This window comes from Acomys russatus, chromosome 17 (assembly GCF_903995435.1).
Source record: "Acomys russatus chromosome 17, mAcoRus1.1, whole genome shotgun sequence".
Taxonomy (NCBI): Eukaryota; Metazoa; Chordata; class Mammalia; order Rodentia; family Muridae; genus Acomys; species Acomys russatus.
Genome location: NC_067153.1, coordinates 63,821,692 through 63,928,946, shown reverse-complemented (window position 1 = coordinate 63,928,946; position 107,255 = coordinate 63,821,692). Strand labels below are relative to the sequence as shown.

Below are 107,255 nucleotides of genomic sequence, written 5' to 3'. Positions count from 1 at the left end.
TTTGTAAGGTCATGTGTTCACAAAGTGCATTTTCCCCAGGAGTAATGGGCTTATACCTTGATTCCCAGCACTTGAGAGGCAGAGGCAGGGGGATCTCTGTGAGTTTTCAGCCAGCCTTGTTTATATATCAGGTTTGAGTCCAGTCCTCGAGCTAAATAGTAAGATCCTGCCTAGAAACAAAGTGAAATAAAACAAAAAGCCCACAAAACCAAAAGTCAAACTAACAACAACAACAACAACAACAACAAATCAAAACAATAATAAAAGCGGGTTTTCCACCAGATCACAAATGAGTGGAAAGGAGACAAAGGTTTTATTGTTGCATTGTGAGGGTGGAAGGAACCAAACGCACGTCACACTTGGGTGGCCCTTGTTCCTCTGAGTCTCCTCACACCTGGAGAGCCATGGGCAAGACGACAAGCTGTGCCCAGCCCACAGAGAGCGGTGCTCCAGTCGCTGCCCACCGACGTGTGTGCCTGAGCCCCTGTGGCCCCTGGCAGGTCCTGAGTGCAAGTCCTGACCCCGGGTGGGGTAGGCGGAGGCCCGGCCCCGGGCTTTGCAGGTAGAGAAGAGCTTGATGCTCTGACAGCATGGAGCCTTGACCTCTACGGGTGGCAGGACCAAGATCGAGGTGTCACCAGCCCCCAGAACGTTGTCTGTGCCACGAAAGGGTAGATCGTGAGTGAGGTTGCTTTTGGTGACGCATCTGAAACATGAGTCCCCTCCCCCAGCCTTGCCCGTCCCTGACCATAGCGACTGAACCTGAGCACAAAGGGGCTGGCTACCGGATGTTCTATCTTGGATGGGGACCTGGGAACGGCCACTGTCTTACCTGGGACAAGGGACAGTGTCGCCGAGCATACCACTCCTGGCAGTACAGGCTGACCTGGATGCCCTGGCCCAGGAAGAGCAGGACCCACATCAGGACGTTCCAGGATGGACCCCTGTGACGGTCGTTCATGGTGAAGTTCAGCAGTCCTAGGGCAGGAGGCAGGCTGTCATTCCAGTTCCGGTCCTGAGCCCGGTCTCCTTCCTGCCCCGCCCCAGAGGAGATCTTCACAAACTCCTGAAGGTCTCCAGGGACTGGGAGTAATCTGAATTGCTCAGTGACCTCTGACCTCCTGAACCACAGGCTGTATTTCCCAGCCACACCGAGCTTTCGCCATCCCCTCCACATCCAGAGCGGCTCCCCGGGGGCCCTCAGGCATGCATATCGCCTTCCAGGGTCATCCAGACCCAGCTACTGCAGAACAGCGAGCAGCCCGGCCTCCTCCCGCCAGCTGCCTCCCCTCTAGGGCCACAAAGGCTGAACTCACCCCCGACCACGAGGAAGAGCATGAGCATGACGGGGTAGAAGAAGCCCAGGACAAAGCAGAAGATGTATTCATGCACCACCGCGGACACCAGGAACACTCCCAGCATGGCCACCCCGCGGGCCCTCCTGCCCAAAAGCTGGTGGGCAGGAAAGAAGCAGTGGGTCTCCCACAGCACTCTCAGAGAAACCCTCCCTTCCCAAAAAGCCAGAAAGGATGTGGGGTTTGGGGTCAGAGGGCCAGCCCTTTGCTGGGTACTGTGAGAACTGAGGCGTGTGCACAGCCCGTACCCACAGCCCGTCTTGATACACATAGCTGTACAGCCAGTCGTGGACCACCACGTTCCAGGTCCGGTAGTAGTTGGAGAAGGAAGTGGAGTTCCACCAGTCCTGGGGAAAGAGCGGTCGAGGTGAGACCTCAGGCCCGAGCTACTGCGGTTCCCCTCTCCTCCCGGTACCTGTATGCTCTGGGCGCTCTGCCACACTGAGACAGCAACACTCTCTCAGCCCCCTCTTCCAGCCTGGGGCCCCCTTCCACCCCCCCGCCTGGATCTGTCCACTCAAGAGGAAAGGATCTTATCACACCTTCCACACAAAGGCCCTCAGCCCTGGGTGCTTAGAGGTGCAGGCTGGCTTCATCCTCAATGCCCCCCCCCCCCCCTGTCCCCCACCCCAAGGTTTGCTTTAATCGCCAGAGACACGCCCCTCCCCCCCCCCCGCCGCCGCCCGCGCCCAGGTTCGCTTTCATTGGCAGAAACCAACAGCACAAGCAGGTGACACCCACCACACCCACCCTCTTCCCTTGGGACCCTTGGTCAACCTCCCCAGCTACGGCGCTCAGCTGGTCCCCGGTCCAGGCCGCACCCGGTAGAACATCCTGTCTCCGAATCGCAGCATCTCGGCGAAGGCGTTGAGCCAGCAGTGCAGGAAGGCGAAGAAGATGAGGAGCAGCATGAAGATGCCTAGCGGGCAGGACCAGAGGTGCAGCTGCAGCTGTGCAGCCTCGCTGCCCCGCAGTCCTGCAGCCCCGCAGCCCCGCAGCCCCACAGCCCCACAGCCCCGCTGCCCCGCAGCCCCACAGCCCCGCTGTCCCGCTGTCCCGCAGCCCCGCTGTCCCGCAGCCCCACTGTCCCGAAGCCCCGAAGCCCCGCAGCCCCGCAGTCCCACTGCCCCGCAGCCCCGCTGTCCCACAGTCCCACTGCCCCGCAGCCCCGCTGTCCTGCTGCCCCACAACCCCGCTGCCCCGCAACGCCGCAGCCACACAGCCCCGCAGCCCCACAGCCCCGCAGTCCTGCAGCCCCTCAGCCCCGCTGTCCCGCAGCCCCGCTGTCCCGCAGCCCTGCTGTCCCACTGTCCCGCAGCCCCGCTGTCCCGCAGCCCCACAGCCCCACTGTCCCGCAGCCCCGCTGTCCCGCAGCCCCACAGCCCCACTGTCCCGCAGCCCCGCAGTCCCGAAGCCCCGCAGCCCCGCAGTCCCGCTGTCCCACAGCCCCGCAGCCCCGCTGTCCTGCTGCCCCGCAACCCTGCTGCCCCGCAACGCCGCAGCCACACAGCCCCGCAGCCCCGACTGGGCTCTCTAGAGCCTTTGCCCAGCCAGGGGCCCAACATTTAGCGAGCACTCATTTATCCGCCGTGCATTCCTTTGCTTGTTTTTGTTTGTGACAGGGTTTCTCTGTATAGCCTTGGTTGTCCTGGATTCGCTTTTTAGACCAGGCTGGCCTCGAACTCACAGCGATCCACCTGCCTCCACCTCCCAAGTGCTGGGACTAAAGGCATGGGCCCACTACTGCCCGGCCCTTTTGTGCGTTCCTTAATTGACACGTTTGCCACTGGGCTTGGCACCTACACTAGGCCTGAAAATCAGAAGTACAGACTCACAGTGTCCCTGGCCTTTCGAAATTCACAATACTGAGACAGACACACAGAGGCTGAAAACCCATACCACGATCGATCGCAGTCAGGTGTAACGGGAACTAGTGATGGGGCCAACCAGTGGTGTCACAGGCATGTGATGGGGCCAACCAGCGGTGTCACAGGCATGTGATGGGGCCAACCAGCGGTGTCACGGGCATGTGATGGGGCCAACCAGCGGTGTCAAGGGCATGTTGATGGGGCCAACCAGCGGTGTCACGGGCATGTGATGGGGCCAACCAGCGGTGTCACGGGCATGTGATGGGGCCAACCAGCGGTGTCACGGGCATGTGATGGGGCCAACCAGCGGTGTCACGGGCATGTGATGGGGCCAACCAGCGGTGTCACGGGCATGTGATGGGGCCAACCAGCGGTGTCACGGGCATGTGATGGGGCCAACCAGCCGTGTCACGGGCATGTGACACAGAGCAAGGACTGAGTGGATCACTGTAACTAAAGGCTGAAAAAGTCTAAGGCAGCACCCATGCAGTCCCGGCCACTAGGAGGTGAGACAGGAGGATCATGTGAACCAAGGAGGCTGAGCATAGCCTGAGCAGCGTACGAAGGCGTTACCTCGAAGAAGTAAATAAGTATATGCAATAAAATAAAAATTAGGGGCTGGAGAGATGGCTCAGCAGTTAAGAGCACTGACTGTTCTTCCGAAGGACCCGGGTTCAATTCCTAGCACCCACATGACAGCTCACAACTGTCTGTAACTCAAGATCTGACACCCTCACACAGACATACATGCAGGCAAAACACCAGTGCACATAAAATAAAAATAAATAATTTTTTAAAATTCGAAGAGGAGAGGAGGGGGCAGAAAAGCTTTTCAGAGAGGAGCATCTTAGCCAGGAGCCTCCAATTCCATAGCTGGAAAGTGGAGAAAGGGCATTCCCGGCCCGGAAGCCCAGCTACTTGGGATAATGAGGCAGGAGAATTGAGTTTAAGGCCTGGGCAGAAGCTGTCCCGGAACCAAGCAAACATAGTCTGGAGGAGATGGCACACGCCTTTAATCCTAGCACTCTGGAGGCAGAGGCAGGTGGATCTCTGTGAGTTCGAGGCCAGCCTGGTCTACAAAGTGAGTCCAGGACAGCTAAGGCTACACAGAGAAACCCGGTTTCGAAAACGCAAAAAAACAGGGATATAGCTCGGGTGTAAAGCATTTGTCTGCCTTGTATGAGGCCTTAGGTTCACTTCCCCAGTGCAGAAGGCAGGCAGGCAACAGGCAGGCAGGCAGGCAGCAGACAGGCAGCAGGCAGCAGGCGGGCAGGCAGCAGGCAGGCAACAGGCGGGCAGGCAGCAGGAAGGCAGCAGGCAGCAGGCAGGGCTTTTGAAGCAGGGTCGTTGATGACTAACTTGTAGGAGTGACTTCATCTGAGCGGCACAACCAGGCCCAAGCCAGAGAGAGAAACTATGAGTGATGATGGGGGGCTGTGTTAGCGGGCTACGAGATGGTGGCAGTGTGAACACAGACAGGTTAGGAGATGGTGGCGGTGTGAACACGGACAGGCTACGAGATGGTGGCTGTGTGAACACAGACAGGCTACAAGATGGTGGCTGTGTGAACACGGACAGGCTACGAGATGGTGGCAGTGTGAACACAGACAGGTTACGAGATGGTGGCGGTGTGAACACGGACAGGCTACGAGATGGTGGCAGTGTGAACACAGACAGGCTACGAGATGGTGGCTGTGTGAGCACGGACAGGCTACGAGATGATGGCAGTGTGAGCAGGGACAGGCTACGAGATGGTGGCAGTGTGAACACAGACAGGTTACGAGATGGTGGCGGTGTGAACACGGACAGGCTACGAGATGGTGGCAGTGTGAACACAGACAGGCTACGAGATGGTGGCTGTGTGAGCACGGACAGGCTACGAGATGATGGCAGTGTGAGCAGGGACAGGCTACGAGATGGTGGCAGTGTGAACACAGACAGGTTACGAGATGGTGGCGGTGTGAACACGGACAGGCTACGAGATGATGGCAGTGTGAGCAGGGACAGGCTACGAGATGATGGCAGTGTGAGCAGGGACAGGCTACGAGATGGTGGCAGTGTGAACACAGACAGGCTACAAGATGGTGGCTGTGTGAGCACGGACAGGCTACGAGATGATGGCAGTGTGAGCAGGGACAGGCTACGAGATGATGGCAGTGTGAGCAGGGACAGGCTACGAGATGGTGGCAGTGTGAACACAGACAGGCTACAAGATGGTGGCTGTGTGAGCACGGACAGGCTACGAGATGATGGCAGTGTGAGCAGGGACAGGCTACGAGATGGTGGCAGTGTGAGCACGGACAGGAGTGGGCGCGTGTGTACACAGACAGGCTACGAGATGGTGGCGGTGTGAACACGGACAGGCTACGAGATGATGGCAGTGTGAGCAGGGACAGGCTACGAGATGATGGCAGTGTGAGCAGGGACAGGCTACGAGATGGTGGCAGTGTGAGCACGGACAGGAGTGGGCGCGTGTGGAAGGGATTCAGGGACAGAGCGAAGCTTTCCCAAGCAAGCCTTTCTCAGGGCAGGCCACAGCCTTTCCCCACCACGTTGATGTCCTCACCTGGCCCTGTGGCGTGCAGGATGGAGAGCAGCAAGGCACGGGTGCTAAAGGGTTCCCGGCTCATGTTGGCAAAGACCGGGACACAGAGGCGGCCCAGGATGAAGCAGGCATAGAGCACACAGCCCAGGGCCTGCAGACAGACCAGAGCGCACGGCCTTGGGCCCCTGCCTCCTCCCCATCCTCCCCAACTGTTTTGTTTTTCCCAAGACAGGGTTTCTCTGTGTAGCCTTGGCTGTCCTGGACTCCCTCTGTAGACCAGGCTGGCCTCGAACTCACAGCGATCTGCCTGCCTCTGCCTCCCGAGTGCTGGGATTACAGGCATGTGCCACCCCCCACCTCTAAGCCACCATGAGTCACAGCCGTCTACTGCCCCATCTTCTGACCTGGGCGAAGTTCTTGGCCACATAGTTCCACCTGATGCTGGGTGTCCTGCAGCAGTGATAGGGACACAAAATTTTCATCCTTTTGTTTGGTTTTTTGAGACAGGGTTCCTCTATGTTATCTTAGCTGTCCTGGACTCGCTTTGTAGACTAGGCTGGCCTTGAACTCACAGCGATCCGCCTGCCTCTGCCTCCTGAGTGCTGGGATTAAAGGCGTGCGCCACCACGCCCAGCGTGTGTGTGTGTGTGTGTGTGTGTGTGTGTGTGTGTGTGTGTGTGTGTGTGTATGACAGAGAGAGAGAGAGAGAGATTCTCAGCTCAGGCCTTCAGCCCTTTTTCTGATGTTCCCTCCATTGCACAGGCCTGAGTGGAGTCCCTGGGGTGATTGTAGTTGTGTGTGGGGGTATCTAGAACACTTTGGATTTCCCAGAGCAAACACAGTAAGTGTATGCTTACTTTGAGTGTCACAGAAGTGTGCCAGCCATACAGTTCCAGGGCTGTGGAGGACAGACCTCAGTGGATCTTTCAGTACAGTAGATCACAGGGATGTGGGGGACGGAGGAAGAGACAGCCTGTACCTTTTAGTGCCCGTGGGAGAAGGGCACCGCCCTTCCTAGGCCTGGGAGGAGGGCAGGTGGGTCTTACCTGGGGTATGTCTCTCTGTAGATGAGTGTAGGGCAGAAGAGAAAGTAGAGGTAGCTGGAGAAACTGGGGGCGCAGATACCTTTTCCTGGGCAGGAGTGAAAAGGGTGGGTTAAGGCGGGGAGGGCAGACAGAACTTTTGTAGTGACCAGGGGAGTTGGACTAAGGAGGGATCCAGGGTGTGCACTCTCAGTGGGGCTGAACCAGCTCCTTGCAGACCTGTGGCAGCCACGGTCCCCTTAGGGGCCCACAGCCCATTCTCCTTCCCCTCTGCCCTGGTTCCCTCCAGTCCCTGCCTTTCCAGATTGGGCCTGGGAGCTGGAAGGCACCAGAAGGTCTGGGTGACAGTGGTTCTCTCAGAAGCGGGCCTCAGAGTGCGCGTGACTAAGGCCTCGCAGTGCAGCTAAAGGACGGCCAGCTTGTGAATGGCAGGCAGCTTGGTGTCCTCCAGCTTAATGCAAGCAGCCAAGAGCGTCCAGTTCACAGGGGTCAGCGGACAGCTCACCTCTGACACAGAAGACTCCAGGCACTGTCTCTCTCAGGAAGGAGTAGCTTTTCATCAGAAATCTGACCTGAGGTGGGAGAGAGACCAAGCTGCTGTGTGGCTCTGAGAAATCACTTCAACCTCTCCGTACTCAGGCCAATTCAAGACCTGCCTGGCGGAAGCCCACGGTACATTGTTTCTCTGTGTAGCCTTGGCTGTCCTGGACTCACTTTGTAGACCAGGCTGGCCTCGAACTCACAGGGATACCCCTGCCTCTGCCTCCCGAGTGCTTAAAGGATTAAAGGCGTGCGCCACCACAGCCCGGCTGTTTTCTTTTCTTTTCTTTCTTTCTTTCTTTTTCTTTTTTTGTCATGACTTTGTAGCTTAACTCAGATAGTGTTGGGACCAAGAGTAAACGGGGACAGGGCAGTCTGCATCCCGCCAACCCTCAGACTCACAGTGCTACCCAGCGACTGCTTTCCTGTGCTTTTCTCAGAACTAGCTCGCAGGTTCCCAAACCGGGCTAGCTCCTCCCCTGCCAATGCAGTACCGGTGCCCACTCTCCGTGGACCTGGTCCCGGAGACCTCCCCCCCGCCCACCCCCGCCCAGGGTCCTCACCTGCTCAAAGACCAGCACGCAGCGCGAGGCGGGCGGGAGCTGGCGCTTCACCGCCACGTGAACCGGGAGGATGCAGAGCACGGCGGTGTGGGCGGCCAGCAGCGCGCAGCCCAGGCCGGCCCCCAGCATCCATGCGCCCCCGGCGCGCGGCCTGGCCCACAGCCGCAGGGTCTGGTAGGGCACTAGCAGCGTGGACAGGAACATAGGAACCCACGTCATCAGCGCCAAGGGCAGCTGTCCGAAGCTGAAGATGAGGAGGTCGAACTCCAGCATCAGCCTGCGAGGGCGGAACGGAGCAAACTGAGGGCTTTTGTTTACGCTTTGTTTCCAGACAGACAACTCTCATGTGCTCCTGTATCCCAACCTGGCCGTGAGCTCACTTGATGTAGCCGAGGATGACTTTGAGTTTCTATTCTTGCCTCCACCTCCTTAGCCCCAGGATTACAGGCATAGGTCACCTTGTCCGGTTCATGAAGTGCTGGGGTCAGACCCAGGGTTTCGTGAGTGCTAAGCAAGGTCTCGCCCCGCTCAGCTAGATCCCAAGCTAACTTCTCTTTGTGTAGCCTTGGCTGTCCTGCACTCACGTTGTAGACCAGGCTGGCCTCGAACTCACAGCGATCCACCTGCCTCTGCCTCCCGAGGGCTGGGATTAAAGGCAAGCGCCACCATTGCCTGGCAAGCACAGCCTTTCAAGAACCCTTAGTTGGCCGGGCATTGGTGGCTCCCGCCTTTAACCCAGCACTCGGGAGGCAGAAGCAGGTGGATTGCTGTAAGTTGGAAGCTAGCCTGGTCTACAAAGTGAGTCCAGCACAGCTAAGGCTACGCAGAGAAACCCTGTCTCGAAAAAACAAAAAACAAACGAACAAACAAAAACAACCAACCCCCCCCAGAAAACCCAACCCCCCCCTAAAAAAGAAAGGCTGTGCTTTTAGAGTGTTCAAGTGGGTCCCGGGGTTCTGCCCAACTCTGGCAGAGCAGACCCGCCCTTGCCTCAGAGACACAGTCCTGGGACAGGTTTGCTCTAAGTGACCTTTGGAGCCATGGGTCACTGTCAGTGCCGTAGAAGCCCTCAGGCCATTAGTGTGTGAGGAGCTCAGGTGAGCTTTGGTTTAATTTTTTGTTATTATTAATCTGGTCCTTCCAGAGTGTCTACAATTGCAGGCCTAGGCTAGTAAAGTGCTCTGTGCTCCTTGCTTGCCTGGGTGGACTTACTGGCGCTTGCTTGCCTGGGTGGACTTACTGGTGCTTGCTTGAACTCTCAGCTACCTCAGAAGCTGAAGCAAGAGGCCGGAAAGCCACCAAATTTTTTTTTATTTTTTTAATTTTTAGAAAAAAGCCAGGTGTGGTGGAGCATGCGAGGCCAGCCTGGTCTACAAGCGAGTCCAGGACAGCAAAGGCTACACAGAGAGACCCTGTTTCAAAAAACCAAAATAAATAAATAAATAAATATAAAAATAAATAAATAAATAAATAAATAAATAAATAAATAAAGGGTGGAAAGTCCTAGACTATCTAGGACATAGAAAGACCTTGTCTCAGGGCTAGAGAGATAGCTTAGCGGTTAAGAGTACTAACTACACTTCCAGAGGACCCAGGTTCAATTCCCAGCAACCACATGGCAGCACACAACTGTGTGTAACTCCAGTTCCAGGGGATCTGACACCCTTACACAGTCATACACTCAGGCAAAACACCAATGCACATAAAATAACATTTAAAAAGAAAGAAAGAAAGAAAGACCTTGCCCGAAGAAGAAAGAAGCAGCAGCAGCTTATTGTTAGGGAATAAGGAGAGACGGATCAGTGGCTAAGAGCTCTTCCTGGTTCAGTTCCGAGCACTGGGCCCACATGCTGGTTCACAGCCATCTGCAACTCCAGTTACAGGGGATACAGTCAGTGCCCCCCTCTGGCCTCTTTGGGCACATGTGATGCACAGACATACAGGCAAAACATCCATACATGTAAAATTAAATTTAAAAATTAAAATAAGCAGCCAGGCGTGGTGGCGCACGCCTTTAATCCCAGCACTTGGGAGGCTGAGGCAGGCGGATTGCTGTGAGTTCGAGGCCAGCCTGGTCTACAAAGTGAGTCTAGGACAGCCAAGGCTACACAGAGAAACTCTGTCTCAAAAAAAAAAAAAAAAAAAAAAAAAAAAAAAAAAAATTAAAATCAGCACTCGGGAGGCAGAGACTGGCGGATCACTGCGAGTTCGAAGCCAACTGGTCTACAAAGTGAGTCCAAGACCAGCCAAGGCTACACAGAGAAACCCTGTCTCAAGAAACCAAATAAAAAAATAAACAAATAAATAAAATTAAAATTAAAATGTGCTGGAGAGATGGCTCAGCGGTTAAGAGCACTGACTGCTCTTCCAGAGGTCCTGAGTTCAATTCCCAGCAACCACATGGTGTCTCACAATCATCTATCATGTGATCTGATGCCCTCCTCTGGCCTGTAGGTGTACATGCAGGCAGAACACTGTATAAGTAATAAATAAATAAATATTTAAAAAATAAAAAATAAAATTAAAATGTATGACTTATGAAGGTGAAATACGGAAATGGGTCTGAGGGTGTGCATTAGTTGGTAGAGAGCTCGCCTAGGATGCTGCGTGTAGCTCCTGGTTGAATCCCCAGCGTGGCGCAAACCAGGCGCTGTACCCCTGGAATCCCAGCACTCAAGAGGTGAGAAATAAAGCTGTCTATCAACTTCGAGTCCAGCCTGGGCTGTGAGATCACATCTCAAACAAAACGACAAACACTGGGAGCCACTTTAACAGCTGCCAGTACAGGGCTGCATGAACAAAACCCGGCACTTTTTTTTTTGTCACTGAAACCAATAGGTTGACACAGAAAGATAACAAAAATTGCTTGTAAAATCAGACACAGTGTCTCACTTATAAACACCTCCACGGTGTGGATCTTGTGGGTTCTTACAGACATATGAATATGTCTACAGCAAACTCAAACTATTAAACAAAACCCCACCAGGCCTGCTGGGCAGTGGTAGTGGTGGCACAGCCTTTAATCCCAGCACTCAGGAGGCAGAGGAGGGTGGATCTCTGAGTTTGAGGTCAGCCTCAGAGTGAGTCCAGGACAGCCAGGGCTACACAGAGAAACCCTGTCTCAAAACAAACAAACAAAAACCAACAACAATGAACGAAACAGCCAGGCCTGGTGGCTCACCATAATCTTAGTTGCTTGGGAAGGAGGCATCCACAGAAGGCTCAGCAGTTAAGAGACAGCCCAAGCCAGGTGTGGGAAGGGGTTAGGGTTAGGGGTGGGGGCGTGGCGGGGGCGTGGCGGGGGCGTGGCGGGGCGGGAAGAGTCTGATGAGGCCGCAGTCTCAGGAGGGACCTACCTGCCCTCGTCAATGAGGTCAATGGCCAGGGTACTGATGATCAAGACGCAGAGGCCTGCGATGAACATGTGGTAGATGGTTCGGAAGTGTTGCACCTCCATCAGCTCACTGGAAGGGGCGGGAGAGGAAGGGTCTGCAGCACCTGCACAGGAGCTCCGGCACTGTGAGCTCCTCCGGGAGGGATGTGGGACCCGGGGAGAGGGCGAGCCTGTGGCTGGGGCCTCTCCTCCTCCTCCTGACTTATCTCTCTCTCTCTCAACACCACCAAGGCGGAACCCTCTCCAGACCCTCCCAGCAGACCACCAAAGCCCAACTCACTCGAGCAGCGACTTGCGGATGATGAAAACTTTGCGTTTCCCAGGGGGCAACTCCCGGGTCCTAGATGGAGACGGTTTTCAGAACCGGGTCCGAAAGGAAGAAGAGACGCTGGAGGGCAGTGCCACGTGGAAGGTAAGAAGGAGGAGTAAAGGTAGGAGGGGAAGGTTAGGGTTGGGGGGCAGGCGGGGACGATCAGGAGAAAAGAAGTGAGGCTGAAGTCAGGGTCAGGACGGAGCAGCAGGCATGCCTGGGAGGAACACCTGTCTTGGGGGCCAGACTCACTTGCTCCTGGAATCTGGGATGGTGGAGAGAGGAGGGTTGTTTTGTTGGGGCTTAGCTTGCACAGCCTCCCACATGGCCTGGTCCAACAGCTCTGCCAACTGCCTCTGTGCTTGTTCCAGAAACTGGGTCTTCACAGCCTAGAGGGCAAAGCCAGGCTACAGCCTGCTGCTCCTCCCGACACCCATCTTTCCTTCACCGCCATTTACTGAGCTTCTCTCTGAACCATCCAAGTTGACTGCTGGGAACAGGATGCGGCAAGCCTGGCCCCAGAGCTGCCCCAACCTCTGTCTGGCTTCTTAGGGCAGCAATGAGAGTAAAGAGCTGCATCACACCGCTGGGGTGGCGGCGCACGCCTTTAATCCCAGCACTCTCGAGGCAGAGGCAGGCGGATCGCTGTGACTTCAAGGCCAGCCTGGACTGCAAAGTGAGTCCAGGACAGCCAAGGTTACACAGAGAGACCCTGTCTCAGAAAACAAAACAAAAGAGCCGCATCAGAAGCTGCTGTGGTAGCACACACCTGTGACCCCAGCTGTCGGGAGGAGAATGTGGGAGCCCAGTGAGTTTGAACCCATCTTGAGTGAGGAGGAAGAGTGACAGCGGGAACACGGGTGAGGGGAGGGCTGTCACTCCCTCGGTCAGAACTTGAGACAGGTCACCTCCAATCCTCAGTAGTGGGAAGAACTCACCAGCTGACTCTTGGTCTTTGCCCAAAGACCTATGTTCTGGTTTGGTTTTTGTTTTTCGAGACAGGGTCTCTCTCTGAAGCCCTGACTGTCCTGGACTCACTTTGTAGACCAGGCTGCCCTCGAACTCACAGCGATCCACCTGCCTCTGCCTCTGCTGGGATTAAAGACGTGTGCCACCACCGCCTTGTTAGCCTAATTACTTTTAATTCATAAGATGTAAACAAACCTGACAGATTATTTTAAACTTGTGGGTGGGGAAAGAAATCTAGGTTGGCATTATCCAAACAATGTTCCCAGACAATTTAAATGAAGTTTTAAAATATTTATACAAAAATTGGGGCTGGTAAGGTTGCCCAAGTACGTAAAAGCTTTTACTGAACAAGCCTTGTGATTCGATTTTGATCCTGAACCCGTAGTGGAAGGGAGAGAACTGACTTCTGAAAGTCACACAGGCACATGCATCACGTGTGCACAAACACATATACACATCACACAGACGTGTGTGCGCACACAAAGGCACACATACACAGAGACGTGTGCACACACAGAGACACACACATACACATACACGGAGACAATATACAGATCCCCACACTCAGACCCATACACAAAATATACACTCATCACACAGACATGTGTGCACACACACAAACACACACACCCCTACTATACTATATTACTACTGATAATTTTATTTATTTATTTTTTAAAAGATTTATTTATTAATTGTTTATACAATATTCTGTCTGCATGTATGCCTGTACACCAGAAGAGGCCACCAAATCACATTATAGATGGTTATGAGCCACTATAATGGCTGCTGGGAATTGAACCCAGGACCTTTGGAAGAGCAGTCAGTGCTCTTAACCTCTGAGTCATCTCTCTAGCCCTGATAAAAATTTTAAAAGAAAAGTCTTATCTTTGGTCTTTACTACATTTAGGCTTCAGTACTACCCTCCATTAGCCTTAATTCTAACTATGAACTTGGAAACTGTGTGTGTGTGTGTGTGTGTGTGTGTGTGTGTGTGTGTATGTGTGTGTGTGACAGCAGCCTGGCTGCTACCCTGGAACTCTTGCTGTAGACCAGGCTGGCCTTAAACTCAGAGATTCTCCTGCCTCTGCCTATTCGGATTAAAGGTGTGCACTAACACACCTGGGCAAATCTCTCTCTCTTTTTTAAAAATTTTTTGAGACAGGGTCTCTCTGTGTAGCCTTGGCTGTCCTGGACTTGCTTTGTAGATCAGGCTGGCCTGGAACTCACAGCCATCCCCCTGCCTCTGCCTCCCGAGTGCTGGCAAATCTTGTTATCATCTAACCAGTCCTTTCTAGGACCTGCCTATCCTTTTATGTCTTTTTACTTTCCCGTTCTCTCTCTCTCTCTCTCCCTCTCTCTCTCTCTCTCTCTCTCTCTCTCTCTCTCTCTCTCTCTCTCTCCTTGCCCCACCCCACCCCACCCCAGACAGGGTTCCAGCTAGCCAGGCTGGACTTGAACTCTGAGATCTGCCTGCCTCTGCCTCCTTGAGTCCTGGGGTTGAGGTGTGCGCCACAACCGCCTGGCTTACTTTATATTTCTTAGACAGGAACCTCTGTAGCCCAGGCTGGTTCAGAAGTTATTGTGTAGCCGAGGGTGACCTCGAACTTGTGACCCCCCCTGTCTCTGCTTCCCAAGTGCTGGGATTATAGCTGTATGCCATCACACCAGGTTTATGTGCTGCTGGGGGTCAAACCCAGTGTGATCAGCACTCCAGCCCCAGTCCAGGCCTGACCATTTTGACTTTTGTGACCCCTGACCTTTCTGACCCCTCACCTCCATATGTCGGGTCCATTGCACCAAGTCTGGGGCTCTGTGCGTCTTAGTGTCTCCTAGGAGGGAGAATCAAAAGAGATACGGGAGAGGGTGGAGTTAGGCTTTCTGTGTCCTCATCAACCTCTCTGCCCCCAGTCAGTATTTAGGATCCTGAGCAGAAGTGAAGGGGGCTGCAATCAGGATGTGACGTGAACAAGTTAAAATTAAAAACAAACAAACAAAAACAGGCCGGGCACGGTGGCGCACACCTGTAACCTCAGCACTCGGGAGGCAGAGGCAGGGGGATCACTGTGAGTTCGAGGCCAGCCTGGTCTACCAAGTGAGTCCAGAACAATCAAGGCTACACAGAGAAACCCTGTCTCGAAAAACAAAAACAAAACCAACCAAACAACCAAAAACCAAAAACAAAAACAAAAAATGGGAGGTGATGTGGGTAATGAGTGTGACCATTGGCAAGAAAGAGCCTGAGGCAATTGCTGCTGGAGACAGGGGACCCAGGAGACAGGACCCTTCACAAAGGCAAGGCTGCACTCTGAACACCCCTTTCCTCCCTTGCCGGTCTGGATGGTGTGGAGAAGAGGGCAGAAACTGCCTGCCCTGGCTTCCCAGGACAGCAAGAAGAAAGAACGTTGCTGAGCAGCAAGTTCCTCTCAGCCACACACCCACCTCAGGCCGGCCTGAGTGTCTGCTGCGGGGGTGAGGGGGGTGGGGGGATAGGGGGGATGGGGGTGGGGCTGGGCTGGGCAGCTCACCTTCTCCACAGGCTCCTTTCTGCCTCTCCTCTCCCAGCCCTTCTCTCCTCCGAGGCTGGGGTGCCTTTGGCTCCATGGTGCCAGTCTGGATGGCAGCAGGCAAAGCCTTGTCTGTCTTCTTCCTCCCTCCCTTCCTCCCTTCCTTCCTTCCTTCCTCAACCTACCTAGGGAGCCCTAGTCCCACTCAGAGATCTGATAGCTCCGGAGACTAAAGTCCTTTCCCGGAGCGGGCAGGAGGTTAGATAGGCTATCTGAAGGCTGTGTTTCTCAGATCCTGGCTGGGCTCTGCCTGTTGCATGTCACATCCCCTCTGCCCCAGCCACTGCGTCCGGCTTCCGGTCTCATTTTCAGGAGTGAATCTGTGCATGTGGTTGGGAGGGGGACTTTGCCTCCCTCAGTCTTATCACATAGTGTGGCTCCTCCTGGCTGTCTCTACAAAGACTGAAGGTCACGGGCAGGGGGAGGTGTAAAGGGGGGACTAGAAACATCCTCATGTACCTAGGATTCAGCCTTCTGAGGGCACGCGACGAAGCCTGTAGCTACATATGTGTAACATTTGTGACGTGTGTAATGTTGAGGTCTCTCGAGGGATTCTGGGCAGCAGGGCCCCTGGATGTCAGCCTCCCCTACACCCTGGGTTACCACACTTATTCAACACCAAGTACTGCCGGGGGCTGCCATGCCTGCCTTTGTCACTCCCGACCTATGTAAGTCCAGGGACATGGCCCAAACCTTTTAAGTTCTGAAAATAGATGAGGCAAAAAGGCCCTAGCTCATCAGGTGATTGCTAGCACAAATAAGGTAGTCTAGGTGAGCCACTTAGAGCCTGTACACATTCCTTCCTTTTTGGTAGGAAGTACGGTGGGGAAGCTTGGGGACTGCCACTTGGGCAAACTCCTGCTGAGGGTTAACCATTAACCCGTCTCTTCCATCAGTCCGAAGATCAACAATGCAAACAGGCAAACAGCCTTGCTGTCACCATGGTCACTATGATCTCCCGACGCCAGTCCCCACAAGGGAGCTCCAGGTCGATGTCTGGGTGCACCTAGAGGGCTTGAGACCCGTGCCAGTGGCCACCTACTGCAAACCGGGGCAGTGGGAGAGACTGGCAGGGTTCTACATGGAAAGTAGAAATGCGCGCGCGCGAGAAAGAGAGAGAGAGAGAGAGAGAGCGCACAGAAGCGCACCAGGAGGCTCCAGAGCTGGAAGAGATAGGCACAAACACAGAAGCCAGAGACCCCAACACAGTTTTATTAGTGCCCCTTCCTAACTTGATGTGCAAAGGTCTACGGGTGAGGGGACAGTGGGACAGGGCCTGAAGGTGGGTCTCGGGGCACAGAGCCCCGGAGTTACTGATTGCTCCACACACCGCTCCAGCCAGGGTCCTGTCCTGCAGGCTCCCACCCTGCTTTTAGCCTCTGCTTCTGGCAGAGCAGTGAGAGCTTCCACGGCCATCCGGAGACGCTGGCAAAGGCTGGCCCATCGGATCCACACACCAGCAGGGACCGCGGCGACTCCCCTGTGAGGAACGACACTAGGGAGAGAGGCACAGATCAGGGTGGGGAGGCCCCAGGCTTTGAACAGGAGAAAAAGCATCTGATGGTTCTTGGTTCCTTTACCTACTAAATAGGGCCTGCCCTGCTGGGCCGGAACAGTAGCTTTCAAACTGCAGCCCCCAGTCTACAGCAGCCCTGTCACTTATGTGTTTTGGTTTGGTTTGGTTTTTTGAAACAGAGTTTCTCTGTGTTAGCCTTGGCTGTCCTGGACTCACTTTGTAGACCAGGCTGGCCTCGAACTCACAGCGATCCGCCTGCCTCTGCCTCCCAAGTGCTGGGATTAAAGGTGTGTGCCACCACTTATGTGTTAGAAGTGTGTTCTCAGCCTAACGCAGACCTGCTGAGTCAGAAAGTGCAGCTAGCTCCGCCAGCGGCGCTTATGTGTTTCATGTGCCTCAAGACGACTGTGATGGCTCTGCTTGGACAGCCACCTCAGGACCCTTTCCTAGAGGCAGCTTCAAGCCCTCAGCTGCGATGCTTGGCCTGCTCTTTATTTTATTTTTCTTACAAATCATATTAGAGATTGGCCCCGGGGCATTGCTAAGTAGAGCTTGGCCAGTGAAGTATAAACTTCGTCTTCTCTTACTTTTTATTTTGAGGCTCATGAAGTTTCCCTGGCTGGACTCGGAGCTCACTCTGTAGGCCAGACAGACCTTGGACTTATAATCTTCCTGACTCTTTTCACTAAATTTATTTAATTTTATGTGCTTTGGTGTGAAGGTGTCAGATCCTTTGGACTGGCACTACAGACAGCTGTGACCCGCCATGTAGGTGCTGGGAATCAAACTGGGGTCCTTTGGAAGAGCAGTCTTAACCACTGAGCCATCTCTCCAGCCCCTATGTGGGTCTTAGAGTTGGAAGATCATGAATGGCAGGTGAATGTGTGTGTGTGTGTGTGTGTCTGTGTGTGTGTCTGTGTGTGTGTGTCTATGTGTGTGTGTGTTTGTGTGTGTATGTGTCTGTCTGTCTGTCTGTTTTGTTGGTTGTTTGGTTGGTTTTTTTGTTTTGTTTTGTTTTGTTGAGACAGGGTTTCTCTGTGTAGCCTTGACTGTCCTGGACTCACTTTGTAGACCAGGTTGGCCTCGAACTCACAGTGATCCACCTGCCTCTGCCTCTCGAGTGCTGGGATTAAAGGCGTGCGCCACCACGCCTGACCCGATTGGTTTTTTTTTTTAAGGTTTGTTTGTTTATTATTAAGTATACAGGGCTCTGCCTGCATGTACACCTGCAGGCCAGAAGCAGGCACCAGATCACATTATAGATGGTTGTGAGCCACCGTGTGGTTGCTGGGTACTAAACTCAGGACCTTTGGAAGGGTAATCAGTGCCCTTAACCTCTGAGCCATCTCTCCAACCCCTGGTTTGTTTTTTTTCAAAACAAGGTCTCTTTACGTAGCCCTGTCTGTCTGTCTGTCCGTCTGTCCTGGAACTTACTGTGTAGACCAGGCTAGCCTCAAACTCAGAGATCCACCTGCCTCTGCCTCCACCTGCTGGCCTTTTGTGCACGCTCTAGAGAACACCTCTTTTGCAGCTTTGTCACTACCCTTCCTCCCTCCCTCATAGGGAGCTTGCCCAGAGGAGAGGAGGTGTCTCCTCACCTGCTGCTTTCTGTAGAAGCCTCTGAGGTCACAGTTAGGCACATAGAGCCCGTGTGCCCCGCCTCCTCGGAAGACCTCAGCCTGGAGCTGCTGCAGTACTGAATCCAAGTGTCTGCGGCAGGGGCCCTGGAGAGGGACAGGGGTGGGCGGGGGCTCCAGACTGCCGCAAGGCTACGGGGAGGCCTCCAGCCCTCCGTCTCCCTGCCAGCCCTGCACGCACCATCTCAGTGTCTTCCGCACCCCCTGGGTTGGGCTGTACAGGCGTGGTAGAGGTCCCCGGATTCTTCTGCCGGTCTCTGAGGCTTGTGTCGCGTGGGCGGGAGGCACCTCCACGGGGTTTACTCGCCTTTGCAGTCTCCTCTGCGGCCACAGGAAGAACGAGAGAAGGAATGAGAAATCAGTCAGGGACGAAGACCAGCAAGCACCGTGTGAGCCTTGGTCCACCTCGACCGTCTAGAGCGAGAGCAGCTGAGGGCTTTATGAACTAACAGTAGCCAGTTTTCCTCTTAGCCTTGTCCAGCAGTTTCTTCTGCTCTAGCCGACAGAGGCTGGAGAGGTGGCCAGTAGTTAGCACCGGCTGCTCTTCTGGAGAACCAGAGTGTGATTCCCAGCTCCCTCATGCTGTGTTACCAAGGATCCAATCTCACTTCTCGCATCTACGTGGTAACACGGACAGACATGCAAGCGAAACACCCCCACAGGTGACATAAAAATAAAATCCTAGCACACCTTTAATCCCAGCATTTGGGAGGCAGGGGCAGGCGCATCTGTGAGTTCAAGGCCAGCCTGGTCTACAAAGAGAATCCAGGACAGGCAGGGCTACACAGGGAAACCCTGTCTCGAAAAACAGCAAACAAGAAAAATTAAAAAACAAAAAAATCTACAAAATACAGTTATATTACTGTTCCTCATTCTATTTCCCAGAGCAATTTTAAGTCTTATAGGGAGAGCATTTTGGAAAGCAAAAACTCAGAACAAATACAGAGCACCATTGGGGCCTCAGAGGTTAAGAGCACTGGCTGCTCTTCCAGAGGTCCTGAGTTCAACTCCCAGCAACCACATGGTAGCTCACAACCACCTATAATGAGATCTGGTGTCCTCTTCTGGTGTTCAGTGTTATATGCAGACACAACATTGTATACGTAATAAATGAATCTTTAAAACAAACAAACAAAACCTGCAAAGCACCATTGGCTATTTCCAGCATTTAGCCTTTCTATGAAAAGACCTGCCTGTTCCATCAGAGGCCAGAAGAGGGCGCACCAAGCCAGCGATATTTTTCAGAGGAACAGGGGTGGGGGGAGAGGGGGGCGGTGCAGGGAGGGGCGGGGACCCTGTGGAATGTGTGTCCCTGTTGTGACCCCACCAGTGACTCAGTCCGCCCCTCCCAGGTCTGAGATGTTGTTACTTTGAAGGCCTTGCGTGTGTGGACCGCTTTCTTTTTTCTCTCAGCTCAACCCTAGTGGTCCAAGAACATCTGGATCCAACCCTTAACCAGTGTGCATTGAAGGCTGCAAAGGGGCAGGAAAGAAATGAGAGACGTTCAACCTGCAGCTTGCACCCGGTTCTGGAGAGTTTCTGGGGGCCCCGGGAGAGCTCGGGACCAGGAAGTAACCCAGGGCTAAGAAAAGGCAGGGATGACAGTGACATGCCAAAAGATAAACTCACCCTTTTCTTTTCTCTTTTTTTTTTTGAGACAGGGTCTCTCTGTGTAGCCCTGGCTGTCCTGGACTCTCTTTGTACACCAGGCAGGCCTCGAACTTACAGCGATCCACCTGCCTCTGCCTCCCGAGTGCGCCACCACCGCCCGGCTTTCTTTCTTTTCTTTTCTTTTTTTAAAATTCTGTTTCCTTTGCAGTCTTCTTAACATTTATTGCCTGGGTATCACATTTGTCCCTCACTCCCTGCATTTAGTGCCAAACTGTGTTGCTGCTTCAGATGGCCTTTTCCAGTCAAAACACACCTTCTTTCTAAGAGGAGCCCTAGACGCTTGGCTCTGACGCTAGGGACGGGAGCTTCAACGCCTCATCCCAGTGTGTGAGTGTGTTTGAGTGTGAGCGTGTGAGTGTGTGCGAGTGTGAGTGTGTGAGTGTGTTTGAGTGAGTGTGAGAATGTGTGTGTGTGTGTTTGAGTGAGTGTGAGAATGTGTGTGTGTGTGTGAGAGAGAGAGAGAGAGAGAGAGAGGATCTCAGGCAGCTTAGACACTATGTGCCTTCCTGCTGCCGCCCCCCAAGTGCTGGAATTACAGGCATGCCAAGCAATCCAAACCCATTTCTTATCCCTTTCCATGAAAAAACCAGGGACTAACCACCTTCCTAACCACCTTCCTAACCACCTTCCTAACCACCTTCCATCTTCCAGTCCCTCCCTTCCCCCCATCTTTTGGGTGCTGACTCACTGTGGTCCCACCCACCCAATGACTCAGTCTCTTGCGTTCATCCCTAGGGTAGGGTGGACCGTGGAGGGCATCCAGTTCAGACCAGGTTTAAATCATAAGCCTGATTTGGCAGATTCCTTATTTTCCCACTTCTTTTTACCCTCCCCAGGCTCTCTAGGGCTTGCCTGCCATCCGGACTCCACAACATCTTTTCTAGACTTCACAGTGGCATTGAAAGAGGAGCAGGAAGCCAGGCGGTGGTGGCACACCCCTTTAACCCCAGTACTCGGGAGGCTGTGAGTTCGAGGCCAGCCTGGTCTACAAAGTGAGTCCAGGACAGCCAGGGCTACACAGAGAAACCCTGTCTCAAAAAACAACAACAACAAAAAAACAAAAACAAGAAAAAAAAAAAAGAAAAAAGAAAAGAAAGAAAGAAAGAAAGAAAGAAAAGAAAGAAAAAAAAAAAAAAAAAAAAAAAGAAAGAAAAGAAAAGAAGAAAGAAAGAATTTTAGTGTGTGGAACTGGAATCTGCGGTTCCCTTTCCTCCTTCTTGGTCCTGTCACCAGCACGAGCCACTAGCGTGATGGAGCTGAGCCAGCTGTGAACAGTCGATAGCTAAAACTAAAGCTCCTACACACACCTCTTTACCCTCAAGAGAAAATAAAGAGGGGAGAGTGCAGAGTGCAGACATCTCTGTCCCTTATTCTCAGGTGACGGTAGCCTCAAGGCCCAGGAGGAACCAGAGGCTTGAAGAGGCTGCCCACCTGCATCTGTCCAGATTCCCGCCAGGACAGACCAGCTGCTCCTATCTCAGGTGCGCAGGTGGAAGACAGACGGGAAGGGACTTGGACTCACCCGACGGCACCCTGGCCCGTTGACAGCGGCCCTGGCCAACCAGCAGCGCCCGCAAAGGCGCCTCTTCGTTCTCTCGCGGTTGGCACTGCAGTCCTGGGGCGCACTTGGGGCTGTAGACCCCGCACAGCTGCCCCTCTCTCCTCAGACAACCTCCGGCTTCTGCACAGCCGTCTGCAGGGGACCCTGTATCTTCCTCCTCCACGCAGCCCCCTCTACAGACATTCCGGCCCCCAGGCTCGCAACCGGGGCACCCCAATAAGGCGGACCCTGTGCCCGCAGCGAGCAACAGAATTAGCAGCATCGGCGGCGGCTGCGCCGGCAGCCTGTCCCCGGCCATGGTCAGAGTTTTTGCTCGGTCCTGCACTCCTTCCAAGAGTCTAGGGCAGATGTTGCAGGCCGCTGCTCATCTGCTTTAAGCAGCAGCGGGCCAGGCCGGGGCCCCTTAAAAGCCAGGTGAAGGGGGAGGGAAAGGAGGCAGGGGCATTCCCCAAACTGGGTGGACTGGAGGGCCACCCACCTGCGTCCACCCGGCGTTTCCCTCCCTCCTCCTCAGCTGCTGTTTACTTCCCAAATTGTTCTGATGTGGGTTCCCCCCCCTCCTCTTGCTTTGTTCCTGGGAATCTCGCCCGGAATTTGGGAGCAGTATATCTGGCTAACGGGATTGTGGGGTAGGGAGGAGTGAAAGGGAGGGCAATGAAGGTGAACCCTGAAATCCAGTCAGCAAGCGTGTGTGTACAGCGAGGTGAAGGGCTTGTAGGTACTCCTGCAGGTGAGAAGACGGGGTGCTAAAGGTGAGCCGAGAAGGGATGGGGGGCGCCGCGGGGGGGAGAGTATATCGTGAACTGGATGTGAATGAACTCTAGGGAAGTTCTTAAGGAGACCCAGAGAAAGGAAAGAGGAGAAGGTAAAGTGGGGAAGGGGCGCAATAAAGTCTCCTGGGTGGTGTCTGTGAAAAACAAAAACAAAAAACAAACAACAAACCCAGAGGATCCAGCCTTAGGGAAGATAATTGAAAACGCTGGGGGAGCCAGGCTGAAATGAGGTGAGGGCAGGGTGGTGAGGAACGCACCTTGAGTAAATTGTGGGAACCCTCACACTGCCTGTGAGACCGAGAGCAGCTGAGCCCGGCTGAGCTCCGGGGTTGGGGGAGGGGGCGGGTAAAAGGAGGGGACCCTATTCTAGATGCTTCTAGGGCCAGTGGTCTCCTGTATACCAGGCCTCACCCTCCCCTCTGCCCTTCAGATTAGCTTTTCCCTCCTCGTCACTCTCCTTTCTCTAGTCAATTCCTTGGGTCTTGTGGATTTCTCGGGCTGCTCTGTGCCCACGGGGTTTACTGCTCTGCGCCCACGGGGTCTGGGAAGGGACTGGCTGGAGAGTTTCGGTTTCCTGGTATGCTCATCTGTCTGAGCAGTCTCCGCTGGTTGGCCTTGGCCGCTCCGGTTTTGGCCACCCAAAGCCTGTGCCTGCTCATCCCTAGGCACCCTAGGAAGGGGTGGGCAGGCCACCGGCACCCTCGCCAATCCCAAGAAGCGGGGCTGCTACACTGGACCACTCCGCCAGAGGCAGTTCTGAGTTGCGCAACAGCAAAGTCATTTTTTCCTAAAACAAGGGCTCCGGACAGTGACTAAGTTTAATTTCTGGGCCCGCAAGCAAGAATCTCAGCAAGGGCTTCCTGAGCTTTTAAGCAAATACAAAATAAAAAGAAGCGCCCGTGCTGCTCTGAGATTTTAGGATTTAGGGGCATCCGGAAAGCAATGTTTTCCCCGGTTGCCATGAGATACGGATGCTGATTGAACAGGGAGGAAATAGTGACAGCCAAGGAGCCTCCTCTCTATGTTCTGACCCCCGCGAGTGGGGGAGTGCGGTTCGGGGCTCCTGTCCAAACCTTTATCCATCCGTATTACTTATTTACTTCTTTTCCGTTCTCATGCGTCTAGCTGGGGCCTTTTTACAGGCTGGCGTTTGCTGCTTCTGAATACCACGGGGAAACCTATGGGGGCACAGGGCGGAGGAAGATGCTGGACTCCACCTTTGAAAGAAATCCCAACACTGACACCCCGCCGCAACCTCCCCCCACTCCCCACCCCCGTCCTCCCTGTTCCCTTCCCAATGTCTCTCTGCGGGCTAAGCCGGAGCGCACAAGGCAGGAACGCACATATCCCAGAAGCACACGCCGCCTTTCCTCACCCTTCTAGTAAGAAGGCCCACAGATTCACGCCCACCCCTGTCTGCGCCCAAGTCTCCTTGCAGATGGAGGTCCTTGAATCCTGCTTTCCTTCCTTTTGGGGTGCCGACTGCCTTAGCCCAGAGGGGAGGCGTGGAGCACATGGTGTCTGCGCGAGGACCTCTGCCTAGAAGTTCGTGCCAAAGCCTCAGTGGATTAGCCTCAGGCTATGAGGCAGGTTTGTCCATAAACTTGGTAGGGACTTGTGTCACAGGCCACACTTCTCACCGCACGCACCCTTAGGTGTTGCATCCTCAGGCACTGAGGGGAAGGGGACTGACGGCTCAGAGAGGAAGGAGGGTCTGCAGTAGGCTTGCTTTGATAATGCTAGCTGATGCCCAGCCTGTTTTCTGCCGTCCTTCAAACCTGTTCTGCTGAAATGCAGTCCTGAGGTCCCTACTTCAAAAGCGTGTGTGTGTGTGTGTGTGTGTGTGTGTGTTCCATACATATCTCTCACTCTAGAGCTCAGTTCTTACTTGGCATTCTTTTTTTTTTTTTTTTTTTGGTGGGGATGGGGGGGCATTGTTTCGAGACAGAGTTTTTCTCTCTAGTCTTAGCTGTCCTGGAACTGTCTTTGTAGACCAGGCTGCCCTCGAACTCACAGAAATCCGCCTGCCTCTGCCTCCCAAGTGCTGGGATTAAAGGCGTGCGCCAATATGCTGGGCTTAAATTGTATTATTCCTCCTCACACTCCTCCTCTTCTTTCTTTCTTTCTTTCTCATGTATACAATGTCTGTCTGAACATACACCCGCAGGCCAGAAGAGGGCACCAAATCTCATTATAGATGGTTATGAGCCACCATGTGGTTGCTGGGAATTGAACTCAGGACCTTTGGAACAACAGTCAGTGCTCTTAACCTCTGAGCCATCTTTCCAGCCCTCTTTTTTCTTCTTTTAAAGACAGATTTCCTCAGTATATCCCTGGCTGTTCTGGAACTCTGTAGACTAGGCTGACCTTGAACTCACAAAGATCAGCTTTGCTTCTGCTATGATTACAAGCATGAGCCACCGCTGCCCAGAGAATTGTATTCTTTTTATTCTTTTGTTTGTTTGTTTGTTTTGATACAGGGTCTTCTTATGTAGCTTTGGCTGTGCTGGAACCCCCTATGTGGACCAGGCAGGGCTCCCCCATCTCTCCTGTGTCTCTCCATGTATGATCTAGCTCTGGCTGGCCTAGAACTCGGGCATGTCTACCAGACTGACCTGGACCTCACAGAGATCCATTTGCCTGTCTCCCCAGTGCTGGGATTAAAACCTGCACCACCACATCTGGCCTTATGTTAAATTTGTATGTGCATGTGTCTTACATTTCTAGTAAAAGTTTAAGTGATTTGAGGACACCCCTTTTCCTAAGATCTGGTTCCCCCACACCCATTTTTAAATTCATGTGAAGAGTTTAGGATCAATTCTATTTTTTATTTTTTTTATTTTTTATTTTATTTTTTGAGACAGGGTTTCTCTATGTAGCCTTGGCTGTCCTGGACTCACTTTGTAGACCAGGCTGGCCTCGAACTCACAGCGATCCACCTGCCTCTGCCTCCCGAGTGCTGGGATTAAAGGCGTGTGCCACCACGCCCGGCTTTAGGATCAATTCTAAATAAGCTTTGTTGGTGGGAGAAAAAGCAAGCATGAGGAGGCTCCAGATGTCTCTCTATACCTCAGAGCCAGCCCAGCCTGCACAAGGGCATCTCTCAGCCCTCCCAAACCATCAACAGAAACATTTCTTCTTCCTCTCCTTCAAGTGTAGAGGCTATGAGTCTAGGAGTGTGGTCAGAGTTCAATAGAAGAGGGGAAACTGAGCCGGGCAGTGGTGGCACACACCTTTAATTCCAGTACTCCGGGAGGCAGAGGCAGGTGGATTGCTGTGAGTTCGAGGCCAGCCTGGTCTACAAAGTGAGTCCAGGACAGTCAAGGCTACACAGAGAAACCCTGTCTCGAAAGACCAACCAACACAACCAACCAAACAACAACAAAAAAGGGGGGGACTGCCTCCCCTCTTGTGGAATCAATCAAAGGGACCTCCAAAAGAACAGGGCTTTTTAACCAAGTCAGGAGAAAAGACAGGATGGCTGAGAGGGAAAGTAGTCAGGGAATCCAAGAGAGAAGACACATTTGTTTTAAGGAATGAAAATCCCAACTGTTCAATTTTTACCAATGAAGACTCAGGAGCCAGATGCTGGGGTGAAAACGTGCTGACTCAGAGAGGCAGAGAAAGCGCCCAGCTGATCTTCCTCCTCAGCTCATGTCCCAGAGGAAAAACCAAAAGCCAAAAGCTTGCTAGCTCAGCTGACAGCCCAGGAGGAAAAGGCCAAAACACTCAAACTTGCTAGGTCAAAGCTCAAAAGCTCCTTTTTCTTATCCACTCAAAGTCCCTTCAACTCTTTAATTCCTGTCAGCTGGTTTTGTTTTTTGTTTTTGGAGGGAGAGGCAGGTAGTTTTATTCATGATCATCTTCTGATCAGGAACGTGGGCGCGACAAGGCCTGAGCCAAGCTTTATGCTTCTCCTCTGGCCTTGTGGGTGCAAACTTCTCCTGTAGTTTCTTCCGCGTGCTCTTATTCATCTCTTGAAACTCTTCCAAAGTGTCTGTGGACAGGATCAGCTTGTACTCTTCCACGGACAGGCCACTACCACTGGTGTCTGTGGGTCGAGGGTACTTGTGTGTTTGTAATAGTTTGAGTGCAGGTGTGCTAAGCTTTCGCACATCTGATCACAGGCCTCGGGTTCTGTGTGGGTGTTCTCTCCCTCCCGAAACGCCTGTGCTACCCGCTCTGCAAGTAAGTGCCTAAATCCCGGCCCTGTTTGGTCTCAGGGTTAGGGTTAGGGTTGGTCTCATCCACTGGCCATTCCTCACAGAGCTTAAGGAACCAACGGTAGCGTAGCGGAGAGCGGCCATCTTGGGCCCCGCTTGCCCCGCCTCCCATCAGCAGGTTTCTTGCTCTGCCTCTTGACCTAGAGTTAAAGTTATTAAGTCTTGTGTACAGAAAGCTTTTGGGTTAAAGGTGTATGCTAGGGCTGAGCCACACCATAACCACCTATTTACAACAAACAGAAAGTTCTTGGACTAAAGCTGTGCCCAAAGAGGGAACAGGGTTTTACAGTTCAGAATCTCCGGGTTCACAATAGGATCAAATATCCCACAACACAATCTTTGTGTCACCAACACAGGGGTGAAGGACAGGGAACTAGGCAAGCCCATAAGTACATACACACATACACGCGTGTGCCTGACACGTTGCAGATTTCCAGCACCTCAAGAACGTCAGAGAGCCGAGAAGGGAGCAGAGCGTCTTCAAAGGACTGGACCAGAGTCGAGTTATTTTGGAGTTAGGAATGATCAGTGAACAGAAAGCAGCATGTGGGGATTTGGGATTTTCTTTTTTTGTGTGTGATTAAGTGACTAAAGGCAGATGCAATTGGTGTTTTTTGGATGTAATGATTAACTTCCTCTTCAGAGTGCCTACTTTTGTGGCTGTAACTGGGGGTGTGGGCATCAGAGTGCCTACTTTTGTGGCTGTAACTGGGGTGTGGGCATCAGAGTGCCTACTTTTGTGGCTGTAACTGGGGGTGTGGGCATCAGAGTGCCTACTTTTGTGGCTGTAACTGGGGGTGTGGGCATCAGAGTGCCTACTTTTGTGGCTGTAACTGGGGGGTGTGGCTGTAACTGGGGGTGTGGCTGTAACTGGGGGGTGTGGCTGTAACTGGGGGTGTGGCTGTAACTGGGGGTGTGTGGCTGTAACTGGGGGGTGTGGCTTTGTTGTAACTGGGGGTGTGGCTGTAACTGGGGGGTGTGGCTGTAACTGGGGGGGTGGCTGGCTGTAACTGGGGTGTGGCTGTAACTGGGTGTGTGGCTGTAACTGGGGGATGTGGCTGTAACTGGGGGTGTGTGTGGCTGTAAACTGGGGTGTGGCTGTAACTGGGGTGTGGCTGTAACTGGGGTGTGGCTGTAACTGGGGGTGGCGTTGTAATCTGGGGGTGTGTGCTGTAACGGGGTGGCTGGTGTGGCTGAACTGGGGGTGTGTGGCTGTAACTGGGTGTGTGGCTGTAACTGGGGGATGTGGCTGTAACTGGGGGATGTGGCTGTAACTGGGGGTGTGTGGCTGTAACTGGGTGTGTGGCTGTAACTGGGGGTGTGGCTGTAACTGGGGGTGTGGCTGTAACTGGGGGGATGTGGCTTGTAACTGGGGGTGTGTGTGGCTGTAACTGGGTGTGTGGCTGTAACTGGGGGTGTGTGGCTTGTAACTGGGTGTGTGGCTGTAATGGGTGGTGTGTGGCTTGTAACTGGGTGTGGTGTGTGGCTGTAACTGGGGTGTGGCTGTAACTGGGTGTGTGGCTGTAACGGGGTGTTGGCTGTAACTGGGGGTGTGCTGTAACTGGGGGTGTGTGTGCTGTAACTGGGGTGTGTGGCTGTAACTGGGGGTGTGGCTTGTAACTGGGGTGTGTGGCTGTACAACTGGGTGTGTGGCTGTAACTGGGGATGTTGGTGTAAACTGGGGTGTGTGGCTGTAACTGGGGGTGTGTGGCTGTTGTAACTGGTGTGTGGCTGTAACTGGGTGTGTGGCTGTAACTGGGGTGGGGGTGTGTGGCTGTAACTGGGTGTGTGGCTGTAACTGGGGGTGTGGCTGTAACTGGGGTGTGGCTGTAACTGGGTGTGTGGCTGTGAACTGGGGGATGTGGCTGTAACTGGGGTGTAGCTGTAACTGGGGGTGTGTGGCTGTAACTGGGTGTGTGGCTGTAACTGGGGTGTGGCTGTAACTGGGGGTGTGTGGGCTGTAACTGGGGTGTAGCTGTAACTGGGGGTGTGTGGCTGTAACTGGGTGTGTGGCTGTAACTGGGGGTGTGGCTGTAACTGGGGGGTGTGGCTGTAACTGGGGTGTGGCTGTAACTGGGGGTGTGTGGCTGTAACTGGGTGTGTGGCTGTAACTGGGGAATGTGGCTGTAACTGGGGGTGTGTGGCTGTAACTGGGGGTGTGGCTGTAACTGGGGGTGTGGCTGTAACTGGGGGGGTGTGGCTGTAACTGGGGGGGTGGCTGTAACTGGGGGTGTGGCTGTAACTGGGTGTGTGGCTGTAACTGGGGGGTGTGGCTGTAACTGGGGGTGTGTGGCTGTAACTGGGGGTGTGGCTGTAACTGGGGGGTGTGGCTGTAACTGGGGGTGTGTGGCTGTAACTGGGGGTGTGGTTGTAACTGGGGGTGTGTGGCTGTAACTGGGTGTGTGGCTGTAACTGGGGGATGTGGCTGTAACTGGGGGTGTGTGGCTGTAACTGGGGGTGTGGCTGTAACTGGGGGTGTGGCTGTAACGGGGGGTGTGGCTGTAACTGGGGGGGTGGCTGTAACTGGGGGTGTGGCTGTAACTGGGGTGTGGCTGTAACTGGGGGTGTGGCTGTAACTGGGGGGGTGTGGCTGTAACGGGGGGCTGGCTGTAACTGGGGGTGTGGCTGTAACTGGGTGTGTGGCTGTAACTGGGGGATGTGGCTGTAACTGGGGGTGTGTGGCTGTAACTGGGGTGTGGCTGTAACTGGGGTGTGGCTGTAACTGGGGTGTGGCTGTAACTGGGGGTGTGGCTGTAACTGGGGGTGTGGCTGTAACTGGGGGATGTGGCTGTAACTGGGGGTGTGCTGTAACTGGGGGGTGTGGCTTGTAACTGGGGGTGTGGCTGTAACTGGGGTGTGTGGCTGTAACTGGGGGTGTGTGGCTGTAACTGGGGGTGTGGCTGTAACTGGGGGTGTGGCTGTAACTGGGGGTGTGTGGCTGTAACTGGGGTGTGTGGCTGTAACTGGGGGTGTGGCTGTAACTGGGGGTGTGTGGCTGTAACTGGGGGGTGTGGGCTGTAACTGGGGGTGTGGCTGTAACTGGGGGTGTGTGGCTGTGGGGTGTGGCTGTAACTGGGGGTGTGGCTGTAACTGGGGGGTGTGCTGTAACTGGGGTGGTGGCTGTAACTGGGGTGTGTGGCTGTAACTGGGGGGATGTGGCTGTAACTGGGGGGTGTGGCTGTAACTGGGGGTGTGGCTGTAACTGGGGGGTGTGGCTGTAACTGGGGTGTGGCTGTAACTGGGGGTGTGTGGCTGTAACTGGGGGTGTGGCTGTAACTGGGGGTGTGGCTGTAACTGGGGGTGTGGCTGTAACTGGGGGTGTGGCTGTTGTGGTGTAACTGGGGTGTGTGGCTGTAACTGGGGGTGTGTGGCTGTAACTGGGGGTGTGGCTGTAACTGGGGGTGTGTAGCTGTAACTGGGGGTGTGGCTGTAACTGGGGGGTGTGGCTGTAACTGGGGGGATGTGGCTGTAACTGGGGTGTGGCTGTAACTGGGGTGTGGTGTAACTGGGGGTGTGGCTGTGTAACTGGGGGTGTGGCTGTAACTGGGGGATGTGGCTGTAACTGGGGGTGTGTGGCTGTAACTGGGGGTGTGGCTGTAACTGGGGGTGTGGCTGTAACTGGGGTGTGTGCTGTAACTGGGGGTGTGGCTGTAACTGGGGGGTGTGGCTGTAACTGGGGGTGTGGCTGTAACTGGGTGGGGTGTGGCTGTAATGGGGTGTGTGGCTGTAACTGGGGGTGTGTGGCTGTAACTGGGGGTGTGGCTGTAACGGGGGTGTGGCTGTAACTGGGGTGTGTGGCTGTACTGGGGTGTGGCTGTAACTGGGGGTGTGGCTGTAACTGGGGTGTGGCTGTAACTGGGGGTGTTGGCTGTAACTGGGGGTGTGGCTGTAACTGGGGTGGGTGTGCTGTAACTGGGGGTGTGTGGCTGTAACTGGGGGTGTGTGGCTGTAACTGGGGGTGTGGCTGTAACTGGGGGTGTGTAGCTGTACTGGGGGTGTGGCTGTAACTGGGGGGTGGGCTGTAACTGGGGGGTGGCTGTAACTGGGGGTGTGGCTGTAACTGGGGGTGTGGCTGTAACTGGGGGTGTGGCTGTAACTGGGGGTGTGCTGTAACTGGGGGTGTGGCTGTAACTGGGGTGTGCTGTAACTGGGGGTGTGGCTGTAACTGGGGGTGTGGCTGTAACTGGGGGTGTGGCTGTAACTGGGGGTGTGGCTGTAACTGGGGTGTGTGGCTGTAACTGGGGGTGTGGCTGTAACTGGGGGTGTGTGGCTGTAACTGGGGGTGTGTGCTGTAACTGGGGTGTGTGGCTGTAACTGGGGGGTGTGGCTGTAACTGGGGTGTGTGGCTGTAACTAGGGGATGTAGCTGTAACTGGGGGGTGTGGCTGTAACTGGGGGGTGTGGCTGTAACTGGGGTGTGTGGCTGTAACTGGGGGGTGGGCTGTAACTGGGGGGTGTGGCTGTAACTGGGGGGTGTGGCTGTAACTGGGGGTGTGTGCTGTAACTGGGGGGTGGGCACAATAGGGTTTGTGCTGCAGAGGAGTTTAGTGTTGACATTCATGCATTCTTTGCATGCTTAAAACAAACAAATTTGACTGATTAGCATGCTGCACGTATCAATGAAGTGCCGTGTGAGATTTATCACATGCACACATTGTGCTATTTGGCTAAAGATATCTCTTCAAACATGTATCTCTTCTTTGGGACATGGATATTCGAAAACAGTCTCTTTTAGACTTTGCAGTACAGCAGCTGTAGTCATCATCGACACACAATAAACAGTTTTTTTTTCTTTTTGGTTTTTCGAGACAGGGTTTCTCTGTGTAGCCTTGGCCATCCTGGACTCACTTTGTAGACCAGGCTGGCCTCAAACTCACAGCGATCCACCTGCCTCTGCCTCCCAAGAGTGCTGGGATTAAAGGCGTGCGCCACCCACGCCCGGCCCACAATAAACAGTTTTAAGACTCAGCTGATGGTGCTGGGCAAAGCAGCTCAGTGGAAAAGCACTTGCCTTGCATGTGTGAGGTCCTGGGCTTGAACCCCAGGACTGAAGGTGGCGCACGCCTTTAATCCCAGCAATTGGGAGGCAGAGGCAAGTGGATTGATTGCTGTGAGTTCAAGGCCAGCCTGGTCTACAAAGCGAGTCCAGACAGCCAAAGCTACACAGAGAGACCCTGTCTCGAAAAGCAAAAAATAAATAAATAAAAAAATTATCTGGGGGCTGGAGAGATGGCTCAGAGGTTAAGAGCACTGGCTGCTCTTCCAAAGGTCCTGAGTTCAGTTCCCAGTAACCACATGGTGGCTCACAACCATCTATAATGTGATCTGGTGCCCTCTACTGGCCTGCAGGCATACATGCAGGCAGAACGTTGTTTACATCATAAATAAATAATTAAAAAATTATCTGGGATGCACGAGTATTCTGGGATAGAGTGTAAAATGTGACAAATTAATCTAACTGTGTTATACATTATGTAACATAAACACACTGTAGGGGCAGGGGACATGTGGGGCTCTGGAGAGCTGTTCTGACCGGAAATCGTTAGAGTGTAAAAGGAACACGTGTTCTATAAAATGCCATGTTCTAGTTAGTAAAGTTGTTCCTCATCTGCACATGAGTTAATTTTTTTTTTCTTTTTCCAGACAGGGTTTCTCTGTGTAGCTTTGGCTGTTCTGGAACTTGCTCTGTACACCAGGCTGGCCTTGAACAAACAAAGATTGGCCTGCCTCTGTGTCCTCAGTGCTGAGACTTGACACGGAATCCTTTTATATTTATTATTAGCTTGGCTCAGGCGCTATAGCTGGGTAGATTCTCAGCTATTCTAAATCAACACCACCAGCCTGGGCTATGCCCTGTTTCTTCCTCTGAGTTGCCTGGCAACTCTTCCCGCACCTGATCTTTCCCAGAGTTCCGATCTCTCCCTGTCCTCTCCAGCCTTCGCTATTGGCTGTTGGGCTCTTTATTCAACCAATCAGAAGGTGACGGAGAACAATGTTTACAAAATAGCAAGGCAGGAGATGCTTGATAAAAACCACAGTACCCAGCCGGTGTGGTGGTGCGTGCCTTTAATCCCCGCACCCAGGAGGCAGAGGCAGGCGGATCACTGTGAGTTCGAGGCCAGCCTGGTCTACAAAGTGAGTCTAGGACAGCCAGGGCTAACACAGAGAGACCCTGTGAAGGAGAGATAAACCTGTTTTTGTTATGATCCCGAGTGTGGGATGGGAAACGGTCTTGTGAGAGAAAAGGTGAGGTTAATGCACTAGAAGACAAACCACCTCGTGCAGAAGCTTGATTGTTGCCAGCTGAGAAGATACCGTGAACAGACTCTGGGAGGAGATACATAAATGAGCCCAAGAGGCAGGGCCTTTGGAGACTTGGGATAGTTTTGGCTGTTCATCCCTCCACTTCGAAACGCTCCTAGAGAGAACCGCTCCAGGGAAGGCTTCGGGGCTCTGGGTTCCAGCTGAGGTTCTGGGTTCTGGTTACTCCAGCTTCCAGCAGAAGAAATCCTGCTGATTATGCCAGGAGAATCGTTCCTTGGAACTGTTATCCTTACGGTTTTGTAATCATATTCTTTAAACCTCTTCTATTGCTTCAGTTAGTTGGGTTATAAGTGACGTACGCTCAGTTAATAAGTTCATAATAAAATATATTTGTTAAGGAAATTGAGCCCACAACCCTGTCTCAAAAAAACAAAACAAAACAAAACAAACAAACAAAAAAGCCAAACAACAGTACCCGAGTCTGGCTTGTACTCAGCTTTCTGGGTACAGAAATCAGCATTTGAAAAATACAAGTACAATCTTTACCCAGTACATAAAAAGAGCACCCCAACAGTGTTCCACCACTGCCTGGCTGGGGTTAATTATATTTAAATTATATTTATTTACTTGTTTTGTGTGTGTGTGCTTGAGTGCCTGCATATGTGTTTGTGTCCATGCATATGCCTGGTGCTCTTGGAAGCCAGGAGAGGGCACCACATCCCCTGAGGCTGTAGCTACAGTTGGTTGTGAGCTGCCATGTGGGTGCTGGGAACTCAGTCTGGGACCTCTGGAAGAGCAGCCAGTGCTCTTAACCATGGAGCCATCTCTCCAGCCGTGGGTTGATTGTTTTTATTTTTTTTTTTATTTTTTTTTTTTTTTTGAGACAAGGTCTCTCTGTGTTAGTCTTGGCTGTCCTGGATTTGCTTTGTAGACCAGGCTGACCTCGAACTCACAGCGGTCTGCCTGCCTCTGCCTCCCGAGTGCTGGCATTAAAGGTGTGTGCTATCACACCTGGCCCACCTTGGGTTAATTTTTTTTAAAAGTGCTTTGCATACCTTCATGTTGTTGTGGTTTGAATGTGACGTGACCCCACTCCTCAACAGGCTTAAGTCTTTGAGCCCTTGGTTCCCAGGTGGTGGGGGGTTTGGGGAGGCTGTAGAAGCTCGGGGGCCTGCCTAGCAGGAGTGGGTTACTGGGCAGGCACAGTCCTGCTCTCTGCTTCCTCCAAGATGAGGAACAGATGTCAGAAACACTGGGTGCTGGGAATCCAGCCCAGGTCCTCTGCAAGAGCAACAGGAGTTCTTAACCACTGAGCCATCGCTCCAGCCCCTTTAGTTATTTCTTAAAAACACCTTTGCAGACACATACATGCGTTGATCATACCCACCCCGGCTGCCCCTTACGCCCCTCCTAGACGCCTCTCAAGGAATCCCCTCCCCACTTCAATGTCCTCTGCCTCTTTTCCTTCTTTGCTTTGGTGATCCAATCAGTGCTGCCTCTGGTAACTGACTGGTGTTGGGGTTGGTCTTGTGCTGTGTTTTCTGGTGCCAATTACTAGCCCCCAAGATCTTGTCACCACCCAGAGGAGAGCATTCTCACACACCTGTCTTTGTTGTGGTAACCTTGCTCTACCTATTTAAAGTCGATTGGTTAATAAAAAAGGCCTACACCTGGACAGGGAAGACATGAGGTGAGTGTGGTGAAGGTTTCGAGGCCGTAGGAGAGAGAAAAGGATCTTGGGAAAGAGAAGAGAGGTACCAGAGGAGGAGGAGGAAGTGGCACGCAGCACCACCTATCTCCCATAACAGATAAATAGTGGATACTTAAAAAAAAAAAAAAAAAAAAAAAAGGTGCATTCCGCCACACCTGACATTAAAAAAAAAAAAATAATAACAATAATAATTAAGCGAGGCACTGCACAAGAGAGCACTGTGACTAGGCTGTGTTTGCTCCAAGGGTGAAACAGTGGCTCTCGGGCTGTGCCTGGCATGACTCCTTCGAGCAGGTATTTGGTCCTACTTTGAGCAGGAGCCTGTACAGACAGACATACCTCTCGTGCCACCCGTGAGACCTAGACTGTAACTTATTCCTAAAGGTGAAAAGGGCAGACATACCTCTCGTGCCACCCGTGAGACCTAGACTGTAACTTATTCCTAAAGGTGAAAAGGGCAGACATACCTCTCGTGCCACCCATGAGACCTAGACTGTAACTTATTCCTAAAGGTGAAAAGGGAACGCTAGAGAGACGATTTAGTGGTTAGGAGTGCCAAATGCTCCTCCAGAGGACTAGGATTCTGTCACCAGAACACACAGGCGCAGCTCACAACTGTCTGTAAGTCACACACGTGCTGCGCAGACATACATGCAGGCCAAGCACTAAAATAAACGAGTTCATAGTGAAAGGCAGCACCCTATGACTGTCTCCAAGTATAACAGACTGAGCACATACGCTCAGCGGGTGTGTGTGAAAGTCACTTAAATAGCACCAGGTTCAAGAGTCAGACCAAGACAGGATGCAACATCCTGGGCTGGACCCCTGATGGGGAGGACACCTCACACTGTGACAACAGCAGTCCCCACCAACTAACCGCCCTGTGTGTGTCCCGAAAAGGACAACAGAGAAATCTTGACTGTCTCTGGGCCTTCAGCTCAACTCTGAGGAGGACACCTTCACCGATTACGGTGCCCAGTCTTGCATTTTACCCTTGAAGCCTGGCTCAACCCTGTGACATATGCATCCCAGGCTGCCACCTCCAGCAGCTGGCCACCTGGGTTTCCTCTCTGTCTTCAGTAAGGCCTCTGAACTCTTGAATTACACTGTGGCTTCTTTTTTTTTTTTTTTTTTAATTAATTTATTCTTGTTACATCTCAATGGTTATCCCATCCCTTGTATCCTCCCATTTTTCTCTCCCTCCCAATTTCCCCTTATTCCCCTCCCCTATGACTGTTCCTGAGGGGGTTAACCCTTTAGTAGCCACGGTGTAGCCTACATCAGTACACGCATGATGAGTAATGTGTGACCCAGGCCCAAGAGTTAGTCATTAATACTGAAGCAAGGAGACCTGCGCTTGCTAAGGGCCTGGTATTAGCGTAGATCAGGACTAATTGGCAAATTGCCGCCAGTGATATCGTCACAGCTTGTTAATGTATCGATACTCAATAGGGTTCAGATGTGGAAAGACGCAAATATGTTGCTGACACAGGGCACTCACGACAGTGAGTCTCTCTGGAAAGAATACTCAGTCTTCCAAGGGCGACCACACCCTTAACAGGCGGTGCATGATAAACGCTAGTGTCCTTTCTAGTACACGCTGATCTGACCTAACTTTCCTATCAAGCCCTCTGCACTGGGTTTCATCTTACTGTGATTTTTGCATCTGAAGTTCTGGGACACCCGTCCTGGAAGGAGAACGGAGCGTGGTGCAAAGTGGTGCTCGGGAGGGAAGGAAGCATATGGTATCAGCTCACTGCTACCGCTGTGGAGATCAGCCTCTGGCTCCTCACGTGTAAAAAGGAGATAATTTTAAGATTTTTTTTTTTACCCCTATTAAGGGGCTCAATAGGAAAGGCTTTTCGCATCACTTCTGGCACGGTGACCCGCTCCCCCCCCCCCCCCCCCCCCAAGGAGTCGTCTCTTGACGGCCTCCCCGAGCTCCTGGCGCCCACCGCGGCGTCCTCGACCGCCACGTCGCCTCCCTCACCCTCCCGACACCAGGCTTTCTCGGACGCCGCCGCAGCCGCCGCCGAATGTTAGGTACCCGGCTCACCGGGCCGCGCCCCACACCGCCTGAGCCATGCGATTGGCTGCCGCGGGCGCCCGTCTTCGCCGGCTGCTGCCGATTGGTCAAGTTGGGCGGTAGGGGGCGGGCCTCGCGGAGCATAGGAAGGGCGGGGACCCGGATGTGTGTGCTGGCGGCGGCGGCAGCGGCAGCAGCGGCGGCGGCGGCCGAAGAGCTACAGTGCGGAGCTGAGAGGCCTATGGATGAGGAGGACGCGGCGGCCCCGGTAGGTAGGCGGGGACCGGGGGCAGGGTCCCGGAGGGAGGACGCGGTCTCTGCGGATCTCCAGGCTTGGGGGGGGGGGGTCCCCCAGGCGCAGGGGCGGGGCGGGGCGAGCGTGCAGGCGGCTCCGGTCCCGGGCGTGCCTCCTCCCCTACCTGGTGCAGGGCCTGCGGAGACCGGGCGGAGCCGCCCTGACAGGTCAAGGCCCCGGATGGCCCCCGGGTCTCCCCGGAGCGACCTCACGGTGCTGACGCAGCTCCGGGACCGAGCGCGGTGGCTGCTGGTCGGTGCCGAGGCTACCGGGGTCTCCCAGATTAGATGCCTTCAAGTCCGGGGCTCCCGCGTCTACCTGGGTTCAAGTCTTGGCTCAGGGCCCAGGAGAGGGACTCCCAGGGCTGTGCCCGCCACAGGTGTCTGCTCTTCCGGAGCTTGGGGTGCCCTGTAGCTCCCGCGGTAGCGTCCTAATGGTGCGCGTTGGACCTGAACTCAGCGTCATAGCCTAGGCTTGCTAAGCACCTACTGTGTGTAGGGCATTGTGCCAGGTGTTTGGGGGATGGGGAGACAAGATTTCTCCATCGTTTCTCCCACTCTCTGGCCCTCTGGGACATTTTGTTCATTCATTCATATACTGGCCTTGCGTGTTTTCTAAATGGCGAGAGAGCCTCTCTCGATTTTCTCTCCTTTACTGCTGCCATTTTCTTGGCTGCCACCCTCTGAACTGCAGTTGGGAACGAGAGTTAGGATCTGCTGAGTTTTTTGTCTTTGTTTTATCTTTTGTTTGAGACAGGGCCTCACTAGGTAGATAGCCTTGGCTGGCCTGGCAGACGCTATGTAGACCAAGGTTGTTGTAGAACTCACAGATCCATTTGCCTCTGTGGATTAAAAAAGTGCTGGGATTATGGGCAGGAGAGAAAGCTCTGCGATTAGGAGCGTGAGCTTCAGGCTGGGCGGTCGTGGCGCATTCCTTTAATCCCTGCACTGGGAGGCAGAGGCAGGTGGATCTCTGTGAGTTCCAGGCCAGCCTGGTCTACATAGTAAGTTCCAAGACAGCCAGGGCTGTTACACAGAGAAACCTTGTCTCAAAAAACAAAACAAACAAAATCGTGCCGTTTCTTGTTTAAAATTCCTTAGAAGTTTCTCATTTACCCTTGAAGTAAATTTAAACTCCTGACTATGGACAGACTCTTGCCTTGTCTGTTCTTTTTGTTTTTGTTTTTGAGATGGGGGTTTCTCTGTGTAACAGCCCTGGCTGTTCTTGAATTTGCTCTGTAGACCAGGCGGGCCTCAAACCCCAAGTGCTGGGGTTAAAGACGTGTGTGAACCGCGACACCCGGCCTCTTTCTCCTATTCTTAGTCACTTTCCGTATATGCCAGTGACTCTGGCCTTCTTTATCTACCATGACACCTTTCTTCTCCTCACAGACCTGCGGCTTGTCTGTTGCCTCTTCCCAAAAGAATACTTTTGTACTGTGACACTGCCTGCCTCTCTCCCATGCTGCAGCCCCGCAGAGACCGCCCCTGTCCACTCTTTGTTGTTACATCTCTGTGTTTTTTCTTCCCCCGATTGAAATGGTCACTTGGGCTTATTATCTGTCATGGTCCTTCATGCCTGTGAGAGTGGAAAAGAGATCAAGAGCCCCATCAGCCTTGCTCCCAGCTTTGTTCCTCGCTCCGGCAGTGCGCGCGCACGCATGGCAGAAGGCCCGACAACGTTTCTATTGACTGAGTGGCTGAGGCCTGAGCTCTGAGATGCATTTGGACACTGGGCCTCCAGTGTGCTCAGGACCGAGCAGGCTGAGGTACTCAGCTGAGGTCACTTCTCCACCATTTCTCTTCCCTTAGATTTGTTCTCATGAACAAGATGGATGACCTCAACCTACACTACCGGTTTCTGAATTGGCGAAGAAGGATTCGGGAGATCCGAGAGGTCCGGGCATTCCGCTATCAGGAGAGGTTCAAGCACATCCTTGTGGATGGCGACACTTTGAGGTGAGGGTAGGGGGAATGGTCCCACGTTGACCCTTTTCCAGGTCTTAGGCAGGGAAACAAGTGTTTGAGAGAGAGAGAGAGAGAGAGAGAGAGAGAGAGAGAGAGAGAGAGAGAGAGAGATATCAGGCTGTTGTTGTTTTAATTTGTTTGTTTGGTGTGTGTAGCGGGCGTGGCTGTTCAGGGTGAACTTGGTGGAGGGTGGTTCTCCTCCATAGGTCAGGTGGGCCCAGGGACCTAACTCTGGTCAGTAGGCAACTGCTTCTGTACACTGAGCCGTCTCGCTGGTCTTTGATTTGTTTTTTGAGGCAGCCAGGCTGTCCTAAGTTAACTTGCAGGCCTTCTCAGTTTCCCAAGAGCTGAGATTGCAGGCAAGTCCTCCCTCAGTCTGGCAAGGAAAGGGGCCAGAAAGGGCCTGTTCCGATTTGGACATTCCCCGTGGCAGGTATAGGGGCTGCCACGATCCACCCAGACAGTGGATCTGTGTGGCTTGAGTCCCCTTCTGCCTACATTTCAAGACTGAAGGGAGGGGCCTTCTGTAAGACCCTGCCTGGGGAGTGCCAGCCCTGTAGTGGGTGATCACCCACTCTGTTCTTTTCAGCCTTTTGGTTTGTATTTCTCTCTCTCTTTCTCTCTCTCTTTTTTTTTTTTTTTTTTTTTTGTCTTGAGCCTTCTCTGACTCCTTCCTGCCTACACCAGATAGTAAAATGAAAGGAAAGGAACTAGCACGCCTGAGGGGAGGAGTGACTCTTCCAGGTGGAAGGCTTTGACAGGCTCCTCTGAGGATAGGCCGAAGCCAAGGGCCAGAGTTGCAGTGGGAGGGATTGAGGTTAGACAGCGCTGTGGGACCCCCTCAGAAGCAATTAAGGAAGGCTTAATTTTTTTTCCTAAAAATGAAGTAGGCTGTATTGACCTAGGGTGGGTTGGACCCTGGCTGTAAGCAGTGGGAAGGGTGGATGACCTTTATTTTAAACACATTGGTGGTTTGCCTGCGTGTATATCCATGTGAGAGTGTCAGATCTTGGAGTTACAGGCAGTTGTGAGCTGTCATGTGGGTGCTGGGATTTGAACTGGGGTCCTTTGGAAGAGCAGTCAGTGCTTTTTTTGTCTGTTTGATTTTCTTTTCTTTATTTTTTTAGATTTATTTATTATGTATACAGTGCTCTGCTTGCATGTACTCCTGCAAGCCAGAAGAGGGCGCCATACCACATTACAGATGGTTATGAGCCACCATTGAACGGAGGACCTTTGGAAGAGCAGGCGGCGGCGCTCTTAACCACTGAGCCATCTCTCCAGCCCTGTTTTTTTTTGTTTTTCAAGACAGGGTTTCTCTGTGTAGCCTTGACTGTCCTGGACTCACTTTGTAGACCAGGCTGTCCAGGAACTCACAGCGATCTGCCTGCCTCTGTCTCCCTAGTGCTGGGATTAAAAGTGTGTGCTACCACCAAGCCTGGCTGTGTGCAGATGAAGTACTTTAAACAAACAAACAAACAAACAAACCAAGATTTATTTATTGTGTACACAGTGCTCTGCCTGCATGTACACCTGCAGGCCAGAAGAGGGCATCAGATCTCATTACAGATGGTTGTGAGCCACCATGTGGTTGCTGGGACTTGAACTCAGGACCTTTGGTAGAGCAGTCAGTGCTCTTAACCTCTGAGCCATCTAGCCTTCACAAGGTTGGGGTTTGGAGTACTGTGACTTCCTCCTGACACCTGGGCTTGCCTGCTAATAGAACTTTCCTGTATTCCTTTAGTTACCATGGAAATTCTGGTGAAGTTGGCTGCTACGTGGCATCTCGACCCTTGACCAAGGACAGCAATTATTTTGAGGTGATCATGCATTAGGTGTGCAGAGTTGGGGGGCTGGGTGTGGTGATGGGAGGCAGTGAGGAGTGAGGACGTCACTCTCCAGGGAGGTCTGGGCTCATGACCGGGCCTTTTACGCTTTCCGTCGGGACTCTCGATCTGAGAGACAGGTGCCATGGAGGCCCATCACCCTTGTCCCTGTGCTCTGAGGTCCCATTGCCTATGCAGATTGTGACCCATGTGTCACTTGCCTAGTCCTAGTGCAGTGGTTCTCAACCTTCCTAATTCTGTGACCCTTTAACCCATGTTGTGGTGACCCCCAACCATAGAATTATTTTGTTGCTCCTTGATAACTTTAACTTTGCTACTGTTATGAATTGTAATATAAATAAATATGTTTCCGGTGGTCTTGGGCCCTGAAAGGGTTGTCTGACCCTCAACAGGGTTGTGGCCCACAGGTTGAGGGCTGATGTCCTAATTGAAGCCCAGAATTGATTCTGTGCTTGACATCATCATCATCATTATTTATTATTATGTACACAGTGCTCTGCCTGCATGTACACCTGCAGGCCAGAAGAGGGCATCAGATCACATTACAGATGGTTGTGAGCCACCATGTGGTTGCTGGGAATTGAACTCAGGACCTCTGGAAGAGCAGCCAGTGCTTTTAACCTTTGAACTATCTCTCCAGCCCCCTATTACTATTCATTTTAAATGCCTGTGTGTGGGTGTGTGTGTGCATATGAATATAGTGCCCACGGAGACTAGACATTAGAAGTGTCAGATCCCCAAGGACTCTTAGCCTGCCATAGTGTTGCACACCTTTAATCCCAACACTCAGGAAGGAGAGGCAGGCAGATCTCTGAGTTTGAGGCCAGCCTGGTCTACAGAGTGAGTCCAAGACAGCCAGGGCTGTTATACAGAGAAACCCTGCCTTTAAAAAAACTATTAAAAAAAAAAAAAGAACAATTGCCCGAGTAACCACAGTAAAGGGCCTGTTCTCCCCTCTCGCCCCCATCATCGGGTCCTCCCCTCTCGCCCCCATCATCGGGTCCTCCCCTCTCGCCCCCATCATCGGGTCCTCCCCTCTCGCCCCCATCATCGGGTCCTCCCCTCTCGCCCCCATCATCGGGTCCTCCCCTCTCGCCCCCCTCATCGGGTCCTCCCCTCTCGCCCCCCATCATCGGGTCCTCCCCTCTCGCCCCCATCATCGGGTCCTCCCCTCTCGTCCCCATCATCGGGTCCTCCCCTCTCGTCCCCATCATCGGGTCCTCCCCTCTCGTCCCATCATCGGGTCCTCCCCTCTCGCCCCCATCATCGGGTCCTCCCCTCTCTCCCCATCATCAGGTCCTCCCCTCTTGCCCCCATCATCAGGTCCTCCCCTTTCTCCCCATCATCGGGTCCTCCCCTCGTCCCCATCATCGGGTCCTCGCCTCTCTCCCCATCATCGGGTCCTCCCCTCTCTCCCCATCATCGGGTCTCTTCTCTCTCCCCATCATCGGGTCCTCCTCTCTCGTCCCCATCATCGGGTCCTCCCCTCTCTCCCCATCATCGGGTCCTTCCCTCTGCCCCCATCATCGGGTCCTCCCCTCTTGCCCCCATCATCGGGTCCTCCCCTCTCTCCCCATCATTGGGTCCTCCTCTCTCTCCCTATCATCGGGTCCTCCCCTCTCTCCCCATCATTGGGTCCTCCCCTCTCGGCCCCAGGTCTCTTTGGGCAGAAGTCCACCCTTGATCGCCCTTTTCCTGTCTTCTCCTCTACAAGTTCATTGTTTTCTGTCCCTGTGAACTGTGTCCTGTTCTTTCCAGGTATCTATTGTGGACAGTGGCGTCCGGGGCACCATTGCTGTGGGGCTGGTCCCTCAGTACTACAGCTTGGATCACCAGCCTGGCTGGCTGCCTGACTCTGTAGCCTACCACGCTGACGACGGCAAGTGAGTGGTCCTTCTGTGGGGGTGAAGTCTGCAAGCGAAGGATAAGCTACCTCTGAGTGGTTTTCTCCACTACTTCCTGTCTTGGGCCTTTTTCATAAATGTAATTAGGTAAGCCACCCTTGCTGGGGTGTGGACGTCAGGGACACAGGAGGATACGGTTAGGAGTGGAGCTACTGAGAAGGTGCTGGGGAGGAATTGCAGCAGATACCATACTCCTGCCTTGTGCCACTCTCTCCGCAGGCTGTACAATGGCCGAGCCAAGGGGCGGCAGTTTGGGTCAAAGTGCAACTCTGGGGACCGGATCGGATGTGGCATCGAGCCTGTGTCCTTTGATGTGCAGACTGCCCAGATCTTCTTCACCAAAAATGGGAAAAGGGTGAGCGGGCAACTCCAGGGAGGGTCAAGTGGCCAGAATCTGCCTAAGGGTTGTAAGAGTGAGAGGGACCGTCTGCTGGTTCCCTTCCTAACCCCTGTCTAGACACTCCCCTGCCTGCCTTATCACAGGCTTAGCGGGGCAGCTGGGGCACAGCTCTATGACTCGGAGGGAAAATTTCAACAAACAAAAGCACGGGAGGGCTTGTGAATGTAGCTGAGGTGGAAGCCAGCATGTGTGGCTGATGTGCTTGACGTTATGTTTGGTCCTCAGCACCACATAAGCGGGTCACACAGGACATGAAGGTGGGAGAATCAGGGGTTCAGAGTCATTCTCGCTCCAAAATGAGTCGCAGGACAGTTTGGTCACATGAAGCACTATCTTAAAAAAAAAGTTTTCTTTCAGGATGTGGCCCTGAGAGGCTACGCATGCTCCTGCACAGGACCCTAACCCACGCCTGTGCGTCTAAGCAACACTAAGTGTGACTGTGGGTTTAGAGAGGCACACTCCTTAATCCCAGCACTCAGGAGGCAGAGGCAGGTGGATCACTGTGAGTTCAAGGCCGGCCTGGTCTACAGAGTGAGTTCCAGGATAGCCAGGGCTACACAGAGAAACCCTGTCTCGAAAAAACAAACAAAACAAACAAACAAACGAAACAAAGAAAATCACATGAAATTATCAAGGAGGGGCTGGAGAGATGGCTCAGCAATTAAGAGCACTGGCTGCAGAGGACCCAAGTTCAATTCCCAGTACACACATGGCAGCTCACAGCTGTCTGTAGTACCAGTTCCAGGGGATCTCACACAGACACACATGCAGGCAAAACACCAGTGCACATAAAATCAAAATAAAAAATTTAAATGTAAAAAAGGAAAGATAATGGTGCAGCTGTGTTAAGTGGCAGGTCTCAAGGGGTTTGATTTGAGTATTGGGGGATGAGGGGGGGACCATGTGTACTTTGCAGCCTTAGCAGATGTGCCTTGGTGCCACAGGTGCTCGCAGAGGACTTGGCAGTGAGTCTGGAGGCTGAGGCTTGCCTTCCAGCTCCATGTAATTTGGCAATGAATACTTAGCAAATCTTAAAACTCTACTGAGCCTCTTTTTCCCTTAGCTCTGTGCGTCTGTGCGTGTGGACGTGATGAGTTTTGGTTGCATCATCTTGGAGGTGCCCTTTTGAGACCTGGCTGAGCTCTGGAAGAGTGACCCCCGTGGCAGCTCCCTCCTCTCTCCCTGTGCTGCAGGTGGGCTCCACCATTATGCCCATGTCCCCGGATGGGCTCTTCCCGGCAGTGGGTATGCACTCCCTGGGGGAGGAGGTGAGGCTGCACCTCAACGCTGAGCTGGGCCGAGAGGATGACAGCATCATGATGGTGGACAGTTACGAAGACGAGTGGGGCCGGCTGCATGACGTCAGAGTCTGTGGAACTGTAAGTCAAAGGAGGAGCACGTGTGGTGTCTGAGCACACTGGCATCGCTCACGAGGAGCATCGTACTCCCTCCCTTAATCAGTCTTTGAGACCGGATCTCATTGTGTAGCCCAGGCTGGCCCGGAACTCAAACCTGCCTCTGCCTCCTGAGTGCTGGGACTAAAGGTGTGTCACCAAGCCTGGCTCTTTTCTTTCTTTCTTTCTTTCTTTTTTCTTCCTCGAGACAGGGTTTCTCTCTGTGTAGCCTTGGCTGTCCTGGGCTCGCTTTGTAGACCAAGCTGGCCTCGAACTCACAGCGATCCGCCTGCCTCTGCCTCCTGAGTGCTGGGATTAAAGATGCACGCCACCACGCCTGCTCTTTTCTTTATCTTGATATGGCTCAGGAATGTTGCTTAGGCCTTGAGTTTGCATTCTGCCCACCTTGGCCTCTGGAGTAGCGGTACAGTACAGTGTGTGGCTGTGGGAAAAATAGCCTGAGGCCTTGACATGGTTCCCAGGGTCCAGAGCTGTATTCTGAGTAACTGCCTTCCTCTTTTGTCTTCGTTTGGGAGCTCAGCCTGGTGGTTGATTCCCAGGTGAAGTGGACGCTCCCTTCTGCAGGGTCTCGCCCCTCAGTGTCTGAGGGCTAATGTGGGAGCCCATTGCTTGTGCTTCTGTTGTGGCCAGATTCAACTCAGCTGAGCTCTCTAGTCAGAGCGGAGGAACACACGTGGGAGAGGATTTCAGGAGTTGGTGGTGGTTTGGTGGTGGTGGTGTGTGTGTTGCTGGATATTGAGCCTTTCACATGCTAAACAAGACCCTTACCATAGGGTCTTACTAAGCTGCTCTGCTGGTTCTGAGCTGGTTTGTAACCCAGCCCGGTCTTGAACTTTGAACTCACAGGCCTCTGCCTCCAAGTAGTAAGGATCGCAGGCCTGCCCCCGGCCTAGCTTTGGGGATCTTGAACACAGTGCAGCGTCAATATCCTCTGGCTTTTTGTATAAGGTGACAAGACAGATGGATGAGGGTCAGGGAGGATCTTGCTGCCTCCAAACTTGCTTTCAACCCTTCTCCCCAGACCTGCTGTAGCGTCTCTCTGTCTTTCTTGGAATGCGTGAGAGGTGGGTCCTCCAATCTGTCCTCTGCACCTCTTGCTGCTGGGACGGAGCCTGACTCTGCTCTCTGAGATTGCCCTCCTCCACTTGGATACCTAACGAGCCCCCTCCTTGCGCCTGGCCTTTCCTCCTCCTTGCTGCAGCCTGGCCTTTCCTTCACCCCTTGGCCTTCTCACCTCTATGCCGGTGGTTTCAGATTAGCCTGTGATAGGAAAACAGAAGGAGTGGGGCATGGGCGTGGGTTTGCGAGCAAGACCTTTCCTTGTGGAGCTCGAGGTAAATTGAGCTTAGAGACTGTGCGCCCTCCTGCTGTCCTGATGCCCGGCTTCTTTTCTGGGGTGCCCTGGGGAACGGGGCTGCGCTGGTTGTAAGCCAAGGTTCACGTGCTCACCCCTTGACTCACTGCTCCTCCTCTTCCTCTTCTCATGTCTTTTTTTTTTTTTTTTTTTTTGGTTTTTCAAGACAGGGTTTCTTTGTGTAGCCCTGGCTGTCCTGGACTCGCTTTTGTAAACCAGGCTGGCCTCGAACTCACAGAGATCTGCCTGCCTCTGCCTCCCCTTCTTCTGTCTTCTGACAGCATCTACAGAGTTGAGCTTGGGCCTGAGCCAGGGCCATATTCCTGCGCTCGGCTCTGACCTCCCCTCAAATGTTCTCCTGGCATCCTTTCTCTGTGAGGACCTGTCCCCACGCCACCCCCAGCTCCTCCATGGCAACTTTTCTAATTGAGGTGGGACCCTGCAGACACTATAAATAACCTACCTTCCTTCCTTCCTTCCTTCCTCCTCTCAGCGCCTCAGTTAAGCATAGCTGCAGAGTTTGGGTGTCTTCGTACCCTCAGCCTAGGACAGCTGGCAGATGGGCCTACTGCACGTGAGCACGGGCTTCTCTTCAGTGCACTCGGGCAGCTCTTGGTTTGCTTCAAGACAGTCTCATATGTAGTCGGTCTGCCCTGGAACTCACTACTTAGCCCAGGCTGGCCTTGAACTTGTGACAATCCTACCTCAGCTCCTGAGTACTGAGGTCACAGATGTGAGCTATCATGCTTGGCTAGTCAAGAGCCAGTCTCTTTGTGTGTGTGTGTGTGTGTGTGTGTGTGTGTGTGTGTGTGTGTGTGTATGTGTGTAACGTGTGTATGTGTGTGTGTTACGTGTGTATGTATGTGTATGTATGTGTATGTATGTGTTATGTGTGTGTATATGTGGAAGTCAGAGGACAGATGTGGGAACTGCTTTTCTCCCTCTATCATGTTGGTTGCAGGGATTGAACTGTGGTGGTCAGACTTGGCAGCAGGTCCCTTCACCCAGTGAGCCACTCTGCAGCATGAGGGGGATCTTTTTTTTTTTTTTTAATTTATTTATTTAATGTATATGGATACTTTGTCTACATTACATCTACACACCAGAAAACTGCATCAGACAGTTGTGGGCTGCCATGTGGTTGCTGGGAATTGAACTCAGGACCTTCGGAAGAGCAGTCGGTGCTCTTAACCACTGAGCCATCTCTCCAGCCCATAGGGGGGGAAAATCTATTGAAGGACATACATCCTTTTAGTTTTGCCAGCTGTCCCATCTTTCAAACAAAGATAACTTGCTGGGTTTCCTTCATCTTCTGTTCTTTAGTGTGTCCACTGTATTTCTAATCAGAGTGTGCTGTCCCAGAAGGACCCAGAGAGTCTCCCTCCAAAGGTGACTGCTAGGCGTTTTATTCTTTGTCACTCATTCACTCCCCTTGTCACTCACTCTCAGCCCTTGTCACTCACTCTCAGCCCTTGTCACTCACTCTCAGCCCTTGTCACTCACTCTCAGCCCTTGTCACTCACTCTCAGCCCTTGTCACTCACTCTCAGCCCTTGTCACTCACTCTTACCCCTTGTCACTCACTCTCAGCCCTTGTCACTCACTCTCACCCCTTGTCACTCACTCTCAGCCCTTGTCACTCACTCTCAGCCCTTGTCACTCATTCTCAGCCCTTGTCACTCACTCTCAGCCCTTGTCACTCATTCTAATCCCTTTCACTTCACTCTCAGCCTGTCACTCACTCTCAGCCCGTGTCAAACCTCAATCTACCTGTCACTCACTCTCACCCCTTGTCACTCACTCTCACCCCTTGTCACTCACTCTCAGCCCTTGTCACTCACTCTCAGCCCTTGCTGCTATGGACCCTGCCCTTGGATCCCCAGGCACCTTCCACCCTGGAGCGTGGTCTCGGTGAGGTGTAAGAACTCTGAAGATGCGGGCAGTGGCGACACATGCCTTTAATCCCAGGACTCGGGAGGCATAGGGAGGTGAATCCCTGTGAATTTGAGGCCAGTGTGGTCTACAGAGTGAGTCCAGGAAGTCCAGGAGGGCTACACAGAGAAACCCTGTCTTGAAAAACAACAACAACAACAGAACCCTGAAGACTTGGGAATGCCTCATTTAAGCTTTTTTTTTTTTTAATTTATTTATTAATTATGTATACAGTGCTCTGCTTACATGTATACCTGCAGGCCAGGAGAGGGCATCAGATCTCATTACAGATGGCTGTGAGCCACTGTGTGGTTGCTGGGAATTGAACTCAGGACCTCTGGAAGAGCAGTCAGTGCTCTTAACCTCTGAGCCATCTCTGCAGCCCTTCCTCCCCGCCTTTTTTTGGTTTTTCAAGACAGATAGACCAGGCTGGCCTCAAACTCACAGACAACTGCCTACCTCCCCAGTGCTGGGATCACAGGTGTGCGCCAGTACGGCCAGCTCTAAGGTTTTTTAAAAGGACATAGGTGATTTTCCAGTTGGGATTATTGTTTATTTATTTATTCATTTACACATGTGCACATGTCATGGCATGCCTGTGGAGATGAGAGGTTAATTAGCAGGAATCCGTTCCTTCTGCCACTGTTTGGGTCTTGAGAGGGTCCAGCTCCGGTCATCAGGCTTGGCCGCAAGTGCCTTTACCTGCTGAGCCATTAGGTTTCAGACAGCACAGCACGTGCACCCATATTTCCAGACATTCTCTTGTTCTATAAAGAGCAGCAGTCCCCGATGAAAGAGAAGGGCTTGCTTCAGTTGTCAACAGCTAACGAATAGGAAAAGCGGCTCAAGCAATGAGTCCTGGACCCGGCTGTGGCCTTTTTGATAGTTTAATATTGATGGTACTGACTTAAGATTTTTCAATTATGAGGACGTGACAACTGTATGCATTTCAGTAGAAGCTACACTTCAGATTATTATTATTACTACTACTATTCCTACTTCTTAAGTAGGGTCTCACTTTGTAGCCCTGGTTGGCCTGGACCCCTCTATGTAGACCTCACAAGGACCTTCCAGCCTGTTTCCTGAATGCTGGGATTAAAGGAGTATGTCACCCTACCAGGTTGTACTTCAGATTTTGAAGTTTGAGGGAGCTCGGTGCTGAAACACTTCCCCTACATGCATGAAGCTCTCATTCATTTTATCCCCAGTACTACAAGGGGGAAAAGTAGGTTTTGATTTTGTTGTTTTGTTTTTTGAGACAGGGTTTCTGTGTAACAGTCCTGGCTGTCCTAGCACTCACTCTGTAGCCAGGCTGGCCTCGAACTCAGAGATCACAGCCCAGCCAGGGCTCGCTCTTCTTTCTTTCTTTTCTGGGCTGGTCTTGATTTAATCCTCAGGCCTCCACCTCCTGGTCTACCGCAGGGTTTCTCATCACACCTGCTTTGTATGATAGCTGGGGATTGAACCCACGGCTTCCTGAATGCTAGGCAGATACTGCCAGCTGAGCTACAGTCCCTACCTGCCTGCCTGCCTTGGTGTCTTGTCTGTGTGTGCATCTTTGTGCCGTGTGTGTGCATCTTTGTGCCGTGTGTGTGCCTGCTGTCCTTGGAAGCCGGAAGAAGCAATGACTCCCGTGGAACTGGAGGTACAGTGGCTGTGACCCAACATGTGATTGCTGGGAACTGAACTCTGGGAGAGCGGCCAGTGCTTTTACCCTCTGAGCCATCTCTCCAGCCCCTGCTGTAGCTCTTCTTGAGTGATGTCTTCCCCTGCCTGCTGTGGCCTCAGTTTGCCCTCCTTTTAGAGGAGTCCCAAGTTCTCTCGCCCCAGAGGGCTGAGGACGGTGAGGACGGCTGCTGTCCCCAGGCCTACAGGCGAGGTTCTGTGTGGAGAGGGCTGAGGGTGGTGAGGATGGCTGCCGTCCCCGGGCCTGCAGGCGAGGTTCTGTGTGGAGAGGGCTGAGGACGGTGAGGACGGCTGCTGTCCCCAGGCCTACAGGCGAGGTTCTGTGTGGAGAGGGCTGAGGACGGTGAGGATGGCTGCCGTCCCCTGGCCTGCAGCCAAGGTTCTGTGTGGAGATGGTTGTGGGGTCGTTTGTACATTTGGTTGAACTGATCTTGTCTTTGTCGCTCTTCATGGCTCTTGACAACTCCTTATGGTGGCAGCTTTGGTACAAAGAGGGAAGGGACCCTCCCCAGGCCCAACTCAAGAGGAGTCTGTGCTGGGGCCTGAGCTGGGAGCTTGTACTTGGCTCCTGTTTCAGCTATTTCTGGGCTCCTTTTGAGAAGAGTGAGGGTCTCTTCTGGTTAGAAGTGGGAGAGTTAGGACCAGCGAGAAAGCACAGGAGGGGCATGGAGTGCAACTGCACTGACCACCGAGTGGTGGTCTGCAGTCCACTGGAGTAGGGGGATGGGGTACCTGAGGCTCTCAAGGAAAAGGTTCCCTCTGCCCTGAGCTAAGGTGCACAGGACGGGTAACTGGCTGTAGCTAGCTCTCGACTATTGTGCACAGTCCTTGCGTTTGATAACCAGCACTAACACTATCCAACCTGGTTGGCCCAAGGCTTCTAGCGGGAGGCACAGGCTGAGAGGCCTCGTCCATTGGGATTGGTATTTCTCATTTCCTGGTAGAGTATGTGTTTTCATCCACTGGTTACATCAGGCCCCATTGACACCCTGATGATTTTTCTCTACCTACTTTTGAAGCTACAAAGTTTTATTCCCATTGCACTGAGGAAGCAGGTAAGGCTTATGGAGATGAACGAATGATGTGCAAGCTTAGTGCAACTGAGCGACGTTAGTTAGGGTCTGAATGGGTCTTCAGACTAAGAGCCAACCGAGGCATAGACTGAAGGACCAAGCCTACAGATCGCAGCAAGTGGAACTCTAGAAGCCAAACCTACAGGCTCCCAACAGTGGTACCCAGACTCTGGCCTCAGTGCTGAAGGCTCAGGAGGGCTTGCTGGGAGCAGGAGAGCAGCCTATGATTTGGGGTGGGAGGCTCGAGGCCGGATAGTTCCTCCCTTGAAGAGGGCCTGCTGCTCAGGGCCACGGTGTCAGCAGCCTGCCTCGGTGCTCCTCAGGGGCCAGTGGGTGTGCGTTGAAGTTGCATATCAGGGCAGGCCATCCTCATGGCCTCTTGGCCTTAGGAAGGCAGGATGCCGCAGCTGAGGGTGAGGGAACGGTTGGGCGGGTTTTTCCCAAGGATCAGGATCTGGTTGGGCTGTCTTTTGGCCATGGAACTAGAGAACACCCTGTTTCCAACACAGAGGCCAGTTGGATAGAATGGGTCAAGGGCAGCTGTGGTTCCTCATGCGGCTCTGTAGTGCTGGGTGGAGAGTGGGTCATCGGCTGCTTGATAGATGAAATCAGTAACACTTCTGGCTGGGGAGGCGTTGACCTGGTGGCTCCCATGCACCTCTGGCTTTTCCCCGTCTCCGCCATGTCTTTAGAGTACAGGAGGGTAGACTTGGAGCCTGGAGCTGAGCAGAGGAGGTCTCCATGCACAGATGCCCCAGTCCTTCCTTCATGCTGGTGCAGGCTGGTTCAGGCAGGAATGTTAGTGGGGTGAGGCCGGCTAGGGATTAGTGGGGAGGCCCCAGGGAGCGTGCTTTTTGTAGGGCTGCAGGCCTAAGAGGGTAGAAGAAAGTCTTGAGGGCAGTTAGGTTAATTAAAAGGGGATTAAGGAATCCCAGGATGCTAGGTGGGTGAAAGAGGAGCTGGGCTGAGGCATAGCCCCACTATTACCATGACATCTGATAGGTACAAACTAGATTGGGGGTTGCCACCCTGTTGTGTTCAAGCAAGACCATGTGGGGCTGAGGAGCCGGAAGCCTGTCACTCATCTCCTTTCTCTTAGCTCCACACCCACTGCAGCCTGAGTGTGGGCTGGGAACTGGAGGGAGGGGCTGCCGTTTGTCCTCCTGACCTGTGCTGTCTGTGTGTGACCCCAGTGAGCTCTCTGACAGTGCTGCTCTACACCCTCACGTGGCTCTCCAGCTGCAGGGCAGAGGCCGCTCACACACCCCTTTGTTTCTGGCATCCTTGTCCTCCTCTGCCTGTCTAGAATGTGGGGTCCACTTTTCCTTTAGAGTCCTCTCCCCTTCAGGCCCAGAGAACTAGTACCCAGTGTCCAGGGCGGCATTCACCTGACCCTCGCTCTTGCCCCACAGCTGCTGGAGTATCTGGGGAAGGGCAAGAGCATCGTGGACGTGGGGCTGGCTCAGGCTCGGCACCCACTCAGCACCCGCAGCCATTACTTCGAGGTGGAGATTGTGGACCCTGGAGAGAAGTGCTACATTGCGCTGGGACTGGCCCGGAAGGTGGGCGCAGGCGCGGTGTTTCTCCCCGTGGGCTGCTGGGAGAACATGGGCAAGGGGATGCAGGGGGATGTTCCGAGCTGAGGCCGACCATGGTTCTGAGCTGCTTTAGTGGACACGTTGTGATACTGTCCTGAGTATGTCATCCACCCTGGTCCTGAAACTGAGCCCTTTGCTGTCCTTGCTCCTGTAGCCCGGGTTGCCAGCTGTCTCTGTCGTGTGTGAGGTCACAGATTTCTTTTGTCTTCCTGCTGTAGGACTATCCCAAGAACAGACACCCTGGCTGGAGCAGAGGGTCTGTGGCATACCACGCAGGTGAGTGGAAGCTGCTGGTGTGGAACCTGGAGCACAGGCCACGGGGCCACCGCGCTCCTGCACTCACACTGGCTTCTCCCTGCGGTTTCCAGGCTGCTCAGGCTTTCTCTCCAGGTTGTTTGCTCTCTCTGACTCGGCTCCCCCCAACACCCCCCCCCCTCCCGTGCCTGTCCTGAGACCTGCAGATGCCGTGTTTTCTTTCCTTGGTCTGATTTCCTGCAGAGCTTTCTTGAATACTGAGCCTGGGTGCCTGGAACCCCTCCCTCCCTCCCCCTCTTCCTCCCCTTGTCCCTCCCCCCTTCCTCCCTCTGCTTGCTCATCCACCCTAGGGACCCTCTCCTTCCTTCTGACCAGCTCTTCAGTCAAGTGGACATTGTTCCTTTTTAAAACCTGGAGTCCTTCCTGTGTCTGTCTGTCACCCTGAAGACTGCCGTCAGTCCCTTCACGCGTGTCCTTTCCCCTCCGCAGACGATGGGAAGATTTTCCACGGCAGTGGTGTTGGGGACCCCTTTGGGCCACGCTGCTACAAAGGGGACATTATGGGCTGTGGAATAATGTTCCCCCGGGACTACATTCTGGACAGTGAGGGTGAGTGAGGCTCTGCAGCAGCCAGACCGCTCAGGGCAGTGAGCAGTAGCACAGGAGCTTATGTTTCCTGTTTCCTAGGGGACAGTGATGACAGTTGTGACACAGTGATCTTGTCCCCAACTGCCCGGGCTGTCCGGAACGTCCGAAATGTCATGTACCTGCATCAGGAAGGTGAAGAGGATGAGGAGGAGGAGGAGGAAGAGGAAGATGGAGAAGAGATAGACCAGGAGCACGAGGGCAGGAAGGTGGTGGTAAGTCGAGAGGCTTGGACTTACCCTGGGGTCCTGGGGCTCACAGGAGCTTAAGACACACCCCTCCCCCGGCTTGGAGGACAGCCAGAGCTACACAGAGAAACCTTATCTTGGGGGAGGCTGGGAACAAACAAAAAAGAGCCCAGGCCACACAGCTCTGGCCTGTTTTCCAGCCTCAGCACACCCTCTTGTGGTTGCTTCCCATATCACCCCAAGCGACTCCTAAAGCCTGCCCTGGGAGCTGGGAGCCTTAGCCTGAGGCCGGCCCTGTGCTCCCCACTGCCAGGTCTTCTTTACGCGGAACGGCAAGATCATCGGGAAGAAGGATGCTGTTGTCCCCGCTGGAGGCTTCTTCCCCACCATCGGGATGCTCAGTTGTGGGGAGAAAGTGAAAGTAGACCTGCACCCCCTGAGTGGTTGAGCCGGCACCTGTGCTTCTGCCCTTTGCATCCTCCCTGAGTCTTCCCCCAGGATTTGCTTACCAGCAGGCCCTGGGCCTGAGCCCCAAGAACAGTGTTGACATACATGGGAGGGTCCCCCTTACTTTGGTTAGTGAGCATCTGGATCTCCTTTTACCTCGTGGGGCCCTGGGCGAGTTGGGAGGTGTAAGCCTACCAGCTTCTTTGGGCACGGCACTCTGCCGAGGGGGGAGTAGAGGCAGCCTGACCCTGGCTACCACATCGCCCTCCAGAATCCACTCTCCATTCCCTGCCCTCATGTGAGCCAGTCGCTGCTGTCTCCCCCTGGCTGGGCTAGGGGGCCTGTCTTGGCCACCTCTCCTTTCACTGGCTGCTCTCCTACATGTAGGGTCTCCATCCTTTCCTGAGGGATGGTCCCACCACCACCCCAGCCCAGCCCCGCAGAAAGCCTGAGCCTAGCTCCCTGCCTGCCCACACAGAGATTGCTGAGTGTGTGTGAGTGCGGGGCCGTGTGGGGGCTGCAGCTTTTGCTCCCATCTCTTGTCCACTCTTCCTCCAGGCACTAGGGCACGTGTTGTGTCGTGCTGTGGCTGTTTGCCCCGAGCAGCAGCTTGGCCCCTCACTTCCCTCCACCCACTCTGACCTACCCTCCCCCACCCCCCGGTGCCCAGCTTGTGGCTTGTGCCAGTTGACTGTTTTTGCTTCAGTGTTTGATTCTAGCGTCTACATAGACCCCTCCCCCAACCAATGCCCCCATCTTCTCCCCCATCTCCTGACCTGCTCCCCAGGAACAGGGGAAGAAGAGGAAGTGGGAGCTCTTGGTCTCAGTTTGCACAGTGGGTAGAGTGGGGGAGGGGGGTGCTTTGTGCTGCTGGGCTCCCCCTGCCCCTCCTGTCGGGCCCTGCACTATGATATATGAAATGTATGTACAGATCAGAGATGTTTATACAGCCAATAAAGGCGGAGCCTCCGTATTTATCAGGACAGACAGAAAGGGACTCCTTCCCCGTGCAGAGGCTAGCAGGTGGAGACAGCGGAGGGTGACTTGAGTTTTTCTTCTTCCTATGAAGAAGTTATCAGCTCTTCAAACGTTTATAGAAATTCTTTATTATTACACAAAAATAGACTCTCTCTTCCCCTCTGTTTGTGTGACCCCACTCTGGCCTCTGTTTAGAGGGAGGTGGGAAGCCTCTTCCCTCTCTCTCCATGGTGGACCTGCAGCTGGCAGGGTTCCCCCCCCCCCCCCGGCTCCACCCCTCACACCTTTCTCTGCCATCTGCTCACATGCCAGGTCATCTCATGGGCCCACTCACTCAGCTTAGCAGGCAGGGGCAGGAAATGCAGAGGCCCAGGCTGGAGCCACTCCCTCTTTGATAGAGTTGGCACCAGCTCCTGGGTCCAGGCCAGGGCAGTGAGGACTGTGGCTGCTGGGAGGGCGCAGTGTTGATGTGGCCTTGGAGCTTGTGGCTTTCTTTCATTTCCTCTGGCCCAGTAAAACTTTGGTGATGAAGGTGACAATAGCACTCGCTGGTTGGTCTGGGTCAAGCTCCGCAAAGAGGTGACACACATTTTCCCAGGGACTTCCTGGCTTCTTGGCCACGAAACCAAATATCCTAGAGGGACAAAGCCAGGGGTGGGCCTCTGTGTCGCTTTCACGGAGGACGGTGTAGGCTGTAGGGTGGCTCAGCAGGGACACTTACTTGGAGGTGGTTCCATCTGGGTTGGTCCATCTGTAAAGAGAACCGTGAAGGGGTCAGCCCAGGGCCTGAGCCCCGGGGAGCTGGGGTGGGGGTCTCTGAGGAGGCTCACCTGCGGTCCTGGGGGTCAGTGCTGGAGAAGGTGACGCTGCTCACTGGGTAATGGCGGCGAAAGAAGAGTCTGGGGGGTGGGTGGGGAGGACAGTCATGCTGAGATCCAGGGCTCTGGGCTGGGCAGGTGGCCCAGAGGTTAAAGTGCTAGCAAGAGTTTGAATCCCTAGAACCAGGTAAGTGTTGGGTTTGTGTGGCAGCCCACTCACAGTTACAGCCTCAGAAGGCAAAGACAGGATCCCAGGGGCAGGCCGGCTAGCAGGACCACCTGCAGGATCCTGGGGGACAGGCCGGCTAGCACGACCACCTATATCTGTGAGTTCCAGGTTTGACTGAAGACCCTGCCTCAACAAGGTGGTCAGCTGACCCAGGATTAGTCTAAATTATCAATCTGGCACGTAAATACAAGCATGTATGTGCATATAACACACAAATGAAACAAACCAGCCCAAGCCCCCCAAATCCTTCCCTGGAACTCTGCAGAGCCTGTGCCTGGTCTTATTTTCCCTGGAACTCTGCAGAGCCTGTGCCTGGTCTTTCTTACTTTCTCTGGTTGTCGGTCAGTGTGATGCCTTGGGCTGAGACCTTGAAGTGGACAACGGCTGGAACAGGGGTGGGGCTGCAGCTCAGAGCGGCAGAGCTGGCCCTGGCCACAGCTTGAGGGCCCGTCAGTGACTCTGTCTCGACAGAGGTCAGGTACAGCACGCTGCAGGCTAAGGAGAAGAAGGCTGATGGGCTGACGTAGCTTTGTCAGGACCCAGATCTGTTCCCCTTAGCTTCTCATGCCACCGTCCTGTGCCCTTCCCTGACCAGTGCTGTCCGAATGCACTAGACTCATGTTCTGACAAGTTAGAAAGGTAACTCCAAAGGGTTCTATAGCCAGCGTCAGCGGGAGGGGCCTGAGGACACACATTCTAAGTTCTTGCCTCTGTGGCTGCTGATCCCTGTATTGTGAACACTGAGAGCTCAGCTTGTGACCCCTTCCCCACCTCCTGGAAACATTCCCCCTGCCCCGCGCCCCCAGGCCTTTGTGGGTTAAAAGTATCTGCGGGCTCCATCACCCACAGTCCTTTCAATGCCTCCGTGTCCTATTGGCCACCCGGCAGTGGGAGGGGAAGCCAGTCTCTACCTGCCCCCTGGCGCAGAAGGTCTGCTGCTGTACTCAGGTTGGTGGGCACTGGGGCCTCTGGGGTGTCTTCCAGAGGATCTGAGGAGATGAGAGCCACCGAGGAAGGTCAAGAGGAAGAGGCTCCCCTAGCTACCCTAAGGGAGAGTGGGGGAGACAGGACCTCTTTTTGGCTGTAGGGGTGGTGAGAGCTGAAGAGACAGATCACCCACCTTTACTTGGAATCCGCAGACAGCAGGGCAGGGAGATGGGAGAGATGGAGTGCTGAGAGACCAGCGCTGACAGGCTGCCTGCCAGGGAGGGAAGAACGCTCTTGAGCAGCCCACAGAGAGCCAGGGCATTCTCCTCTGCCCTCTTGAGGCCTCTCTCTCCCTTAACCAGCTCTGCTGGAACCCGCTCAGACTCTCACTTCTCACCAAAATAGGGCTCCGTGGGACAACCCTTGATCTTCACGCCTTTGGGCCCAGTCTCAATGAGGAAATGGCGGACCAGCTGTTCCAAGGGGTCCCCTGAGAGGAGAGACGGACGGGTGGAGAATGTGAGGCTTTATGGGAGTCCAGGACCTCAGCTTCTCCCCAGGGGGCTCTTTTCCAGGCAGCAGAAGGGTGTTTCCTTGCCCCTTACCCCCAGGGTGCTGTCCTGTGTGCCGTGCCACCCCCACTACCCTGGTCCCGTCCACACACCCGCTCCCTCGGCTAGAGCACTCTACCTTTCCAGGGCTGGGCACTGGGTGGCGCTGTTGCCACCTTGAGGGCCAGCCCATAGGCTCCTTGGAATGAATGGCTGTCCCTGATCAGGAAGGCCCCAGGGTCCTTGTCTTTGAGCAGAGCAATGGCTGCAGGGCACAAGTGTAAAGATGGCGGGCAGCCCCACACAGCTCCAGTAGCAGGTCCCCAACTCTCTCACTTTGACAGCTGTGGGATGCCAGGAGTCGGGCCCTCTTGGGGCACCAGACTTTAGACAATATTTAGTTTGAGGCCAAAGACTAGAATCGCTGCAGGTGAGCAACCCAGCTAGGAGCAGAGACAGAGGAAAACAAAGGCCCCACCAGGATGAGAGACTTTCCGCCCAGACAGGCCTGGGGGTGGGGCGGGGCAGGCACAACGTCTTTTCTGGCTTCTCACCTTGGTCACGGGAAAGGTGCGGCTTGTACCAGAACTTGGATGTGTCTTGGACAAACTTGACGTTGCTTTGGTTCTCTAGAGGAGGGTGCTCTAGGAGAGGTGGGGATTGAGTTCAGACCCCAGGGCTCCCCAGGCTCTCTCTCTGGGAAGTGAGGCTCTTTAAAGGATGCCCACCAGATCTGGATCCTCCTAGACCCTTATACCTGGGGATGGAGTGACATCAGGGAGAGGAGGTGCAAAGGTGACATGTGGATTGGTGCTTCTGGCTGGCGGTGCTGGCTGCTGCCCAGGCAGGTGTCGTTTTTCGGGAAGTGGAGGCTGAGCCGGACCGTTGGCATCATAGGAGGCAGCCAGGGGGAAAGCAGGGGTGGGCGAGCTCTGGGGTGGCTCTGGGCTGGCCACCAGCCAGGGAATCTGGGTAGGCACAGGAGTAAGGGGGGAGCCATCTGGGCTGTCTTGGGGGCCCCGAGGGCCCTGCCACGGGGCATGGCGGAGTCCGGGCAGGGTGGCTGGCACAGGGCCCCGAGGACTGGCACTGTTGACGTGGCCCCCTGGGCTTTTTTCCTGAGGCCAGCCATTGGGTGAGCTGGGTGGGGAGAAGGAGCTAGGGTCCAGTGGCTCAGGCCTGCTGCTAGTCAACAGTTCAGGAGCCTTTTCAGGGCCTCCCTGGACAACAGGGGGCAAGGCCTCGCCAGGACTCAGTCTCTGAGTGGGTGCCAAGGAGGGAGACCTGGTGTCTTGCCGCCGGGTGCTGCGGGGATGAGAGGCAGACGATCAGACAGCCCCTGCTTCGGGTAGCTGACACCCACAGAACATGCTCAAACAGTGTTGGCCCTCTGCGTACCTTTCCTTGCCCTGGACTGGACTGCTGGTGTGCACGGGCGTGGAAGGGCCAGAGAACTCTGCAGAGGCACTGCACTGGGCATCTCGGGGAGACCGAGGCAGTGTGCTGTGTCCACTGGAGCCATCCCTCCAGGATGGCTCGGGTGACTCTGAGATGGAAGGGAGAAGCTGTCCACGGAGCCCACTTTTCCGTCTGGCTCAGCCACTTCCCACCCGCAGCATTGCATCCCCAGCAGCAGTTAGAACCGCCCTCCGTCCTCTGCTGTCACCCTGGTGTCCTCACCTGCAGATGCCAAGGGTCCCGTAGAGGCCGGGTGCCCAGGCAGTGGGTACTTGTGTCTCTCATCCTCCACAGGAATCTCATAGCCCAGCTTCCTGGATTGCAGGTAGGGTGGACTTCCCGGGGACACAGAACCAGCCCGTGGTGAGTGGGCACCAGGGCTGGGGTATCCTCTGCCCTCACTTGGGGACCCACAGCTGTGAGGTACCCGGCCATATGCTGGGCAGTAGCTGGGAACTGCTCCTCCATAGCCGTAGGTTACTAGGGCTGGGTACCCAGGATGCCCGTACCTGCCTTCAGGGCACATGGCACAGGGGCAGCCCGCATGCCCTTCCTCACCCACCTTGGGTGGCTTCAGGCAGCTGTAGTCAGGCACGGGGGCATGGTGATGCCCACAGGCAGACACCAGCAGAGGCAATGGGTGTCCAGGCCTCACTGGGTGCAGGAGAGGCTTGCCCGTCTCGCTGGCCCAACCCTCTCCAGCCTCCCTCTCTAGTCGCAGTCCATACAGGGCGGCTGTGGGCAGCGCCAGCTTCTCTTCACAGGCTGGGCATGAGCATAAAGCCGGCACGCCAGGGTCCTCCAGGATCACCACCTCCCGGAAGCCTGCTGAGCGGTAGCCAAAGTCCGCATTGGCCGCCGGCTTCCCCAGCTCAGGCGCGTATGGGTAGGGCCCTTCTGACAGTGACCTGCAGAGGCGCCTCTTCTCCACAGAGGCTTCTGCGTAGCCCTGGGGGTGTCCCTCATAGCCCCCACAGGGCAGCCGTCGTCTCTCAAGGGTTCCCTCAGGCCGGTAGTAGCCCCCGTTGGGGACTCCACAAGGCTCCCGGTAGCCCTGACGGCAGGAGCAGTGGCGACTGAGGCCAGGCCTGTGGCCCGAGTACATCCCAAGGTGCGGGGCTCCGCTCACCGAGGGCTGTTCTTCATCATCGAGGATGGCTGTCTCCCGCCCGGCCCCACGCCCCGCGCTGGCCACCCCACAGCCTCCCAGCAATCGGTCCAGCTCCTGCCGCTCGGCAGCAGTTGGGGGAGGCCGGCCAGGGGACTCGGCTGTGACTTCTGTGGTGAGTGTGGAAGAATGGCCAGAGTCGCTGCTGACAGATAGCACCGGGGGTGGGGGGAGCTCTGGGGCGGGGGCTGGTAGGGTCTGGCGGGGCACGCGCTGCACCTGGGCATAAGGGCTGCCATCCAGGGGGCCCCTTGTGTGGGCCAAGGAGCCTGAGTGGAGAAGGATTTGTGAGTGGGGTCTGCCGCTCCCCACAAGCCACAAAGCTATCACTCCCCACCCCCACCCCATGCCACCCACCGTCCACGCCGTCCTCGTGGTGCTGGTTGAAGTTCTCGTAGGAATCCCAGCGTACAGCAGGCTCTGTTGTGTTGTAATCCACCGACACGGAGGGATCGTTCCGTGGGGTGTTGCCTGTGGAAAGCCACCTGGGTACTGAGAGGCAGGGGACCTCCCAACACCTTCAGTACCCTGCCCCTCCTGCTCCTACTCTTACCTTTGACTTTCTCGGGGCTGGAGGAGAAGATAAACTCCACTGATGCTTGGAAAGGGAACCGCTCATCTGTGGAGAAGGAGGAGGTGGTGGTGGGAGCCAGGCCCTCTGGGCATCCCCTTTCCCGTACCAGCCCACCTGCCACGTCACTGGCCTCTGACTCACCAGCCCAGGCTTCGTCTAGCTGGTCCTTGGGGAAGGTGAGCTGTGGTCCATGGATGGTGCAGGTGTGGAACTGAACTCGGAACACGAGGGTCCGGTCCGTCCCCTGGCCACCTCTGTGATAGCAGGTTACCTAAAAGAGGGCGGGAAGCCGGGGTTAGGCCTTCACAGCCACTTTGCCCTACCTATGCCTTTGCCCAAGGGTTACCCTCTATCTGTGCCTTTGTCCAAGGGTTACCCTCTATCTGTGCCTTTGTCCAAGGGTTACCCTCTATCTGTGCCTTTGCCCAAGGGTTACCCTCTATCTGTGCCTTTGCCCAAAGGGTTACCCCCTATCTGTGCCTTTGCCCAAGGGTTACCCCCTATCTGTGCCTTTGCCCCAAGGGTTACCCTCTATCTGTGCCTTTGCCCAAGGGTTACCCTCTATCTGTGCCTTTGCCCCAAGGGTTACCCTCTATCTGTGCCTTTGCCCCAGGGTTACCCCCTATCTGTGCCTTTGCCCCAGGGTTACCCTCTATCTGTGCCTTTGCCCAAGGGTTACCCCCTATCTGTGCCTTTGCCCAAGGGTTACCCCCTATCTGTGCCTTTGCCCCAAGGGTTACCCTCTATCTGTGCCTTTGCCCAAGGGTTACCCTCTATCTGTGCCTTTGCCCAAGGGTTACCCTCTATCTGTGCCTTTGCCCAAGGGTTACCCTCTATCTGTGCCTTTGTCCCAAGGGTTACCCTCTATCTGTGCCTTTGCCCCATGGTTACCTTGTTGGGGGATGGTCTTATATATTTTGATACTAATTACTGTTTACTGTCTCTGTGACTTAGCTTTTACTTAATAAAAACCCACCCCACCTGGGCAGGGCAAAGGAGATAGGTGGGGCTAGGAGAGAGGAATTCTGGAAAGAAGAGAGACTGCTATGAGGAGAAAGGAGAGAGGAATTCTGGGAAGAAGAAAGACCGCCACAAGGAGGAAGGAGAGAGACCTAAAGTGAAGAGAGGAGGCTGCCATGGGTTAGGTGGAGGAGAAGCACACGGCCGGCGTGGATGGAGAATCTGGCCCAGGTGAAGAACATTAGCAAGTATTTAGGATTATGGATGGGAGGTAACTTGATAGCAGTTACTGGAAGCAGATGGTATGGGATTGAGGCAGGGATTCCATGCCTGCCCCACTATGGGAGGTAGTTTAGAGGATTGATATCTGCCCTGCCCGAGGTTAACTAAGGCTATCTTAAAATATAACAAGTGTCTGTGTCTTGATTGATTGCTAGCTGGGCCTACAGGTAATACAGATAATTTTTTAAAAACAATTAAGTCGTGCCCAACGGTTACCCCCTATCTGTGCCTTTGCCCCAAGGGTTACCTGGCCACCGCTTCTGTTGTGCCCCGACCTCAACATGGACCCTCCTTCTGAGATAGCGGGGGTCCCTTTTGCCCTCCCAGATCTGCTTGGCCTCATGACTTGCCCCCCACTTCACTTCAATCTCCACCCTCAGGACTCCCCCCAATGTTACGACCCCCCTCACCATGACATCGCCTTTGAGGAGGAGGGCTGGCTCCAGGCTGATGCAGAGCTGCTGGGGTCCCGGGCCTGCAATGCGGCTTTGGGCAGAGAGAAGGGACACAGTGAGGCGCCCAGGGAGGGCACACAGGCAGCTAAGCTCTGTCAAGCCACAGTGGGGCCAGAAAGCCAGGCCTGGGGATGCTGGGAAGGCGGTAGGCAGGCAGGTGCCAGGCCCGGGGGCAGCACTTACTAGACTCCAGATGTGTAGACCAGCTGCATAGACTGGTAGATCTTGAGGAAGGGCTGGAAGCCTGGAGCGGGGAAGGAAGGTGTGAGGGCGAAGTGGGGTGGGAGGTGGCTGTCCCCGTGGGAACGCCTGTCATGCGGACTCACCTGTGTTGGGCTCGAAGGCTGGCAGCACGGGCACAAACACGTGGTGTAGGAAGAGGGGGCTGCTGTTCATCCTGATGGAGCCAGACAGCAACCCGCTGAAGTAACTGACGTAGCTGGCAAGAGGACAGCAAGGAATACATCTAGAGGGCGCCGCACACCACGCCAACAGGGCAGACCCTCAACACACACACACACACACACTCTCTCTCTCTCACACACACACACACACACACACACACTCTCTCTCTCACACACTCTCTCTCACACACACACACTCTCTCTCACACACACACACACACTCTCTCACACACACACTCTCTCTCACACACACACACACTCTCTCACACACACACACTCTCACACACACACTCTCTCTCACACACACACACACACTCACACACACACGACCCTCAGCTGTATTTCCTTCACACTCCTAATCACCAGGTAGCACGCACACAAGGCCTCTCACCTTCCACTCCACTAGCACATGACTTGCCACGAGAGCCTGACATTGTTTGTTCTGACTTCCCAGAATCTGGCACAGTGCCTGGCTTCCCTGCACTGTGGGATTCAGGTGAGCTGCCCGCCTGACAGGAGAACCAGCCCTTCCCTACTGGCTCACCGGCGCTGCGAGGGCTGCAGTTCCGTGGCCACCTTGTCCTCACAGAATTTTCTCATGGTGAGAGTTGCCAGCGCCTGGTCAGCCCTGGGAGAGAGCAAGGCAGGTTGGGGGTGAGGGTGGGGCTTAATTAGGGACCCAGTCCCATTCTGGCCTTCCATGCTGAAGCCCCAGGGAAGGGGGAACCATGTGACCCCCTCAGTGTGAAAGCCCTAAGGCAGTGTGTTTCCCAATTGCTGGGCCTCAGCCAAAGGGGGCCGTTAGACCACCTGATGGGTTGATGTCCCTCTCCCCGCCCAGAGAAAGGTACCTCAAATGTGACCTTATTTAGGAAGGTAATTAGATAGGCTAAGATGAGATCACACAGGAGCAAGGGGAGAAGGAACAGAAACAGACGCACAGAGAGAACGCCACGTGATGATGGAGGCAGAGGTGGGAGTGATGCCGCTGCAAGCCAAGAGCTGCCAAGAATTGCCAGCCACCGCCAGAAGCTGGAGAGAGGCAAGGAAGGAGTCTGCCTAGAGTCCCCGAGAGAGCAAGGCCCACCCCCCACCCCACCCCCCCACCCCGCCACCTTGAACTGAGAGACGGGTTGTGTTGTGTCATTTCAAGTCGGCTTAACAGCAACTTGCCGACAGCCCTGAGACTCAGCCCAGCTCCTCTGTGGTAGAATGCTGGGCGAGACGGGTGGCATCACACCGAGTGTATGGTGTAGGCCTCTCTGATTAAAGAGCCAAGCTCCGGCAGGGCAGATGAGGAGGGACCACTCACCCTGCGGAGATTTTGCTGTAGTGCATGTAGGCCGAGACGATGACCCCAAGCTTTCCCTTGCTCCCCTAAAGAGATAAAGAGACAGAGCTGGGAAACTTGCGAGTTCTAGGCTGACCTTGTTCCAGCCCTGCGGCCTCCGAGGTCTCAGCCCACCTTGCAGTACAGCACTACCACGTGCTGAGGGTCGGCACTGAGCCATGTCTCCATGGCTTTGCAGATGGAACACAGCTTGTCCAGAGGTGGGGCGTGCAGCTCAGGCCAGCCAAAGTCTTGTACCTGGAGAAGTACAGAGTACAATGCTGTGTTTGTGGGGCATGTGTGTGTGTGTGTGTGTGTTTGTGTGTTGGGGGGTCAGGAACAAAGAGGTGGGGCTTGCTAGTGGTCCACAATAGTTTGGACACTTTTTTTCAGCCATACTGTAGGCTGATACCCTCCCCCCCTGCACCAAGGTTTGTTTGGTTTTTTTTGTATCTTAAGTGGGTATGAGTAAAATGCACATCAATTGCTAATAACAAGGAGGCTTAAAGGCCAGACAGACGACCATTTACCCCTCCTTACCTTGGGGTTCAGGCGGGTCAGGTCATGTCGTTTCTCAGACAGGTTGAATAGCTGAATAAAGGGAAGAGTTAGATGACTTCTGACTCTGCTGCCGGGAGGTGTACCCTCCCTCAATGAGAAACATTAAGACTGCAATTCTGTTCAGCTGAATCCAATGCAAGCTGCGGGCCGCCCCGCCTCCTCCGGCCCCTGCACGCTAACACCGCCCCCTGCCTGCCCCGCCCCCCCCCCACCCCACCCCCCGTCAGGGATTCACCGCCAACAGTAGCCTCGCCTCATTTGGACCTCCCAGTCCTCTCATTGGTTGGAGACAACCGCCCCCCCCCCCACCCGCCCCGCTCCTCACCAGGTACTTGTCCCGGTGCTTGGATTGCAGCACATGGGCTAGCTCGCGCAGGTGGCCCCGGTGTCGCTGCTCCTCTGGCCGTGCAGGGAAAGCTGCCGCCAAGATCCGCTCGGTCACGTAGGTGAGGTCCAGGTCCCAGCGACGCTCCATGAGCGGATCCAGGCTGAAGCTCCTGGGAAAGGCGGCAAAGCTGACTCAGGGAAGGAACCCAGAGGCGCTGCGCCTCAGGGGGCTAGTATGACCATGGCAAGGGTGGCCTGCTAGGTCCTGAGGGTGGGTGGTCAGGAGGGGGCGGGGGGAGCACTGTCCTGGGGTGTGTTATTGGAGCCCACTGCCATGAGCTGAATGGGGGGACGTCCCGCGGAAACTGCCCACGTGGGGTCGCCAGGCGTCCTCACCTGGGTAGCGTACTGCGTTGCTTGGCGTGGTTCAGAGACTTGGTGGAGCCCTGGTGGATGAGAAACGGTAATGTAGACATCGCTTTGGATGCATCTCTTAGAGGCTTCCCGGCCCAAAGTTCCACAAACCGTGGTCTTGGGGAGACCGTGGGTTCCTACTCCAAGAGCTACCCACCCACGCGCCCCTCCCAGCCCAGGCCCCTGGCACCCCTTACCAGGTGTTCTATGCGCCGGACTGGGGCGGTGTTTCTCCGCTAGAGGGAGGAGGAGGAGGAGGTGAGGGAGGAAATGGGAGTGGTTAGGGCAGGGGCAAGGACCAGTCTGACCTGGGGTGGGTGGGGTGGGAGCGGGGGCGGGAGGGCTCCCTGAGGACAGGGCTCTAGCCACCAATAGGCCCTAGAAGACAGTAACAGCGGACGGACGGCCATCTGTCCGGGATGCCTGACCCATGACCACAACACCCAGTTCTAGGTAACTTCCTGGAGACCCACTCTAAAGCCACCAGACCTCTGGACACCCCTGTCCCCACGCTACAGCAGACTCACCAGCTCTGCAGGGGGCAAGGCCTGACAGGGTGAAGCCACCTGGAGGGAGATGCGGGAAAGGGCTGAAATGGGGTGCCCTGCCTCAGCAGGAAGGCGGAGGGGCTGTCAGCTCTAGCTGAGGTGCCTCTATTTAAGGGAGTCTTGCTTCTGGCCTCTCAGTCCCCCACCCCCGGGGGCCCCCTGTTTGTTGCTCTTGGCTCTCAGCCCCCTGCCCACACAGACCCCCATTCATCCTGCTGTAGGACAGGAGTTATATATAGAGCCAGCCAGCCAGCCAATGGCCAGGGGTGGACACTAGCCTCTTTCACCGTTGAGACCCCACCCATGGGCACATAGCTTCCCCCAAGCTAGCTGGAGGCCCCCGGGACTACCCTCTGCACCAAAGGGGAGGACCAGGAATGTTCCTCAGAGATGGGGCTGCCTCAGGTGCTTAGCGGACAGTGGGTACCATCTGTAGCGTGCAGGGGAAGAGGCTCGGCCTTCAGTACCCAGGCAGGGTAAGACCAACTGAGGCACCCTGAGAACTCTTCCTGGAGGAGGGGGCACAGCCCATCCTGCTCTCCCCCTCTATCCTCCCTGCCTTCCTCCTCCTCCTCCTCCTCCTCCCATCCTCTCACCAGCTGCAGCCTGGGCACAGCACCAAGACAAACTGTCTTGCTGTCCACCCTCCAGGGTGGAGTGGAGTGTTTTTTAAAGGGCCCAACACAGCGCTCCTGCCCCCCAGGAGGGGGTCTCCAGGAATGACAGGGGACTAGGTGGAAGACTCATGGCAGTATGGGTGACCACGGCAGTCTGGGCAGGGAAAGGACACCATCCCCCATTAGGTAGGACCGGATAGGACACCCACCTTTGCCTCACATTTTCTGTGTGTGGCCACCTTGCAGACTAGAGAGAGAAAGGGGAGGACAGGGGTCAGCAGAGGCTCATGGGAGCAGTGAAGGTGGCTGTCCTCCACTTCCCTAGGCCCTGAAAGCCAACCCCCCACCCCGGGACTCTAGTACACTAGGTTGCTGGAGTTGGGAAGCAGGGTGTGACAGCATCATCGGGGAAGAGGGCCAGAGGCCATGGTCTGGGATGAACAGAGGGGAAGGTGGGAAGGTGGTGGAATCACAAAGCTGGGCTGCGGCCAAGGTGGGTGTCGTGGGGAGAGCGAGGGCATTTGTTTCTGCCCATCCATCTGCCTGACCCCCCTCCGCCCCAGCCCCCCCAGGCCATGCAGCACAGAAACGCTGAGCTGAGGGCTTGCTCTATAATGGGAAGAGCACTTCACCTCGGCACGAGACACCGGTCCCGTCGATGGTCACCTTACATACTGCACACACTGGAGCTTTCTTCCGGAAAACCTTCTCATGGAAGCTGTGTGGTTCTGCTTTCCTAGGCTGCGGGAGGGGCGACAGACAGATGGAGGGATGATGAGCCCCTAGTGGGCCCATCTCCAAGGCTGGGCAGGGACCTCGCCTTAGAGCGGCACTGCTGTTTTGGGAGTCTGCACTCCAAGGCACACTTGGCCACAGCTGTTTCACGGTAGTCGTGGGGCCTGCCCTCTCCAGGGCTTGGAATGTGACCCCTTGCGTCACCTTGGCTGGCCAGCTCCTCCCTAAGGCCCCCTCACGTGGCCCTGCTATGTGATGTCCTGCCTTGTCACTGCCACTTCAAATGTTGAGGACTTTCCGAATCTTGGCAGAGTGTGGGTCTGACTTTACTCCCAGTCTTGCCCGCCCCTAGATGAGGTGGGCATACCAGGAGCCGAAGGCCCAGGCACACACGCACATTGTCACAGAACACCTAGACTGGCTGCAGCCAGTCCTGAGCCCCTGGCTCTCAATGTCCCCAAGCTCCAGGCAGCTGACATACCCCGCCTCCCCCGTGGTCAGAAGAACATGTTTACTCTTTGTGCCTGTGTTGAGGAGGCGGCAGGCAGCAGCTGTGTGAGGAGGAGGGGGTGGCGACCTTGGAGGAATGACAGCGGGGACAGACAGCCTTACTGCTCCTGCATGTCGTCAGACGGGTGGCCAGGGGCTCTGTATGCCCCCTCCCCAGCCAGAGGTTGCCCAGGTCCCTGCTCCGTGGGAGTTGTCACTGCATTTCTTACCCCCTCCGTCCCAGTCCATCCCTCCTACCCGGGCCCTGTGGACCACCTCCCTCCATCCCGCGCCTCCCTGTGTCCAGCCCCTGCCATTTCCTCCTCTCCCTGGATCTGCCCGCCATAGCGTTAACACCCTCGAAGGGCGGAGGCGCGAAAGGAAAGGGGATAGGACGACACCATAGGAGCAGCATTGTCCCCTCTAGACTGGAGGTGTCCTGGACCCCACCAGGACACTTGGACAAGCTGTTAATATCATCATGTGCAGATGACGTCAGTGGAAGGCAACCTCCTGGTCACAGCGCTGCTGGAAGACCTGGCTCCCTCCCTTTCATCCACCTTTTGACCCATTCCTTTTCCCTCAAGCTTCCCGGGGAAGTCAGAGTTTGCGCTCTTAGCGGAACCCTCAGGGCTTATTCAGGCTCAAGTCAAGAGAAAACGCATATTGGAGTCAGAACCAATGGTGAGGACCACACTGCCATCCTAGTCACCTCAGGGGGCCAGAGGAATGGGGGAGGAATATGCTGAGTCAGGGGAAAAGGGTCTGGCCTGAATCCTGGCCCCCCCCCCTACCCCTTAGCACCTCCACCCTGCCCCACCTTTGCCCAGCTGGTGGGCAGTCCTACCCTGCTGGTGGCCCGGCTGCTGTCCCTCCTCCCCAGGACTCTGAGCAACCTCTCCACAGGGCCGCTGGACTTCATGGTGGCCGGCTGGCCGGCTGGCTGGGCTCTTGGCTGTAGGGCCTGAACAATGCTGGGGCTTCCTGGAAGCCGCCTGGCCTAGGCTGCCGCTTCCCTTGGGTGGAGGGGAGGCCGTCTGGCTGGTGTGTGGAGAAGCCCGGCCCTGGAAGTGGAGGGAAGTGCAGGCGGGAAGGGGGCAGGTCGCTGCTCCAGGAAGTGGGGTGGGGGAGGATGTGGGGGAGGCCAGGGGATCTGATTCTCAGGATCTACCCTGCTGGGAGTGTCAGCCTAAGGCCTTTGGCTCTCCCCAGCTCCTCTGGAGTTGCCTCCCACCCACCTACCAGGTCACCCTGTGCAGGGGTCTACGGTCCTGAGCTCCAGCCCTGGAACCAGCCAGTGGCTGGCGCGGGGTGGGAATTCAGGTCTCAGGGCAGGGCTCGAGGGCCAGTGGAGAACACTGTGTCCCCAGCCAGTCTCTAGCCTGAACTCTCATGTTCCCTTGAGGCTTCCTGTGGGAAGGGAGTGGAGCTGGGAACCAGTACCCAGGGCAGCGCAGGGCTCCGGAGCGGCAGGGTGACGGGAAAGGAGGGATGAGGGCTGACTTCCTTGCCAGGTGGGATATTGTAGTACCCTCCTCAGAGCCAAGTTCCAGCCAGAAGGGCCAACCAACCGTCTTACAGGTCTGGCCTGGCCCATTTTGCTGTCACCCAAAGCCCCTGGAAGTCCCTCCTGAAGACTCCAGCCAGAACCCAGAGTCCCTGGCTTAGTTCCCAGAGCCTGCACCTGAGGCCCCACTGGCCACCCCACCACCCGCCCGACCTGAGCACTACCTTCATGGCTCTTCTGGGCCTGGCTCTCCTTCCTCTGCTGCTGTCACTGGGCTGTCACTGGGGCGGAGGACTGGACAGGAGGCCCCCTCCCAACACATACTCCACCCCCTGGAGGGCCTCCTGCTTCCCCCTCCTGGGAATAGGGCCAACTTCCTGTCCCAGGAGTCAAGGGAAGGAGGTGGACCCGGCCTTGGAAGGGATGGAACAAGCTTCCTAAAACAAAGGTCAATGGCCTGGGGGCTCTCAGGCCAGCCCTGGACAGCAGCCTTTGGAATGTAGCTGTCACTCGAAGGAATGTACAGCCATGTCCTCCTCGTCGGCATGGTATTTACTCCCACAGGAGTTCCCTCCTCTCTTGGACACTTCCTGCACCCTAGAATTCTCTAGGGTGTGTGCCCTGGCTAGAAGGTGGCATCTGAGTGGCAAGGTATGGGCCCCCCTCCTGTAACTCGAGAAGGCCTCTGGCTCTGCAATCCCTCTCCCCCCCCCCCCTACCCCCCCAGTCCTGGCTGTGTGCCGGGACATTCCAGGCGGATGGCCAGGTGGGCAAATGGGCCTGGCTTGATCAGCACCCAGCCCTGCATCCCTGTAGTGCCTGGGTGAGCAGCTTCCCGGATCCAGATTTTTTCCCCCTCTACTTGTATGGCACACAGTCCTACTTCTGTTGCCTTTGGTGGGACGGACAGTCAGGTCCCCAAACAGCCTCTGGCATCACTGAACTTAACACTGCCCACCCAGATCTAGAGAAGTGTCCACTCAGTGAGGGCTGTGGGCTAAGCACCGCGTGGACTGACCAACAGGCCCGCGTCTCTGAGTGTCCCCACCACGTGGATGGGGCAACCTTCGCCTGAGAGGGATCCCATGGATCCTCACCTCCCACCTCCTGCCTGGAATATTCCAGAGCCGTTTTGCTTCTCCCCAGAAGGGCCCCTTGTCGCTCTGAAGTCTTGGGTTTGTTTGGAGAAACCCCCTCCACCCACCCACCCCACCCCCTTCCTGGAAATAGCTGTGGTTGGATGAGAGGCTGGGAGCCGGGCCACAGAGGAGTGAGGTCCAGTAAAGGAGGGAGGGAGGACTCGAGGGTGTGTCCAGAGGGTTGTGCGTGCGCGTTCTGCCTCAGTGTCCCAGATAGAGACAACCAGAGGGAAAAACTTGCACGCACTCTGCCTGGCCAGGGCCGCGACACTGCTGCCAGCTGCCACGGGCATCTTATGTTCAAAGTGCGCTTGTCCCTGGAGCTGGGGATGTGCACAGAGAGCGGCCCGAGTTTACGGTAGTGCGCAGTGGGCCGGGGGAAGGCGCGGAGGCCGGAGCTGGGACCACAGCCGTGCCCCGCCCCCTGGGCCACCTCTAGGATCTCCGACTGTCCCCTAGCTCACCGTGACCGGGATGGCGCTGGCCTAGTCCCTGCCTGGGGCTCCGGCCGCGCCCGCCCGAGGCTCCGGGACCCCTCGGTGGCTCCGCACCCCCTGGCGCCCGCCCCTGGCTGGGACTGCGCGCGCTGTGACGCAGAGGGCCGCCGCCCCGCGCTCCCGCCCGGTGTGGCGCAGCCACTCACCTGTGGGGGGCGCCCGGGGGTCCGAGGGTGCGGCGGGCCGGGGCAGCAGCAGGGGGCGCCCCCGGGCCAGCCCATCCCGGCCAGCCGCGCCGCGACACCGGGAGGCGGCGGCGGCGGGACGGGCGCGCTCGGCTGCCTTCCTCCCCGTCGCCCTATGCCCGCCGTCTCCTCCCGCCCTCCCGTTCCCTCCTTCTTTCCGGGCTCCAATCGCCACCTTCCACCCTCTCCCCGCCCGCGCCGCCTCCTTTCTCCCTCCTCTCCTCCCACCGAGTCCCAGACGGAGCAGGCAGCCAGAGCCGGGGATCCGCATCGGGCCACAGACGCCCGAGGAAAGGCTGGAGGTACAGGCAGGAGAGAAACGCTCTCTAGGTGGACGCAGATCCAAAGGGCACAGAGGACAGCTGTGAGGTCGTCTAGTCCGAACCAGGCCAGGCCTGGGTGGGGGCGCCAGAGTTTAGGGCACCGCTTCCTGGATGGAGCTTCCTGTCCCCTCTTCTCCCAAAGGACTCAAGGACCCTCAGCAGGTTCAAGACTCCCACGTCCCATCGCGCCTCTGTTCTTAGGTCTTTCCAATGGAAGTGTGTGGTTTTGTTTTGTTTTTGCTGGTGTAACCTCATTCCTTTCTTTTAAAGTCTGATATTGGATAGGGACGTCTGGGATTAAGCTGTGGACCATGGTGGTGGTTTGAGTTGTGCCACTCGGAGGGCAAGGTGGAGAAGAAGGCTGTGTGGTCCTACAATCTTCGCACCTGTTACCATTCCCGCGATCCCAGCATTTCCTAGCAGACCCTAAACTCTTTGGCTGTTACCTTCCCCGCTGGAATTCCCATTTTGGAAATTGATGGAACCATAGGATCTCAGTGCTGAGAAGTGGGAACCGCCTAGAGCCAGGGTAGGTGCTCGGAGCAACTCTGGGCCTGTCTGCCTGCCCGCCCCGCAACCCCATCTCTCAGCAGAGCTCCGTGCTCAACCCGACCCTTTTCTGGCAAAGGCTGGGTTTGGGAGGCCTGGTTCTGATTACTGGAGATTCCAATTTGGCAGCTGGGAAACATGGCTGGTGGGTCTCGCTGTCCAGTGGGCGCTTTGACAGCAGCTGGAGTCCCAGGGGGAGCCGGGGAGGGGATGGCTGCCCTGGCAGTGAGAGACCCGGGAGATAGAGGAGGAGCCCAAGAGAGCGGCAGGGACTGGACAACACTGAAGGTCAAGCTGTGTTTTGGCAAGATTAGATTATGTAATTAACATGGACTATGAAGTGTTCATTTGATGCCTGCAGCTAGCTCTTCTTAACACCCAGCCCTTCCCCAGCACGTCCTGGGCTTCGGCTGGGTGCTAGGATATAAGCCCTGGTAGGTTTTAATCTCAAAGGTCACTAAGGAGTGAGCTAGATTCCCAGATCCCAAAGACAGTGGTGTCCTGCTGTGCCTGTCCTGGAATTGGAGCTACAAGATGGCTAGCTCAGGCTTGCTCACTGCTCTCCAGGTATCTAAGGCAGGATGCTTGGGGGGGGGGGTGGGTGGGTAGGGTAAGCGTGTGTGGTTGGGGAGCTAGCCAGGCGGGGAAGGAGACAGGGACAACCCCTGACTTGCCCTCATGTGGTCACCTTACCTGGAGTATGCAAAAAGAAGTCCATTTTGGTGCTGAAGGAAGCAGCCCTTCTGCGGTCTGAGATCGCATGCCCATGACAGATGCAGTTCCTTGGGGTGGGTCTTGAGAGCTCTCCTGGGCCAGAACTTCAGGGGCTGGTCTGCGCTTTAGGGACCAGGAAGAAGAGCAGTGTGGGGTAAGGGGAAGAGCCAACTCCAGGGGCGGCCCTCCTGGAGGACAGAGCACGCATTGTCCAACCAGGAGGTTCCTGCAGCTGGGTGGGAACAGAATTCCCTTCCAGACTTTTTGTGGAGGCGGCAAAGAAGGCAAGTCCCCCTTCGCTTGTAGCCCTGGGGGCTGTAATGGTTGCTGAGAAACGAAGCTTGTTTGTCAGACGTTGCAGATGTGAATGAAGTTCAGCCACTTCCTGGAGAGTACGTGCTGTGAGTTAGTGAGGTGCTCGAGGTGACACGGCATGAACTTGCCTTGGGTTACAGAGCACACTGCCTGGTTGTTAGGAGAAGCCAGTCTGTGTGGCCTGGAGTGTGCCCAACCTAGACTCATGTCTGTCACATGAGCACCCTGTTCGCAGTCACTGAGGATTAGGCCTGACCCTGCAGCTAGGGGGCGCCACACACAGTCATGAGCACGTGGCCACTGACCCTCCAGCGAATTCTTTTAACCTCTCAGAGGATCATCTCCAGCAGCCTTTCTCAGTCTGTTCCTCCTTTCCCAGCTGGATGGCTGCGAGGCCTACTGGGACTAGCTTCTGGAGCCAAGCCTGGGAAGCCAGGCACTGAGGCGCTCCCACAGCACAGCCCAATGGATCCCAACCTGACTGCCAATTTTGGCCTTGTTAGAAAAAAGAAAAGCAGCTGGTGGTGGCACAGGCCTTTAATCCCAGAAGGCGGCAGATGGATGTGAGTTCGAGGCCAGCCTAGTCTACAAAGCCAAGGCTACAGAGAAACCTTGTCTCAAAAACAAACCAACAAAAAACTCTTAAAAAAAAAAAAAAGTATCCTTTAGCTGGGCGTGGTGGCGCACGCCTTTAATCCCAGCACTCGGGAGGCAGAGGCAGGCGGATCGCTGTGAGTTCGAGGCCAGCCTGGTCTACAAAGCGAGTCCAGGATGGCCAAGGCTACACAGAGAAACCCTGTCTCGAAAAACCAAAAAAAAAAAAAAAAAAAAAAAAAAAAAGTATCCTTTAATCTCAGCCTGGTTTGCAGAGTGAGTTCCAAGCCAGAGCTGCCTTGTCTGAAAAACAAAACCAAAGCCCCTTCAACCAGGAAAACTGTTGCATCATCCCCTGCCTTGGAACCAAGTCCGTCAAATGAGTACCAGTATTCTTTTTTGATTTTTCAAGACAGGGTCTCCTGTGTAGCCTTGACTTCTCTGGACTGTAGACCAGGCTGGCCTCCAACTCAGAGATCCACCTGCCTCTGCTACCATGCCCGGCTTCTGTCTCTATTTTTGTCTGTGGTGGTTAGTGCCCCACAGCAGCTTGACAGGCCACATGGCCTCAGGTGTTAAAGCCTGGGCTGGAGCAGGCAGGCTAGCACACTGCCCACTCCGGCGTCATGTACCAAGGCCCACAACCCTCTGGCACCCATGCAGCGCCGTGTCCCGAGGCCCACAACCCTCTGGCACCCATGCAGCACCGTGTCCCGAGGCCCACAACCCTCTGGCACCCATGCAGCACCGTGTCCCGAGGCCCACAACCCTCTGGCACCCATGCAGCGCCGTGTCCCGAGGCCCACACCCTCTGGCACCCATGCAGCACCGTGTCCCGAGGCCCACAACCCTCTGGCACACATGCAGCGCCATGTCCCGAGGCCCACAACCCTCTGGCACACATGCAGCGCCACGCAGAGCTGAAGGGAGCAGGGGACGATGAAAGCCCAGGGAACACCAGACAGACCACAGCACTAACATCAACTTTAAAGATTGGATTTATTTGGAGAAAAAAAACAAAAACCCTCAACCCAAAGGATGGGATTTTACATCTCAAGACATCTCCCAAATAATGTCTACAGATTACAAATCATTTTCATAGAAGATATTTTTGTACAAACTTTACATGTATTCAGGAGCGGGACATAAGTCAACCCCTGTTCTAGTTTTAGCAGAGGAGTGGGCACAGCAGCTCTTCTGGGTGCAGCTGTCTGGGGGGACACAGCATGAAGAGGGGAGCTGCCTTCACTGTCTACAGCCAGTGGTTTTAAAAAACTCATTCAACTGAGGGCACCTCTGTAAGCCCACTTCTAGCTACTGCCAATCAAATCCAATGCATCGTCACCTGCTGCACCCACTGCTGCAGCACACACACCAACACTCCTGCACCGCAGGCTGAGGGCTTCACACAGAGACCACGGCAGCGTCTGTCTGCAGGTACCTGACTTCACAAAGAGAAGCCATCTTTGGAGCTGAGCCCTCACATCAAAGCAGACAGGCCAAGGTACTGTTGTGGCAAGAGAAACCAGAAGCCGTCTTTGCATTCTCCTTCATTCTTGAGGGGAGCCAAGAAGCCAACTCTCCTGAACAGAAAAGCAGTCCCGGCCACATACATCAGAAACCCACCTGGCATGGGGTTCCAGTGAAGGAAACTTAAGAGAAACCACAAACACCCCAAAATCAAGGCTGAATACCTCCAACTCAGGTCACCCCCATTCATGCACCCCTCCTCACCCCCCCCCCAGGCCCATCACTTGAAGTACCCAGACCTCCAAAGGGGGAAAGCAGGAGCAGGAATCAAAGATACCACAGAGCTGGTTTGCTTGAGAAACGCGGTGATTCCTCAGGCCACAGCTTCTGGTGGCTAAGATGAACTGTCTGTGGGAGCAGGTGTGTGGCACACAGACTGCTTTGGGAAGCTAAGTGTCATCGAGACTATGAGATGACCAGAGTTGACAAGGCTTTGAAGGAATGTGGGTATGCTGGAACCTTTAGAAAGGACAGTGTTCAGAAGGGGCAAAACCAGGGCACGCAGACTCAATTTCCCATCACCTCTAAGTGCTCCTCACCCACAGATGACCATTCTGCTCTGTGTTTACTGGAGGCGACACCATTTCCCTCCCCAAAGCTTTCCAAACCACGACTGAGTTTCCCGTTCATTGTGGTCCCCAAGCGGTACTACGTGTTAGTGGCCTGTAGACTCATTCCCAACTACCCCCTTGGGGGGTAAAAAATAAAACATTTCCCCCTAGGCTGGCCCCAGCTAACCCAGAATTAAAGTAGAAGGACTGGCGGCCTCCTGGAGACTAACCCTACCTCTCTAGGGGTGGAAGTGTACTCAGGTAATGTCTGGGAATTCACAGGTGCCACCGCAGGGTAAGATTAAAGGTAGAAACCTCACTCTTCCTCGCACCTTTCTCTACTGTCTGACTGATGTGACAAGTGTCACCGTGTCTCTGCTGAATGGAGCCGCAGGCACTGTCAACACAGGTGACTGCTGGGCACCGTCAGACCACGCCCAAGCGTAGCCACGTGGCTCTGGCTACCATGCTGGTTCTCCAGTTACGTCAACACTTTAAAGGCTGCAGCAGCATGCAAAAGGATTTCATTTCATTAAAAAAAAAAAGTTAAGAAAGGTCTTCAGGAGATGGTGAGTTTATTTTGTCTCGTCTGGATAGAGGTTTGATTTGCTCTCGAATGTTCCAGGTGGTGACTAGGAAGAAAGCACAGGCTGTGGAGGTCTACTCAGTGTGGTCGTCTCCCTCATCCTCGTCTTCGCCGTCCATACAGAGAGCAGCATACTTGCTTGCAGAACTGAACTTCTGTAATGAGGGACAAGGTAAGGGGAGCCCAAGATTCTCCTACTAAAACCTAGAAGCAGGGTGTTAATGCTTTGGCATAAATGAAGTCAAGACCATACCCATTGCTCTGTGGGTAGCACGTTCTATTGCAGCATCCAGGGAGGGCCAAGGGTTACACAAACTCACCAGCCGCACATGCTCTGAGAGAGCTGAGAAAGGCTGTCTCAACAAAGAGTCCACCTCAGCTTTCTCACTAATTTAAACAAACACCAATGACTCATTTCCAATTCCTCCAGTCTCAAGAAAAAAAGGAGTCTGACGCAAAGCTGGGAAGTGGAGGCAAGCACACGACGACACTTACGGAGGCTGGAGTCTCCTCAGGTCTCTTTGGCTCAGGTGCACTTCTGGAGTCTTGATCTTTCCTGCCATCTTTCCTGCAGAGACAACACCACAGACCACCTGCTCAACAGCGTTGCTAGGACAGCTCATTACTTTCATTTCCCAGCCTAGTTTGTTCACAGTGGTAGACCTGGTAACACTCAAGAGAACCAAGAAAAAGACCACTGCAAGGGCTGGAGAGATGGCTCAGAGGTTAAGAGCACTGGCTGTTCTTCCAAAGGTCCTGAGTTCAATTCCCATCAACCACATGGCGGTTCACAACTATCTACAATGAGTTCTAGTGCCCTCTTCTGGTGAGCAGGCAGAACACTAGGTACATGATAAATAAACCTTAAAAAAAAAAAAAAAAAAAATCTCTGCATCATCTATCATAAACAGCAAGGAGAAAACACGCATACCTGTCCAGGTCCTTGGAGTGGTCTCTGTTCCCTCCGTCCCCAGGGCCGCGGCTGGAGCTCCCAGTTTGGCCTTTTGTGACACCCACTCCATCTATTTTATTTTCATCTGTTTAACAAAAAAATGCAAAACCAAATTCAAGGCATGTAAAGTGACCCATCTCCCTGCCCTAGTTCTCCTTTGAGCTGCAGGAAGCATGTATTAATGAGAATTAACCCTACGGCCCTTTTTCCCCGTTGAAAAGTCCTACTGTAGCGAGCACTGCCTGGAAGAGCAATACAGAAACAGCAGCTAGATTGTTCTGTGGTGACCCTGGCGCTAATGGTGACATGTTTATTCCTGTCCAGTTAATTTCTCCACCAAGGCAGGCTTACTAGGAAGAGGCAGCTCCACGCACTCTTAGTAGAGGCCATTCCTGCCCTCCACTGGCAGAACAAGAGCATTATAAAGCCAGGTATGTTCCAGGACAGCCAAAGTTATGTAGAAAAACTCTGTCCAGAACCACCCCCCAAAAACAAACAAGCAAAAAAGGGTGCAAGACGCCTGGGGACTGGCGACTCTTGAGGCAGCTGGAGACTGACAGGGAGGGAGGCATTTTCAGCAGTGTGGTTGTTGGTAAGGTGCCAGCACTTTTGTAAACCTCAATAAAATCGAGTAGCAGGCCACTCCCCCACAAAGGCCACGAAAGTAGACAGTGGCCAGCTGGGAACTGTGGGACTGGCAAGGAGGAAACAGGACAGGCAGCAGGGTGGCATGGACTAGGTGTAGACACGCGATGTGCAAGTATGGAAGTGTTATAGCAAAACCCAAGCATCGAAAAAAATACTGCAGCTTTCACTAAAAAATGTTCTTCTTCCCAGGCAATGGTGGCGCACACCTTTGATCCCAGTATTCAGGAGGCAGAGGCAGGCGGATCTCTGTGAGTTCAAGGCCAGCCTGTTTTACCGATCCAGGACAGCCAGGGCTACACAGAGAAACCCTGTCTCAAAAATACAAAAGCATCAAACAAAAATTCTTTGGCAAGGCTGCTTGTCCCTATAATTTTTCTTCAGTCATTTTTATTCTATGTGTATCACCTGGGTATGTGCACCACATATGCCTGGTCCTTGTGGAGGTAGGAAGAGGGCATCAAATGGCCTGGAATGAACTGGAAGTATGAGCCACCACCACATGGGTAACCTGTGTGTAAGCCGTGGCTGTGCTTGCACTCAGAGCTTTGACTGGTTTCTTGGCATGGGCTCACCTTTCCTTGATGGTCCTTCCTCAGAGGGCTGAGCTGCAGCTACCTTCCCCCCAGCACTGGAACAAAGCAAGCAACCAGCCATCAATGTTCACAGGAAAGACGACACAAGCTCACACCACCTCCCCAATGTAGCACGTTGTCTCTATAGAGACAAGAGCCCCCATCCTCAACACAGAGTACAGGAGAGACAGCGAGCAGTCACCTCCACACTCAGCGCCTATGCTCTGGAGACCAGTCAGCAAGGGATGCTGCTTAAGTCTCATAAGCGACCACAGTTACACTGAATACAAACTTTAGGTAAGTATTCCCACCATAGCTCATCAAAAGTGACACCAATGGCAGCAACAAGACAGATGTGGCTTTGACACAGCTGAGTGTGAATTATACAGGAGGCACTGCATCTGCACCTCCACAAAGCCAGGCTCCCTCAGGGCATCTTCCAGCTAAGCAGCTGCTGCTGCAGCCTACTCACCTTGCAGGGGACGGCTGCTCTGTGTCTGAGCTCTGAGATCGGGCAGGAGGGTTAGCGCTTCTCTTCACCCACGCGTTCTCCTTTGGTGGAGGGGCTGGCATTACCTTTAGAGGCTGGTCAGGCTTAGGAGGTTTAGAGGTTGGAGAGTGACAGTCGTCTTCTTTATTAAGGACTTCGTTTTCTAGCGACTTCTCACTCTCTCTCCTTCGTGTATCTGTCGGGGGAGAGATGCTCACTGTATTGTGCTCACCTGGACAGCGGCAGTGTGAGCGGACACACCGCTGCACAACTCCTTTCCACCAGTCGAGACTCTGAACTACAGCTTGGCTGCCTATCAGTGATAGGGTTGGCCTTAACTGTGGATGACATGCACATGAGCGGGACCACGGCTCAACTCCAACTCAGCAGACAACTGTCTTCACATGGGAACAAAACCCAGACACACTTCCATGTACATAAACACTTTTCTGGAGCCTTGGAGCCAGCTTTGCCAGGCTTTGTCATCAGAAGTACAAGGGCCACCACAGTGGCTACACAGAGCTGCGCCACACTTAGCCAGAAGGACCGCGGCATCATGTGACCTGGCTACTACAAAGGGAAAACATTTCCAGAAAACTCTTGTAACACTTGGCTCAATTTACAAATCACTTTGGTGTTAATGATGGTATACCTATGTTTCCACAGGGAGTAAAAAAATATGGCTACCAACCAAACTTATAAAGATTAGATCTGACCATACGTTTGCCTTGAGCTGTTTTAAAATACTCAAGAGCAACTCATCTTGGAGGTAGGAGAGCTTAGGCAACACCGGGCCACAGTAAGGGAAAGGCACTGTAAACACGCAGACACGCTGGTGAGCAGACAGACAGTAACTGGTGGGGAGGAACGACATTTCATCTGTCAAGGACGCTGCTTTGATACCACCTAAGCAACATCAAATAGCACCCTCCCCAAGAACAGCTCTAATTCCAGCGCAAAGTAAGGTGGCTCTGAAAAACCAACATATACCAATGACACAGAAAATAGAGGCCAGCAAGTATGGTTGCTTCCCACAAAAAACTGCTCACTCAGTGGAGAGGACAGATTGCTCCAAGCTCTCCTCCGGCCTCTACCACAAAATAAATGTTAAAAACAATAAAAACAGCCGGGCGTGGTAGTGCATGCCTTTAATCCCAGCACTTGGGAGGCAGAGGCAGGTGGATCTCTGTGAGTTCGAGGCCAGCCTGGTCTATAGAGCGAGTCCAGGACAGCCAAAATAACACAGAGAAACCCCATCTATGAGGAGTGTGGGGGTAAAGGATCAAAAACTCACCCAAAACAAAACCCAACAACCATTACCTAACAGTCAAAGGCTCGTTAGTGATGATTAAAAGACTAGGTAGGTCTGTGCTTGTCCTTCAGGCTTTGGAGGCCAAGATGTGTGTGTGTGTGAAACCCACCAGCCCTGCTAACTCAACAACTTCTGATCACTACTGGCGCAAGGCCAGTCTGGTCCACTCAGGTTTCAGGATACCCAAGGCCACATGGAAACCTTGTCTGAAACACTCTGGTTATGGAAAACAGGACACTGATACCCACCCTGGTCTGACTTACTTCTGCCAGAGGTGGCTGAGGTTCCAGTCTGTGATGACTCACTTCCTGTCCTTGACCGTTCTCTTTCCTGAGTTTCTTCACTTCGCCAACTTGGGTGTCTGCACACAAGAGATTAAAAAAGAAAAATATGGTGTTCAGCCCACTTAAGGCCACCATGAACCTGACACAGCTGTTTATAGAAATTGACACACACACTGTATATATACATATTTACAGATGAGAGTTTCTGTATATAGCCCTGGCTGTCCTGGACTCACTTTGTAGAGCAGACTGTCTAAGAGACCTGCCTGCCTGAGTGCTGGGATCACAGATCTGTGCCAGGCTATAATGTATGTATGTATGTATGTATGTATGTTTGTATGTATGTATGTATGTATGTATGTATGTATGTATTTATTTTTTGGTGAGTGCAGGCCATAGGCCAATCTTGGGACACTGTTTTGCCTGCATGTACGTTGGCTTGTAGAAGCCAGATGTGATTTAAGATCCCCTAGTACTGGAGTTACAGATGGTCATGACGGGAATCAAGCCTGGGTCCTCTGCAAGAGCAGCAGTGTTCTTAACCCCTGAGGCAAGCCCTTCAGCCACCTGGGTTTCTGCTTGCCTCTGCTGAAGGCCTGCTCTGAAGTACATGACACCGCCTTGAGACGGCGCGTTACACATGCTGGTGTAAATTCCAGGATCCCATGTCAGCCTCCTTGGCTCTGAGCATAACTGCACAAGTCACTCATGCACAACACTGCCATTCTCCTCTGTGTGGGTGTGGCAGCTCACACTTCTCATCGACACCCTCAGGAGGCATCCAAGGCTACCTTGGATCCAGGACTGTCACAACTAGAGACCCTGCCTCTCAAAGAAAACAAAACAATAAAAATAGAAACACCTGTATCATGAGTTTTAGTTTCTTAAAAAACTCAGGCATGTTATGCAAACAGGTTTTTGTTTTAGTCCCAGGTGTGGGAAATGGGGCTGATTCGGACTGTCCACAGGAGCAAACTATTTGCCTCCTGCAGGCCCTGGGAGGGGCCTTTGCCAGCCTTGGGTAGTTTTAATTCTGCGGACTCTGGTGAGGGAATGAATGCCAGAGCTGGGGTGGGGGTGGGGTGCTCCTAGAAGGAAGAAGTTGCTGCTCCTGGTGGATGCTGGTGCAGGTTGCTGAGAAGCTGGAGACACCTGAAACAAAGACTGAACTTGCCAGGGAACTTTGTCTTCAACCAGTAAGTAGCAAGTGGCTAAAGAGAACACCACCTTCACCCACTAACCTTTCTCCTACCCAGTGTTAGAAGGGACTGGGCTAAACCCCAAATAAAGTTAAAAAGTAGCGCCTTCTTAGGCCGGGCATGGTGGCACATGCCTTTAATCCCAGCACTTGAGGCAGAGGCAGGTGGATCTCTGTGAGTTCGAGGCCAGCAAGGCCTACAAAGTGAGTCTAGGATAGCCAAGGCTACACAGAAACCCTGTCTCAAAAAACCAAAAGCAGTGCCTTCCTAACAGTTCTTACTATGGCCTAAAGTCAAAAGAGAGAAATGCAGAGTCACTCCAGGTTACACTCAACAAGAAAACAAACCACTCTGGTTAGCTGAGGGATCATGCTGGCCAACTGCAGCACCTGGCAGCACAACACAAGTAGAAGGCTGGCCTGGGAGACTCTTTCAAAAACAAAAGTTGCTGCTGCTCCCCCCACCTAAAAAAGGTTTATTCATTATTATGTACACAGTGCTCTGCCTGCGTATACACTCACACACCAGAAGAGGGCATTGGGCCACATTATTGATGGTTGTGATGAGTCACCATAAGGTTGCTGGGAACTGAACTCAGAACCTCTGGGAAAGCAGACAGTGCTCTTATCTGCTGAGCCAATCCTCTCTCCAGCCCGTCTTTTTCTTTCTCTCTTTGTATGACAAGGCATATCCTGAACCACAGGTGTGCGTCACCACGATCAACAATGATTTCATAGCACTTTCTATTTCTACTAGTGGGCTTTACTTGATAGCTGCTCCTAAAGCAGAGACAGAAAACCTTCTGTTTTTTAGCGAAAGTCACAAAGACCAGGTTGGCCTTGAGATCGGCCTGCCCCTGACTCCCAAGGCTGCACATCAACACGCCCAGCTGATTATCTTCTTTGTAAAGAAATGACGTTAGCCTGGTGAGATGACTTGGTGGGTAAGGACACTTGCTGCCCAATCTGAGCGCCCACATAAGTGCCCTCTGCCTCGATGCACACCCACACAAATAGAAGAGAAAAACTGGGCAAATCTATTTTATGAAAACAGACATTAACCTCTGCACTGAGGGGCCACCAATTTCTACGTGTGGCAAGTGTAGCACAAGCCCTTTAGGAAGTCGCTAGTGTGCTGCTGTCTTGGACCCGAGTTGCCCGAACGCAACGCCGCCCCCCCCCACCCCCCGCGGCAGCAGTGGGAGGAGGCGCCCCTTGTGAAGACCCTCACCTCTCCCGCGGCCGGCGGTCTAGTTTTGGCTCGTCCAGTTGCCGCTGCAGCTTCTCCTGCTCCTTCTGCAGCCGCTCCTCCACCTCTCTCTCTCTGGCCGCTGTGTCCACGGGCTTCGCCCCTCCGAAGATCGAAGCCGCCCGACTGGACTGGGAGGTGCTAGCGGAGGAATCATCTTCCTTAGGAGTACTCCGAGGCTTTAGGTTCAGTTTGGGTCTTTGGGGGGGACCTGAGTTAAATGAAACTCTAAGTAACAGCTTCCAAGTCATCAGAGGTGACACTGACAGCCAGACTCTAGACACATCTCACAACCTTGTTCAAGATGGAACATCTGGAAGACGGGCATCTTCAACAGGTTAAAAGGACCGGGTACCATACGACAGGGAAGATTCGAGAGGTGTGTGGATCGAATGTGAAGGCCAGAGATCTCCAGGAATCCACTGTACACGTGTACTCGGCTACCCCAATACAGACGCAGCTGAACACAGCTGGCCCGCCACTAGTGCTGGAGACTGAACTCACTCTGATTCCCAAGCATACGGCAGACATTTCACAGACCAAGCTATTTCCCCAGCCACAACTATCTAGTGTCTTCATTTTTCTATGAAATTTAAAGTAGTCTGATTTTTTTTTTCCTCTTTCCAAATTATCAACATTACATTCAAAATAAACATGTGTTTTTCCCCCTACCCTTGATCAGGATGAAAATCAGGGGCCTGGTACATGGTAGATTACATCCTTAGTCCAGACAACTGATTATGCAAGGCATAGTGACTAGAAAGGGAAGCCCAAGTGCAACCACCTGATCTAACCAACAGAGCACGTGCCGCTTGCCCTGTGTCCTCAGCTTTTGTCATTTGTGCATGTTCTGTGTATACAAAGGCTAGAGGTTGGTATTAGGACACTTGCTCACCTTTTTTGAACAGGGCCTCTGACCCAGAGCTGGCTAATTAAGATAGGACTGCTAGGCAGGTGTGGTGGCGCACGCCTTTAATCCAGCACTTGGGAGGCAGAGGCAGGTGGATCGCTGTGAGTTTGAGGCCAGCCTGGTCTACAAAGTGAGTCCAGGACAGCCAGGGCTACACAGAGAAACCCTGTCTGGGGGCGGGGGAGGCTCAGAGAATACACAGCTAGTTATTTGGCAGAGTAGACTATGGAGTGAATGTAATTTACCAACACTTGCCTACTTCTCATTAGAATGTTTCCTTTTCCTTTAAGATGTCCATGTATTGATAAAAAACAGCTCACCAAGCACAATTATGTTTAGATGTTATGCTAAAAGCTACAGGAATAGGTGATAATCAGATTTAAATACAATACTGCATATTAAGCTTCTCAAAACTATGTTCATATTAAGACAGACTGATAGCCGGGCACAGTGTTGTACACTTTTAATCCCAGCATGCGGGAGGCAGAGGCAGGCAGATCTCTGCGAGTTCAAGGCCAGCCTGGTCTACAAAATGAGTCCACAATAACCAAGGCTACACCGAGAGACCCTGTGCTGAAAAACCAAAAATCCAGCAAGCCCCAAAGACAGGCTGGTGAGACAGTGCAGCTGTTAATGATGCTGCTGCTAGGCCTGACAACCTGAGTCTGATTTCCTGGATCCACACAGAAGACCAGACTCCCACAAACTACCCTAAGATGTCCCTGATGTGAGCACACAAACGACTATCAAGTGTGTATGTGTATATATTACACACAGATGGCCTGGGACCCACACACCTGTCTGCCTCTGCCTCCACATGCTGGGATTACATGTGGGCCCCACCCACAGTCCCACTTCTTAAGAGGATATCCAGACTTTGTTCAGCGGAGGCACTCAGGTGGGTACAAGGGCTCATGGGCTCATGGGAGGGAGCCCCAGGAGTTAAGGACAATGACCCTACACTTGGCTCACTTATGAGGCTGTCTTTCTCAGATGTGGCTATGAAGCTATTGACAAAACACTTAGAACCATTACAAGATGGCAGATAATTACAGACAGAACAGCAGCTTTCAGACAGCATCGCCACACTGAGCTTTGTTTTTAGCAATTAGGGCAGAATTTTCAGAATAAGCACACAACCACCTCACTATAATAAAACCAGTGTATCTGTTTTTAACATTATCACAACAACTGTTGGCTGGGCCCCTGGCTTTCCTCACCTATACTCCAGGGCAACAGAAGAGTGTGTTTATTAAAATTTACCCGAAGAACCTATATGCAAAGGCATTTAAAGTGAATAGATCCTGTTTTAGTTTTAGGATGCCATCCATCTCCAACTGCCCACTGTGCTCAGCTGCTTCTTTCACAATGTATGAACTGCGCTCCAAACCCCAGAGAGTCAGATGCACTCCACAACTCCGACCTCACAGCCCTCTGCTCCATGAAGAAAAGCCGAGTACCTCTGTCGTCACGCCTGTAGTCGTCCCGAGAGTAGTCATCTCTAGAGCTCCACGACCGATCGTCCCGCCTGTCGTAACGGTCTTCATAGCGGTCCCCACCTCCTCTGTAATCATCATCTCTGCGGTACCCACTTCCAAAGGCTCTTCTGCCACTGCCTATCCTCGAGTCATAGCCTACAAACACACCTCAAATTGTGGTCATGCAGAAAAGGGAAAAAAGCAAAAAAAAAAAAAAAAAAAAAAAAAAAAAAAAAAAAAAATCAGCACCGGAGCACTATTGTGACTACCTCGGTCATAGTCTCTGCTGCCTCGGTCATCATAGCGATCTCTGCCCCCGTAGCGATCCATTTCTCGGCGGGGGCCGTCCCGATAGCCGTCCCGATAGCCATCCCGATACCGGTCTGAGTCGTAGCGATCTCGATACTCTAGAAAGAGAAGAATACAGGCAGCACCTCTCCTTTCCCCTCTCACAGCTCATCAACTTGGTTCTCACTGTGATTCAGTTTTTATACAGTTTAACCAACCCCCAAACCAGAACCATTTGTACCGAGCTAAAAACTGCTCAGTATTTATTTCTTAAAAACAAACAAACAAACAAACAAACAAACAAACAAAAAACAACCCTGAAGGAATGGCTTGTTTGGCAGAATGCTTGCCTAGCACACAGAGGCTCTAGGTTTAATCCCTAGGACCAAACTACCGCTTGGGAGGTATAAGCAGGGGGCAGAGCTCAAGGTCACCTTCCTGTCAGCACCAAAATCCCCCACAAAATAATCACAGCTACAGATGCCAGGCTGGCCTCTAACTAACAGGGACCCACTGGCCTCTGCTTCCCGAGTGCTGGGACTAAAGGTGTGCGCCACCACGCCTGGCTCTATAGCTGGGACATTATGTTTGCTACCAACCAGGCAAAGACTGCTTGGAATAAAGGTGTGCACCAACACACCTGACAAAATTAAAACCTTAAGGTCAGGTGTCAAGGCACACAATTTTAACCTCAATACCTAGGAGTGTTATGCAGGCAGATCTCTTGAGCCCCAGCCAGCCAGGACCACATAGTGAGACCACCTCAAAAACAAACAAAACCTAGGAAATAACACAATACAGTACTATTTTCCAATTGGTTTTCCAGTTGGTTTTTGCTACTACATGCATGTAATGTTATAAATATAATAATTTCTATTATTTTTATTATTTATTTATTTATTTTTTTGATTTCTATTATTTTTAAATCTTGATGGTCCTTTTAAATATATTTTAAGGAAGGCCAATCACTTTATCCATAGACATTTTACCACAGACTTAGCTGAGGCTGTTCCACCTGTACTCTCACACCAGGCTCTTCCATTGTTACCAATGTCAGTGAAAGCAGTCTCCGCACAGAGTACAGCACAGTCACACAGCAGCTCTTGGCTGTTTTTCACACAGAATCTTCCTGATGACATTTATTAAGCATTTAATTGACTTTGTAGATGTCACATCTCTGTATGTAGGTCAGTGGCTAACCTTGCATGGTGTTTCTCAAACACCACCTATTTGATTTTTGGAGACAGGGTCTCCTCACGGACCTGTAATACACTAAGAGGCCAGGCAGCAGGTTCTAAACGATCTACTTTCACCTCTCCACACCTGGCCTTCAACAGGGTCACTAGGAACCCACTCAGGTCCCCTGCTTGTGTGATGCACATTTCAGCATGCAATTGACCCACCTCTTTACTCTGAGTACTCCCCCCGCGACCCCCCAGACAGGGCTTCTCTGTGTAACCCTGTCTGTCCTGGACTCACTTTGTAGACCAGGCTGGCCTCGAACTCACAGTGCTCCACCTACCTCTCCTCCCAAGTGCCGGGACTAAAGGCGTGCGCCACCATGCCCGGCTGACCCACCTCTTTATAAGTAATCGTGTCCAAAGGAAAAAAAAAAATGCCTGCATTTTCTATTTGCTTTACTTCCCCCCCCTAAATTAAGAGCTTATCAAATTCCTTTTCTGTATTTGCCAGCACTTTATATTAACAAAACAAATAACCTCCCCTCCCAAACACCACAGAAACAAAAGAAACTCTCTAAGTCACTCCTCAATTTCTAGCTGCTAACGTACAAATAGACCAAATAGAAATAGACCCAAGAAAGCCTGAACTTACTGTCTCCAAAGCTGTCATCGCCTCTTCTAGGAGGGTAGTCATCAAAGCTGTCTGTGGCAGGACGGGCCCTCCAGTCTGTGTCTGTTTTGTCAGAATCCCGATTTCTATCTCGACCAAAAGAACGATCATCCCTGTCTGCAGACAGAAAAACAAGTTAGCTCACCAAGACACTGCGAAGCTCTCAGACACCGCCCTTCACACCATGCCTCATGGCTTCTATGGCCCAGGCCTTGCAGTTGCTCTCTCCAAGTAACTGATCCATTCTTTTCTTCAAATATATTTTAACTAATTTAGTGTTTACCTGTATCATATTAAAGCTCAAGGTGTAAGTAGCCCATTTAGTTATAGATTTCAGGCTCAAGGCTGGTCAGTACTTTGAATTCTAAAGTGGGGACAGGAGATGCTAGTAGTAATCCCTTCACCTGAGGCAGATCTGCCTAATGCAGCCTCAGATTCCTGTGGGGAGGACTGAGTCACTACAGGACATCACCTCTCCAGCACCACAATGTCCTACCAGTTCTCTCACCTTTATCCTGTGCTTGGTCAGCAACGTCCACTCGAATTCTCCTGTTACCTAGAGACTGAGAGCACAGGATCTGATTACCCAACCTTGCTAGCTTAAAAATTCCTTATAAAGCTGGGTGATAGCAGCACACACCTTTAATCCCAGCATTCAGGAGGCAGAGTTTGAGGCCAGCCTGGTCTATAGCACGAGTTCTAAGTCAGCCAGGGGGATGCTGGAGAAAACCTGTCAATTCTCAATCAGCTACATTCTGGTAACTACAGCCCTCAGGAGGCAGAGACAAAAGACAAGAAGTCACTCCAGGTCCCAGGCCAGCCTGGAATATATGGGAGACCCAGCTTCAAAACGAAGAAGCACTCAAGGTCACAGCAGCCACACAGCAGAGACTACTACCCACAACCGCACAGGTTTTTTCACTCAACAGTATTTTTGTGTAGCTAAGGTTCCTCAAGAGATACCTTGATTTCCCCCTTTCAAGCTACCCTTTCAATACTTTGACCAACTGCTGAGATTATAGGCATGAACCAGGGTGTCTGGCTGTATCCACGAATTTTTATCACTATCTGATGCAGATTATGGCGTTCAATCATTATTCAGGGAACATATTTCTAAGAGCTGTTAACTTATAATTATATCAAACGGTAGGTCTACACTATGGAATCTGATCAAGAATTTCTGGAGTTAAACACACCCAGACCTGAAAAGATACACTTTGATATGAACTGGTTTACTTTTCTACCTGCCTGTATGAAGGAGGCTGTAAGGAGGCTTAATAGAAATATGTTTTCTTGCCTAAAATTCCATCGGAAGTTCTTCCCTCAATTAGCAGGGAAGCGTACTTCAAATGACATCAAGAGGGCTGCAGAGATGGTTCAGAGGTTAAGAGCACTGGCTGCTCTTCCAAAGGTCCTGAGTTCAATTCCCAGCAACCACATGGTGGCTCACAACCATCTGTAATGAGATCTGGTGCCTATGCAGGCAAAACACTGTATATATGATAAATAAATAAATCTTTTGTTAAATTTTTTTTGTTTTTTAAATAAATAAATCTTACACAAACAAAACCAATGACATCAAGCATCACTTGGCTTGGTAGAGACGCAGAGCCCCGCCCCATTTCCTTACCTCTTCATTGAGACTCAGGGCGCTGAGCAGAGAGTCCAGGTCCTCAAACTCTGCATAGCCAAAACCTTTCAACCTGTCTGGATTGCTGGGCTCTCGTGGTAAGCGCACAGCACTGATCTGAGAGAATAAACAAACAAATAGGTAAAATAAACAAAAAACTCCAGCCCAAAACAAATAGCAATCAGTAAATATGTCATTAACTGCACTGGAGAACATACAAGAAAATGCATGTCTCTAGGACAAAAACGGGCACAGGCCTGCAGACAGACCATCGCCCACTCTCCAAACCTCATCAATTCAACTCTTAAACACCATGGACTCTGCTGCCTTCCATTTTTTTAAAAACTTAGGGCATGGCCCATTCCACAATCAGTTTACTTTAGCTGCTACCCTCAACATCCCACAACAGTCTGGCATGAACCTGCTTACATTTAATCCTCTGAAGAATTCCTTAATGGAGTCCTCTGTCACATCATAGGGCAGATTCCCTAGGAAAGCGGTGTAGGGCGGCGACTTGGGCAGACGGCTCCGGTCGATATTGGGTTCCCGAGCAGCCCGTGGAGCAGTGGGAAGGATGGAGCGGTCAATGGGAGGTGCCCTATACACGTCGTCATCATTACTGTGCCAAGCTGTTGACACTAGGATACAAGAGCAGACAAAAGGGAGCTGGGAAACTGAGCGCGGCAGAGCACTGTAGGCTGAGAATAGGATCCACGTGAGTGAGCGAGGCCAGCCTAGGTCACAGAGTAACACTGTCTCAAACTTTTGAGGCCAACCTGGCATTCACAGTGAATTCCAGGCAGTCAGGACTATATAAAAAGACCTTGTATTGGGCTGGAGAGATGGCTCAGAGGTTAAGAGCACTAGCTGTTCTTCCAAAGGCCCCAAGTTCAATTCCCAGCAACACAATTCACAACCATCTATAAAGAGATCTGGTGCCCTCTTCTGGCCTACTGGCTCACATGCGGGCAGAACACTGTATAAACAATAAATAAATCTTAAAAAAAAAAAAAAAAAAAAAGTTTTAGCCGGGAGGTGGTGGCGCACGCCTTTTAATCCCAGTACTTGGGAGGCAGAGGCAGCTGGATCCCTGTGAGTTTGAGGCCAGCCTGGTCTACAAAGCGAGTCCAGAATAGCCAAGGCTACACAGAGAAACTGTCTCGAAAAAACCAACCAACAAACAAACGTTTTATTAAGTATACGGCCTCGTCTAAAATATAGCAAGTTCAGGTCAGAAAGGGTTGAACAGATCTTGTCTGAAACACACATGTAAGCTAATAAGAAAAGCAGAAACTTTTACCCTCACCAAGAAGAAACCCAGGTCAAGTGGTACAAGTCTGCATTCTCAGTACTAGAGGGTCTCCATGGGCTCCAGCTCAGCCAGGGCTGCTCAGTGAGAATACCCTCCAAAGAACCGAAACACCACAAACCCAAGACTGCGTAGGCACAGTATTTTGTTACCCTCATAAGTGATGTTGAAATGCTATTGGCATGAAGTTGAAGTGAAAACAGAATGAGGGAAAGAAATGAGAATTAAGTAATGATGTGGGGAAATACAGAGCAGGCAACGCCGCGTCTTCTGGGCTAGTCTTGTGCATTCAAAGAGAAGCAACAGCGGCGGGCACTGACGGCGGGCACCACCACACCCAGGACCAGCACGCAGCTCTTAAAGTTCACTTCAGTTTGACAGTTACCCGAAGATTAGACTAAATACCAACACACACACAAATTTTAGGCTCTAAAGTAAGAGCCTTTCCAACCACAAATGAGGCCAATTATAGAAACCATTTTGTCTGGAAACAGTACATTTTAAGGACAATGGTGGCCTAAGGACAGTACAGAGAGAAATTACCATCTCCTTCCAGGTCGTCGGTCTCATCAGCCCAGCTGACTGGTTTGGAGACATAGGTGCTTCCTCCACCAGCTCCCCCGTCCTCAGCTAGAAAGTCTGTCAGGGAGATGGTTTTCCCCTTCTTATTCTTCTTTTTTGCTGGGGGGGGAAAAAAAAAAAAAGATTACTCAGTAACCCTCAAGTATGTTTTATCCTTAAAAGACCATTAAAGACATTTAAAAGAAATCACCAAAGACCCACCAGATGACTAGACTATGGAATTCACATTATAAGAACGTTATGCAAGCTGGGTGCCAACACTGTGAGTTCAAGGCCAGCCTGATCTACAATACAAGTTCAGGACAGACAGCCAGGGCTACACAGAGAAACCCTGTCTTGAGAAACAAAAGCAAACAAAGAGCCGCCGAGGCTGGAGGACGCCGTGTGAAGAGAGGCCCACATAGCCCACGTGCTAGCTCAGCCAGCATGGAGTCCCGGGCCAATCCTCAGCACTGTGTAACACTGTAGGTGGCAGGACGCATTTGAAACACCACTTAGGTAGAGGCAGGAGGATCAGAAGGTACACTACAGCTGATACATGATACATTACTAGCTGTGTGTGCACGCACGCACATACACACACACCATTACAGAAAGGGAAAGCTGCCTGTCAGCACTCCCAGGAGACACCCTTCTCTTTCTTCTGTACAATCCACTCATCCAGGGCCTAATAATATACAAGTAAGGCAAAGTCTCTACACCCTGAGCTACAATCCCTCCTCCCACCTGAAATTTTTAGTCAGTGGGGAAGGCAGGAAGATCTCAGAGTTGGAGGCCAGTCTGTTCTACATAGAGAAACCTTGTCTTGAAAAACCAAAGAAAGGGCTGGAAAGATGGCTCAATGGTTAAGAGCACGACCTGCTCTTCCAGAGGTCCTGAGTTCAATTCCCAGCACCCACATAGTGGCTCACAACTGTCTATAATGTAATCTGATATCCTCTTCTGCAGATAAAGCACTCATATGCAATAAATAAAATAAGTAAATCTTAAAAAAAAAAAAAAAAAAACCAAACAAAGAAAACTTTGATTTAGGAATTACTTAAAACAGAAAAAAAAAAATTCTAGTAAAGCAAGCTAGTCTTGAGTTCAGAGCTCACCTGTTACGACCTCACTATGCCCTGCAATAAAAATAAAGTACTTCCTAAACAACAGAACTGACTGGAGAGCTGGCTCACAACCACCCAAAACTCCAGGGAATCTGGAGCTTTCTGAGTTCCTCAGGTACACACATGATGCCAATACAAACACACAAGCAAAACACTCAGAGATAAAACAAATCTAAATAATTCAAAATCATGCCTTGTACATTCATGGCTCCTTAAATACAAGGATAAAAGACACCTCTACCCCATCTAATGTTACATGACACTGTGTGTGTATTGTCCATGTACTAAATGGCCGCAGAGGAAGGCTCACAGTCTGTTTACAGAAGGAACGCAAGCCTCAGATATTTCCCTAGGAGGTGTCGATGCAGGCTACCACACACACAATCAATGCCTGCTGTTCTCTTTGGTATCTGAAGTCATTTCATTACTCACAGCGATCCGCCTGCCTCTGCCTCCTGAGTGCTGGGATTAAATGGATGTGCTACTTCACCCACCCAGCTTCATGGTTTTAAAAACCCCAAATCCAAAAAAAAAAACAAAAAAAACCCCAAATCCTACTTCTAATTTACTTCAACTCAAGAAAATAATCTAACTTGATACACCAATGCTTAATAGAAAGTTGCTTTCTCAAATTCAACTGTCAGAAAATAGAGGTGCCCTGTTTGCCAGATAGCATTATCAACACACAACAATCTCAAGCAGCAAGGGTTCAATGTTCAAACCAAATGACCCACAAACAGAAGCCAGCTATTAACCAGTCCTTTCTTTAAAATTTTTTTTTATTATAATGTATACAGTGATTTGTCTGCATGGCAGGAGAGGGCATCAGATCACATTATAGATGGTTGTGAGCCACCATGTGGTTGCTGGGAATTGAACTCAGGACCTCTGGAAGGGCAGTCAGTGCTTTAACCACTAACTCATCTCTCCAGCCAGACCACATGATCTTTTTTGTCCCTTCTGTTCTTCTGAATCAGCTGTTGACTGCTGTATCTCAAATTCTAAGGCTACAGTGCCAAGGTCCAGCCACTGAGCTGAGCTACAGTTGTAAACTTATTCTGTCTGAAAACAGTTAAGCAGAGGCTGGGACCTAAAGCTCCCATATTGCTCCAATTTACATGCAGATACATGTCTAGGAAGGTTCACGAAGCCCAGGCTGGCCAGCGATGGCCCCACATACCCAAGGATGACCTTCAGCTGCTCCACTGCTGTGACCACAGGCCCGCAGCAGCACACCAGGGTGGGCCCAGGGACACTGTGCAGCAGCACACCAGGGTGGGCCCAGGGACACTGTGCAGCAGCACACCAGGGTGAGCCCAGGGACACTGTGCAGCAGCACACCAGGGTTGGCCCAGGGACACTGTGCAGCAGCACACCAGGTGGGGCCCAGGGACCACTGTGCAGCAGCACACCAGGGGTGGGCCCAGGGACACTGTGCAGCAGCACACCAGGGTGGGCCCAGGGACACTTGCAGCAGCACACCAGGGTGAGCCCAGGGACACTGTGCAGCAGCACACCAGGGTGGGCCCAGGGACACTGTGCAGCAGCACACCAGGGTGGGCCCAGGGACACTGTGCAGCAACACACCAGGGTGAGCCCAGGGACACTGTGCAGCAGCACACCAGGGTGGGCCCAGGGACACTGTGCAGCAACACACCAGGGTGAGCCCAGGGACACTGTGCAGAAACACACCAGGGTGGGCCCAGGGACACTGTGCAGCAGCACACCAGGGGTGAGCCCAGGGACATGTGCAGCAGCACACCAGGGTGGGCCCAGGGACACTGTGCAGCAGCACACCAGGGTGGGCCCAGGGACAATGCAGCAGCACACCAGGGTGGCCCAGGGACACTGTGCAGCAGCACACCAGGGTGGGCCCAGGGACACTGTGCAGCAGCACACCAGGGTGGGCCCAGGGACACTGTGCAGCAGCACACCAGGGTGGGCCCAGGGACACTGTGCAGCAGCACACCAGGGTGGGCCCAGGGACACTGTGCAGCAGCACACCAGGGTGAGCCCAGGGACACTGTGCAGCAGCACACCAGGGTGGGCCCAGGGACACTGTGCAGCAACACACCAGGGTGGGCCCCAGGGACACTGTGCAGCAGCACACCAGGGTGGGCCCAGGGACACTGTGCAGCAGCCACCAGGGTGGGCCAGGGACACTGTGCAGCAGCACACCAGGGTGAGCCCAGGGACACTGTGCAGCAGCACACCAGGGTGGGCCCAGGGACACTGTGCAGCAGCACACCAGGGTGAGGCCCAGGGACACTGTGCAGCAAGCACACCAGGGTGGGCCCAGGGACACTGTGCAGCAGCACACCAGGGTGGGCCCAGGGACACTGTGCAGCAGCACACCAGGGTGGCCCAGGGACACTGTGCAGCAACACACCCGGGTGGGCCCAGGGACACTGTGCAGCAGCAACACCAGGGTGGGCCCAGGGACACTGTGCAGCAACACACCAGGGTGAGCCCAGGGACACTGTGCAGCAGCACCACCAGGGTGAGCCCAGGGACACTGTGCAGCAGCACCCAGGGTGGGCCCAGGGACACTGTGCAGCAGCACACCAGGGTGGGCCCAGGGACACTGTGCAGCAGCACACCAGGGTGGGCCCAGGGACACTGTGCAGCAGCACACCAGGGTGAGCCCAGGGACACTGTGCAGCAGCCCACCAGGGTGGGCCCAGGGACACTGTGCAGCAGCACACCAGGGTGAGCCCAGGGACACTGTGCAGCAGCACACCAGGGTGAGCCCAGGGACACTGTGCAGCAGCACACCAGGGTGAGCCCAGGGACACTGTGCAGCAGCACACCAGGGTGGGCCCAGGGACACTGTGCAGCAGCACACCAGGGTGGGCCCAGGGACACTGTGCAGCAGCACACCAGGGTGGGCCCAGGGACACTGTGCAGCAGCACACCAGGGTGGGCCCAGGGACACTGTGCACCCAGCAGCGTTAGGTACTATCTATTCACTGGCCTCACTGTGGCCACTTGGAGGGTAAAAATGCTGCTGCTGCTGCTGCTGGCCCAGCCAAGATGACCAAGTTCAACAGAACAGCAAGAAGGTAAGCTAGTCCCTTCCCGTCCCCACCACAGCATAATCTGGAATTAAACTAACCTTTGACATAATCTGGCTTAAACCAATTTGGTAGATCAAGGCTTCTTAACTCTTAACCTCTTAACTCAAATTCAGAAAAACAAACGCCTCATGCTTCATTAAAGTCACTTGATACTTCAAAATAAGCTAGAGAGCATCAACAAAACATGAAACCATTGTTAGAGGCTACCATTCCCTTCAACGATCTCTTCACATGTAGGCAGCAGGCTTGACCCCGGCACAGCAGTATTTGCACACTGACAAGCCATCAAGATCCCCCATGCCCTTTGTTCCTCCGACACCCATGGCCTTGGCATGTTTAAAACATTTCAAGTGTGGGGGCTGGGAAGATGGACTGTGGACTGCTCTTGCCGAGGACTCAAGCATGCGACCCCAGCTACAGGGGAGTCTGATGTCTGGCTCCATGGGTACCTGGACTCACGTGCATATATCCACATTTAGACAAACGTACACAATTAAAAAGATTTTTAAGGCCTGGTGCAGCTGCACATGCCTTTATTCCCAGCACTCAGGAGGTAGAGGCAGAAGGATCTCTTTGAGTTCAAGGTCAGCCTGGTCTACACAGCCAGCCTCAGGGCAGACAGGATAAGACATAGGGAGGACCTGTATCAAGAATAGGAAGCCTTCGCCACACAATGACTTACTTAACCGGTCCAATTCTTTCAATTCCTTCCTTAGGCTATCTCACCCTCAACATAAGCCATTTCATCCCTAAACTCCGTGTGACCAACACATCAACTCACAAAGCAAACTTGTTCACTTACTGAGCCAAGCCAGTCTGAGCAGAGGGGAGGCTCTGACACGCTCAGTAAGGGTCAATCTAAGAACTTCTAGACAGGCATGCACGGCAGCCTGCTCTAGCCTGCGGCAGGAGCTTCGCACATGAGGGAAGCACTCTAGCACTGAGCTACAGCCCCAGCATAACCGGCCATTACAGAAAGATACAATATGGCTGGGAGAGAGGGCTCAGAGGTTAAGAGCACTGTCTGTTCTTCTAAAGGTCCTGAGTTCAATTCCTAGCAACAACATGATGGTTCACAACCATTTATAATGAGATCTGGTGCCCTCTTCTGGCATGCAAGCAAAACACTGTACACATAATAAATACGTGGTAAAATGTTTAATCCCAGTACTCTAGAGGCAGGTAGATCCAAGTTCAAGGCCAACTTGGTCTACAAAGCCAAGTTCTAGGACATCCAGGAGGACTACACAGAGAAACCCTGTCTCAAAGAAACCAAATAAATAAATGTTCAAAAAATATATTCAACCCTGAAACTGGGAAACAAAAACAAACACAAACAAACAAAAAAGCTCTTTTTTTTTTTTTTTTTAATTTTTGGTTTTTCAAGACAAGGTTTCTCTGTGAAGCCTTGACTGTCCTGGACTCACTTTATAAACCAGGCTGAGGCTCAAACTCACAGCGACCCACCTGCCTCTGCCTCCCAAGTAAAACAGCTCAATTCTTAAATCAGGATCTTTCTCAGGGCTTGAGAGATGGCTCACTCAGCAGTTAAGAGCACTGGCTGCTCTTCCAGAAGACCCAGGTTCAATTCCCAGCACTCACAGTGGCAGGTCACAACTGTCACTAACTGCAGTTCTAGGGGACCTGATGCCCTCACAGCGACAACCAATGCACAGACAATAAAAATAAATACATCCACTTAGCTGGGTGGTGGCGCACGCCTTTAATCCCAGCACTAGGGAGGCAGAGGCAGGAGGATCACTGTGAGTTCCAGGCCAGCCTGGTCTACAAAGCAAGTGCAGGACAGCCAAGGCTACACAGAGAAGCCCTGTCTCTAAAATCAAAAAGCAAACAAAAAGCTCAAGGCCAGCCTGGGTCGGAGAGAGACCTTGGGGTGGGGAAAGTAAAGCAACAGCAGGATAAACCATATATGATCCTAAAACCTGGGAGGCTCAGGCAGGATGACCACCAGGCTGGACACCGCCTGCTCCCACCCAAGTATAAGCAACAAAAGTTTATTTGTATATTGCAACCTCTGGAACATGTGCATGTGTGTGTGCGTGTGTAAGAGGGGCTCATTATGTGGCCCTTGGCTGTCCCGACACTAATGAGGTCCGCCCGCCTGCTTCGGTCTTCTGAATGCTAGTATTACAGGCATGCCTTAAAACACACAGCTCCCTTGTGAACTACATCTCAAAGCTATTATTAAAGCAAACACACATACTTTTTAAGTCTGAAAGACTGTTTTCCTTCAACTGACAATAATCAGCCTTTGACTTCATAAATCTAAGTGTCCTGCAGAACAACGAATACTAGTACAGGGTGGAATCTGCAAAGAGCTGATTTGCATACATATACCTACAGCTCTCAAAACTATGAAGATCAACACTACAAAAACAACCATTTAACACCACCTTACTATAAAACCAAAAGAAACATCACAGCATGAATGTCATGTCAGTTAAGTTCCAGGCACTACATACACTAGTCACAATATGAATGCCTCTGTATCAAACACAGAGTTCCTTATTGCCAAGAAGTCTGCAAACTGTCTATTTACAAATGAAACTGAAGTACTTCACTTTAGTAAGTCATATAGCTAAAAATCCCTTTTCCTTGAGGCAGGATGTCACAGCAATCCTCCAGCCTCAACCTCCTGAGTCTGAGATGATAGAAGCAAACTACCATGTTGAGCTAAAACCCAACTGAAGAAGTACTGACCCACTCTCCAGATCCCTAGAAACTTACCCGGTCCTCAGCTGTCAGTCAGCTCTGAGACACTAAGGCACTGAAGGTCAGCAGTGGGTCACGTGACCTGGCATTGCCTCAAAGAAATGTTTCACCTTAGCAAGTAGTCATGAAGTTCTAACTGGCATTCTCATAGAGAAAACCAAGACTCATTTCCAACTCTGGGCACACTACCCACTCAAGGTTGGGTGTAATTGGAAGAAGAAAATGTGGTCAATTCTAAACTTTTCAAAGTCCGAGAGGTAATTTGTGCTGAGGTAACAGACCAAGCTACATTCCCTGAGCGAATTCCTAGGACAGAATAAACATGGAGCAAAGGTGACAGGGACATTACTAGGCAAATCTTTTAAACAACTGTGGACTACACTCAAGAGAGTAAAACCAAGGACACAGTGTACTAGGATGCCTTTTTTTTTTTTTTTTAACTTTACCTACTGTCTGATTGCACACAGGTCAGAGGACAACTTGCAGCAGTATGCTCTAGCCTCTGACACGTGGATTCTGCTAACTTGACAGCCCTTAGCCTAAGCCATCTCCTCAGTCCAGCATGTTCACAAAAGAGGAAATTCACTCAGACTCTCCTCAAGTGACACGGCAGTAAACGCAGCCAAGGAATATTCTTTAGGCTTAGATGATCTTTGAACCAGCAACTCCAGCTCAGCCATCCCCTCTCCGTGACGGCCTGCCCTGCCACCTGCAATGTGACCTTCAACAAGTCTGACATTTTTTCTTCAGCTGGGAGAAACTACCAATTCTTTGCATCACCTCACAGGCTTGTTAGGCACTGAACTAACAGAAGCTGTTACACTCAGGGTTGGAGATGTAGCTTGTTAGAGCACTTGCCCGGCATGTCCCCAGCGGGTTCAACAATGCAAGAGGGGGAAATAACGTCCCTGCCTCAAAGGCATCTAAATTCAGTGTTTCCCAAAGACAGAAACTCAGTGTTGCCAGGTGTGGTGTTCAACACTTCAAATCCCAGCACTCTGGAGGCCAGCCTGGTCTACATAGTTAGCTCCAGGACAGTCAGAGGTAATTTATAGAGACTTTGTCTCAAAATAAATATAGACAGCAATTTAAAAAGTTTTTTTTTTTTAACAGAATCGAGGGTCATGCTAGAGAAAATAAACTGTATGTCCCAAAGTAAAACTAATGCTAGGTGTTCAAAAGCCGTTGACATTCTTACAGGTCCACTGAAAATGCAAAAAGCCAAAACCAAACCAAACCAAGCCCCAACCAACCAAACCTCAGTTGCAACGCAGTGACATACACAGCCCATTAAAAAACAACAAAACAAAACAAAAAAAAAACCCCCACAGAACCTCTAGCTATTATTTTAACAACACCTTCTGGAAGGCTCCCAATTAGCTGGGAAAACGACCAAGCTGAATCATAACACTTAAAACTACCAAGAAAATGGAAGCTCTGTGTCCTGAAACGATCTGATTTCGTTCCCGACCTCTTCCTGGGATATATAGTCTGCACTCAGTAAAAAACAAAAAACTGTTGGTTGAAATCAAGAGGTGGAAAGAAAGAGGCACAGGCGAATCTAGGTGTCCGTCCCTACAGCTCCTCCCGAACACGTGGGCGCACGCTAGGTTCCCTACCCCCAATCGTAGTAGCGCCAACCTCCAACCCTAACACGCGCCCGTCTTCTGGGGAGTACGGAGGCCAGGCCACACTGCAGACCCGCCTGAAGCACCAAGCACAAGGTCACAGGCGAGCAAAAGAAGCCGACCGAGCAACAAAACCCAGGTGCGCCGAGACGCCGCTTCCGAGGCGCGCCCCGTCCACCTCGCCTCCCGGGCCGCGCACGCGCACCGCTGCGCTCCCCGGCCCCTCCACGGGCTCGCGCTCGCGTTCCAACCGCCCCCCCACTGGGGTCCGCAACGGCCTCGCGCCGCGGGGACCCCGGCCTAGGGCGCTCGGGTCCGCGCGCCAACCGCCTCCCTCCGCGCCCCGGGCGCAACGCCTCGCGCCCCCCGCGCACACGCCCCTCCGCTTGAAGCCGGAGCCCAGCCTCACTGCCCACGCCAGCCTCGCGCAGCGGGGCGCAGAGGGTGCGTGGGGGGGGGACGAGGCCTTCCCCCTCCCCCCGTTCAACATCCCGAGGCGGTAACCTGAAGCGGCCATGCCGCCCGCCTGCCGCAGCCCACCCCACCCCACCCCCAGGCCCGAAAGGACCGGGGCGCCGCCTGGCCACCAACCCCAACCTCCAGCAAGGAGCGGATCCAGCCCGGAGGCTGTTTCCGAGCCTGGTCCTTGGCCACGCTCGGCCGCTCACTCACCTGAGGCCGCCATGTTGGGAGAGGGAGAGAGAACGCAAAGGACCCGGATGCGGCAGTCACGTGATTATAGCGGGCGCGACGGGCTGGGAGACGCGGAAGCCAGGAGGGGGCGGGGAAGTGCGGACGGAGGCAGGAGGCGGGGCGCCGCCCGCCCTCCGCCTGCCACCCGCCGCCGCCGCCGCCGCCGCCGCCGCGCTGGGCTCGTAAAGCAGCGCGAGCGAGGAGGAGGTGGCGCGGCGTCCGACGGGAAGGCCGGCGCGACATGTGGCCGAGGGGGTGGGGTGGGGGTGGAGCCTGAGCTGTCGCGAAACCGGCTGCTTTACGTGGGGGCCCGGCGGGGTCGGGCGCCTGCCGCAAGGGCTTCTGGGAGGTGGCTGGGCGCGGAGGGCGGGGCGGCGCTCGCTTGGTTCCATGGAACCGGGTTGGAATCTAGAATGGGCGTGCCACAATTGGGTTTTTGTTTTGTTTTGTTTTTTTCATAAGGGAAAATTCTGGGTTTCTTTTTAAACCTCTTTTTTCTTTTCTTTTCTTTTCTTTCTTTCTTTTTTTTTTTTAAGGCAAAGCAAACGCAGCGTTCTGTAAAGTGGTTCGAGGTTGAGGTACCGTTTGAGGCTATTAGGAGCGTTGGGCTTCTGCCTCGCTTTAGCCCTCCCAGTTTATTGACAAGGCCCCGCGCCGAGTGCTGCGTGCTTCACTTTTATTCTATTTCACTAAGTGACACTGTTTGACAGACACTTGTGGATATAAAAGGACAAAGCTAACTTGAATAAAATGTTACAAACGGTAAACAGGACTTTGGTAAGTAGGGTAATAGAGTAAAAGAGGTGGGTTGGGTACAAGTCTAGACTGCCTGGGTAAGGAAGGTCTCTGACGGTCACGATGACGCGGGTTGTGCACGCCTCTCGAGGCTAAGGAGGAGGCCATTTCGGGCCAGTTTGGTATAAGGAGTGAATCCTTCCGCTTTATTTTACGCACATTTGTGTTTTGCCTGCATGTATGTCTGTGTGAGCGTGTCAGACCTTGGGGTTACAGACAGTTATGAGCTGCCATGTGGGTGCTGGGGATTGAACCCAGGTCCTCTGGAACAGCAGTCAGCTCTCTTAACTGCTGAAATGCAGGACACCTCCAGGGTCGCCCAGACATCTGCAGCTTTTCCCGTCACTGTAAGATGTCCCCACTCAAAGTGGCCCTGAGGGTTATGATAGAATGGCATATGCTGTCCTGTAGACATGGTGGATTTAAGTCATTTTAAGGAATCTTGTCAAATATGGTACGCCCTCTGCCTTCGTTAAACAAATGTTAAACAGCTGAGCCATGCAGAATAGACTTGTTCCCTAAGATTGGAAAAATTTAGTTTCAGCGGTATTGGAAGCAGCACAACAGTTACAGTGGTTATCATGGTGGTGAACTGAGGCCGTAAGAACAGAGCAAGAAAATAGGGCAAGGGAGATAAATATTAATAGAGATCAATCGCTTGGTGAAGGACAATACACTATCTTAAGAGAACAATTCAGTCTGAAGATAGAGTGATTGGACAATGTCGTATTGCAGCCTTGAGAGCCTGGGAGCTGGTAGAGGAACCTGGGAAAACAACTGTTCCATTTACTAAAGTATTTCAAGGACCTGGGGAACCCTTCACAGAATTTTTGCAGAGATTAGGATCCACTGTGGATAGAGTGTTGCCAGATTCTAACACCAAACAGGCATTAAAATGTATCACGGCTCACGAGAATGCAAATACTGAATGTAAGAGGGTGCTTAGGCCATTAAAGGAAAGAGGAGCTCCACTAGATGACTGGGTAAAGGAGACAGTTAATATCAACACTCAGGAGTATCAAAACAATATTGTGGGAAAAGCTATAGCCAGAGAGCCCAGACATCATAATACCCGGTGCTTTAATTGTGGTAAAATTGGTCATGTGCAAAGAAGCTGAAGAGATAAAAACCAGCACAATAACCTGGGAGAAAACATAACTCGTAGGAGAGAACAAGGAGGTTCTGGCCATGATGGTAGTGAGACGTCAAGACTCCCAGGGCACTGTAGTCTCCGTGGGAAAGGGAAACATTAGTCTAGGGATTGTCAGTCTAAAAGAGATGTGCAAGGCAATATCTTGCCAACAGGAAATGGTAAGAGGGGTCACTCGTCTCGAGGCCCCGCCAACAATGCCAGCCGAATTCCCTTGGCCAGTCCAGAAGTGACAGACCCACAAGAAAACGGGAACTGAGTGTTAGTGATCTAATGCATGCTACTGAAGGCAGTGCAGCTTTGGATCTGGCTTCCAGTATGTCTCTTACCCTGTCTCCACAGGTTGAATGTTACAAATTAAATACTGGTGTTTTCGGACCTTTGCCTTCAGGCACAATAGGAATGGTTCTGGGAAGAAGTGGGCTGACTTCTCATGGTTTTATTGTGCATCCAGGTATTATAGATGGAGATTCTAAGGAGGAAATAAAAATCATGGCATGTGTAAAGAAGGAGACGAAAATCAATGCCGGGGATAGAATTGCTCAACTCTTACTGCTTCCTTATATCAAGGCAAAGCCGCTCCAGTGGAAAGGACTGGTGCGTTCGGAAGCACAGGCACCCGTGTGTTCTGGCAAACAATAGTCAATGATCAGAGACCTAAATTAATTATACAAATGGATGGTGTTAAAATAGAAGGCTTGGTGGACACAGGAGCTGGTGTGTCAATCATGTCTCAGAAGCCTTAGAACCCAAATTGGCCACTTCAGACGACTTATACAGAAATTGTAGGAAAGTGTGCGGTGGCTTGAGTGTGTGGGACCAGAAGGGCAGACAGGGAAGCTGAGACTCTATGTGGCTGACATTCCCATAAATCAATGGGGAAGAGATCTCTCACAACAATGGGGTACTCAGATCAATATTCCTGCAATTACAGAGATAAACAATGTTGAAACTAAGGGTGAAATGGCACGTGCTTCTGAGGAAGATATTAATAATGCAAGTAATCAGGAGCAACCACAAGCTATGCCCACTGACCAATCTCAGAACTCCTCAGGGTTAGAGTACCTGAATTTATAAGAGGGGCCGCTGCTGAGATACCAACAGCCCTGCCCCTAAAATGAGTTTCAAACAGACCTGGCCTTAACAAAAGAAAAGTTATAGGCGCTTCACTGTTTAGTGAAAGAGCAGCTGAAGGCTCAACACATGGAAGAATCTTCCAGTCCCTGGAATTCCCCTGTGTTTGTGGTAAGAAAGAAACCAGGCATATGGAGAATGATAACGGATTTAAGGGCCATAAACAAAGTAATTCAACCCATGGGTCTGGTTCAGCCTGGAATTCCTTTGCTTTCCTTGTTACCTAAGTCTTGGCATATAATTACAATTTATTTAAAAGATTGTTTTTTCACAATATCTTTGCATGAGAAAGTCAGGGAAAGGTTTACTTTCTCAGTACCTACTCTGAACAGTGATTCTCCAATGAAGAGATATCATTGGAAGTTACTTCCACAGGGATGCAAATAAATCAGGTATGGCTGGTTATAAGTCTGATAAAACGACTAAGGTGATTAAAAGCCCATTTACCTCAGTTCTAAAATCGGAATTGTATGCAATCCTTATGGTGCTATTAGATTTTCCTGAACCTCTTAATATAATTACTGGCTCTCAATATGCTGAAAGAGTTGTTTTACACATAGAATCTGCTGAATTTACTCCTGATAACTCAGAATTAACTACATTGTTTATAGAACTACAACAGGTCATCAAAAGTAGAAACTATCCATTGTATATTACTCATATTCATTGGAGCAAGAAAATGAAAAAATAGACAACTTATTTATTGGTAATGTATTCAAAGCCTCAAAATGTCATGAAAAACATCATGTTAATGGTTAGGGATTGAAGAAAAGATTCCTATTATCTGGCAACAAGCCAGAGAAATAATAAGTGTCTTATATGTTTCAGGTAACCAAATCCCATTACCTGCTAAAATTAACCCTAGATGTACTAAAAGAAATGAAATTTGGCAAATAGATGTGTTTCATTTTACAGAATTTGGAAAGATGAGGTACGTGCATCATACCATTGATACATATTCAGGTTTTCGATGGGCAACTGCCTTAAGTTCTGAAAGGGCTGACTGTATAATTACTCATTTATTAAAAATAATGACAATATGGGAATACCTACACAAATTAAGATTGACAATGCTCCTACATTTGTGTCCCTTAAGATGAAAAAAATCTTTATATATTATAAAACACATTACTGTTATACCTCACAACCCTACAGGGCATACAGTTGTGGAAAGAGCTAATTCTACCTTAAAAGAGATGCTTATTAAACGAAAGAAGGGTAAAGACTCCCGGGACCGATTAAAGAATGCTTTGTTGACTTTATATTTTCTTAATGTTAATGTTAAAGGGATGACAGCTGCTGAGAGGCATTGGATCATAGAAAAAACTGAGGAAATGGGACAACCAATAGTCTACAAAGATCTGTCAAGTATAAGATGGAAACCTACAGTGGTTTTGAGATGGAGTTGTGGATATGTGTATGTTTCCACAGGGAATAAAAAATGTGGTTACCAACAAAACTTATAAAGTTTAGATCTGACCATATAGCAAGTGAATCTTAAAAGCTTTAAGATGACATTCTTTCATACAGCTTGGAGAGCTAATGCCCTCTTCTGGCATTAGTGTTGGTGTACGTGCAGGCAAAGCCCTGTACATACAATTTCCATACCTTCCTCTGGCACGGTGAGCAAGGTATCTCAACTTTTGTTTCCTTGAAAAATTATATATGCATAAATATACCTATACTAATGATTTCAAAAGTTTTCTTATCGGCGCTGGAGACATAGCTCAGTGGTTAAGCACTGACTGCTCTTCCAGAGATCCTGAGTTCAATTCCCAGCAACCACACGGTGACTCACAACCACCTATCATGTGGTCTGGTGCCCTCTTTTGGACTGCAGGGGTACAAGCAGGCAGAGCACTGTATACATAATAAATAAATCGTGTAAAAAAAAAGTTTGCTTATTTTCAGAACAAAAAACAAGACAATAATAAAGACTGAACCTCTGCCCCTCACTCTACTGTTTCCTCAAGAAATTACATACATATTAATAATAAAATAGCTAGCCAAAAGGATTGATCCCAAACGACTGGACAAAAACGGATACAGCTAGCTTTTCCAGCGCTTGGCCAATATCTTTTCTAGGATACCCAAAAGATGTTTTCCCCCTAAACAACAAAAAGTAATTTTGAGAACATGATGCCTCCATTCCCAGTATATGGGGTGGGTGTTTTTGGTGGGTTACCAATGTTCATTTTTGCCTAAGGGGGTTAGCTATAAGTTAATAAAAGTTCATTTAGGGATTTCTTCTGTCCTTTCTTATCTTTCTATCCTATCTAACATTAGGGAAAAGGGGGGAAGGTGGGGAGGATATAGGTTTATAGAACAAAGGTAAATCTACTAGGCTCAAATATCTTATATTGGTATTATAGACTGATGAAAATTTAAGACTTTGATAGAATTTTAAGACTATTTTATTCAACTTTTGTTTCACATTGATAAAAACTTAAATTGTATATTGTTATTCAACTTTTGCCTTATGTATTGTATGTTATATGTTGATAAAACATTATTATATATTGTGTTAGTAAAAACAAGATCATTTTGTTCAACGTTTATTTAATGTATTATTCATATGCAACTCACTCAAAAAGGTAATGTCTTATGAAAACTATTAATAGCCTGTTCAGGAAGATAGGAGATAGAAGTCGGTATTTAGTTACCTATAAGTCTTACTAGATACTAATTTACTTGATCATAGAACAGGTTTGTTTAGTTTCTTGTATATGCCTTCAAAGGAATAGATTGATGCTGGGCGTGGTGGCGCACACCTTTAATCCCAGCACTCGGGAGACAGAGGCAGGCGGATTGCTGTGAGTTTGAGGCCAGCCTGGTCTACAAAGGGAGTACAGGACAGCCAAGGCTACACAGAGAAACCCTGTCTTGAACTTCCCCCTCAAAAAAGAAATAGATTGATAACTGTAAAAATAGAGAGATGGTCTTCAAACTCTTCAGAGATCCCCAGAATATGGTGTTTAATGATGGAGGGATTTTCTAACAGACAGAGACATCTGCTCCTGGCTGCATGTCCATATACATCACTGAAGATGAGGACATCAAGAGACGAGGGTGACAGAATGGTCACTGGACTGAGGAACTGCTCTTATCTCTACTGCTGATGACAGGCTGACTGTCCGAGTTTGCAGAGATTAGGTGGATCAGACCATCAGAGTTCCTGCTTCACAGAGCAAGTTTTTAGATGTTTTGGGCCGATAAGGCTAAAGACTGATTGCCTCAACGATGGAAAGACTCCGGTGACTGTCCAAGCAGTCAGCTCTCTCTGTCCTATCCACATATGAAAGTTGTCCCCCTACACTTTCTTTACATTAGATAGAATTTCCTTCTTGGGTCTCTCATGAGATTGAAGACTAGATAACCACAGTGTTACTATAAGCTTTAATTTAAGAATTAAAAACACATTTATAGATAATTGCAATTTCTAATAAAGAGACTTGAAAAAACTTTAGTCAATTAAAAAGGACTCTCTTTGGTAGGATAGTGGGATATTTTCTCCAAGGCTAACAAATACAAAAGGACTGAGTTATATATTTAATACTTGATGATTCTGTATATATGCATATTTGTGTATATAGTTCTTAATTTTTTTTTAATAAAAGGGGGATGTGTGGAAGGACTGCAGGCTTTGTCTCCAGTGAAAGCAGTCTCGGCAGGCTTTGCCCCTTGGAAACATCATGGATACCTCACTGAGTTGGACATTGTGATAAGACTGAATGGAGCCATCGTAGGTCTGGGATTCAGGAAAGGGACCAGGGATTCTGGCAGGGCTACTGTGTTTCTAATAGAACATCAATGGGAGGAGGGATCTAGAAGGAAGACCAGCCATTGCACCCTAGAGAGAGACGTAGGCAGGGAGGAGAGGAGAAGGCTGCAGGCGCAGACCACCAGAGTGCGGATCAGTTCAGAGACAGGATCAGCGTGCAGGTCTGGAGACACCTGGGGATCCGTCCCGTGGAGCTGATACCCAGAGGTTTATTCTTGTTTCCCTTTAACCCTTTTCCCCTCTTGTATAGGATAGTTGAGTTGTATAATAAAGTCCAATTGTTAAAAAACAGCCAACACTGTCTAGTAGGCCTCGGTGATACCTGAGATCCTATATATACATTTTTTTTTCCTGATGTGGACAAATAAAATGTAATAATTCTCCTGGCAGTGGTGGCACACATCTGTAATCCCAGTATTCTAGGACAGCCAGAGCCACACAGACACTGTTTCAAAAAACAAAGGTGGTAGGGGGCAGGGGGAGAAAAGAAATGATCCTGGAATTAAGATGACCATTGAAGTTAATCCCAGCATCCAGGAGCAAGAGGCAG

General features: G+C 52.6%; 5 protein-coding genes and 1 pseudogene across 8 annotated transcripts; 1 reads left to right on the top strand and 5 right to left on the bottom strand.

Annotated features, from left to right (window-relative positions):
* Window positions 1-303: 303 nt before the first annotated feature.
* Soat2 (sterol O-acyltransferase 2) lies at window positions 304-15,246 on the bottom strand. Of its 2 annotated transcripts, XM_051160406.1 has the most exons (15): window positions 15,116-15,246; window positions 14,364-14,419; window positions 11,871-12,007; window positions 11,589-11,648; window positions 11,271-11,378; window positions 7,915-8,191; window positions 7,317-7,383; window positions 6,815-6,899; window positions 6,173-6,218; window positions 5,790-5,919; window positions 2,177-2,274; window positions 1,604-1,702; window positions 1,317-1,452; window positions 833-978; window positions 304-656 (listed from the first exon to the last, which is right to left on the bottom strand). In XM_051160406.1, the coding sequence occupies exons 1-15, from the start codon at window positions 15,189-15,191 to the stop codon at window positions 606-608; spliced, it is 1,572 nt and encodes a 523-aa protein (XP_051016363.1). In that variant the 5' UTR covers window positions 15,192-15,246; the 3' UTR covers window positions 304-605. The 2 variants fall into 2 exon arrangements, with proteins under 2 accessions (XP_051016363.1, XP_051016361.1); XM_051160404.1 differs by lacking the exons at window positions 5,790-5,919; window positions 6,173-6,218; window positions 15,116-15,246 and having other exon boundaries at window positions 2,097-2,274; window positions 14,364-14,571.
* Window positions 15,247-16,471: 1,225 nt separating this feature from the next.
* Igfbp6 (insulin like growth factor binding protein 6) lies at window positions 16,472-22,069 on the bottom strand. Its single transcript, XM_051160415.1, has 4 exons — window positions 21,501-22,069; window positions 18,489-18,628; window positions 18,269-18,394; window positions 16,472-16,649 (listed from the first exon to the last, which is right to left on the bottom strand). The coding sequence occupies exons 1-4, from the start codon at window positions 21,835-21,837 to the stop codon at window positions 16,527-16,529; spliced, it is 726 nt and encodes a 241-aa protein (XP_051016372.1). The 5' UTR covers window positions 21,838-22,069; the 3' UTR covers window positions 16,472-16,526.
* LOC127201043 (ubiquinol-cytochrome-c reductase complex assembly factor 2-like) lies at window positions 21,840-26,647 on the bottom strand (annotated as a pseudogene).
* Window positions 26,648-36,713: 10,066 nt separating this feature from the next.
* On the top strand, window positions 36,714-53,563 carry Spryd3 (SPRY domain containing 3). Of its 2 annotated transcripts, none has more exons than XM_051160407.1 (11): window positions 36,714-36,803; window positions 38,642-38,788; window positions 40,542-40,617; window positions 42,403-42,527; window positions 42,768-42,903; window positions 44,142-44,327; window positions 51,820-51,969; window positions 52,224-52,281; window positions 52,750-52,869; window positions 52,948-53,120; window positions 53,407-53,563. In XM_051160407.1, the coding sequence occupies exons 1-11, from the start codon at window positions 36,781-36,783 to the stop codon at window positions 53,539-53,541; spliced, it is 1,329 nt and encodes a 442-aa protein (XP_051016364.1). In that variant the 5' UTR covers window positions 36,714-36,780; the 3' UTR covers window positions 53,542-53,563. The 2 variants fall into 2 exon arrangements, with proteins under 2 accessions (XP_051016364.1, XP_051016365.1); XM_051160408.1 differs by having other exon boundaries at window positions 36,727-36,807.
* A 1,292-nt stretch (window positions 53,564-54,855) lies between these two features.
* On the bottom strand, window positions 54,856-69,135 carry Tns2 (tensin 2). Of its 2 annotated transcripts, none has more exons than XM_051160416.1 (29): window positions 69,097-69,135; window positions 66,774-66,882; window positions 66,351-66,388; window positions 65,504-65,542; window positions 65,174-65,212; window positions 64,959-65,008; window positions 64,561-64,732; window positions 64,215-64,265; window positions 63,810-63,932; window positions 63,657-63,721; window positions 62,889-62,972; window positions 62,267-62,379; window positions 62,124-62,184; window positions 61,896-61,971; window positions 60,385-60,514; window positions 60,223-60,288; window positions 60,027-60,140; window positions 58,724-59,938; window positions 58,442-58,589; window positions 57,801-58,348; window positions 57,598-57,687; window positions 57,183-57,308; window positions 56,890-56,982; window positions 56,686-56,763; window positions 56,477-56,554; window positions 55,892-56,060; window positions 55,349-55,417; window positions 55,240-55,269; window positions 54,856-55,152 (listed from the first exon to the last, which is right to left on the bottom strand). In XM_051160416.1, exons 1-29 carry the CDS (start codon window positions 69,100-69,102, stop codon window positions 55,014-55,016), a joined length of 4,119 nt encoding a protein of 1,372 aa, XP_051016373.1. In that variant the 5' UTR covers window positions 69,103-69,135; the 3' UTR covers window positions 54,856-55,013. The 2 variants fall into 2 exon arrangements, with proteins under 2 accessions (XP_051016373.1, XP_051016374.1); XM_051160417.1 differs by lacking the exon at window positions 69,097-69,135 and adding an exon at window positions 68,213-68,305.
* A 6,559-nt stretch (window positions 69,136-75,694) lies between these two features.
* Window positions 75,695-99,964, bottom strand: Eif4b (eukaryotic translation initiation factor 4B). Its single transcript, XM_051160419.1, has 15 exons — window positions 99,825-99,964; window positions 90,570-90,707; window positions 89,147-89,355; window positions 88,718-88,834; window positions 87,596-87,650; window positions 87,070-87,204; window positions 85,218-85,355; window positions 84,931-85,104; window positions 82,543-82,771; window positions 80,093-80,190; window positions 78,500-78,713; window positions 78,028-78,083; window positions 76,787-76,892; window positions 76,351-76,423; window positions 75,695-76,010 (listed from the first exon to the last, which is right to left on the bottom strand). The coding sequence occupies exons 1-15, from the start codon at window positions 99,835-99,837 to the stop codon at window positions 75,930-75,932; spliced, it is 1,836 nt and encodes a 611-aa protein (XP_051016376.1). The 5' UTR covers window positions 99,838-99,964; the 3' UTR covers window positions 75,695-75,929.
* Between the last annotated feature and the right edge of the window lie 7,291 nt (window positions 99,965-107,255).

Bases quoted from the DNA above. Each gene is read 5' to 3' on its own strand.
- Igfbp6 (XM_051160415.1), bottom strand. From the start codon at position 21,837: ATGGCCGGGGACAGGCTGCCGGCGCAGCCGCCGCCGATGCTGCTAATT. The intron at 18,629-21,500 runs GTGAGTCCAAGT...CTGTGGCCGCAG, and splicing joins ACGGGCCAGGGTGCCGTCGG to AGGAGACTGCAAAGGCGAGT. The intron at 16,650-18,268 runs GTGAGGAGACAC...CTCTCTCCCTAG, and splicing joins GCTTCTACAGAAAGCAGCAG to TGTCGTTCCTCACAGGGGAG.
- Tns2 (XM_051160417.1), bottom strand. From the start codon at position 68,287: ATGAAGTCCAGCGGCCCTGTGGAGAGGTTGCTCAGAGTCCTGGGGAGG. The intron at 60,515-61,895 runs GTGAGGGGGGTC...GCCCTCTTTTAG, and splicing joins TCCTCAAAGGCGATGTCATG to GTAACCTGCTATCACAGAGG. The intron at 55,153-55,239 runs GTAAGTGTCCCT...TTGTCCCTCTAG, and splicing joins CCAGATGGAACCACCTCCAA to GATATTTGGTTTCGTGGCCA.
- Eif4b (XM_051160419.1), bottom strand. The intron at 87,205-87,595 runs GTGAGAGAACTG...TTCTGTCTGCAG, and splicing joins TGACCAAGCACAGGATAAAG to ACAGGGATGATCGTTCTTTT. The intron at 80,191-82,542 runs GTGAGGGTCTTC...TCTTGTGTGCAG, and splicing joins GACCGCCGGCCGCGGGAGAG to ACACCCAAGTTGGCGAAGTG.
- Soat2 (XM_051160406.1), bottom strand. From the start codon at position 15,191: ATGGAGCCAAAGGCACCCCAGCCTCGGAGGAGAGAAGGGCTGGGAGAG. The intron at 11,649-11,870 runs GTGAGTCTGGCC...GTCTCCATCTAG, and splicing joins ATCCCAGATTCCAGGAGCAA to GACCCGGGAGTTGCCCCCTG. The intron at 7,384-7,914 runs GTGAGGACCCTG...CTCCCACCTCAG, and splicing joins GCGTGCTGGTCTTTGAGCAG to GTCAGATTTCTGATGAAAAG.
- Spryd3 (XM_051160407.1), top strand. From the start codon at position 36,781: ATGAGGAGGACGCGGCGGCCCCG. The intron at 42,528-42,767 runs GTGAGTGGTCCT...CTCTCTCCGCAG, and splicing joins TACCACGCTGACGACGGCAA to GCTGTACAATGGCCGAGCCA. The intron at 52,870-52,947 runs GTGAGTGAGGCT...CCTGTTTCCTAG, and splicing joins CTACATTCTGGACAGTGAGG to GGGACAGTGATGACAGTTGT.